This window comes from Nycticebus coucang, chromosome 11 (genome assembly GCF_027406575.1).
Source record: "Nycticebus coucang isolate mNycCou1 chromosome 11, mNycCou1.pri, whole genome shotgun sequence".
NCBI classification, from domain to species: Eukaryota; Metazoa; Chordata; class Mammalia; order Primates; family Lorisidae; genus Nycticebus; species Nycticebus coucang.
The window spans coordinates 112,735,758-112,857,653 of record NC_069790.1 but is presented as its reverse complement, the minus strand read 5'-3'; the positions used below and the strand labels follow the sequence as shown (position 1 = coordinate 112,857,653).

At 39.4% G+C, this 121,896-nt stretch overlaps 2 protein-coding genes and 1 pseudogene across 2 annotated transcripts; 1 reads left to right on the top strand and 2 right to left on the bottom strand.

Annotated features, from left to right (window-relative positions):
- Positions 1 to 381: 381 nt before the first annotated feature.
- MGAM (maltase-glucoamylase) lies at positions 382 to 89,863 on the bottom strand. Its single transcript, XM_053553463.1, has 48 exons — positions 89,763 to 89,863; positions 84,717 to 84,834; positions 82,468 to 82,637; positions 63,795 to 63,915; positions 62,361 to 62,470; positions 60,779 to 60,930; positions 60,106 to 60,277; positions 58,053 to 58,152; positions 55,891 to 56,003; positions 55,401 to 55,526; positions 52,304 to 52,435; positions 52,034 to 52,150; positions 51,066 to 51,179; positions 49,541 to 49,625; positions 47,405 to 47,522; positions 46,087 to 46,258; positions 44,758 to 44,874; positions 44,057 to 44,211; positions 42,748 to 42,832; positions 41,709 to 41,765; positions 41,060 to 41,184; positions 40,180 to 40,268; positions 38,110 to 38,159; positions 37,027 to 37,194; positions 33,663 to 33,815; positions 33,132 to 33,332; positions 30,733 to 30,887; positions 29,486 to 29,654; positions 29,127 to 29,223; positions 28,165 to 28,277; positions 27,033 to 27,158; positions 25,855 to 25,983; positions 25,516 to 25,626; positions 25,026 to 25,088; positions 21,668 to 21,802; positions 21,066 to 21,153; positions 20,190 to 20,328; positions 19,258 to 19,391; positions 19,108 to 19,142; positions 18,897 to 19,013; positions 18,190 to 18,338; positions 17,457 to 17,541; positions 16,582 to 16,638; positions 6,669 to 6,793; positions 5,450 to 5,538; positions 4,099 to 4,148; positions 3,337 to 3,507; positions 382 to 1,312 (listed from the first exon to the last, which is right to left on the bottom strand). The coding sequence occupies exons 2-48, from the start codon at positions 84,832 to 84,834 to the stop codon at positions 1,238 to 1,240; spliced, it is 5,532 nt and encodes a 1,843-aa protein (XP_053409438.1). The 5' UTR covers positions 89,763 to 89,863; the 3' UTR covers positions 382 to 1,237.
- Positions 89,864 to 111,217: 21,354 nt separating this feature from the next.
- On the top strand, positions 111,218 to 112,219 carry TAS2R38 (taste 2 receptor member 38). Its single transcript, XM_053553969.1, has one exon. It carries the CDS (start codon positions 111,218 to 111,220, stop codon positions 112,217 to 112,219), a length of 1,002 nt encoding a protein of 333 aa, XP_053409944.1.
- A 6,593-nt stretch (positions 112,220 to 118,812) lies between these two features.
- LOC128560369 (ubiquitin-conjugating enzyme E2 L3-like) lies at positions 118,813 to 119,278 on the bottom strand (annotated as a pseudogene).
- Positions 119,279 to 121,896: the final 2,618 nt, after the last annotated feature.

Here is a 121,896-nt window from a genome sequence, read left to right as displayed (position 1 = left end):
GAAACTTACTAAATGTAGAATATAAATGTCTTAACACAATAAGTAAGAAAATGCCAGGAAAGCTATGTTAACCAGTGTGATGAAAGTGTGTCAAATTGTATATAGAACCAGTGTATGGTGCCCCATGATTCCATTGATGTACACAGCTATGATTTAATAATAAAAATAAAACCTAAGTCTTAAGGAAGTTTCATTGCAGAGATGTAAATAGAAGGGTAGATAATCTTGAATCTGATCATTCCATCAGTGGATTAGGCTACAGGAGCTCTGATGCTGAAGAAAATCTGAAACCCCAACTCACAAGAGTTTATTGAATAAGACTAATCCTTAACCCCAAACAAAGATGATCTATGGCCAAAACATCACAAAATTCAAAACCTCTCATAAATTCACTTGTTTTATTTGTCTATGGCATATATAAATTCCATGTGCTTGTATTAACTGTGGTTTTATACATTAGGCAAAAAATAGATAAGATTTACACATTTCAAAGCATACTACTGGGAAAATAAATTAGTTTTTTACATCCAAATTCCTTCATTTGCCTTAAACCTTATCCTTAGCTCTTTTCCCATATGCTAAGCATTTCCACCAACCCCTCCTCACTCTTTTCAGGTAATTTAACTCTCTCCTTCTCCTCCCCACAGGGTTACTATTCCTGATAATTTTATGTTATATTCTTACTCATGATCCCTTTTATTTATCATCATTTTTGCTCTAATCTTTCCTGCCTTCCTTTCCTTATGCTTGCCTTTTCTTTCCCTTATACCGTGCTTTCAGACTACTGTTTCCTTCTACTTCTTACCAATGAGCAGATATTTTTTCTGGATATTTTCTTAAGATGCTGGCTAGCTTCAATACCTGGAACCTTCATGACAAGATTTTTCATGTGTATTTAGCAAGACAATGGGACCCATTCCCTGATTATACACACATACATACACGCACATACACGCCCCAGTTGGTATCCAGTAAATGTCATATGATGAACCATTTGTACAATATTAATCCCATAGATTAATAATTAAGATTACCCATAGATTCTCCACATATCCCTACTGCCTATGCCACAGGGTTAAGATTTAACCTTTAAGATGCACAGACAAAAAAAAAATAGAATTAATAAAATATTTTACTCATAGTGGGTATGAACCAATTAGCAACACACAATGATTTTATGAGCATGAAGTTTAAGTAGTTTCAAAGTCATTCATTGTTAGGATCTTGCTCTAAAAGTTCACAGAGTGGTCCAGGTCAATGAAATGAAATTATGTAGGCTGATGTTTCTGTTGGTCACATCAATGCTTAATACCTGTTGAGAATCAAAGGAAAAACAATCGGCATCTTTTATTGAAATTTCCTACACACAAATAAAGTACAAGTCAATGGTCCATATAACTCCCTAATACTTTTGCATTTTATTGACTAGCTAACAGACTTCCCTCAAATTTTTAAGTGAGGAGGGTACTTCCCAACTTCTTAGGATACAAACATTATTCGGTAATAGGTATAGGCCTGTAAATAACACAATATATAGCCACTTCAGAGAAACAAATGCACAAACTGGAGAGAATGTTCTTTTTCCCATTCTTCTGAAGAGTTGGTTTTCCTTGGAGCCGTCTTCCTATTTCCTTCTCCTATTCCCTCATAGCACCCTGACAATTGCCTAGTAAGAGTTTGATAGTCAAGATTTTTTATAGGCAAATACTTTCCAGAAGACTTTACAGTGTGTGCAGGCATTAGCTTATATGTCAGCCCAGGAGCTGGTAAGCATCAGAATCGGGCAAAGTCCTTTATGAATTCTTGGAAAAGTTGTGAAATTTGATTGACAATAAAACCACAAGTATGAGGAAATGCAAAACTAAAAGAAGACTTTTTTTCACTTCTAAGCAATCAGGAAGGATTAAGAAGAAAAATATTTCAAGGGAAAGCAAAAAACTAAACACACAAGGAAGAAAAGGTCCTGCTTACTAACAGGATGATAAGTGTTGAGATCACCATACTTCATTAATCCCAAATTACAGGTTTTTTTTAACATACTTAACATTCATGAGGCCAGAAAGTGTCTTGTAATCAACAGCCTGAGCCCTACCCTGAGCCAGGGAGTGCTCATGACATAATGGTTATTGTCTGTGTCTGTGTGAACTTCATTTCTACTATCAGTGTTATGACTACAAAACTACTTAAGGATTATTTTAGGAAGAGATATGTAAAAAGATCAAGAAAGTACTAGGATGAAAACTTGTATAGTGTGTTAGCAACCTGGAAGAAAATCTCATAGACAATAGCGGAAGAATTTTTATGAAGTGCTCAAGCACCAACATCCCGTTAGTATAAAGGAAACATTCTAACGGATTTATAGCATATATTTTTCTTTTAAACAATAACAAATGAAGTAATAAACTATTTCATAAAATAAAAATATTTGAATACAAATTTAAATAATACAAGAAAAATTTGTGCTATAGATTGGTGATGCAGAATCATCAACATATCTCCACTCAACATTCTTCTCCCATATATCACTTAAAATATTAAAATATGTGGATATAATAAAAATCTGTGTGTAAATAAGTTTCCCAAAGCTTTCTCTAAATCCACACTTTCATACAAATGATAAAACACAATTGTAGCCCAGAAAGAAGGAGAGAAGAGGAGGGCGAGGGGAGGGGAATGGCTGGGTGGGGGAAGGGCAATCGGTGGGACCTCACCTATTGCGCATATTGCAAGGGTACATGTCAATTATATTAAGAGTAGAGTATAAATTTCTTAACACAACAATTAAATAAGTGAGGTGAAAGCTATGTTAACCAGTTTGATGTAAGCATTTCAAATTGTATATATATAATGAGCACATTGTACTCCGTAAATGCAATAATGTACACAGTTATAATCTAATTTGATAAAGTAAAATGGAAAAAATCGGGTGATAGGAAAGTTATTAAATTATAGTTTTTCATCCTTTTATCCTTCTTTGTGGTGCATGAAATAAAGGAGCAACTTTTAACTGATGATGTCACATTTGCTGATATATGGTAGCTCAAGGTGGTTGGGAAGTTAATCATTGAGGCAGAGGTGAGGGAAAAAGACGAAGTTTTACACAGGTTCATAGACAAGAAGGCAAACATGAAAAGAGAGAATTCAGAACCTTGATTCTAAATGATAGTAAACCATGAGTTTTCCCTTCACCTCCATGCTGTCCACTCCTAACACATGAAAACAGAGGGGTTCCTAAAGGGCCTTGCAGGAGACATAGTCGCTTGTAGCAGAAACAGGCCCTGCGCTAGGCATAGGGGGCCTGGGAAATGCCACTGGAACTTCTCATTGGTCACAAACCTGCGTGGTGGAGTTGTTGTTGAAAGGGAGTGCTGTGACCATGCCACTCACAGAGATGCTGACGCTGGTGATGGGGACACTGCCCACTCCCCAGATTTCAATGTAGCCCAGTTTCAAAGGGTTTGTACTGATGATGTAATTGTTGAAAATTACATGACTCTGCATCATATTCTGTTACATTGGAGATAAGAGAAAATTACATGACTCTGCATCATATTCTGTTACATTGGAGATAAGAGAAACCAAGGGCAAACATTAGCAGAATTAGTTCATATTTTCCCCAATCTTTTTTTTTTTAGGGACAGATGCAAATGTTGAAGTAAGACAACTGCAATATCAACATCTTGTGTCTTTGGAGACTATCTCTTATTGCCAACTACCATCCACTTTGCACTGACAAGTGTCTAAAGGATCCCTGGCACTGCCCTGGACTCCGTGAGAGACACAAATCTCAAATATCACAAAATTTATATTTTGTAGGTGAAGAAAACCTATACAGACCATTCCAAGGCAATTTAGGAATAAGGGCTCGATAACATAGAAATGATAAACTGGAAGAGTGCTCATTACTGATGACATGTGAATAAGTTTATTCTGGGAGCATAGCAAAGCCCCATCTGAAGTCTGGAAGAATGCAAGGATGTGAATTAGCAACATGAGCAATAAAAAATCTCCCAGTGGTGTTTTATGCCTTTACAATATTTGACATCTTCCTACTCCAGTAGAACTCTATTCTGCCTTCACAGTATCACTCATACTCACCTGGCTAACAGAAAACTTGGCCCAGTAATAGAGTCCTTTTTCATAGGTATCTGCAAACAAACAATGAGATAGATAGACATTGGCTGCACCTACACATGGCTTATTTGTCTTGGTTGAGATTATTTTGTTTGTTTTTATTTTATTTTTCTTCTTTACTGAGTTCTATTTTGTGATTTAAGTCCATTTCCTGGAGACTAATCACTCTTGAACAAACTTGAGTTTACATAAAATGTTATAAATGAGTGTGTATAGATGCAGCCATCTGACAAAGTCCCCTCATATAACACAGGTTCCTAATACCACTCTTAGGCCACATCTCATCCTTGTGGTCTACCATTCCAGCATGGATTCCTTTTGCAAGGTGTACACATCTGCTCACATACATGCATATACACACACAAAAACATCAAGACTAATATCTTGGTGGGTTTATGTTAAGGGCCACTAGTCAATTTTTAAAATGTGATTTCCAGAGAACAAATAAAACTAAAGGAAAGCTTCCTTTGTCTTTTATCCATCATGTATACCACAGGCCCGGGGGAGCACAAGGGAGAGTGTGAGGTATAGCATATCCAGTGACTGTGGACCAACCAGGAGCCTTTATTCCCACCTGATGCCCCAGCCTCATGGCTTTCTCACTCTCCCCACATGCCAGCCTCTTTCTAATCTACTCACCACTCAACCAGTAGCCCTTGGCTGGCTGCCCTCTAGAACCGTGCTGTCCAAGATAGTAGTTGCTCGAAAAATGTAGCTGTTTAAATGTAAGTTAACTAAAATTAAAAGTTTCATTCCAGATGCACTTGTCACATTTCAAGTGCCTGATAGCCACATATGTCTGCTTGCTACCATATTGGACAGCAGAAGATGGAGAACATTTCCATCACCGCAAAGTTTCATCAGATAGCACTGGTCTAGAAATAACTAATGATACTTGAATCATCCTCATAAGAGTCCACTCCTCATGAAAAATTTTCCAAATAAATAACATAGCTGACTGAGGCATCATCCCTTTTACTGGGACAGTAAGCCGTGTTATTAGGGAATATGCCTTTAATCATAAATCATAGAAACATTTATCTCAGCTGGCTGCAAATAAACTCTCCCTATGGCTCATGTACTATTGCCTTTGACAGTGGATTAGGATGGTTGAGTAATGGTGAGTCAGAACTAAGCTTCAGTTACAGGGAGATCAGATCATGTACAATATGGAACATACGTACACTTGAAGTAACAAATGACTACATTTAAAAATCCAGGGTTGTTTTAATGTGCAAAAGGCTTTTAAAAGCAGGCCTCTAAGACACTCCAGGATCAATGCTACTGGTATGAATCCCAGGCAATTCCTACTCACCGATGCTTTGCCCGTCATCCCAGAAGAGCCAGCCCTCAGCAGTTTCGTTATCATCCAAGGCAACCTTGAAGCCTATGAATTTCTGGCGGCTGCAGTGAGGTGGGAGACAGGCATCAGCAAACACCAGAGCCACAGCCACAAATAGGGTTTTCACAAAAATGCAAAGGCACAAAAGAAAGTGTTTCATGAGACAAAGGCCAGTTATTAGATTCAAGGGACTTGAGACCTAATTCTAGTCCTGTCTCCATCTAGTCATAGGACTTCATGTTATGAATGAATGAATTAGTGCGTTTATCAATGAGAATTCCTTTTTTAGACTTTTTTTGGATTTAAATATCTCTAATTCTTTTTTAGCTTTCATTCATTTATATGATCCTTTTAAGGCTCCAAATGACAATACAGTCAAACTTACAGGGTTCCTTTTCTACCCTTTATGAGAAAAAATTCTCATGCCAAAATGTTTCTGTTTTCATGACCTAAGTTCCTAAAACACATACAGTGAGTTCTGTGTTCAAATGTCCTAGCTTCTTTAGTTTTTATTTGAAATCATTGGAATCAAATGAGTAGGGGATCTAAAAATTTTAGTACTGATCAACAGACGTGGATTTTAGTCCCTATTTACTAGCTCGGTGACTCTGAGTAAATCACTCAGCCTCTTTGCTTATCTGCGAAATGAGTATAATAGCAGTAACTATCTCACGGAATTTATTTTTTTCTTTTTAAAGGAAAAGTAGATAATCTCCAAATAGAAATCCCCATATCTGTACAGTTCCAGGCACAGAGCAAGCATTCACTTATATTAGTTATTAATTATACAAACTTAGGTCTAGAATTTTAAAATCTTGTGTATGAGGAATATTAGCCTCAGGCATCAGCTGTAATATGGCTAAAATAATTTTTCAGCAATATTTTCTTAGGAAAGAGTTGATTAGACCTGACACGCTTCTAAAACTATCACGAGTTATGGTTGCTCCTATTTCGACTTCCATTTCAAACATCACTTCTTAAGACCTACCATCTCACCCACTTAGACCTTAAAATAGATGTCACTAATAACTCAAAGAGTGCAGAGTCTTTGCACAAACCAGCAAATAAACACAAACAAGGGTTCAGTAAAATTGCTTTTGGGTTTGAGAGTGGAGCTTACACACTGGTACACTTTGTTGCAAGTCAGCAAATTAAGTGGTATACAAGGGAAAACCCCAGTCCCAGTGTTCACCTTAAGTGGGTGTTCAGTGCAGGCTCTTGCCAGGGCAGAATGTAGCCCCCACGGACATGAAGGTTAATATGGTCAAGAGAGGCTGGCAAGGTCTTCCACTCCCCCCTTGCATTAATATCCACACCCTGTGGGTCAGAAGAAGGAGAGAAATGATGACAGAGAGGACACACATCTGCCTGGACAATGTGTTTTGCCAGACATCCCATTCACCCCTTTGAACTTGCCACCTGTCCATCACCCTTTCACATACACCTGTTACTACACTGGTGCATTCACCCATATCTCAATTCCTCATTGTGGGAAATTGTGGACTACTGTCATAGGTCTTGATAGGACCCCCTGTCTTTGAGGTTTCTGCATGTACACATGAGATCCTAGCATGGGTCGTAGCCCCCCTGACTCCACAACTGGTTTCTGTGTCACCATTTCCATGGGAGGTTGCGTCACCCTCCCATTCCCTCCTCCTTGCTCCTGGTCCACTCTCCACAATGGCATTTCTAGACCTTCTTTTTCACTAAGGGTCCGGCTGGGTGCTACCCGCCCTCACTCCTACCCCTACCTACTTCCCTAAATCACACCTTTCACTCCTACTTCGTAGGAAAAGGAGATGAGCTGACTAACTTCACGAACGCTTACATCTTTATCTTGCTTCATGAGTGAAAGGAGGAGTTGCTTTCTCACCTGAATCTTAAACCTCAAATCCTAAGGAATCATCATTTCCCATTCTCTCAACTAAAGTAGGGCTTCTCAGTTTCAGAACTATTGACATTTGGGCCAGATAATTCTTTGTTGTGGGGGTGTCCTGTTTTTTCTTTTTTGAATATTTAACAGAATCCTCATTGTCTACCAACTAGATGCCAGTAGCATTCCCCAAGAATCCAACTCCGATTGGTCTGTGTCCTTACAAGAGAGCCCACCCTGAAGCTGGAAGGGAAGGCTCTGACTTACATTGAGTCCCAGCGCTCACAGTAGTTCACAAATTGCAAGACAGGGAGAGTTTTGCTGGTCCCTCATTCCTCAATAAACTTGCACTGCTAAGACTCACAAGGGCCTGGCCTTGCCTCTGTGTGGGTTTTGCACACTGCCTAATAACTTGCTTATTTTAAGCAGCTATATGCACCACTTCTTTGAGCATCTATGCTACAAAAGGAGATATTTAACAAAAAGAGAGGAAAGGCCTCTAAGAAACTTCCAGGTTCTTTTGAGGTAGAGCATGATGGCGGATGGGACGGATGTGTAGCCCACCTCTCCCAAGTCATCAGGTGAGAGGGAGGGGGCTCTGGATCGTTTCCCCGTGTGGATTATTGGTGTGGATAGACAGCTGGAGACACGCTGTGAATTGGCAGACTGCTATATATGAGGTATAATTTAAAACCACGGACTCTATTGTAGAGATTTCCCCTGCCTGGCTGTGCTGGCCAACAGATAGCCCCTCCCTCACGGAGGACAGCATTTTGCAGTTCCTGGCAAAACCCAATTGATGAAAATTTATTCCTGAGTGGAATTTGGCGACCAGAAAGGGGTGCCACTCAGAGCCACAAGGGGCTAAGCAGCCTGATGGAAAATTGAGGGAAAGGGATCCCCAGGGGAAACAGACATTTTGAATTGTCCGAAAAGAAAGATACCTTCTCCCAGAACAACAGGAGTGATTAAATAGACTGGACTATTCCTGGCAGGGAATATTGGTGTGGACTGGCGGTTCAGGCTGTGCGGCGAACTGGCAGGTGGCTGGACTCAAAAGTCCAGACTCAAAAGTGAGACTCTGAGCCACAAAAACTGAGGAAAAGGTCTCTGCTCACCGCAGCAGCGGCAGACGGTGGCAGTCAGCTCCTCCCCCACAGCCGACTGCAGTTGCCAGGTTGCTTGAGAACAATGGGAGCAGAGTGGAAAGATTTGAGAAGCATGGACTCCTGCACTGATTTGGGAGGTTGGATAGGAGTGCTGTCTGGAACAGAGCAGCCAAGATTGGACAACAATTAGGAAATAAACTTTTATAGAAACTCCAAAAATGGTGACTGGCCAGGTAGGGTGGTAACAATGTAAACTGTGAATCAGGTATAAGCCTGGGAACCACTTACAGCGCCACTTGGTGTCCAGAAAGTATATTGCATTATAAATATATTCCTACTAAAGTTGACCCCTACGTCATACGTATAGATGTATATTTCTCCATATATACAAGAATAATATTTTTGTGATCGGTGTCTTTTTTCCCTCTATTTTTTTCTCTCATCTTTTTCTTGGAGGAGCTATTGTTCATTTTTTTATTTTTATTTTTTCTATTTTTAATTTGTTTTCTTTCCTCTTTTTTAACTTTTTTATGAACACCACTTTTTTTTTTCCTTCTCTCTTCCTCTTCTTCCCTTCTTATGGTTTCTGAGAGTACTTACATCAGATTCTTAGAGGGTTTTTTTTTTTCAATTATTTTATGATTATCATTATTTTTATTGTAGTTGGGGGTTTTTTGTCAGTATGTCTATGTGTTTCTGATTGTTTGTGCATCTGTGGGCTTGTGTGCCTGGTAGCCATTTTATCTGTTTATTTGCTCATTTGTTCTCAATGTGTTTGGTGTTTTGCTAAATCCTCAGGTTGGCTATTTTTCCTAACTCCAATTTTCACATTCAACAAGAACAAGGGGGAAGGGGGACAACAGCTGATTGGAGCCAGCTCTCAACAGAAGCTCCAGTCCAGAGGGAAAGATAATGGCCAGAGAGAACCCAACAAAGCTGAAGGAGGGGAATTGAACTGAGAGATGAGGTAGATAATTGCTCATCTTCCCTGCTGAGGCAAGCTTCGACTCCAGAGAAACTATATTCAGGTACAGATTTCATCCCAAAGAGGTTGTGTGGCCGTCCCCTCCCCTCAAAGAGTTGCTTGCTTACTGTGTGATCTCTATGGTGAGTGATAAACTGAGGCTCTCCTTCCTTACCCCACCGAAGGGAATTGCTGGAAGTTGGAACTCCTTCTCAAGAGAGCCCTTTCTGTGCATCTAGGAATTCACCTATCTGGCAGGAAATTTGAACAAATATTTTCCTTGCCACCTTGATCCTTCAGTCTACCCACCCTCCGGCCTGGCAGTCTAGAAGTCCAACTCCTCCAGAATCCAGAATGTCTGCATTTCTTGGCTAGGATTGGGCATTGCATAGATGGTGGCAGTACAGCTGTGCTGTACCTGTGAATCCAGTAACTGTACAGAAAGACATAGAGGGAAAGGTCACTGACCTGGCCCCAAAAAAGAGTATCTCAGCAGTAGACAGAGACTTGGGTTCCTGCACTGTGGGTGGAGGCTCGGAAACTGCTTAGATGTACAAACCCAAGAGGAGGCACCTCCCATCCAACTTCAACATTAGTAGAGTGATCCTGCTGGGGTCTAACTCTGGAGAGTCATCTCCCCAACTCTGTGGCCTGCCAGAGGGAACCATAACTCACCCTATAGGGATTCCAGAGCTGCAGAACAGCGGTAACAAAGGTGCAGTGGCTGAGGGAGAAATTCTTTTGCTGTCTAGATATCCTCAGGTTTTGACTGAGCTCAGGTGGAACTTTCTTCACCTGCCTTTGAGCACCTGAGGCAGGCAGACCTCAGCTTCCCCTGCTGGATGGTCATAGACTATGATAACTATGAAGAGGAGGCAACAACCTCATTTTGACTCTGGCAGGCACATAGCCCTAGCACATTTGTTTATTGGACAGAACAGGGCCACAGAGACTGGGTTAACAGGGACTGCTGGTGGGAATACTAGACTGCGGTGACCAAAGTCCCATGGTGAAGGACGACCAAGGTGGGGTAAGAGGTATCAACCCCCTGGCTCTAAACCTCCTACTGGACGGGCCTCTCTGACCCCTCAGAGCACCAGAGGCACTCAAATCACACTTGAGCTGCCAATAGACCCCTAACATCTAGTTTCTGGAGTCCTCTTGAACTCTCCAGCTAGAGAGTGGGAGCTGTCTGGGACAATTGGTCTGCAACACTTGAACTGGACAAATTACCCAAGGACCCTCTAATGTGAGACCTATAGTGGGAAGGTTTGATCGTCCTCTTCCAGATATTACCAGTGGGGGAAGGGATTTCCTAGTTGCTTGTATTTCACCAAAGCTGAGACTGCAACCTAGAGTTACTGATTCACTAGGATTGGACAGAGATCAGCTGAATACAAGACAGAGCCACCTACCCCCACTACACCAAGCAGGCCTCTAGAGTCACAGACTGTACAGGTCCTTTGCAAAATTGTACAGGAAAAGCTGCAGTAGTCACCAGTACCAGTTCCTAGGTGAAGGGTTGGTCAACCACAACCGTAGAAGTTTCCAGTCCAATTTCACCTTACCTGCTCATCTAGCTAAACACTGAAAAACAATCATGGGGTGGAATCAGCAGAAAAACTCTGGGCAACATGAATAAACAGAACAGTTCAACTCACCCAAGGAATAACAAAACAGCCAGTCCAGAGGATCCCATTCACAAACAGATAGCTGAGATGTCTGAAATCGAATTTAGAATTTGGATTGCAAACAAGATCAACAGAATGGAAGTAAAGATGGAGGTAGAAATTATAGGATTAATTCAGAAGATGTCTCAAGAATTCAATGAATTCAAAGACAAAATCACCAAAGATTTGGACACATTGAGAAAAGAAGTTGCAGCATTACATGATATGAGAAATACAGTAGAATCCCTCAGTAACAGAATGGAACAGGCAGAAGAAAGGATTTCCAACATTGAAGACAAAGCTTTTGAACGATCCCAAATGTTCAAAGAGTAAGAGAAATGGAAAGCAAAAACAGATCATTCTCTCAGAGAGCTCTGGGATAACTCAAAGAAAACTAATATTTGCCTCATAGGGATTCCTGAAGGTGATGAAGTAGCTTCACAAGGCACAGAGGCCCTTCTTCATGAGATTATGAAAGAGAACTTTCCAGACATGCCAAGAGATCCTGAAATCCAGATTGCAGATAGTTTCAGAACCCCAGCACGACTCAACCCAAATAAGACATACCCCAGGCACATCATAATTAACTTTACTAAAGTTAATATTAAGGAGAAAATCCTGAAACCATAACCTACAAGGGGAAGAATATTAGAATGACTGCTGATCTCTCTGCTGAAACCTTTCAAGCCAGAAGAGGGTGGTCATTGACTTTTAATATGCTAAAGCAAAATAACTTTCAACCCAGGATCCTGTACCCAGCTAAACTGACTTTCATTTATGATGGAGAAATTAAATACTTTAATGACATTCATATGATAACAAAATTTGCCATAACTAAGCAAGCTCTCCAGGATATCCTCAGACCTATTCTCCATAATGGCCAGCACAACTCTCCACCACAAAAATAAACTCGCTCTGAAACTTTTGATCAAATTCCAAATTCCACAGTGGTGAAAGGATTAAAAATGTCCTCTGGTCTTTCAAAAAACTAGATACCCTAAATTATACCAAGTCTATCAATATTCTCAATTAATGTGAATGGATTAAATTGTCCTCTAAAGAGGCACAGACTGCCTGACTGGATACAAAAACTCAGACCACATATTTGCTGCATACAAGAATCTCATCTTACCTTAAAAGATAAATATAGACCCAGGGTGAAGGGATGGTCACCTTATTCCAGGCAAATGGAAAACAGAAAAAAGCAGGTTTTGCAATTCTATTTGCAGATACAATAGGCTTTAAACCAACAAAAGTAAGGAAAGATAAGGAGAGTCACTACATATTTGTTAAGGGAAAGACTCAATATGATGAGATTTCAATTATTAATATTTATGCAACCAACCAAAATGCACCTCAATTTATAAGAGAAACTCTAATGGCCATGAGCAACTTGATTTCCTCGAGGTCCATAGTAGTCGGAGATTTTAACACCCCTTTAGCGGTGTTGGATAGATCCTCCAGGAAGAAACTAAGCAAAGAAATTTTAGGTTTAACCTTAACCATCCAACAACTGGATTTAACAGACATTTACAGAACATTTTATCCTAACGAAACTGAATACACATTCTTCTCATCAGCTCATGGAACGTACTCCAAAATTGATCACATCTTAGGTCACAAATCTAACCTCAGCAATTTTAAAAGAATAGAAATTATTCCTTGCATCTTCTCAGACCATCATGGAATAAAGGTGGAACTCGGTAACAACAAACCTGCGTACTCATACAAAAACATGGAAACTGAATAACTTCATGCTGAATGATAGCTGGGTCATAGATGAGAATAAGAAGGAAATAAAGAAATTTTTGAAACAAAACAACAATGAAGATGCAGATTGTCAGAACGTCTGGGATACCGCAAAGACAGTCCTACGAAGGAAACTTATAGCACTGCAAGCCTTGCTCAAGAGAACAGAAAGAGAGGAAGTTAACAACTTAATGGGACATCTCAAGTAATTGGAAAAGGAAGAACATTCCAATCCCAAACCCAGCATAAAAAAGGAAATAACCAAAACTAAGGCAGAATTAAATGAAATTGAAAACAAAAGAATTACACAACAGATCAATAAATCAAAAAGTTGTTTTTTTTAAAAGGTCAATAAATTGATAAGCCTTTAGCTAACCTAACCAGGAAAAAAAAAAGAGTAAAATCTCTAATTTCATCAATCAGAAATGGTAAAGAGACTCCTCAGAAATTCAAAAAATCCTCACTTAATACTAGAAGAAACTTTATTCTCAGAAATACAAAAACCTGAAGGAAATTGACGAATACTTGGAAGCACGCCACCTCCCAAGACTTAGCCAGAATGAGGTGGAAATGTTGAACCGGCCTATATAAAGTTCTGAAATAGCATCAACTATACAAAACCTCCCTAAAAAGAAGAGCCCAGGTCCAGATAGCTTCACATCAGAATTCTACCAAACTTTTAAAGAGGAACTAGTACCTATATTACTCAAAATTTTCCAAAATATAGAAAGAGAAGGAATACTACCAACACATTCTATGAAGCAAACATCACCTTAATCCCCAAACCAGGAAAAGACCCAACAAGAAAAGAAAATTATAGACCAATATCACTAAGGAATATAGAAGCAAAAATATTCAACAAGATCCTAGCAAACAGAATCCAGCAACACATCAAACAAATTATACACCATGACCAAGTGGGTTTTCTCCCATGGTCTCAAGGCTGGTTCAATATATGTAAATCTATAAACATAATTCAGCACATAAATAAATTAAAAAACAAAGACCATATGATTCTCTCAATTGATGCAGAAAAAGCTTTTGATAATATCCAGCATCCCTTCATGATCAGAACACTTAAGAAAATGGGTATAGAAGGGACATTTCTTAAACTAATAGGGGCCATCTACAGCAAACCCACAGCCAATATCATATTGAATGGAGTTAAATTGAAATCATTTCCACTCAGATCAGGAACCAGGCAAGGTTGCCCATTGTCTCCATTGATCCTTAACATTGTAATGGAAGTTTTAGCCATTGCAATTAGGGAAGAAAAGGCAATCAAGGGTATCCATATAGGGTCAGAGGAAATCAAACTTTCACTCTTCACAGATGATATGATTGTATATCTGGAAAATACCAGGGATTCTACTACAAAACTCTTAGAAGTGATCAAGGAATACAGCAATGTCTCAGGATACAAAATCAACACCCATAAATTTGTAGCTTTTATATATACCAATAATAGCCAAGCTGAAAAAACAATCAAGGACTTTATTCCATTTACAGTAGTGCCAAAGAATATGAAATATTTGGGAGTTTATCTGACAAAGAACATGAAAGATCCCTATAAAGAGAACTATGAAACTCTAAGAAAAGAAATAGCTGAAGATGTTAACAAATGGAAAAACATACCATGCTCATGGCTGGGAAAAATCAACATTGTCAAAATGTCTATACTACCCAAAGCAATATATAATTTTAATGCAATCCCTATTAAAGCTCCATTGTCATACTTTAAAGATCTCAAAAAAATAATACATTGTTTTATATGAAATCAGAAAAAACCTCAAATAGCCAAGACATTACTCAGAAATAAAAACAAAGCAGGAGGAATTACACTACCAGACCTCAGACTATACTATAAATCAATGGTGATCAAAACAGCATGGTACTGGCACAAAAACAGAGAGGTAGATATATGGAACAGAATACAGAACCAAGAGATGAACCCAACTACTTACCGTTACTTGATATTTGACAAGCCAATTAAAAACATTCAATGGGGAAAAGATTCTCTATTTAACAAATGGTGCTGGGTGAACTGGCTGGCGACCTGTAAAAGACTGAAACTAGACCCCCACCTTTAACCTTTAACTAAGATAGACTCTCACTAAATTAAAGATTTAAACTTAAGACATGAAACTGTCAAAATACTAGAAGAAAGCGCAGGGAAAACTCTTGAAGGAATCAGCCTGGGCAAATATTTTTTGAGGAGAACCTCCCTAGCAATTGAAGCTGCATCAAAAATACACTACTGGGACCTGATGAAACTAAAAAGTTTCTGCACAGCCAAGAACATAGTAAGTAGAGCAAGCAGACAGCCCTCAGAATGGGAGAAGATATTTGCAGGATATGTCTCTGACAAAAGTTTAATAACCAGAATCCACAGTGAATTCAAATGTATTAGCAAGAAAAGAACAAGTGATCCCATCTCAGGCTGGGCAAGGGATTTGAAGAGAAACTTCTCTGAAGAAGATAGCCGCATAGCCTACAGACACATGAAAAAATACTCATCATCCTTAACCATCAGAGAAATGCAAATCAAAACTACTTTGAGATATCATCTAACTCCAGTAAGATTAGCCCACATGACAAAAATCACAAAACCAGAGATTTTGTCCCATTTTTCCCATTTCTCCGCAAATGTGGAGAAAAGGTAACACTTCTGCACTGCTGGTGGGAATGCAAACTAATACGGTCCTTTTGGAAAGATGTTTGGAGAATATTTAGAAATCTAAAAATAGATCTTCTAAAAATAGATCAGAAGACCAAAAATCGCACTATAACAAAGATATTTGTACCAGACTGTTTATTGCAGCCCAATTCATAATTGCTAAGTCATGGGAAAAACCCAAGTGCCCATCAACTCATGAATGAATTAATAAATTGTGGTATTTGTACACCATGAAATATTATGCAGCCGTAAAGAAAGATGGAGACTATACCTCTTTCATGTTTACATGGATGGAGCTGAAAAATATTCTTCATAGCAAAGTATCCAAAGAACGGAAGAAAAAGTACCCAATGTGCTCAGCCCTAATATGAAACTAATTTATAGCTTTCATATGAAGGCTATAACCCAATTTCAGTATAAGAATATGGGGAAGGGGCAACGGAGGGGAAGGGAGGGGTAGGAAGGGTAGAGGGAGGGTGATTGGTGGGCCCACACCTGGGGTGTATCTTGGAAGGGTGCAGGTGAAGTTTACTAAGTGTAGAGTATAATTATTTTTTGAACACAATAATCAAGAAAATGCCATGAAGGCTATGTTAACCAGTTCAGTGAAAGTATTTCAGACTGTATATGGAACCAGCACATTGTACCTCATGATTGCATTACTGTACACAGCTATGATTTAATAAAAAAAAAAAAAAGAAAGAAAGAAACTTCCAGCAGGCAAGGACATAAACAAAAACTATAGTTTACAGCACAATCTCAAAGGCTTCCTAGAGTCTACCTTTGTGTGCCATGGTGAACAGTAGTAGTATAAGGAATAATAAAAACTAACACATGAAAGAATATTCATTAGAATCCAGGCACTGTGTGTGATGCTTTGTGTGTTCTTTTACAACAGTTCTGTGAGGGAGGTGATCTTATCCCATTTGGACATGAGAAAACTGACTTGTCCAAGACCACACACCCAGTGGGTTACAGAGGCAGCATTTGACCTGATCTCTGTTGGATCTACAAAGATTTTGCAATCTCCCACCAGGCTGTATAAACATTTGGAAAAACTTACCGTGTAGTAGTCATACCAGCGAGCTCTGGGGAAGTAGGCAGTGACAATTCTGGCATTCTAAAATTAAATACAAACAAAGCTTGACAGTGAGCACTGGTATTGAGGACAGAGTTACCACATTAAGAAAGAGGTTAAAATAATAGTGATGGACTTGGATCCATTTGCCTCATCTCTCTGGAGGTCAACAATGTTGGGGAAGCCTTCCTTTTCAGAAAGGAGAGATTTGCCTACCAAAACAAGTGGCTTCTATAAAGCCCTTTGAGACCCAGGAACTCAGGAATAAAATGAAATCATGATTTGCTCGAAGACTTACCTCATATCCACTCTAAAGAGATAAATGACTGAGGCCAGGTCTGGGGTAGAAGATTTTGTAGGCACAGTAAGATTTGAGGAGGTTTCTCAGAAGCCTAATCATCAACAGAAGAAGCTAAGAAATGGTTTTTGCCTTCTAGCAGGAAGGGACAGCAGCAGAGATGGACACGTGCTGCAAGCAGTTCTCTGAAAAGTCTTATTACAACAGTGCTAGAGGATTGCAAAGGATTCCTCACATTACTGCTAGAATAATTTCATTTATTTCAGTTAAATAAATAACTGTACTCATTTCAGTTAACAGAGAGATGTTTCTCTCTTGGAACACATCATACGGATTTTTCTTACTGATTGTCCTATGAATCAGAATTACTAGGCTGATATTCAAGACAAAGGAGTGGAGGCCCCATATACTCAAGTAACAGCCATCAGCTCAGAAGGAGAGGAAGAGACAGAGGTAGAATAAGAAGCCATATCTTGGGAATCCCTCCACACTGCCTCCTCTTTGCCCTGTGTGCCCAGCCTCACAGCCAGACCTTTCACCCATCAGTCGCCTTCATACTCACACGCTCCAGGACAGGGCTGACCAGGAAGGCTGGGCCCAGCAGGAACTGACCATCTATATCCCAAGTCACCTGGTCTGACACAAACCTGGAAAGGGAAACAAAAGTGCCATGATCAGAGCCTTAAAAGGGCACCCAGAAGACTAGAACCCTGAGGAAACATCTCAAATGCAGGTCTCAGGCAGAATCCCAGCTATACCCTAAACCACCTTTTCCTCTTTCCTCAGCCTGCTCAGGAACATGCTGCCCCCACTCCCCACATGTGATGCTCTTCAAACTTCAGAAGTGCTTGGACTTGGATGTGCTCTCTCCTGTAACATACTTCCGTATTTCTTAACCATAGCACATTTTAAATACAAACATGGCCTTTGTCCCTCAACTCTCTCCCAGAATGGCTGTGTTTTGTGACCTAACCTCATGTCGGCTTAGGTCCATGTAACCAAATTGCTATAAAAAATAGATAGGCCTAAAAAAAAAAAAATATAGATAGGCCTTTGCATAGCCAAATTAGAAACTTCTTAACTGTGCTGTTTCATTTCAAAAATTATTCTCATTTAATCACTAGTCTATTGTGTCACATTGCACTGAAGGAGTAAGAAGTATGCTGTGTGCCTCAGGAGCTGATGTCAAAAGGCAAATGTGACTTTGATTTAGAAGAATTATTTTGCATCAACTGCCACCCTAGAGAATGAAATAAATTCTCCATTAATCACTGGTATCCTGGCTAGACACTCACTCATGGAGAAGGGGCCGCACCACAGTGGTGCCCTCTGTGTGGGCCTGGTGCATCAATGTATAAAGATACGGCAACATGGTGTATCTGGTCTGCAGGACACTTCTGGAAATTTCCACAAAGGTAGAATTCCAGGAGACAGGGTCTTGTCTCTAAAGAAAAGAAAGGATAGTATATTTCTAATTTCTATTGAGACTTTCTCTTTGACCTGTGAATTAGTTGAGAAGTGTTTAGAGATTTTTCATTGTCTTTCTGTCATCTAAAGCAGAGCAAAAAGAGAAATTTATACTGCTTAATGTTTACATTAGAAAGGTGGGAAAGTCTCAATTGTATAATCTGTTTTTACTTCAAAAACTGGAAATATTAAAAAGAAAGAAATGAAAAGAAAAGAAAAAAGAAAGGAGAATGTTTGGAGCTCCTTTTAGGGGTACATAAGGGATGAAAAGATTATTCCAAATGAAGATCACACACAACTAACCAAAAGACAACTGCATATGAGACCCAGATGATATTCTTAATACAATGGAAAAAGTCAATGAATTGTTCCTAGGACAGCTGAGAAAATTTCTGCGTGTCCTCCTCTGCTCTTCTTCCTGATAGTGTTTGGTACAATTCTGACTAAACAACATAAATAATCTAAATATCACAGAGGAATATGTCTTGTTGAGACAGGGGGTTTAATAATTTTGAAGTAGGGAGTAACGTCCTACCCTGGTCCCAATGGTGTTATGGTTCCTTGAGAAGGGATAAAATGCCCCCAGTTGCATCCAGCGAACACACATCTCATATTTAGCATCATTAAAGAACCCACAGATATCTGCTCCTGTCTGGGAAGAAAAAGGAATGAAATGAGCCCGTTGATAATTTCTGAAAGACATTGCCATCTTTTTGGGGACTAAGGGGAATCCAAAGGACACTTACATAGGATATGCCAAAGAGGCTAAACTCCATCATGCCTGCAATGAGAACCACAGGTGTGTCAGACCAGGCCCTTGTGACCGGCCTTCTCCCTTCCTCACCAAGGATTCTCCCCTCCCTGCTGGCAGAAGCCCAGGGAATGCTCTCACACACCAATGATAGACTTCTTCAGCTGGTCCCAGGCAGCCGTATTGTCACCCAGCCAGTGTCCTGCCCAGCGGCCAGAAGAGGGGAATGTGGAACGAGTGATGACAATCCCTCTCTGTCCCGTCACCTCCTGCATGGCTCTGGTTGGAGGGGGGCAAGAAGGTGAACTGAGGGCACAGCAGGGGATAAAAGGCCACAGAGCTTCTGGTCCCAGAGATTCTGAGCCAGGGCATGGGGGCAGAATGTTTGTTGCATGATTGGAGGGGACAGGGAAATAGGCACTGTAATGAGGTCTCCACTGACACATCCCAGACAATGGAGACAAGTTGTGCATTTTCATAGTGTTTTACAGAGAACTGCACCGTGCAGATTAAATCTTGCTATCAATTTGCTTAATACTTGCTTTTCTGTATTTAGAGAGGCACAGGATAAACCTCTTTATATTTCCCTTGGAATAATTCATATTATTCATTAAGCTTGCAAAGTGGGACTATGCTAATTCAGTAGAACAACCAGTTGACTTTCCAACAAATGAGGGGGAAAAAAAGAAAAAAAAAAAAAACAACCCTGAACAGATGATTCACTTTGGAAATAAAGGAGAGCAACGTCCAGTCCTCTATGTGCCCTTTGCCTCTTATAACTAAAACTATTATAGCACAAGCTGCACTGTGATAACTACTGGTTTCTCTTTCTATGACCAACTTTTGTTTCCAATGGTGGAACCATGGCTTTATTTTAAATATATGATCCTAATTATAATCATAGAGCCTTGCTCCATATTCAAGGGGAGTGTTTGATAAATAAGAATTGCTATATAGTGATAATTAAAATCTTCTTAACCTATAGAATGAGGAATGAAAGGGAAAGTAGGGTAGCTGCACCAGTCACTGGCTGCCCTTCCTTCCTGTGCCAACTGGAGAACAGAGATGGTGACTCACTCGTATGTGGGTCTGGTCTGGGACCACCCGTACAGGCTGTGCACGTCATAATGCCGGACTGTGGAGCCGTCCACCAGGATCTGCTGGCTCTCCATGCACAGAGTCTTGCTGCTCAGGCCCCTGTCCCTGGACTCTAAATCTGGAAAGAAAAACCTAATGAAAGCCAGCCCTGATGCTATTTATCTCTGGCCTTTCTTCAAGGGCTTGGGCTCTGGATCTTAAGACTAATTGATGTTCTCAACATCAAGCTCACTGGAGAAGGCAGAGGTGTAGGAAAGGACACACAGTTGTCTGATCCTGCATGACAAGGCTCCCATATAGGCTCTTAATGTGTCAATTAAGAATGATATGATATTTCATGTAATTCATATCATAACTCCAGGAAGGAAATAATTGTTATCTGCCTTTTACAGCTTAGGAAATTGAGATTTGGCAACATCCATGAAAGGTCACATAACTCACATAGATAATAATTTCTGAAGCCAAGATATGAGCACAAGTGTAACTCCAAAGTCCATCAACTCCATCATAAGGGAGAAGCCCCTACTTTTCACCCATTGGTGACACAACAAATCCCTGCAGAAGAATTAACAAAAGCCTAAAAAACTAAGAAATCTATGTATGTGAATCCTTTGAGGATGCTACCACCATTGTTAAATGCTTTCCGGACAAATTCGAGAAATCCACCAAATGGGTTCAGTAACTTGCACACACCCAATTGGATAGACTCCTTCAAATGATTTGACTTTGGCCACCAGTAAGCCACCAATGAGGACATGCACTGAGCCATCAGAACGAACCCTAGCCACAGGGCTCTTTCAGTGGTTATCTTTCTTATAGCCATGGCTCTACTAGCAAATAAGGTCAAGTCCTTACATGGCATATAGGGTGGATGGTTGAGAGTAGGGTCCCTGCAGCCTGAAGGAACTGCCCCATTCACGAAGCTTGCGGGTTCATTCATATCCTAGAAATGCCAAACAAAGACACAGCTTGCTTTTTAAAAAAATTACATCCTGACAGTTTGGAGACAAGCAAGTAGCCAACATAAGATCATTCAACATCTAGTAACATCTGTAGATGGCAGCCCTGGAAGTAGGTTCATCAAATCCTGGTGGGACTCAGCTAACAAGATCAAGGAACCCCTACCAGGGGATAGACTAAAGGGTTAAAAAATATTCTCCTTCAGGGTGTGAGGCAATCAAAGGCCTAAGAAATTCCTAGTAATTACCTCAGAGGTGATTATTGTTATAACAGGAAGAAATTGAGGCCAGGAGCTCTGGTTGTTATAAGAGGAGGAAGTTGAGGCCAGGTACAAGGTATGAAGAGTATTGGGCTGTTCCACTCCCAGTTAGAGGAAGTGTCTGATAGGTTCAAAGTCTCCCTCAGATAATGATAATCCTCTTGGTTAAAGGTTAGCGATGCAAATGAAGATAGACACGCACCTATGTACGTGTCCACAGATACCCACACGCACTTACAATCCACATGCCATCAAACTTCAAGCTCCTCTCTGGATTCTGTGGATTAGTGTATAGTTCTTCCATTTCCCTCTTCCACCACTTGACAGTTGAATTTCGGAAAAAGTCTGGGAAGGCCACATAAGCTCGGTATTGCTATAAAAATTAAATATAATTTGCTTGTTCCAAACAAATATATCAGACATCAAACAGTCACTTACTGAGAATTCAAATCATGCAAAGACTTGTACTACCTGATGATAGATAGTCTGAACAGAGCCGAAATAATGTTCTTGGCTTTTTAGAGAAACATGGAGTGCAAAGAGAAAAAAATAGCATGCATTCCCTGCCTCCTCAGCACTCGTAAAATATCTACAGACTGTTTTCCTCTTTGTAACAATGTCAATGGTAACAGTCAGCACCTTGAATTCAGTTCTGTGTGCACGGAATGAAGCCCAACCCTCAACTTCTGCCCTAGCCTTTCCTAAGACTACAGACATCAAAGGTACTGCAACTGGTTGGAAAGAAACGCCTAGGTGGGTCCCTCCCATGTCATCCCCACCTGGGAAAGGGGAGGAAGAGGCACAGTTACATTTTATGATGATAGACTAATGAGTATGCATCTCTGCCTTCTGTGCTTTCAGAATCACAAGAAAACTGCAGTTGTGTGTAACATAAGCTTGAAGGACTTAAAAAAGAAGTTTCAACCTTCTCTTCGTCTTTCCTCACATAATAAAAGCAATGTCTTTACTAACCTGAAAAGTGGATTCAAGCTATTTTTTTTTTTTTTTTGAGATTGAGTCTCACTCTGTTGCCCTTGGGAGCTCACAGCAACCTCAACCTCCTGGGTTCAAGCAATCCTCTTTCCTCAGCCTTCCTGAGTAGTAGCTGGGAGAGGCATGGGCCACCATGCCTAGCTAGTTTTTCCTAGTTTTAGTAGAGAAATGGTCTCACTCTTGCTTGGGCTGATCTCAAACTCCTGAGCTCAAGCAATCCACCTGTCTTGGCCTCCCAGAGTGGTAGCATTACAGGTGTGAGCCATTGCACCTGGCCTTAAACTATAACTCCTTAACTATACTGTAACATGTTTTAGAACAGTACCCTTGTTTTATGGTTTTCTGAGTGATACCTACAGTGTTTAGCTTAGAACCTGACATAAAGTAAATACTCTCAGTGTTTAATTGTGGGTTCACACTGCTTAGCAGCAGCAAATATCCTTAAATCTCAATATACTCCATGTTGCTTGGTCCTTTGTATGTCTCATATATAGCCCCTTCTGTGTTAACCATGGCATTTTAAGAGTTAAAAAGCCAAATAAAGCTGGTGTGGAGGGAAGGAAGAATAACAGAAAGAGGACTGGGTCTACAGGACCTCTGGTTGTTCTATGCTGTAGACAAAAGGCATATATAAAAGGCAAAAAAAGAAAAAAAGAACATGAATAAGAAAACAGAAAGATAACTTATATCTGACTATCTGAGAAATGAGATGGTAGTTAGCCACCATCACTGGGAATCTTGAGGAAGGGAGGCATGCCAGAGTTGAGTTTGTTAGAAGACAGAGGTAGAAATCATGGAACCAGACAAAGACAAACTTTCACCAAAAACAAAGTGCTCCAGATCAGGCAGGGTTAGAAACAGTAGGATGGGGTGAGGGATGGAGGGTTACATTAAACAGAGTCAATGTCAGCCAAATCCAAGTCAGGTCTGTATTCCATATGGGATACATGTGGGAAATCTGACCAACCATTATTTATTAACCTCACTAAGTTCTGCTCAGATGATCCTTGCCTGTGTGTTGAAAAACGTTCTGCCATTCTCCACGGTGCTGGCTCTGCCCCATGGCTATCTATTCTTCCTCTCTCATTTTCATTGGGTTTCCACCAGTGAGGTACCCACATGCACATCAGGCCCCAGGATCCCTATCACTATTCACTTTGTGCTACCAAAACGTAACTCCTGGACCCCATCCCAAACTTTCTGAATTAAATCTCCTGAACTTTCCACTCAGAAATCTGCTTTCCACAGGCTTCTTGGCTGTTTCTTTTATGCTATCCTCAGTGACGCCAGACCTGACGTCAGTAGCCTCATTCCCACCAGTCTGAGTGTGTCTTACTAATATAAATAGTTAAAATTATTCTATCTACAGAGTCTTTTTTGGCATTTGGGGCAAGAGAATTCTTTTTGGAGAATTCCTTGCAATCAGAGCTATGGACATCCTCTGATACCACCCACTAAATGCCACTTGGTGTCTCCTAGTCACTGCTATAACTAACACCAAATTCCCTGAAGATGCCAGTATTGGCCATAATGGCTAATGGGCTGTGGAGCTCATAAAATAGTAGCCAATCCTCATAAAACAGTAGCCAGCCCCTGACAGAAGAAGTGGCTCCTCTCCCAATGCATATAGCACATTACTGACCACGTAGAGAACAATATCCCTGTCCTTTCAATTCTTGGCAGGTGCCGTAGGAAATAGGCCTTTCCCTTGTCTCCTACACATGCCCTGAGACAATTCCTGCCCAGAAAGAATGATCATTGTTGAAGAAGAGCTCAGGAATTCAGGCAAGATTCTTGGTCTCTGGAAGGTCCCCCACCCTCTTTCTGAGAACCATGCTGTGGGTATTATTACAACAACGAACAAGAAAGCAAACAGGCTGCATCAGCCTACAGGGCACACATCTTGGCCACAGGATGGGGCTGAAGTTTCCTGGACCAGTAAGAAACCAGTAAGTTTAGTGAACCAGGGGAAAAATCAGGTCCAGAAGCATGGGCTACCTGGATCCTTTACAAGCAAGAACCTGTTCCCAGAAGAGAGCAAGCTTTAACCTAAGTCTGAAACCTGAAAGGTAAAAGCAAAGTTGAGAAACCCCAGATAGAATGGGTTTTGTAAGGATTTGTAAGCAAGGAGGTAAAGAAGACCACCTGTGGGGGAAAAAAATACAAAGAGAAACGACCCAATCATTAGAGACAGGGGGTGGAGACTCATATTAAAATAGACATCCAAGGCAACACCAACAAGTATATTAATTCAGAGAAAAGATAGTATTTCCTGGAGGTATCATCCACTGGAGATTTCATGGGCCTTTGGACTCTCTAAGCTTTAGATTTGAAATCATTATTCTGGCACTTAAAACCATGGACAAGTAATTTAAGCTCCCTGATCTTAAATTCCAAGGATGTTGTAAGTACCTGCATCCAAACTGAGAGTTAAATATTCCTACCTGTAAAGCAGTTGGCACACAGACTGACATCCAGGGCACTCCCTAAGTGCTTCTCCTTTGTCACACAAGTACATGGCCTGGGCGCGTCCAGTACGCTGGCTACAGCTGCCCCCTCCTTGCCACCCTGACCTCACCCAAGATCCACAAAGGGCTTTTTACCTCCAATTGACTGTTCCAGTCTAAAGATGCATTAATAACAACACCAGGGTAATCAGGCCAGACCTGCAGAGAGGAAAATGTTCAACAGCAATGCACTAGATATTTTTTTTTTTCAGGTTTTAAATTTCTTTTTTTTTAATTAATATTAAATCATAGCTGTGTACATTAATGCGATCATGGGGCACCATACACTAGACATTTTCCCTAATAGTATTTCCTAAGAAATTGCAAACCATATTCCGAGGGTTAATTATACTCTGATTAGGAGGCAGGATTGATCCACAGAAAAGTGAGTTCCACAAAGCATCTAATACTACTTCAAAAGTCCTTAACTGTGTTAACAAATACTGAGTGAGAAAATAAGAACTTCTGACTACAGGGACCAAATGGAGAAGGCAAAAAACAATACAGGTGAACACACTAACAGTGAAAGCCCCTCCACCCACCCCACCCTCGGCTAGGGATTAGTGAATCCTAGCTAAAATCATACCTTCCCCCAGACAATGCCTCCATCATCTGGATATTTGATGAAGACGTCATCATCCACGCCCCGGGTGAAGGCAGGGTAGGGCTGTGTCTCATTGCCAGAGATGGCTGGATCCTGAAATCAAAGTGCAAGATAAATGAGGGACAGAACAAAGGAGAACTCAAGAGGGAAGTAAGTCCCAAGCTTCCATTTGAACAGTAGTTTCTGTGAGTCCTGAAAAATATCCCTCACTTACTGTACTTTGACTTCTCATCACATGGGAAGAAAGACAGTACAAAGGTTTCTTTGCCAGGGCCCACCCTGCTCCCAGACAGACACCACACAGTCCTGCTAGGCACTGACCAGGATGAGGATGACCCGCATCCCGTCGGCTTTCATGCGATTGATCAGAGCTGGGAATCCAGCAAAGTTGGGGCTCAGGGTGAAGTCCAGCTGCCGCTCCATGTAGTCAATATCTGAGTACTGCACGTCCTGTGGGGGGATATGGGAAACTGAGTGGCTGTGGTCACACATGTCCAGGGTCAACAGAACACCCCGCCCCTCCATGAGGGCGAACTGCAGACAACGCTGTTGTTTGTTAGGTACAAGTCATGGGAAATTCATTCGTTTTTCAAGTTTCATTTGTAAAGATAAAAACTAAGTCAGCAGGAAAGAAGCTGGTAATGCCTCTCTGGCAAGACTGTTGTGAGAATAAATAAAAATGCCGGAAAAGAAAGTGCTTCATAAACTGCTCACACAAGCAGTGATTACGATCATCCCCCCTTTGGTATCCTTGGTTCACATTCAGAGAAAATAGTGTTCACTATACAGAACACAGATAGTGAATCTCCTATAAAACAAAGCAAAACAAGGGGTGATAATTCCTTGAAATATCCAATCTCAGGGGTAATAAGACACAGGTCTGTTGCTACAAAATGTACTTTCTGCCTTGGAACAATTGTAAATAACAGAGAAGTAAGTAGCATAAAATTAAGTATGTAAGTGGCTAATGGGTCACTTCTCTGATTACTGAACTTCTCTCTTGTCCTCGGGTAAAGGATTGCACTTGTTTTGATATATATTTCCTCTGGAGACCTGTTGCAGGATCTGGTGATTAGCTCAAAGAGGACAGAAGTGTTGGAACTAAGGTCATATCAACATATACAATAGTCTGACCAAATTTGAATTAATTTGTTGAGAAATTAAGCAAATACTTTTTGGAGGATCATTTATTCTTACAGAAGCAAGCATTTTTTGACCCAATGCTTTGAAGTCATATGAAAGGAATAAAAGGAAGCAATGACATATAGCAGAGAGAACCCTGGAGCCAGCCCTCTCTCCTCCTCCTCTGGCAAGTCACTGTGAATCTTTGAGCTTCTAGCTCTGGAAGACGGGGACAAGAGCTGGGGTGAGGCTCAGGGTGGTATTGTATGGAAAGCACTTAATATCTTTTAGAGTCCCACAAAAGTCAGACAAACAAATCCAGACACAGAGACACTTGGGTGAGCTACAAGGTCCCACAGCCATGATTGTGAACTCACATAGGGGATCTGGGCTGCCACCATGTCATCGTACAAACTGGCTATCTCAGAGTCATTCTTGTATCCATAGCGACACAGCTGGAACCCCAAGGCCCAGTAAGGTACCATTACAGGCCGACCAATCAACTAGAAAATAGACAAAAAATATTAGTCCTCAAAAAGGAGAAATGAGTTGGAAGTTTTTTACATGCAGTAATAAAAATATTTTTCCATGTCATAAGCTAATCAACAAATTTCAAATCTGGAGAGAAACTGAAGAGATGCAGAGCCACTGCGACACCTTGTGGAAAGCGTCTTGCTAGGAAGCCTAGAGAATAGAACTTGACTCTGATTCCCAGAGGCATCCTACCCTACTTCCTAAGAGCACAGAACCCGGAGGCAAAATGCTTGGCTTTGCAGAGAGGCTCTAGTCCCACTAGCTTGTGTGACCTCGGTGAAAGTTAAGTAGCCTCATTCTGTTTCAGCATCTTCACCTATAAATTGGGGATAATAATAGCACCTTATGTGGTTTTTGTGAGGACTGAATGAGTTAATGTATGTACAGTGGTCTGATATGCCGTAAATAATAAATGGATGACATACAGTAAGCAGTACGTGTTTGTGTTACTATTGCCACAACCACCACTGTCACCAGAACCAGAACCTCAACCCCCCACCACCCCTATCACCTCTACCACCCTCACCACCACTCTTACCCCATCACCTCTACCACCCTCACCACCACTCTCACCATCATCACCTCTACCACCCTCACCACCACTCTTACCCCATCACCTCTACCACTGTCACCAACACAATCACCATTAATACCACTACTAGTTCTACCATCCTGCAACACTTAGACAGGTATTGAATTTAATATTTATTGGGATGTGGGCGGCCCCTGTGGCTCAAGGAGTAGGGCGCCGGTCCCATATGCCAGAGGTGGCTGGTTCAAACCCAGCCCCGGCCAAAAACCACAAAAAAAAAAAAAAAAAAATATTTATTGGGATGTATTTTTCCTTATTCTGTAATCTGTCTCTGAGAAACACCAATAATTCCAGTTGTCATCTGAAAGTTACATTAATGATGTGGGTTTAGAACACTGAATGTGCTGTATAAATACTTGAAAACCAATTGAATTTCCCCCTACCTCAGTGTACTGCTGAGTGACAAGCTCTGGAGTTGGCCCCAAGAACACATAGAAGTCCAGAATTCCCCCTGTGGTGCGGTACGTCAAGCCAGGCAGGGGCTGGAAAGTTACATCTGAAAGTGGAGGAAAATGCCAATCCAGTTGAAAACCTTGAATATGAGGAATCACCCTTGAACTCCATAACTTCTCCCTCTTCCTGTGCCTTCCCTATTGTGAAGTGTTAAGAGCAGATATTTTGTACTGTATTCATACAGAATTGAAGAAGTTAACTGAAAGTCTACAGAGTCCCATCCCTGGAGTTTTCTTCCCATTGGTTAGCTTTATTACGTTTTATTCTCCTTCTGAAAAAATTATTTTTTTTTAATTTAAGAATAGTTTAAGACTCAGATGGAGGTGTTAAAATAGTACTGAGAGTTCCTGTGTCTCCGTCATCCAGATGTTATCCAATGATAACTAATCTTACATAAGCGTTGTACATTGTCAAAACTAGAAAACTGACATCAGTACAACACTATTAACTCAGACATGGCCCTTTTGGGGATTTCGGCAGGGTTTACATACATGCTTTTTCCCCATTCCCCACAATCTTCCATCCTTTTCCTATGTACCATACAAATCTACACACCTTCACACCCTCTGAGTGACTGCTCTGCCCCCCAGTGTCAGCACTAATTCCGATTGTATAGATGGCTCCCACCAGCTGACCTCAGGTGATCTGGGATTTACCCGGTTTTACTTATCCTTTCTCATGCGGTTTTTGTCAAAATAAGAATTGCGTTAAATCTTGCTATCACATGTTACTGGACTAAAATAAACAGAACAGCTGAACAAGAAGAATAAAACAAACACCGAACACAAGGCGATCATTTTGACTTCAGGGAGCACCTGGGTCAAACACATTCTAAAGTTACTACATGATAACTGGCACACAAAAATAAGGGGCAGTGCTGGCGTCATCTCACCCATGGCATTGCTGTTCAGCAGAAGCACACCATGGGCGCTGCCATCCTGCTCCAGCCCCATGTAGTAGGGATGGACGCCATAGGAGTTCTTCTTGTACTGAAAGGAGAAGGGAGAAGTGGTGAGAGGTTAAGACATCGAGCTGACAAAGAAACTCAACAAAATTTTGATTGCTGAGATGGGTCTAGCCTTCTCTATGACATAAATGAAACACATGCAAACAAATGAGCCTGAGAATTGGCCCATTTGCCTAGAAGCAGAATGTGACAATCTGAATTGAGTTGGGGAAGACGAAACAAAAAGGGCACACAGTGTGGTTGCAGAGAGGCAGAGACACAGACCCTGATTGCCCTGCACTTACCCCTGGGGGTTCGTCTCGGGAAAACATCCCCCACGTGTGCCAGTTCAAGTCCCTCCTAAAGGCTGTGTGCTCTGTCTCCCCAAAGCCATAGATGTACATGGAGGGCAGGCGAGTGGAGATGCGGATGAACATGTCATTGAAGGTGAAGCCAAGGAGCTGAGAGTCCCAGCTGCAACACAACAGGTAGGTTTGAAAAAGAAAGTGGGCTTAAAAAGAAAAAGGAAAAAAAAAAAAAAACAAAAGAAAGTGGGCTTTTCTCTCTGCTTCAAGCAGCTGACTTTTCTAGGGCAACATCAGAACTCTTGATTCCCTTCCCATCTCCCAGAAACTGTTCATCTTCCAAATAAAATATAAACTCTATTTAATTAATTATAGATGTCTTTACTAAAAGCCCAGGTGTCATCTTCGCTCTTCCATTTCCCCCCGTCACTACCTCCTCTCAGCATGCCCTTCACAATTCCAAGTCCACGCTCTTCTCACCGTCTCCACTGTGCACACTCCACCCTGCCCTCCCTCAGCTCATTTTCTACACAGATCCAGGGTAGATCTTCAGAAGCCCTCCAGGCTGTACTTGATCTGAAGCCCACCTAGAACCCTGGCTTCGTCTCCCAGCTCTTGTCTCCCCACTTTCCACCGTGCTCCATCCATGTGGGAGTTTTTGTATCCCTAATGTGCCAAGTTTGCTTCACCTCAGTCTGTGCATGCACTAGACCTCTGCTGAAATGCTTCTCCCTGTCCCCCATCTCCATATGCCTGGCTCCTTCTCCTTCTCCTTCTCCTCTCCAGGTCTCATTTCAAATGCCCGCTCCTTGAGGGACCTACTCTGGCCACACCATCTAAAGTAGTAAGCTCCCTACAGCTGTCTATTACCCCTGCTATTTTTCTTACACAGTATAATCATCATTATCTCAATTGCCTTTTACATTGTAACTTAAATTATATTTGTTATTTACTTATTATTTTTGTCATGAGAAGAGAAGCCTCATTTTTCTATAACTAGCAGCACCTAATGTAGAACAGGTGCCCCATAACAAGGGGTTGGATGAATTCCCTGGTACATGCAACTGCCTCAGTAATTATTCCCAGGATGCTAAAAATCCCTGTAGTACACCTGAAGGAAACAATGTATTCATGGATCTGGAAATGGACATTGTGGTGCTTTGAGCCAGGATACCTCCAAGGATAATGGTCCTGGCAATGAATGTACAGTTAAACATTGATTCAGAAGCAGTCTAAAAGCCACTTACATTACAGTGCCTGTGTTCTTCCGGCGAACTTCAATTCCAAATGGATTCTTCTTAATGAAGACATCATAGAGCTGACCCTCAGAGGTGCTAGATGGAACACTGGGTATGTTCAGAGGGACTGGAACTTCATACCGATTGTTGTTGGGATCATAAATCTAGACCAAAAGAAACAGATTTTAGGTAAGGATAGTACTCTTGGAACCTAAGTCCATAGCAGAAACTCTCTGTTTCTGACAAAGAGTTCAGATGAGATATATATATAAGCTCAAAATACCTGAGATTTAATTAACATATCTAAGAACAACATCATAGTTAACATTTTGCTCTGGGTTTGTCATGTGTCGTTTTTAAGGCCTCTGTTGCAGTGACACATTTACGCTGACATTGGTACTAACTTGGAAAATCATTTTTGAATCAATGTGTCATTTATGAATATATTATTTACTACTTTGTATGTGGGTGTAAGAATATATACGGATACCTGAAAAATTTTCTGAATCAAAAAAAAAAAAAATCTCCAAGACAAACATGAACTCCATTTGATTAAAATAATCAGTGACATCTTTGCTAAAAATTATATCTAAATTGATTCACTGAGTACCTACCATACACCTGCCTGATACTATACTCGACACTAGGGATATAAATAGAATAAAATAACATTACTATTTCGAGAAATTCACATGCTCATGCAAAATGAAAGAGAACAATTCGTGTGCTTAGGCAGAGTTACATAGAAGTGCTTTGAGATTAAGGGAAAGAAGTGCCATTGTTTCGGGAAGACTGAGATGGTGTCATAGGACAAACACAGGCTGTCTTAAAATCTTGGTAGCCCTTAACTAAGAGTAAATTTTAAATGTCTTACCACAAAAAATAAGTAAGTGAGGTGATGGTTATGTTAATCAGTTTGACTTAAGCATTTTTCCTTGTATATCAAATCATCACATTGTACCCCATAAGTGTATACAGTTATGATTTTAATTAAAAATTAAATTTAAAAAGCCTGGTAACCATTAACCAAACACAGAAAGGAAATCCAGTCATTCTAGTAAAATCATAACAAACACAAAGGCACAGAGTGTTACGGTGGGCTCACAAAGAGGCAAATACTTTGGAGAGAGCTACTGTGCAGTCCAGTAGGCAAGAGTTAAGGGTAGAAACCCGGGTAAGTTCATTCACTTCAAACCCATTAGGTGCTATTGCATGCCAGTTCTGTGGCAAGATTGAATGTAAAAGAACTTCATCCCTAAAACAGAAGATGTGAGAGAACTCAGAGTTGATGTCAGACTGCAAAGAACCTTCCAGGCAATGCCACGCCAGCCTGATCTCTTTTATTTATGCTCCCAACAATATTTGAGGGCCTTATCCTCTATCTACCAGGCTGTCCATTCGATTTCAGAAGAAAAATGGTAGAAGAACAAACTCCTGCCCTTGGGAAGGCTACAATTTAACACAAAAATAGACAATAAGAATAGCAGTCTAGAGGCCAGGCCCGGTGGCTGACACCTATAATCCTAGCATTTTGGGAGGTCAAGGCAGGAGGATTATTTGAAGCCAGGAGTTCAAGACCATCCTGAACATCATAGTGAGACCCTCATCTCTACAAAAACTAAAAAAAAATTAGCCGGGTTTGGTGGCATGCCCCTGTAGTTTCAGCTACTCAGGAGGGGCATTTGAGCATTGGAGTGTGAGGTTGCAGTGAACTATGATGATGCCACTGCCCTCCATCCTGAGTGACAGAGCAAGATCTTATCTGAAAAAAAAAAAAATGTTAGTCCATCCCTAGTCCTTAAATGTAATTAAATCATAGAAGGGAAAGAAATCCCTAGACTTTGCTGGCTATTTTACTCAACTTCAGTATCCAAATCTGAGTTCATAATCACATATCGACCAAGCACAACCTTTTCAATATTGCCCATCCCAGCTAATGACATCACCATCCCCACAGAGATGTAAGCCAGAAACATGGTAGTCATTCTTCATGTTTCCCTCATTCTCATCACCAGTTGGCATTCAATCCCACTTCCTGTAATCCTACGTTTTCAATCTCAATTTCAATGTCCACTGTTGTCCATCTGTTTTCTTGTACCTAGTCCAAACTGAATCCCTCACCTGGGCTACGTAACTGGCAGCCTTCTAACTTGTCTCTCCATATTTACTTTTGTTCTCCCAACCATTTTCCTAACAATAGGCACAGTAATCCTTCAAAATGCCAATTAGAAGAGGTCTCATTCTCCCAACAATGCTTTCTCATTGCTCTTAGGATAATGATGGAGTCTGTTGTAGCATGATTCACTTAGGACAGGATTTAGGATTCTGTAACCTTGACCAGCAAAAAGTAAGAGAACTGTAAAGGGCCTAGTTAGTACCCGATACATACACATACATACTGTGTTTACCTTGAACTGCAGCATTTCATTCTTGTGGTAGGTCACCTGCAGGCGGAGGGAGTTCACAGGTGTGGAGGGAAAGGCATTGGTGTAAGGAGAAGACTTTAAGAAGATGTCAGTTGTGGCCCCATGTAAGTTATATTGAATGTCACCAACAGAATATAGATCATTGACAAAATAGCAAAAAGGGACTCTTGGAGAACTGGATGCCTGAAAAATAAGATCAAAGTCATCGATGAGCTTATGATCCTAGAATTACTATATAGGTGTTAGAAAAGTCATTGTATAGATAAAGCTCATCATTCATTCACTCATACATTATTTGGCAATGACAAAAATTTAAATTCCTAGTCTCCAAGCAAAATATTTATTTTACAAAGTCCCACATATGTCCCCAGCTACTCTTCACATCCAGATCAGGTTCCTTTGGAAGTTCATTCTCTGGTTTTAAGCAGCTACATAGGTAGTGGTGCCATGGGAGTCAAACTGTAGACTCAGTGTGGAGAGTGTCATGTATGTTAACATTGTCAGCATGGTTACCTCCCAGACACAGCCTCGAGCAGAGCAGTTTTCTTCAGTAATACCATTCTCATCTGGGTAGCAGTTTATTTTTTCTTCATCCCTTATCTTCACATCCCACTCCACTGTGTAAGCTTCTCCCAGGATAAGATCAATGTCTGTGATAATGGCAACCTGCAGGAATGTGAAAATCACAAGGAAATTGCCTTCAGGACAAAGGCCTTTCAAAATATGAGGCTGGTTTTAGGTAAAGAGATAGAAATTAGAGCAAACTCTCCAAAACCCTAGTAGTGTATGACTGCAGCTTATTTGAGGAGAGCTGTGTGGTAAGGAGACTATTCAGCAGAAACAGAACAAATGTCACAACTGTTGGAATCTTGTACATAATGTAGTGAAAAAAATTAGCTAAGATACAACCTGTTGAGATTACCTTCTTTCCTTCCCTGACCTCCCTGCCCCATCTTTATTTTGGCAGGAAAGCTCTCTTCTGCACTTCTCATTCAGCATAACACACACACACACACAAACACACACACACACACACACACACAGCGCCATCCCAAATTCATCTGATCTTCTTGCTTTCCACTTCCAAACCAGTGTTGAAAAGAACCCAGCAATAACAAACCCATGGCCTGGGTTCTCATGCTCATTTTTCTGTGGAATCTTCCACAAATTATTTCAGTTCTCCAGGTCTCAATTTTATCAACTGCAAAATAGGTGAGCTGAAAAAGTCATCATATATTATTCCATCTCTAGTATCCCAGTCTCTTCATTTCTTCAAGCCCCAAATCACCAAACTTGAAACCTTCTTCTTTGAATCCCACACACTAATTAAAATACTTATTATTTTTTTTATATATTTTTCGTATATTTAACACTTCTTTAAATAGCATTTCTTGTAGTTAAAGTTCTCATTCATCTGAAGTAATAAAATCACGTTCTAAGGACTATCATCCTTCTCCTATCTGCTAGCCTGAATCATCTTGCACTCCCCGATTCTACTAGCCCCCACCTCCAAGAGCACTCTCACTCTTACCTCTGACAATGTGCACACAAGGCACTGCCTTGACTCAATCAAATGTGACTCTCTCATTTTGGCACCTAAGACCTCCCAAAATTTGATCATGTTTTCTGTCCAAACTGATTTCTTTCCAAAAGAAAATTCTATAATTCATAGACTAATAATGTGGGGCTATTCTCAGTCCTTGGACTGGTTTATTCTGATATCTCAACCTGAAATGCCTCACCCGGACACATGCTCTTTCTAGGAAAATGGTGGCCATTTGTGGTTTACACTGTTAATTGCCTGCCTTGTGTAAAATGTTCCTTTCTGACTCACTATTTCAGATTAGCATACCAAAGTTCCCAGCCCAGAGCTAGTGTTTCAACCAATGAGACACAGTTGTGGTCACTAGGAGATAAGTTTGTGTCCACTGGGGGTTTCCAGCCAAATATTTCTTCCTTGACTTAAGGGCCTGCCCCTCTTCTCCTTTACTTCTTCCTTCTTGTTCCCTCTCTGTTTTTATTTATTCATTTTTTTCCACCTGCAACAGAGGCATGATGACTGAAATAGGCAGCCACTTCCAAACATAGAAGAAGAAAAGACCTTCAGGCATTGATTCAATGCCACAACTCACCACCTTCTAAACTTATATAAGAAAATGTTTCTGGGCAGCACCTGTGGCTCAAAGGGGTAGGGCGCTGGCCGCATATGCCAGAGGTGGCGGCGGGTTCAGGCCCAGCCCCAGCCAAAAACTGCAAAAAAAAAAAAAGAAAAGAAAAATGTTTCCAATTTGTTTAAACTACCATTAAGGGGGTTTCCCACCACTTGGAGCTCATGAATCCTGACCTGATTCATCATTGTTCAAGGCCCAGACCAGTTCTGCCTCCTCCAAGAACTTTTGCTCAACTACTCCATTAAACTTTGAACACAAAATTAGGGATAAGTTAATCTTTCCTATATGTTAATTGAATTCCCTGCCCCATTCTCCATAGTTTCATGTGTATAAATTGTGCCTCTCCATTGCCCAAACTCAAACAATGAAAGAATTCCTTTGGCCTTAATATTAACAAATATATATAAAGCTTATTTCCAAATATGCACCCTTCAAATGGCATGCATGCTGCCATACACATAAGCAGTCATATACTACTCCATTTTTCTCTCTTTCTTTCTTTTTTTCTTTCTTTCTTTTCTTCCTTCCTTTTTTCTTTTTCTTTTTTTTTTTTTTTTCTTTTGATAGACTCTCACTCTGCTGCCCAGGCTAGAGTGCCATGGTATCAGCCTAGCTCACAGCAACCTCAAAATACTGTGCTCAAGTGACCCTCCTTCCTCAGCCTCCCAAGTAGCTGGGACAACAGGTACCCACCACAGACACCTGGCTAATTTTTCTATTTTTAGTAGAGATGGGGTCTTGCTCTTGCTCAAGCAGGTCTCAAACTCCTGAACTCAAGCAGTCCATCTGTCTTGGCCTCCCAGTGTGCTGGGATTATAGGCGTGAGCCACCATGCCTAGCCTCCAATCTCTAACATTATAATGTGTGCAACCTCAATATGTGTTGTCTTGTCCAATGTCATCCATATGGAATTATAGTAAAAGACTAAACTAACTTGTTTCTCCAAATTTGGAAGATCCGTCACAAACCATGCTGAACCAGCAGCTCCCAATACTGGGTTATTTGGAGAACCTGCAGTAAGGATTATTTGGGGGAAGAGATTCCTCATAATGCTAAGGTATTGGAGGAACTCATTACAAGCTGTTCAGGAGCATCAAATACCATTATAACTGAGGAAGAATTATTTTATTATTATCATCTAGCTAAATAAGTAGCCACTAGTGAGGATTATCACATTATTTTTTTAAATAATTTTTTTAAATGTATATGTTAGAGTCTCTACATCTTGGCAGAGTAATAAAAAAAAAGAAAAGCATTTCAAAATTCTAATTAATGGGACTATGACCTCCCACGTTTACCCTTCTAGCAATAGCCAGCAGCCAAGAGACCCACTTTGCTGCTAATCTGATTCCTCATTTTCCTAACTTTGCTCTTCTTGTGCCATGACCCATCCTTGTAATAGGGCCCCATCCTGTAATAGTGACAATGCTTTGAAAGTAAGATTAGTCAGAGAGAGCAGAACCCAAGAGACAGAGAAGGAAATAAGGTGGAAAGACCATTAAACTTACCCCCACTCCTCAGCAGCTCCCAACTCATTCTAGCTCTGGCCACCCCATTGTTTTCTCTTTCCCACCTCTCTGACGTCCTTGCCATGGACCTTATAGTGTACCCTAGTCCTTCAGGAACCCACATAACCTTGGCAGAAAGAAACAGCATGATGCTATGAAGAATTCTTGGTAAGCCACCTCAAAAATATGGATTTTTACCTGAAAGTTGGAATCGTACGTGACTGTAGGAGAAGCTTGACTTGGGACACCATTGTGTTTCACTGTAATGTTGCGAGGTTCCTGTATCCCAAGGATTTTAATCTCCGTAAACGCTAAAGTATTAGGGTCCTTATAGGTTGATTGTGAAATCCTCATATCCAAGCGGTTCTATAAAATAATTAAGCCCAATTAAGCACAAAGGCAAGTCTGTAATATACAAATTTGAAAGTCACTCAAATATTCCATCCTAGACTGGACACTCCTCACTGCCCTGAATGCCTATTAGCTTTCTCTACTAGCATGCAATCAAAGTGTACAAACTTATCTTAACATATTCTAAGCAGAAAAAACAATCAGGAATACATTTTCACACAGACATGTTTAAAAACAATAGGAAGTAGCTATTAAAAATGGGTGTACATTCATGGATATTTATTCTCTTTGAGATTTTCTCCACTTCTGTATATGTTTGAAATGTTCTATAAAAAAAAATAGTCTAGAGACTCCCTCAAAAAATAAAAAATAAAAAGAAATAAAAACCATATTTAAAAACATTAGCTGCATATACTTTTTTTTTTTTTTTTAGGCAGGATCCTGCTCCATTGTCCAGGATAGAAAGCAGTAGTTTCATCATAGCTCATGTAACCTTAAACTCCTTGGGCTCAAGCGACACTCATGGTTTTAGCCTGCCAAGTAGCTGGGACTACAGGCATGTGCCACCACACTAGGCTAATTGTTTTTTTATTTACTTTTTGTAAAAATAGAGTCTTGCTATGTTGTTCAGGCTGGTCTCAAATGATCCTCCCTGCCTTAGCCTCTCCAAGTGCTGGGATTACAGGCATGAGCCATCCTATCCAGTCTATAAACACTAGATGCTTTGATTTATCTATTTTATTGCCTCCTGTTGACAAAAATAGATAATTAAATTATTGAAAATTAAGTTATAAATTGAACTGTGAGTGCCTCTTTATAACCATTAATGCAGATAAAGTTACAAATATAATTACACATATACATAATAACATATGTGTTAATGGTCAGACAAAAGCCCAGACCCAAAATTCATAAAAACATGCTTCTCACCTGGGTGACAGAAAACTCATATAAAAGATAAACTTTATTGGCCACAGTGTCTGGAAGTGAGAGAAATACAAGTCAGACTCTGTCCTGTTTACCCTAGAACAGATCTCACCCTGCACCTCCTTAAAGCTACATCCTAATGTCATAAATGGCAGGATTTCATTTTTCTTATGCCTGAATCATATCATATTTTGTTGTGTATCTGCACCACAATTTCTTTATTCATTCAGCAGTCAGTGGATATGACACATGGGTTGTTTACCTTTCTTGGCTGTTGTGAATAAAGCTGCAGTGAACACAGGAGTGAGTACATCTCTTCAAGATACTGATTTCATTTCCTTTGGCTCTCTATGTAGGAGTGGGATTTCATGGATTATATGGTAGTTCTATTTTTAATTGTTTGAGGAACTTCCATACTATTTTCCATAATGGCTGTTCCAATTTTCATCTCCACCAACAGGGTACATGGATTCATTTTCTCCATACCTTTGCCAGTATTTTGTCTTATCCTTTTTTTAATAGCTATTCTAACAGATGTGAGGTGATATTTCATTGCAGTTTTGATTTGAATTTTTCTAATGATTAGTGATGTCAAGCACATTTTCACAGACCCATCGCCCATTCGTATATCTTCTTTGAAAAAGCAACTTTAAAGGCCTTTTGCCCTGAGGTTATTTGTTTTTTCTCCATTGACTTTCATACATTCCTTCTATATCTTTTATATTAATCCCTTCTCAGCTTTGTAGTTTGAAAACACTTTCTCCCATTCCATAGGTTGCATATTTGCTTTGTTTTTGTTTTCCTAGGAGAGGCTTTTTAGTTCCATAGAATCTCACTTTTTATTTTTCCTTTGGTTGCTTGTGCAATTGGTGTCATACCCAAGAAAATATTGCCAAGGATAATGTCAATGAAATTTTTTCCCCATGTTTCCTTCTAGGAGTTTTATGATTTCAACCCTTATGTTTAAGTTTTTAATTCATTTCCCACAATACCCAGGCATGAAAACAACCTAAGTAAACAACGTAAATGTCTATCACACATGAATGCAATATTATTCATCCATAAACAAAGGAAATCTGGCCATTTCCAACAATATGGATGGACCTGGAAGATATTATACTAAGTGAAATAAGCCAAAGGCAGAAAGACAAATACTGCATCATCCCACTTATATGCAGAATCTAATAAAGTTGAACTCATAGAAGCAAAGAGTATAACAGCTCTGGGGCCGGGGACAGCACAAAATGGAAAAATTATGGTTAAAGGGTACAAACTTTCAGTTACAAGATGAACAAGATCTGATGTGCAATATTGGTGGTGAGAGATGTGTTCATTGATTTGATTGTGGTAATCATTACACAATGTACTCTTCTACCAAAGCATCACATTGTACACCTTGAATATATTTGATCTTTATTTGTCAATTAAATTTTTTCCCACTAAATAAGTATTTTTAAAAAAACTACTTGTATCTTGTTTTGCACACAGAGTCTCTAAGACCACGCCATTATTTTTCCTTTTTATTCCTATTATAACCTTGAAACATTCCCTTCCATGTGTTTCCAAGGCATATGCTTCAAAGGAAGCATGTAATTCCAAGGCTTGAGCCACAAGAATTGTTGGTATACTGGAGCTGGAACCATGTCCTAAAAAATATGGATTGATACACACACAAGGAAAGTATATTCCGCCTCACTAACATGGGTATCTTTTTATATCATCAAAATTCGATCATAAATATTTTAGAAGGGAGATATCTTGAATACATTGAATTACAGGAACAGTCTTGAAACTGTCTCTTCCAAGTTTGGTACACTGATAATAAAATGAGAGCCTGTTATATGTACACATGTATTGCTGGCCAGTAGGAGTTTATAATAGGTAGAAATGTGTTTTCCTCTCACGTGTGTGTCATCTACCCCTGAAAGGTGCAATCAGAAACAAAACAATCATGCGACTTTTGCTATTGTGCCTGGTGATATTTTTCCCAGAGCTGAATGACCAGCAGGAGGGAAGGGTCACAAGTCAAAGATGCAGGAGTGGAAACGGCAACATTATCATAACAGGGCTCACCCTTTGTTTCCCCATCATCCCAGAAAAGTTCTCCTTTTGCTTCTTTGTTCTCATCTAGAGCAATGATTAGACCAAGAGGATTCTTTCGACTGTGGGAAACAAGATTTGTGTAAGAGAATGTCCAAGAACTTTGCCAAATGAACTAGGAACATCTGCATCAAATTTCAAATGGGAAAAGTTACTAGCACCAGATGGCTCTGCTTTTCTTCAGGGACAAAGGCAAAATCACAGGTGCATCTTTCTCTAGTATCAATGTCAGAGGAGCTAGAAATGCCCCCAAACATTAGCAATAAACATCTATGTAGGAGGTAAGAATTTAAGCATCAGAATCACTGCAATAGTTAATAGTGGCTGCTGCAAGTATTATTTCAACTATAGACTGTTAGAAGGGAAAGAAATCCTTGCTAATAATTGGTTCCCCTAGATCATTTTAGAGATGGTGTCCTCAGAAGTGTCAACGGCTATAAGACAGATACATTTTTCTCTGCCTAAGGACCATTTTTTGCTCAGAAACCAGTAACATACAATAAGACGCATCTATCTAATGGTAACTTGTTATTTATTATATTTGTGTCATGAGAGAAAAAAGAAAACCTTCTAGTTATCTCCTTTGTAATTCAGAATGGAAAACACAAAACCCTGCTCAAATATAGGATGAAATAGATGGACACAGAGAAATTGACAGCTTCTTGAGAAGATACCACAGGAAACCCAGGGTCAGATTCTGATGGCACCCTCCCCCCATCACACCCTCCCAAGTACCCTTTCTCCTCAAGCCCCACGTGGTGCTCCAAGACCCTCTGCCTGGTCATCAGATGAGAACAAAAACAACCAGCTTTGTCATCCTCCCGCTTCCAGGACATTCCCTGCCATGCTGTACCTGGCCTGAGTGGTCGTATTGGGCTGCTGTGTGGGGAAAACGTAGCCTCCTCGAAGGTGAAGTCCAATCATGTCTCCAGGAAGTTCCATCTCCACTTTTTGCTTCCTCCACCTCACTCTCCCTCCCTAGTGCAGGCAGGTACATCAGACACTCAGGCATGACAGCACACTGACCGCCACCCGTCACCTCTGTGCTGAGTGATCCACAGCTCACTCCCCTTTCCCTGTCTAGCCAGGCAATGAAATAAAGAAAGGAAAGAAACTGGCAACAACATGGTCTGGGGCTTGTGAGAATGTTTACACCATGCTGAGGCTATTTGATAGATATTATATGAACCGATGGTTCTAAACAAGTACTGTGATTCCTGACCAAACTTGCATTGTCCATCAGTTCCTCCAATATTTGCCCTTGAAAGATTGAAGTCTTTATCTTATTGCTGAGTGAAGTAAATAAAATGTTGCTTTTTTTTTTTCTTTTTTGGATTTCATGATGTTAAGCGACTTAGGCTCACTTTAACCAAGCTCTTATATGGAATTACAGAAACACAGCTCGGTCCCTGGATGGCAGATTCTCTCTCTCCAGGGGGGTAGTTGGTCTACCGAGCCGCAGCTTGGTCTTGGGGAGTTCAAGAAAAGTCAAAGCTACTTACAGTCTCATAGTCATACCAGACAGCATCGGGCATATATGCCGTCACTTTCTCTGCACCCTGAAATTACAACAAAATATTTTCTCCTGAGAGGGATAAAATGGAATTCTTAGCATTCTCCAAGGAACTTTTCAGTGTGCAGAAATGGCCTTTCCCTTCTCTGTTACCAGTTAATGGCTTCCTTCTGCCTTTTTACTAATAAAAATAATAGAATCCGTAACTTGGCAACACAGAGAAAAATCCCAGATAGGACCCTATTAGGAATAATAGCAATAATAATAATAAACCATGTGCCATGGCAAATATTCCAGCTTATGTGATTACTTCATTCGATCTTATCAACAGTCCCAAATGATAGGTATTATCACTGTCTCACCTTTATAGATGAGAAAGCAGCACAATAACGTGGCCCGAATTACACAGGCACTAAGTGGTAGGGACAGTGGTCATTGATGGGTCTGATTTTACAGTGAGTGCAGGGTCACGGCTTCATTCTGCTTCTACGGGGCAAGTGACGACCTGCCACGAGAGTCTGACAACACGTAGGAGCACTCCTCAATCTACACTGGTTATGAACTTAGTCAAGAAAAATACTTTTAGAGGCTCGGTGCCTATAGCTCAGTGGCGAGGGCACAAGCCACATACACTGGAACTAATGGGTTCAAATCCAGCCTGGGCCTACCAAACAACATTGACAACTACAACAACAACAACAAAAAAAACAGGTATTGTGGTGGGCTCCTGTAGTCCCAGCTACTTGGGAGGCCAAGGCAAGAGAACTGCTTAAGACCAAGAGTTTGAGGGTGCTGTGAGCTGTGACATCACAGCACTCTACCAAGAGTGACAAAGTTAGACTCAAAAAAAAAAAATACTTCTAGCGAGGAAGAAGGATGATATCCAACTCCCCCACACCCAGCACCCTCTCCTGAAGGCTAACTCAGTCACAGATGTCCAAATAGGAGCACAGAGAAGCTTAGAGGGCATCAGGCCCAGAAGCAGACACCCACTTCCCCCACCAGCATGTCTCTGTGGGAACACTTGCCTGATCCAGAACTGGAGTGATGAGGAGGCCTGGCCCCCATAAAAACTGTCGGTCCACATCCCAAGTGCTGATGTCCCCATAGAACCTGGAGGCCAGGGAGATGGTTAACAGAGATTAGAGTCAACATTTCCTGCAAGCTCTACCCTAATCTGTGGAAAGCATGCAGGCTGCCTGCCTGGGCAAATGCCCAAATTATTCTGTGACACTTATCCAGCCTCCACCCTGATCCCTAGACGGTCCACTTGCCCTGGCCCATGTACCCTCCTATTCTCCCCTCAGCATGGACAGAGTTCCCATTCCAGTGTCTGTGCTTGGCAGGTCCTAGACTGTAAATCTATATGCCATTTCCCCTTTTTAAAATAATAGGAAAATAAGCAATATGTTTCAGAACTTTGGCTGATTATCAAAAAGAAACTGGATCTAATCACAAGCAAATAGCAGATAATTTAAAATTTTACTCCTTTTCTCATTTGGTATATATGCTCTTTAACAGGAAATACCAAGAGGTGCCAAAAATTTCCCATAAAGAGTGAATATATAACCATGCAGAATGTGCCTGAGTCTCATGAGTCACACACATAAGGGAATTATGTGTATTTTCATTGGGTAGCAAATGAGAATTCTGGAATTATAGAAATCTTTTATAATATTCTTATTTGTGTACAAATTGTATGTTTATTCCTAGAGTTTGGACACTGTCTTGGAATTGCAGTGCATTTCAGAAGAGACAATCACTGTCAGGCTATCAAATTCTTAAAATTAAAACTAAAGAAACTAAGGATGAAAGAGTTTAAATGATTTGTCTGAGATATAGAATTAGTTGGTGGAAGAAGAAAGAAAAGATCCCAAAAGACTAAAACTAGATTTTTAGTCTAGTTCTCTCCCTAAAAGGGAACAGGTTGTAATACTTAAAATACCCCTACAGTGCATCTTAGAAGGGTACAGATGAAAGTTACTAAACGCAGAATATAAATGTCTGAACACAATAACTAAGAAAATGCCATGAAGGCTATATTTACCAGTTCGATGAAAATATTTCAAATTGTATATAAAACCAGTACATTGTACCACATGATTGCATTAATGTACACAGCTATGATTAAATAAAAAAAAGAATCCTAGAATATGTAGGCAATAGTAGTCTTACAAATATCAACTGAGTATTCCAGTTAAATACATGTATTTACATGTATATTTTTATATATGAATAACTGCTCAGATTGTGCCAATTTTCACTCCGATTTTTCATCATGTAATCAATGTAACCCTTGATGCATTAACGAAATTCCTTTGGGCTTGGTGAACTTACTCGTGCAGAAGGGGCCTGGCCACCGTGTCCCCACGGCTGTGAGCACGGAAGAAGAGGGTGTAGAGATAGGGCAATAGAGTATAGCGGATGTTAAGGTAGTGCCTGGAAGAATTCAGCAGCAGAGAACCCTCTCCAAAGGCGGCAGGATCCTGATCCTGGGAAGAAATAGGTGTTTGCAATGGTGGTTTGGCTGCAATGTGGCAAAAGCACCTGCAGAATTCCAGACTCCACTCATCATCACAGGCTATCCTTTCAGAGTGACTGAAGGCCTAAGTTGCAAACTTTGCCTCTGAGCAGAACAGGTGGGCAAGGGGAAACCATCTCATCAAGTGAGGGGCCATACTTGGCCTTTGGACTTACCCAGCCTCATTCACCCTTTAGGATCACTCTCTTGGGAGACGCCATTATATAATCTTGAAGTATTTCCTCACTTGCTTCTCATTTAAAAATGAGCAAATAGACAAAGTACAGAGAAGTTTAATAAAAGGCCTTCTCAACTTGCCAGTTCCTCAACTACAGGCTGTGGCACTAGGGCATTTCAATTGACACATACAGCCCAGGTCCTGGTTAATTGCACCAGATTAGCACAAGTGAAGTACCAGGCAAGCACTTGGCTCAGGAGATTTCTTGGTGAGGATTCAGGCAGACCCAGTCCTAATACATGCCAAATTTATTTTGACTGTATTTCCTGGGAGACTTACCTTGTAGCCTTGGCCATTGTGATTCCTGGAAAATGGATAAAATGCACCCAATTGCATCCACCGCCTGCAGAGCTCCTCAGGGGCATCCAAGGCATAGCCACATATGTCCGGACCCACCTGGAAGGACACACAGACAGTGGGCATATGTCACTTCTGCCATGCTCTTTTGCTTTATCCCTGGGACTTCCAAGTGGAACTTAGCTAAAAATCTACTGAGAAGGCTAACAATGTGGTCAGAATTAGGGCATATCCTGTGTCCACTCTTTACCCCTGGATGATTTTGAGTAAGTTACTAACCCTTCTGTGCCTCAGTTTCCTAATTTTGTTAGTGGGTACTACTTAGCCATAAAGGGTTCTAGTAACTAGTCATACAGCTGATATTATTATTTTGATCACACCACTATAAGATGATATTTCTCAAGCTTAACTCTGATCCCATCACTTACCTATTCAAAAATCTCTTCAAATCCTGGTTCCCAGGATGTCAGCATCATTTTCCCAGTGCAGTCCTCCATGCCAGTCCTTGTGGTCACATTTAATGTGCCCCCTCACACTGTTTTGGTTAACGTTTTTTCTCAAGCTCAAAACAAGCTTTTGCTCTCATTAGCCTGATGAAATATACTCACTTTTCAAGGTCCAAATCAAGTGTCATCTTTTCCATGAGGTCTCTCTTGACTCCCTGCCCTGACTTTCTTTTTCCCTCATGATCTTGTTAGATAATTCTCTTCCTCAAGATCTCCCATAACATTTAATTCATGTGTCTCTATTGGTCTTTTTACCCTCTTTTGTCATAATTCTATATGTGTGTACGTCCGTGTGTCTCCTCTTACTAAGCTGTAGCCTTGAGGAAAGTAGAAGGTGTTGTGTTACTATATTTATGCTTTTCTTCAGTCTCACCATGCATACTCTCCTCAGGACTTTGAACAGGGTAGGGAGCTCAACTAATAAATATGTTGAATTTAACTAAAAACTACCAAAGCCTAGGGTGCTGGCAATGCTATGTTTATTCAACTAGGTGCTGGATGAATAGATATATACTGTTTGTGAAATTTCTCAGCTGTATACTTAAGGGTATATACACTTTTCTGCATGTATGTTATAATTTAATAGAAATAGTTCAGGAAATATCAAGGTTGCGGTTCCGTGTTTATAAGGCAGTACATGAAATGTACATCAGAGACATCACAAAGTTGATGGAGCCCATACCCTCAAAACATTAACTCCCTGTTCCATAGCAGACAGGAAAGTGGAGCTTTACGGGATGAGAATTCTCTAGAATGAGGCTTCTTGAGGATTGAGTTTCGTAAGAGAGTTTGAGATGGGACTCACCATTGGGATACCAAAAAGGTTGAATTCAAGCATGCCAGGGATGGACCATCGAAGGTCATTCCAGGTGGCTGCATTATCTCCTAACCAATGAGCTGCAAACTTGCCAGACCCCGCAAAAGTAGAGCGGGTTACAATAAAGCTTCTCTTATTAGGGAACACAGTCTTGACAGCTCTAGAATGGGAGAGAGATTTAGGGAGTCAATGTGTGAATTTCAGCTTGTCTCAGCCTGGGGATGCAATAACAATACTGAGGATATGTGTATTAAAAATCAAATACCCAATTCTAGTTCTCACCCGGGGGTTTTGGGAGTTGCTGTTGGGCACATCCTGCCTCATTATGTTTTGTTTTGGTTTGGTTTTAGGTGTTTTTATGCATTAACTCCATAATTTTCAAGAATTTTAAAAGCAGCCTGGAAAAGGTTAACAACTAGAGGTATGCAAATTTTATAGAACAAAGGTGAAATTAACTTTATACAGACATATATGGATTGGTCTTTTATATCATGAGACTTCAGACATACGCAAGAAATGGAATGATGAACCACTTTTTGAAACTTACTCTTTCTGAGAAATACTTTGGTAATAATTTTGTAATAAATAGATATTTTAAAATTAGAAAATATATTTTAAAATTAGATGTGCATGTGTGTACTTTTATAATTAAACGTAAGAATCATCTTTATTTTTAAATTAGAAGTCTATATGTATATATACATATTTTTAAACTGTTGTTATAGAACTTTTCAACAACTTTTGAAATGACTAAAATTACATAAATTATAATTTCCTGGTGAATGAATGTGGTTTTGTTCTGTTTTTTTTTCTGTTGTCACCATGACAATAATTACAATATAGTAAATTCTCAATACTTCTTCCACTCTATAGAATTTGAGTTCACACACAAAGGTAAACAGAGCACAGTAGAAGGCTGCTGAGCCAATATCTAAAACTCCAAGCACACGGACATTTACAAGTTACTCAACCCTCCAGATTTCAGTCTAGACAGTGTGTTGGAAGGGAAAATGCATGGACTTTGGAATTATGTAAAAAAGGGCTTAAATTTTGCTTTTGCAGTTCATTAGCTGTTTAACTTCAGGCAAGTTTCTTAACTTTTTCTTCCAATCTTTCACTCATTTATTTACATTCTATCTTTCTTATATAACCCACAAATATTTATCGGATTCCTTTATTTCTGTGTGCCAGGCAATTTTTTTATTCATTCATTAATGACAACAATATTTATTTTGTGGAGTTTTTAAAAAAAATAATATATACAAGTCACCCGGCATCTAGAAGATCATAGCAACAGTGGTCTTACTCTGCTGTGGCCATCGCCATGGAGTAGCCATATAGATTGTGAATGTCATACTGTTTGCCCCAGTGCTGCACTGCATCCATGCAGAGGGTCTTGCTGAATAGGTAGCCATCCAGGACTCCTGAAACAAAGTGACCAGTCACTGAGAGCCTAAGACACACATGTCTTGCCCCTTGACACGTAACCTGAAATGATCACTCTCCTGGGCAGGCATTTATTGTGGATATCCTGTAAATGGTCATGCTGCTTCCTCACTATGCATTTGGGGTAGTTTTTCTGATGTATAAATAAATTGTGTTGACCCACACACCCTGGGCTTTCATGTGACAAGATTTAGGCATTTGGAAGCAAGAGGATCCATATTTGAGATTATTTGAGGTTCAATCTGAATTTTTCAATCTAAGTGGTCTAAGGATAAATTGTGGGATGAAAGTGTGAATTTTCTGACTCCTTAGAAGCCATATATTATAAAGAAAGATTTCCAATATCTCTTTCATTCGTCTGTCCTTCTCTGCTTTCATTGCATCACTCTGAGTCACATGCAAATTATTTTTGAATCTTAACTTTTACAATATCTTTTTTAATGATGTATCACTTCTAATCTATCTTTGAATTCATATTAATGCCAGATTAATATCATCAAACCACTCGACTTATTACTAAAACATAAATAGCTTCTATCACCAAAAGAATGCAGTGTGGCTGCCATGGTACCACATCTTGTTAATCCACTCATGTATTGATGGGCACTCAGGTTGCTTCCACACCTTTGGAATTGTGAATTGTGCTTCTAAAAACAAACACCACATGAACTCACTTTTAAATTGGAACTAATCCATCAAAAGTTACATGCACATATGGAAATAATACTCATTGGACATCAAGCAGGTGGGGAGAGAGAGGGTATGGATAAATGCATACCTAACAGGTACGATGCACACTTATCTAGGTGGTGGGGCACACTTAACAATTTTGACTCAAACTGTAAAAAAGCAATTTATGTAACCATAATGTTTGGACCCCCATAATATTTTGAAATTTAAAAAAAGAATGAAGTGTGAACTGTTTAGTCTCCCATCCAAGCACCTCAAAAATTGATTCTAACCTACTTGGCCCAATTTCCTATTTTTTTTTTTAATTAAGTCATATACACATAGATCATGTATATATTAATGCATTTATGGGGTACAATGTGCTGATTTTATATACAATTTTGAATGCTTAGATCAAATTAGTTAATACAGGGTTTCACCTCATTTACTTGATTATTGTGTTAAGACATTTATATTCTATATTTAGTAGATTTGACAGGTACCCTTGCCATAAGCTCCACAGGTGTGGTCCCACCGTTTACCCTTCCTCCATCAAACCTCCCCCTCCCCCATCTTCCTCCTCTTCCCTCCTACATCCTGGGCTATAGTTGTGATTTATCTTTCATATGAAAGTGCGATTAATTATAAATTGCTTTCATAAAAGTAAAGCCTTCATTAGATATTATCATCCTAGCAGCTTTGTTTCTTTCTCAATCAAAATACAATTTTCCTTGAGCCTCTAACTTTCTTCAAACTACACCCAGTTGTGTGATTCCAAGGCCACACCCTGAAAGATAGTCTTGTCCTCAGTTCAAATATCAGGATCACCACGTTCACTGACTTTGACTTTGATCTCTCAGCCATGAGTTCTGGTTTCTTTTTAATCCTTTGGTTCATGCTTGTTCTTCACACTGTGGACATCACCACATTCAGCCCTCACATAAAAACCAAGGCTGGTTATCTGCTCTCTCTTAGTTAAGCCGTGGCCTGAGGGTGGGAGGAGAGTGCACACCTGAGAGTGCCATAAACTAACCACTAGCCTGGAGTTTCTATACCTTATCCTCTATGAATCTTCCCCTAGAAGTAGCTAGGATCATGGGTAGAAGGATTAGATGATTAGATTGCCCTTTTGAATTTATCCCTCTTTAGGAAAGCATGGGGTATTTCGATTTTCTTTCCTAATTTTCTTTCTACATTATCCACATTTTCCTGTTCCTGTGCACACTCATGTACAAACCCTCTTGCCAGGTTATTCAGATTTATCCTTAGGAATTTAAAATATCACATATGCATTATCATTTAAATTGGCCTGATGATCAAGACTTACTGGGAGTGAATGGGGGATGATTTAAGTTGCTTGTAGAACATCCTGAGATTGAACCATCAACAAAGTTGGAGACTTCATTCATATCCTATGAGACAAAGAGAAAACCTATTAAGAAAATAGCATGTTTCCTTACATTGCACTGATAGTATCCTTTCTTCCCCACCCCCGAGGAAATCAGAAAAAATTATTCCAGATATTTTTTTTTTTTTTTGAGACAGAGTCTCATTTTGTCACCCATGGCATCACAGCTCACAGCAACCTCTAACTCTTGAGCTCAAGCGATTCTCTTGCCTCAGCCTCCCAGTAGCTGAAACTACAGGTGCCTGCCACAATGCCTGGCTATTTTTAGGGGCAGGGTCTCACTCTGGCTTAGGCTGGTCTTGAACCTATGAGCTCAGGCAGTCCATCCACCTTGGCCTCCCAGAGTGCTGGGATCATAGGCATGAGCCACTGTGCCCGGCCCCAGACATTTCTTTTTTAAAAGGGGTACTGATGTATATAGGATGAAATAGATGTTCTTTTCTACCCATTCAAGACTTTATAGTAAAGGTTCTTAAAACCCTTTCAAAATTAAATATATCTATAATCACTGAAAATGAACAATTTTCAAGCCTATTAGGTGAAGATTTCAATTTATATTATGCCATGTATATCAACTTACACATTGTTTTTACTTAATCTGCTTAAAATATTTTGATAAATTTAGGGAGTACAAATGGCTTTTTCTTATATGGATAAATTGCATAATTATGAAGTCAAGGTTTTTAGAGTGCCTGTTACCAGAATGATGTGCATTGTACTCGATAGATAACTATAATCATATACACACATATAAATGAATACATATTTAAACATGTGATATGGGAGGAGAGAGAGAGAAGAGAGAGCACATATGTGTCAACCACTGTACAAATGAAACATCTACAAAGATAGAAACCAAAATATTGACAGATGTCTTTGGTTGCTACCATTTTTGAGGATTTTGTTTTTAGATTTCTTTATTGGTTGAATTTTCTACAGTTTTTTTATAAATAGAAAAATGTTCAACTCCGGAATTCTATAAATTTTGCTAAACATCAGTTGGTTTGTTCTCATTTGACATCTGATAAAAAATTTCTCCTTACCACAGCACAGTTTTTCATGCATTTTGGCTCTGATCAATTTGTTCAAAATTCTCAAATGAAAGAAGCTTGAACTGGCAATTGAACAATTTTTGCACGTTGTGACAATGTCAGGAGTATATGACCTATTGACTTCAGCTCATTTATTTGTAGAATTAGGGCTGGACTCAGGAAAAACATTCTGAGTTTCCTTCCCCAGCTCTAATATTCTGATTTTGATTCTAAGTTACATGTTTTGGCAAGATTATTTGAACAGCAAGATAGGGAATACCAAGAATTATTGTCATGCTTGGTTTCTTCTCTGCCTGCCTCTTCTTCCTGTGCACCAAATTGCAAAGATAGATAGATATATAGACAGATACACACAATCTATACACCTAATAATCAAGGTGTAAAGAACTCACAATCCAGATTCCATCAAACTCTACTTGATTGTAAAAAAGTTCAAATTCCTTTGCCCACCAAACAGCACAGTTGGGATTGGTGTAATCAGGAAATACAGTTTTTCCAGGCCACACCTAAAGGATAAAAAGAACAATAATATTAAGAGAAATTAAGTTAATATAAAATAAAGCTCTTGGCAAAGAAGGTCCTAATGTTGTCACGGCCACTGAGGTACCCAGAAACACATCCTTTTTAGTTAGGAAAGTAAAGCACTCAGCGCACTTAGAATAAATCTCTGGGGGAAATCAAGGAAAATTTTATTTAAAAAAAAATGGTTAAGTCCTTAATGAATAAATCCATGGGTAAAGGCATCATCAAGCTTGCTGGTCTTCAGCTCAGAATCACCCTTCCCTGTCACTTTCTCTACTCTCAATTCTAGGAATGGTGGGAACAAGCACTATGTAATTTCAACTAGTCCCTTATGAGCCATGAACTCTAACATCATTTACTTTTCTCTCTTCCTTTCTTATCCAATTTCCCAAAGACACTGTACTCATGGTCATCAGAGGCATTCAAAATGAACCACCAGACAACATCCTCATGTAAATCAAAGACACGGTGGTTAATCTGCAGAGAAATTGGATAGGAAGAGGCATGAAACACTTCCACTGCACTGACCAGTGGGGAAGCAAGTAGTGCCACAGCAGTGTCAGGAAAGTGATGGGAAGAGAAAGGAGATAGCAGTTAGCTGAGGAGCGAATGCGAGGTGACGAAGTAGACACTTTGTATCTGAGCCATTGTTTAAAGAGACTTAGCTATGAAAGGAATCTAACAACTAGGATGGTGGTAGCTATTTGGGCATGAAAGAACAGAGGGAAGTTTATCCTCAGCATATTTAAAACATCCAAAAATGTACAACACAATAATTGCACACATACACACCATTCCACAGCCCTCCACTGGCCCCCCAACTTCACCATTAAGTTACCTCCCCAATGAGAGGAGTCACTCCATCTGAACCATTCACCCATATCTTCATATCTGAACCCCTGTCATAGGGGCCGTAGGGATTACTTGGGGAAGAGTTGTTAGAGATGGCTGGATCCTAAAAAGAGGAAAAATACAATGAAGAAACTAGCTTTAAACCGGAAACACTGACAAGACACTGGGAATTAGGAAACAAAAGAGGGAAAGGTGGGTATTATGATAAAGAAGAGCAAATAGCTGACTTGGGGTGGGGGAAAAGGGCAGAACATACCATGATGATGACAAACTTCTGCCCGTTGTTGTGTAACTCCTTAACAAACTCAGGGAAGCCTTTAAAATCCACTGGATCATAAGTGAAGTCCTTCCTTTCATCCATGTAATCAATATCCCCATGTTGAACATCCTGAAAGGGTTCATGAGGCCTATAATTCAGCACCTAAGAATTTCTGTGCTAAAATGAATCAGTCCAATTTTCATTATTTTTCATGAGAAAAAAACAGCTTTGTCCTGGGCTCTAAACAGAGTTCTTGATCAGTCCCTGGCATCTGAATACTACTTTTCCAATGATGATTTCAAAAACCAACAATCCACTGTTTCTCTATGGTCTGGCCTATCCCTGCATCATCCTGTCCTTCATGCCTGGAGCTCTGGGATTAAAAACCAATCAGACAAACAATAACAATTATGGCAAATCACCAGGATAATCAAAGACTTATCCACCTATGAAATTACCTAAATTTGGGCCTATCCACAAGATAAAAAGGGAAAGAAACTGCCTCTCCTCCTCCTCTCTCTCATTTTACTACCTCACGTTTCCATTTGTTACTTCTTTTTTACTTCAAGTCTTTGGTGTTCACGCCTTCCTGATTTTACAGTAGAAAAATAGTGAGCCCAGAATGAAATTTACTCTTGCTCTAAGACTTAGGTATCTGCTTCCAAGAGAATGGGGTAGGGGAGAAAAGAGGATTATTCCCAAGACTTGGGGCTTTTTCATTTGTATCCCTTGTGAAATTTTGTTCTCCATTATAGCACCCAGTATAATAGTTGCTTTGAAATTTAGCCTTTCAAAGTACAAAGATATTTTATTTCATGTGTGTACTATGTCCTTTTGTCCACTTGAACTTGGAAGAATTGGATACCTCTCGTGGAGTCAGTTAATAATAAATGTCTTTATGTCAGGAGAATGACATACAAAGGAGACACCACTATGAGGTTAGAGAGTTGGGCTTGAAAACCTTTGCCTCTGAATTTCTAATGGCAAATCGTGGGGTTCTAATATTAAAGAGGGATGTTGAGACATCTAAAGAAGCTGTCTGGCATAGCATCTGCCACAGAGCTCACCACATGGTGCTGTTCTCACAGAGGCTTCTGTCTTCACGTCAGTTCCACATCCAGCACTTCTGTCACTCCTTCCCCAGCCCATCCCTCACATATAAAGCCCCCCAGTGCAGAGAACGAGGATGAAGCTCTCCACCCACTCTGACATGTTCCCTCCATCTCCTCAGTGTTGCCAGGCTTTTTGAATCTCAACTCTGCTAAGTTTCTTTCACATTCTTCCCCCAAAGTCCAAAATATCTTTGAAGCTGTGCTTCAATTGCAAAATAAACATGTTATACAGAAAGGCAAATTTCTATTTATTGCCATTTCAATAGCAATCCAAATACCAGTGCAAAAACACATGGAACTTAAGTAATTTTTCAAATCCACTTAATCATGTAGTGCACATGTCAGTTCTGTCCCTAAGTAGCTCTGTGCTCTCGGTCAAGCTATTCCCCCAAACACCTCTGTTCATTAGTGGTGAAACGAAGGATGCTAACCCAGATTGTCTGAGTTTGTGTCCAGTAGAAATATCTTTGGCCTAAATCCTTGGGATTTAGAATTATTCTGCTTTCTCAATTTCCCCTTAAAACACCAAAGTATAGCAATTGGAGAGGAAAAGGGAGACCAGGGATTTGCATCCTTTATCACCTGACAATAAACCTAAGAATCAAGCTTAGAAGAATTTCTAAAAGGATGATATTACTTTTACGGTCCTTGTCGCAAGGGTTTTGAGTCCAAAAAATCCAACCAAGAGAATGTGGAAGGTAAGAAAATCTATACTGAGGGGCATTAAAATGGGACAATCCAAACCAGAAAGAAACATAAGGACATTAATAAGAACACATTATGAAGATCCAACTTGTAGTTGCAATGTGCTCCATAGGTGTGGTCCCCCTACTATCCCTCCCTCTATCAATCAGGTGTAGAACACAAATGTCTTATTGCTGTTAATTGGGTAAATGAGGTGAAAGTTATGTTGATTAGTAGGATGTAAGCACCCCAATTTGTACAAATAATCAACACATTGAATCCCATAATGGCATAAATGTATTTATGATCTATGTACAAATGACTTAATTAAAAAAAGAACACATTATGTAAAACGCAGTCAATATAATAAGCACCCCAGAATTTTACTGATAAAATATGTGATAAGGAAAACAGAATAAACAGAGCACCTCCTAACCCTTAACTGTGGTCTCACAGTACTATTTTCTACTAAAAAGAAGTAGGGGTTCTTGAAAAAATGGTTGGTCCACTGTGGATTCTGGTTATTAAACCTTTGTCGGAGACATAACCTGCAGATATTTGTATCAGAATATTTATTGCAGCCCTATTCATAATTGCTAAGTCATGGAAAAAGCCCAAGTGCCCATCAATCCACGAATGGATTAATAAATTGAGGTATATGTACACCATGGAATATTATGCAGCCTTAAAAAAAATGGAGACTTTACTTCTTTCATGTTTACATGGATGGAGCTGGAACATATTCTTCTTAGTAAAGTGTCTCAAGAATGGAAGAAAAAGTATCCAATGTACTCGCCCTTATTATGAAACTAATGTAGGACCGTCACATGAAAGCTATAACCCAGTTACAACCTAAGAATAGGGAGAAGGGGGAAAGGGAGGGGAGGGAGGGGGGAGGTAGGTGGAGGGAGGGGGATTAATGGGATTACACCTGCGGTGCATCTTACACTATGAATCTTATGTGTATATGTGAATCTTAGTAAATGTGGAATGTAAAGGTCTTAGCAAAATAACTAAGAAAATGCCAGGAAAGCTATGTTAACTAGTGTGATGAAAATGTGTCAAACGGTCTATGAGCCAAGTGTATGGTGCCCCATGATCATACTAATGTACACAGCTATGATTTAATAAAAAAAAAAAAAAGAAAGAAAAAATGGTTGGTCCAACAAAAAAAGTCTAATATTCTATTATAAAAATCATTTAATTATAAAATTTTTTAAAATTCAGGATATAAACAGTTGTTCTTATTCTTTAAAGGGATTTCTTTATTTTGGAGAATTATTTAAAGCCTCACTTACGTAAGGGAGTTGGGCTGCACGGTTTCTTTCCACAACTTTCCTCATGTTGTCTAGAGTTCCGTACTCATAACGGCTGAGATGAAATCCAAGGGCCCAGTACGAGGGTAGGGCTGGACGGCCAATGAGCTGAAGGAAATGTGTCAAGTTGAAAGTGAACAAATATTCTACTTTTAATAAAAATTTTTTCTAAGCATTGCTTTGGGAATACGAAACATGCCCCATTTTCCAACGTGAGAATGTTCATCTATTTTTTCAGCTCCTTTATAAATCATTGAGGCTAGAGCCATGTTTTGGGTGTCTTTATAATCTCTCACCCTTTTGTAACATAAAACTGCTATAAAGCAAGTTTCTATTGCACACATGAAATCCACTCTTTAAGATCTCAAATTTGTCACGATAGATTTCCATGGGTCACGCTTATACATTAAATTTACTTAAGTACTTTCTGTTTAGGATTTCCTCAGTCATAATCATGATAGTCTACATTTACCTCTAGATATTCTTGAACAACTTGCTCTGGAGTATTTCCTAGGAACACATAGAAGTCAAGAATGCCCCCAATGGTGCGGTAGGTGACGGCTGGGGTAGGCTGGAGGGCAACCTCTTGAAAGATTAAAAATGAAAAAAATTAAAAATTAGGACGTATTCTAGAGAGTAACTACTAACTTTTATACCAGAGGATTACTGACTATCTCAGCACTAATCAAGTGACCCTAATACTTTACATTTTGTGTAAAGAGACAAACTCTGAAAGTCCACCTTCACAGCACATGTGAGCCAACATATTTGTTCTGGGACAGACTTTAACAATAGTGACTGGACTGTCTTAGTTCTTTGAGCCAGGAACCGGACTCTAGGGAAAGCAGCCAGGTTCATGAAGGAGTCCAGAATCAGCCACTGTAGCATAAAAATTATTTGGGGTTGAAGGCATTTATGTTACTGAAATCTAAAAGTAGAACCTCCCAAAAGAACTGAAAAAAATCTGATTGTTATAAATCCACTCCCAGGAGCAACTCTAATCTGAGAAGATAGCATAATTCCCAGATAGATATTGTTGGAAGACTATCAAATCTCCACCTATTCTTCTAAGAGCTCATTTATTTTTCCCAGAAAGTCAATTATTTTCCCAAAAGTATCTTTCCCATCTTTCCCTTTACCTAGTAAGATAACATATAAGCCAAGTGTACCGCCTCTTCAAGTCACATCTTGAGCACTCCTGTGTATATGAGCATTGCACATATAAGTAATCTCTGCCTTTTCTTCTGCTAATATTTTTATCAGTTTAATTTGAAGACTCACAAGAATTACACTGCAAATGTTATAGGAAAATATTTTCCTCCCTAATGTGGTCCCATCCCACACCCCATGATTAATGTTAGAATATAACCTGACTAGACACATTGTGGTTCTACTCCCAGTATATCTCATATCAAGCAAAAGCCAAACAAACAAAAAAAGTCAGAAATTATACCGTAAATTCAAAATCCTTCTAAGCACCAATCACCATTCTCAGAATTGCTTTATAATCTCGGTTTGTATATAGTGTTAAGAGGCCTCAAGATCTATTGAAATGTATTCTTTGGTCAAAGAAACACCAGCTATCTAGACCTAGTGGTAATACCCATTAAGTCTGACTTGTTTTGCTAATTCCTTTCATCTGCCCAAAACTGTACAGGCTTTGTATTATGTTAGTCTATTCTAAGGCTATTATCTTAAGTATCTTAGATATATCTAAGATTTTATTAGGTATCTCATAATTACTTATCTTACCTAGAATCATCTATTTTATAGTATTTTAGAATCATCTTAGATTACCCACAATACTTCTCAAACATCTGGTGATAAAGAATAAGAGCTTTATTTATTAAATTTCCAAGTCATTTTAAGCTGACAGTTTCATAAAATAGCATGAATGTGAATTAATAGAAAAGGATTCGTGTGTGTACATGGATGCCACGGCAATGTTTATTCCCTACTTATCTTTCTGTACACTTGAAACAGCTTACGAACCATCCATGGACCACAGTTTGAGTTGCACTTTTTAACACAATGATTCTCACTTGAGAAGAAGGTAGGGATCAATATTCTATGCCTACTACCCTGTTTCCCCGAAAATAAGACATCCTCCGAAAATAAGACCTACTTACAGGAAAAATAAGACGTCCCCTGAAAATAAGACCTAGCACATCTTTGGGAGCACAGATTAAAATAAGACACTATCTTATTTTCGGGGAAACAGGGTATTGATCCTGGAAGATTCTGGTACATCTCCTCTTCCTCTCGGACAATTCATTGTCCCTGGGATCTACTGAATAAAAGGCTAAGGAGGGAAAGAAAATTGTTGGAAAGTGTCTCAGAGTAGATTATGGGGAAGGGCTAACTATCACAACTCTGTAATAGAAAATATTACAACAGAGTCCACCAGATTCAGGAAAATTATAAGCTTGGAGAAAATCCCCTACTCATGGTTCCCATAGATCAACAGGTAATGAAATAGGGGTAGAACAATTAGATAGATAATGTAAGGACTTCTCTAAGCTACGGCTCTGTCATTCTTAAAAAGATCCACTCCTTTTATCCTGGTGCTAGAAGGAAAAGACTGAAAATCACTCTCGTGCTTATTTTTTCCTAATTATTCCTTTAGTCCTTTACCCATGGCATTGCTGTTCATCAGAAACACCCCGAAGGACAATCCACTAGCATCTTCAAGGCACAGAAAGAATGTCTGGGTGCCGTACAAGTTAGTTCCATCCTGCAAAAAGATAATTAAAACCCAAAGTTCACGACCAAGTTATCTAAACACCATATTGCTAGATCGGCTTAGGAAATTCATCTTAATCATGTATCTGACAGGGAATTAATAGTCAATAACACACAAATAAGTTTTGGGATTATGGTATTATCTAAGTGAATTACTATCTTCTTATAAGATGAGATAGCTATGACCATTCATCTAATAAAAATACAGAGCCATGATATTTGTCAAAGGTAGGGGGATGGGAATTTGGGGGGGTGTTTGTTTGTTTGTTTTTGCAACAGAGTCTCACTCTGTTGCACAGGCTAGAATGCTATGGCATCAGCCTAGGTCACAGCACCTCCAACTCCTAGATTCAAGCAGTCTTCCTGCCTCAGCTTCTTGAATGGCTGGGACAACAAGTGCACAGCATAATGCCTGGCTAACTTTTCTATTTTTAATAGAGACAGGATTTCACTCTTGCTCAGGCTGGTCTCAATCTCCTAAACTTAGGCAATCCTCCTACCTCAGCCTCCCAGAGTGCTAGAATTACAGACATGAGTCACTGTGCCTAGCCTGGGATGACAATTTTAAAACCATAATTCCAAAAAGCTTCCTTCTCATAGAGACCTGTCTTTACCTGACATAGCCTCTTCAGCAAAAGATCCATACAATTCTCAGTAAGAATTAGGCAACTAGATAAAGCTCTAGGGCCAGTCCACTAGACTCCACAATAGGAGTTCTCAACCCAGACTGAACCCCCAACCAATTAAAACGGAATCTCTAGGGATGATAGCCAACATGGCTATTTTTTTAAAAAAAGATTTCCCCAGATAATTCCAATTTGTAGTCGTGTTTGAGAATCATTGCTCTAGAACAATGTTTCTCACAATTTGATGTGCCCACCAATTACATGGGCATTTCGGTTAAATGCATATTTTAACTAATAGATGGAAGAAGGGACTGAAAGCCCACCCCTGTCACATGGCGGTTCCAGGCTGCACTTTGAGTAGCAAGCACCTGAAGCTCCTTAATTAAGCAGCCATCACTATTTGTTCCTAGATTAGCTGCTCTGCTCTGACTCAACAGCTCTTCTTCAGCCCTGCCAGGCACACATAGAAAGCAAGGCCTGATTCAATTCTTTCTCTTTTACAAATTATTTTAACTTGAGCTATTAATTTTGCTTCTCTGAGCAGTTTTGCCTATTAAATGAGAAAATTATTCTTATTGTTTCTGGGTTCTTTTACTAAATAAGAATAATATTTAAAGTAGTTGCTGTATTTTACTATAATCTCTTTTCATTCAACTATTAGTCCTGCTTAATCAGGAAAGCCTGTGAACTATAGAGGGTAGCTAAGTTTGGAAACCAGTGTTCCTTCAGGTATTAGCAGTCACAGCAAACTAAAGCAAATATCAAATAAAACAACAATAAGAACAAAACTCTGTCTACTTTTTCACTACTCCATCATACTTCGCACACACATGAAAGATTCACACATTGTCTTGGCTAGGACTTAATCCTATTTTGCTGCCAAAACTGGTGAGTCAGTGATTTCTAAAGGTCAGCCTAAAAAGAAGAAAATTATAATCCACTGTTGCCCAGCGTGTAGGCATCAATAACATTTTCTCCAAGACTGGATCGTTTAAAGGGATGTCATAAAGGAGTTTGCAATTACTGAGCACTTTTTATATGACAGAGGTTTTTCTATATGTTTTGAATGTATAAATTCATTTAATCTTCACAAAAAAATCTATGAGATATTATCTCCATTTTATAGATGAGAAACTGCAGACACAGAGAGATTTGTAACTTTCCCAGAACCCTGTAACTGGTAAGTATCACAGCCGGAACTCAAACCCAGGTAGTTTTACCCTAAAACCTTCCTCTCAAACACTATTTTGTACTTCTACCTGGGACCTTTGAGAATGAGGCTATGATATTTGGTGGAAAGGGGCCTATCCCAAGCTTACCCCGTTGGGGGTTGTGTCCCTGTTAAATATGGGCCAGGTCTTCCAATTCATGTCATGCCGGTACTGCTGGTGCACATGTTCCCCAAGACCATACACATTAGCACTAGGCAGCCGGATGGAGAGCTGCAGGAACTGATCGGCAAACAGGAGGGGCCCGATGCTTGAGTCAAACCTTGACACGGGTGAAAAGGCAAGGACAGGTGAGAAAGCATGGAGAAAAAACACTTGCTTAGAAAAGTGTTGTTATATTTTAGTGACTTAAAAGTCCCTATTTAATCAGTCCCACTTGCCCTCTTGTGACATCTTTCCGTGGTCAACAAGAAAGGACCAGAACTCCTTGAAGCCAGGTACCATGTGAGAGATTTCTTTGTCCCTCAAACACCCTAAGACATGGCCAGAACATTACACTTATGTAATAATAGATGTTCAGTAAATAGTCACTGGTGGGAGGGAGGTTAGATAGAGAAAAGAAAGGAAAAGAAAATAAAGAGAAAAAATAATCCCACAAACAGAAGAAAGGGGAATAAAGGCAGAAATTAGGAGATAGGCTGGTCACCAAAAGTGTGCTCACAACCTTTAGGAATATTATTGAAATGTACCCCTTCCCAGGTTAACAGACCTCCCTTCTCCATGACCTTCCTATCCCAACCCCAAATAGGTCTCCCAAACTTACAAAACACGATTGTTGGTTCTTCGGGTCACTTTGATGCCAAACGGCTGTTTGGAGACCGTGACGTCATAGGTCAAAGACTCAGCAGCATTTCCATTGAAGGGTTGCACGTGCTCATGAGGCACTTCATACCTGGCCTTGGTTTGATCAGTCAACTGTACCAAGAGATGAATAGAAATAAAGCCAAAATGAAAACTTTTCTGTTTTTCAAAAATAGAAGTGTCCCTACCAACATCAATGCTCCCCAGTGTCTGTGCTTATAGCACTGGAATCAGTCACTGATCAAACCTGCATTATGTCAAAGGACAATGTACCCATTCTGTTACCAACTTCAAACTTTTTTTTTTTTTTTTTTTGTAGAGACAGAGTCTCCCTGTACCGCCCTCTGTAGAGTGCCGTGGGGTCACACGGCTCACAGCAACCTCCAACTCCTGGGCTTAAGCGATTCTCTTGCCTCAGCCTCCCAAGCAGCTGGGACTACATGCGCCCGCCACAACGCCCGGCTATTTTTTTGTTGCAGTTTGGCCGGGACTGGGTCCGAACCCGCCACCCTCGGCATATGGGGCTGGCGCCCTACTCACTGAGCCACAGGTGCCGAATGGACTGATTTTATCTGAATTACAGGGTTGGGGGGGTTTGATTTTTTACAAAAAACAAATTGATAGAATTAGTAGAACTTTATGAAAAGTGAAGGTAATATAAATTTTTAGAAAGTGGAAAAAAAAAAAAAACCAACTTCAAACTTTTAACAGTTGGACACAAGTTACTCTTTAGGTGGAAACATGTATATACCTTACATCTGGAAAGATGGATTATCCCTAGAAAAGTCAAAGTTGTGATAATCCTTATTCCCCATCCTACTATATTTCTCACGTATCGAGGACAAATAAATGATAGCCAACTCACCGGTAAACTCTGTGACATATACTGAGGAAGTTAATTCATTAAAGTAAGTCTATAGAAGCCTTCACTACAGAGGGAATAAATAATAATGACAGTACAGAAAAATACCTCAATTAACAAAATGTGCTATCTGGTAGTAACTGCAGTCATCAGGTAGGGGACAAAAGCTTCTCAAAAAGATGTTTGATTGTGGTATATGTACACCATGGAATACTGTGCAGCCATAAAAGATGGAGACTTTACATCTTTTATGTTTATCTAGAGGAGCTGGAACATATTCTTCTTAGTAAAGTATCTCAAGAATGGAAGAAAAAGTATCCAATGTACTCAGTGCTATTATGCAACCAATATATAATCATCTACACATTCATATGAATAATAAAACAAAACTAGTCCAGGAAGAAGGAGGGAAGAGGAGGAAGAGAGCAGGGAAGGTGGGAGGCCAGGAGGAGAAAGGGTATTTGGTGGGACTTCACCTAATGTGCACAATGCAATGGTACATTTCAACACTATTAAAAGTAGATTATAAACATCTTACCACAACAAATAAGTGAGGTGATGGTTATGTAAACCAGTTTGATGTAAGCTTTCCACATTGTATATCAAATTAGCACATTTTACCCAATAAATGCGTTAATGTCCACAGTTATGATTTAATAAAGGAAAAGAAACAAACTACAACCTTAAAGTGGAAACGGTTAGATGTCTGATATTCTGCTGTGAGAAGGACGTTGTCGACAGCATTCCCAAACAGTGATGAAGAAGGCAGACTTTTCAATTGGGCTGTGAATCCTAACATGTAGGGAAAACAAAGGTTTTCAGAGCCGTCTCTGTAAATTTCCAAATAATAGCTATGTAAAAATTAAGCTTCACTTCAAAGGGGCTGATGAAAAGTCTTCATTTCTCAAAAGAAGGAAAGATCCTCACTGCATCAGACACACAGACCATCTATGGCAGACCCTGAAGCTAGGCGCTGTCATTACCTTATCCAAAAATCTATGTCTCTCTTCTACAAAACCTGAATGAAAACCTCCCCCAAAAGGCCTCTCATTCCATCAACCAATCAGTCATTCTGTGTTAATCTGATACATTTACACTCTTACCCTCAATCTGTACATACGAATTATTCCTGTCCTAGATATAGTCATTTCCATATTACATTCCAGGTGATCGTAGGTATTAATGCCACCTCCCTAACTAAGTGGTAAACCAGGTGATAGTTAAGACCTATGGGAAGAGCCCATCAGACCAAGAGGATCTGAAAGGGTAACAGGCCCTTTATACTGAAAAGCTCCCCGCAGGAGTCACTTTCTGCTCTCTCCCAGAATGTGCATTATCATGCTCTGCATTTTAGGGTAAGAGGAAGAAGAGAAGATGTGGAGCCCGCGAACACTGACAGCGACTAAGTAACTTTGATAACATGTTGGAATCAAATGGGAATTGTTTCCAATTTATGAACATGACACAAAATTGAGTTTGAAGTAGTCTCAAGTTACTGATTACAAATCTCCCCACTTTAAGAGTGATAAACTTGAGGACAAAAAATACTGTGATGATTGCACAAGGTCAGAAAGGCACACAAAGGTGAAGCAAGAAATAGAACATGGTCTCTGAACTCCTAAGGCAGAGAGTGACTGAATGATATTTTATTTGATGCCCAAACAGATTCAGCTGGGCATAGTGGCTCACAGCCTAATCCCAGCAACTCCAGAGGTTGAACCAAGAGGATCACTATCAGCCAGGAGATTGAGATCAGTCTGGGTTATTTAGTGAGGTCTTGTCTCTACAAAAATAACAAAAATTAGCTCAGCAGGCGGTGGATATATGTAGTCCCAGATATTCAAGAGGCCGAGAGGCAGAAGGATCCCTTGAGCTGAAGAGTTCAAGTTTGCAGTGTGCCAACTTTCACACCATTGTATTCTAGCCTGGGTGACAGAGCAAGACCTCACCTCTAAAAGATGCAAGACCTCACCTCTAAAACAAAAGAAGTTTCTAGCAGTATACAGTACACCTGTCCCACGTGACTCTGCAGGCTGCCACAGCTCTCACCCAGGGAACACAGAGCCCACCTCCAGAGGGTCTGCAGCTCCTGCCTCATGGCGGGAGTCTGGCTTACCTGCATTTGTGTTCACAGTGTCACCCTCCATTTGGTAGCCATGATTCTTGGAATAGTAGCACCAGGGTACACCAACAGCTCCCTGAGGGCTCCAGCAGCAGCCACGCTGGTCACATGTAGCCTGCAACAAGAGCTTAGTCAAAGTAACTGCATTTATTTGTGGAACACTACCATTTATACAACACAAAACATCTAATTTGTGATTGTGAAATTAATAATCTCACTTTACAAAGAAAATAACTGACATTTAGAGAAACTGTACTATGTCCCAAGCAATGGCAGGATTTCTACTCACAACCAATTTTTCTCGCTGGTGTCCTTCCTATTTAAGAGTACAGGAACCATAAGTCATTCCATACCTTTCATCACAATAAAGTTTATAAATACATTTAAATATCCTGAGTAAGCCAAAATTACAAAGGGATCTTCACTTATATTGGTTTTGACTTTTAAAAATAAAAAAACTTTGCAATCAACTATTCAGAAGCTTTCAAATCAAACAAATTTCACTTTGACTTTTAAATAATGTATGTATTATATATGTGTGTGTATTACACATATGTAGTATATGTGACATGTATGCAGTCTCTTGATTACTCATGAGGCCTAAGATAATCTCTTCTTGACACTCAAATAGACTCAAATTCTTAGAAAGATGCCTGCCTACTACCACAATTAAAGACTACATCAAGTGGAAACTGAAATCAATATAATTTCTTTCTCACACCAACTAATTTGATTAAGTACAGGTTAAGTACAAAAAGCATATAAAGAAATCTCTCCTCTAACATGCAGGTGGGACCCAGTGACTTTCGGATTTTTTTTTTTTTTTTTTTTTGGCTGGGGCTAGGTTTGAACCTGCCACCTCCTGCATATGGGACTGGCGCCCTACTCCTTGAGCCACAGGTGCCGCCCTAGGACCCAGTGACTTTCAATTGATAGAAATGAGAGAAATGAATAGGATGTTGATTCCGAGATTAGATCACAGAAAGACTGCACCTTCCGGCTTGTATGCTGTCTTTCATTTTCTCTGTGAGATCTTTGGTCTAGGAGAAGCAAGTTGTCATATAGTGACAAGGCAAAGAACTGGAAGAGGTCTCTCCAGCTAGTATCCAGCAAGGAACCGAGATTCTCAGACCAAAGCACCTGGGAAAATGAATTCTGCCAAGAATCACAAGAGTGAACTTGAAAAGTGTCACCCCACAGTCCCAGCAGTAACCTTGATTATAGACTTCTGAGAGATGCTATGTCATAGGTACTCAGCTAAGCTAAGGTCAGATTTCTGACTCTAGAAACAGTGAGAAAATAATGTTTGTTTTATTAAGCTATTAGGTTTGGGGATAATTTTTTCCACATCAATAGTTAGCTAATAAATTCGGCCAGATCATTTTCCAGATAAAGAACCTGAGGCCCATGAAGGTAAAAGTTCACATAGGTGAGGTGATTTGCCAAAGGTTTCCTAGATGGTGAGAAGGCAAGACCAAAACTTAGTTTTCTCACTATCCATTTCTTTCTTTCTTTTTTTTTTTTGTTCTAGACTCCAGGTTGAGTATCTCTAAGCATATTTTTAGAAGGATACGGCCTTGCAAATCCTTCTAAGTTAAGTAAACACGTTTGCCTAGCTATGTAACAATTAAATTTAATTACATGCTGATTTTTAAACTAATAACCAACAACTAGGATGAAAAATGATTTTTACACGTGGTTTATAATGCTATGGGATCAGGTTTTACTGTGAACTCCAATCAGCCATTTTGCTCTTATTTCTTTTCCAAAACCCACTCAGATAAAACCTCAGCATAACAGGAGAAGAGAAGGGTGCCAAAATGGTGGGAAGCAGTTTCGGTACACTCCCCACAGCTCGAGACTTTTTTCATTGAACTGGAAAGGGCAAAGGTCAGAGTGGCCAAAGGAGCAGGAAATAATCAGTCTCTGCCTACCAAGTAGAAAATACCAGTGGGGTGGAGCAAATACGAGGTGAAGAGGGAAGAGACACAGAGCAAGAGCCGTACAAAAGTAAAAAGTGCTGAGACCTGGGAAAGTACTGTTAGGGAGAAGCTGTGAAAAATGATGGCACGAACAGAATCAAGACACATGAACAGAATTACACCCAAGACACAAAATACTGCTTTCAGCTGGATGTAAGAGAAACTGCCAAATGATACAGAACTACCTATAGTTACTGAGTGGAAAACGGTTGGGGGTGAGAGGAGTGTGGAAATCTTCAATCCATAAAGTTAGGAGAGAAGGCACCTTTATGGGGGATGGCAGGGAGCACACAAACACAGAGCAAACAGAAAGCACAAAGTGAGACCTTAGAAAGAATTTGTCATGCGAATGATCACATAGTTTAAATACTTCAAAGAAAAAAATTTCATTTAAAGAAATACATCCAATTAATGGCTTCTTACAATTGATTAAAAATCTTAGCTACACATTTGGATCATCTGGCAAATATTACAAAAATAACCAAACCTGAGTTCTACTCTTCAAGAAATAAATCAGAATTTCTGGAGTGGCGCCCAAGGAACAGGTATCCTTAAAAGCCATTCACGCAGTTCTCATGTGCAGCCAAGGCATACCATCACTGCTCTAAAAAATCAGCACCATGAGATGTACAATTCACACCAATCTAAGGAAGTAATAAAATGGAAATGGGGGCCACTGAATGGTAACCCACTATTCATACCATAATCCCAGGGCATTTTTGTGCCATTCACTGTAGAGAGGAGAACAGGAAGAAATCTAAGGACTCTATCACAGGCCTTCTGTCCTTACACATTTTCTAAAGTAAGCATGTGTGTCTTATAGTTTTAAAAATACTTTCTAAAATATTTTCATATTAAAAATTGCCACCTTCTATTCCCAAAAGCACATGCCAAAGGTAAAATCAGTTATCAACAAGAAACGGTCTCAGGAGTGATTTCTCATATGTCTTTCCACAATGGGAGTTGAAAATAATTCACTAATAAGATTATAGGAGCCTTGGAATGCATAGGTCATTAGGTGATTAAGAAACAGAAAATCTAAGGTTGAAAAGTATATATCAGGATCTCAGCAACTGTAGCATTTATAAAGAAAGAGGACAGAGTTGCAAGGACAAATGCAAACTGGCTAAACGGAAGTTATCCCAGGCCCAGTGAGAAGCAGCTTGAGGGAGTCAGTAGCACTACCAGTCACCTGCCACTGAAGGGAATGGACAGGCTCCTTCCAATCCCCACAAGACCTCAGTCCCTCCACCCTGATACCCACCCTGTTCCCAGTGCTAACTCCTCTAACCCTATACCATCTCCTCCTACTCTGTTCTATATTTTCCAGTAGTTAATCACATCCTTTTTGCTAAATAGCAGCCCTTATGCTACTTGGAGCAAAATAAGTATTCCATTTAAAATGGCTGCAAGTTCTCTGACACATCTCCCATCAAGAGGTAGAGTCTGTTGCCCTTACTGTTGAATCTAGGCTTGCCTTTGACTGATTTGATCAAGAGAGTGCAGCAGTCGTCATGGACGTGGTTGGACCTTGACCTTAAGGGGACTCAAAGATTTCATCTCCAACTCTTACGGCACAAAGCCAACATGTAAGAAGTCCAATACCCTCCTGGAGTGACCACCAAGAAAGACTCAGACTATCTGGAGGGGTGAAGAGCCCAAGTGAAATCAGCCTTACAGTTGTTTTTGCCGAAGTGCCATGCATATGAGCAAAGCCATCTTGAAACCCTGTAGACCAGATTAGTCACCCACTGAATACTGAATACCCACTGAAGTCATACTGGTCAATACCATGCTGAGCAGAAGAACTGCCCACTCAAGCCCTGCCTGAATCTCAGACCTGTAATATCATGACATATAATAAAATGATTGCTATTTAAGCCACTAAGTGTGAGTAGTTTTTTATTCAGGAGTAGATGAGTGGAGAGGCTATACTCTAGCAAACAGAGAACTTAGAGCATTTTTAGTCATGATTTATTTTGAATCATGATGAGTACATAACAGCAGTATATCTTTATAGGGTCAATGTGATGTCTTGACACAGGCATATGATATGAATTCATCAAATCAGAGCAACTGAAGTATCCATCACCCCAGGTATTTAACATTTCTTTGTGTGAGAAACATTCAATTCTATTCTTTTAGTTATTTTAGGTATATCTTCCCTTATTATCAATTATGTCACTTTGTTGTGCTATAAAATATTGTTCATTCTATCTAACTATAGTTTTTGGTGCTATGGTTTGAATGCGTGTCCCTCCAAAATTCAGTGTTGCCAATGTGATAGTGTTAACAGGTGAAGCCTTTAAGAGGTGATTAGGTCACAAAGGCTCCTCCCTCATAAAGGGCTTGACAGAGAGAGCTGACTCCTCTTCCCCCTTCTGCTCCCTGAGGATACAGAAATAAGGTCCTCACCACATGTCAGCACCTTTATCTCAGATATCCAGGCCTTATCAATTATCTCAATAATGCCAATGGCTTGAATTACTCACTGAAGAGGCATAGATTGGCTGATTGGATTAAAAAACACAAGCCATCTATTTGCTGTCTGTAGGAAACACACCTCATGTCAAAAGACAAATTAAAACTCAGAGTTAAGGGTTGGAAGTCAATTTTTCAGGCAAACAGAATTTAGAAGAAAAGAGGGGTTGCAATCTTATTTTCAGATACATGTGGATTTAAAGCAACTAAAGTCAAAAAGGACAATGATGGTCACTTCATATTGGTAAAGGGAAAAATACAACCAGAAGACATTTCAATTCTAAATGTTTATGCACCCAATTTAAATGCTCCCAGATTCTTGAAACAGACCTTGCTTAGTCTGAGCAATATGATATCCTATAACACCATAATAACAGATGACTTCAACACCCCTTTTTGTGAGCTAGACAGATCCTCTAAACAGAAATTAAACAAAGATATTAGAGATTTAAATGAGACCCTACAACAACTGTGCTTGATAGATGCATATAGAACACTCCATCCCAAAGATAAAGAATATACATTCTTCTCATCATCCCATGGAACATTCTCCAAAACTGATCATATCCTAGGACACAGAACAAACCTCAACAGAATCAAAAGAATTGAAATTCTACCTTGCATCTTCTCAGACCACAAGGCACTAAAAGTGGAACTCAACTCCAAACAAAAATGCTCAACCTCACACAAAGGCATGGTAGTTAAACAACCTTATGCTGAATGACAGTTGGGTGTGGGAAGAAATAAAAAAGGAAATTATTAACTTCCTTGAGTATAGCAACAATGAAGACAAGTTACCAAAACCTATGGGATACAGCAAAAGCAGTCCTGAGAGGAAAATTTATCACTTTAGAAGCCTACATTTGAAAAACAGAAAGAGAGGGTATCAACAAACTCACAAGCCATCTGATGGAATTGGAAAAAGAAGAACAATCTAAGCCTAAACCCAGCAGAAGAAAATAAATATCCAAAATTAAATTAGAGATTAATGAAATTGAAAACAAAAGAATCATTCAGAAAATGAATGAAACAAGGAGTTGGTTTTTTGAAAAATAAATAAAATAGGGGGGAGGAGACAAGATGGCTGACTGAAGCCAGCTTTCCACAGAGGCTCCCATCCAGTAGGAGAGTTAAAGTACAAAAATTCAGCAAGTAACCTGGTGGATTTGAGCTGCACTAAGAGAGAAGGTTGAAGAACGCACGTCAACCCCGCTGAGGTGAGCTGTGACCACAAGGATACAAACAAAAGGTACAAAATCCATCACCAAGCGGACGGGAGTCCCCTCCCCCATGAGAACGGCTCAGAGTGCCCCACAAACAATCGGGCAGAGTTCAAAGGTCCTTCCACTACACTCCACGGGAGAGACCCTCTAAAAACTGGACCTACCTCCCCTACTAGGGTGCCACAGAGTCCTCCTGCCAGGCATAAAACTGTATAAACTGTATATAGTCTATACCTGGAATTCTGAGCTCCCAGCACTCCCCTTTACTCACACTGAGGTCTGGAGGCCAGTCCTGGTAGGCGGAGAGGGGACTGCACCGGAGTGGCAGTTCCCTGAGGCACAGTGCAACAACCGTCTTTTGGTGACAATATGGCCAGGCATAAAACTGTGTAAAGCTGTGTGTGCTCTCTGCCCACAACCCCAGGCTCCCAGTGCTCCCTGCACTCCCCTCTGCTCTCACTCCAAGGTCTGGAGGCCTGTCCCCCAGGGGTCCAGACTCTTGGTTGATTGCTTGAGGGGTATAGACAGTGCTGGGCTGCAGCTGGTTGGTGCAGACTCTGGGGTATGGGAGCAGAGAGAGGACGGTTGGCCAAAGGGAGCTACACAGGAGCAGCAGTTGGCTGAGCCATAAAACACCAGCCCTGTTTTGCTAGCAATACGGCTTACTACCGAATATTCTGAAGCCGCACCCCCTGTCTCCCTGGGCAACCAGAGACTCTGAGTATAGGATTTGCCTGAGGCTACTCCAACTTGCAAACTGGGGAAACTCCCAGGGCGGGGTTGACCCAGAGGTCCGCTTTACTAAACCTAAGACGCACCTGGCCCTCAGGGGATCATCAGCCTATAGACAATACAAGAGCAAAGACAAGCTGATTGGAACCCAATTCAGCTTCTCTTCTGCAGGGGAACTGCAGAGTTGTTCTGTTCTGTTCTGTCAGTAACATTAATCAGGGGTGAGACTGGACCTGAGTGAAAACCCCTCAACCTTCATCAAGCGCCCAAGGTTGTCAGGCCTCACCTCCTCCTGCTAGAGAGAGGCAGAGCGCAGCGGCCTGGAAGACTTCCTTGTGATTCAGGCAGGTGCAAACTCCTGGAGTACCAATTCACTACAGGCAACTGCCTCAGCCAACAGCAGGGCTATCAGTGACTGGGTGTGACAGTGATGCAAGGTGGGGAAGGAGGCATCAACTTTCCCAGACTGATCTATTGGCTGGGTGGCTCCTCCTGACTCCATGCAGCACAGGAGCAAGCCACACCAGAGTAGTCACCAGACCTCTGTGATCCAGTTCCCAGAGACCTCTTAAACTCTCTCACCCAAGACAGGTGCAGACTGATACAATTGATTTGGACTTTTTGAACAGAACCAATTGCCTAAGGACAAATCAGGTGGTGCCCTGGGTGCACGGTAGTAGGAAGGTTTGATTTTTCTTTTCCAATTGTTTGCCAGTGGGGGGTGGGGTGACTTAATTGCTGATATTTCTCCACAGCTGAGGTTTCAATCCAGAGTATCTGTTTCACTAGGGTGGAACAGAAACCAGCTGAAAAAAACACAGAACCACTTAGCCCCACCACACCAGACAGGGCCCCAGTTTCTCAGGCCACAACACTGTACAGGCCCTCGACAAAGCCCCAGGGGAAAAAATCAGAGGGAGTAAAACAACCATGGGGCGGAATCAGCGGAAAAACTCTGGTAACATGAATAACCAGAATAGATCAACCCCCCCAAGGAAAGACATGGCAGATGCAATTGAAGATCCCATTCATAAACAACTGGCTGAGATGTCAGAAATCGAATTCAGAATTTGGATTGCAGACAAGATTAACAAAGTGGAATTAGGAATTTGAGGAGAAATTCAAAAGTTGTCTCAAGAATTTAACGAATTTAAAGACAAAACCACCAAAGACTTAGACAAGCTGAAGCAAGAATTTGCAGCCCTCAAAGATATGAAAAATACAGTAGAATCCCTCAGCAACAGAATGGAGCAAGCAGAAGAAAGGATTTCTGACATCGAAGATAAAGCCTTTGAACGCTCCCAAACTCTCAAAGAGGAAGAGAAATGGAGAGCCAAAACGGATCATTCTCTCAGAGAGCTCTGGGATAATTTGAACAAGGCGAATATCTGAATCATAGGAGCTCCAGAAACAGATGAAGTGGCCTTGCTGAGCACAGAGGCCCTTCTGCATGAAATTATGAAAGAGAATTTTCCAGACATGCCTAGAGATTCTGAAATTCCGATAGCGGACAGCTTCAGAAACCCAGCATGACACAACCCCAATAAGATATCCCCCAGGCATATCATAATTAACTTCACTAAAGTTAATATGAAGGAGAAAATCCTCAAAGCTGCCAGGAGAAAGAAAACCATTCCCTTCAAAGGCAAGAATATTAGAATGACTGCAGATCTCTCTGCTGAAACTTTTCAAGCCAGAAGAGGGTGGTCACCGACTTTTAATCTCCTAGAGCAAAATAACTTTCAACCCCGGATCTTGTATCCAGCTCAACTGAGTTTCATTTATGATGCAGAGATTAAATACTTTAATGACATTCATATGTTGAAGAAATTTGCCATAACAAAACCAGCTCTTCAGGATATTCTCAGACCTATCCTCCGTAATGACCAACCCAATCCTATACCACAAAAGTAAACTCACTCAGAAACTTCAGATCAAACTCCAATTTCCACACTGGCCAAAGGATTAAAAATGGCCACTGGACTTTTGAAAAACTCAATACCCAAAACTTCACCAGACTTATCAATATTCTCCATTAATGTGAACAGCTTAAACTGTCCTCTAAAGAGGCATAGGTTAGCTGACTGGATACAAAAACTCAGGCCAGATATCTGTTGCATACAAGAGTCACATCTTAACTTAAAAGACAAATACAGGCTCAGGGTGAAAGGATGGTCATCTATATTTCAGGCAAATGGTAATCAGAAAAAAGCAGGTGTTGCAATTTTATTTGCAGATACAATAGGCTTTAAACCAACAAAAGTAAGGAAGGACAAGAATGGTCACTTCATGTTTGTTAAGGGTAATACTCACTATGATGAGATCTCAATTATTAATATCTATGCACCCAACCAGAATGCACCTCAATTTATAAGAGAAACTCTAACAGACATGAGCAACTTGATTTCCTCCAGCTCCATAATAGTCAGAGATTTCAACACTCCTTTGGCAGTGTTGGATCAATCCTCCAACAAGAAGCTGAGCAAAGAAATCTTAGATTTAAACCTAACCATCCAACATTTGGATTTAGCAGACATCTACAGAACATTTCATCCCAACAAAATTGAATACACATACTTCTCATCAGCCCATGGAACTTACTCCAAAATCGATCACATCTTAGGTCACAAGTCTAACCTCAGTAAATTTAAAGGAATAGAAATTATTCCATGCATCTTCTCGGACCACCATGGAATAAAACTTGAGCTGAGTAACAACAGGAATCTGAATACTCATACAAAAACATGGAAGTTAAATAACCTTATGCTGAATGACAGCTGTGTCAGAGATGAGATTAAGAAAGAAATCGCCAACTTTTTGGAATAAAACAACAATGAAGACACGAACTATCAGAACCTGTGGGACACCACAAAGGCAGTTCTAAGAGGGAACTTTATAGCACTGCAAGCCTTCCTCAAGAGAACGGAAAGAGAGGAAGTTAACAACTTAATGGGACATCTCAAGCAACTGGAAAAGGAAGAACGTTCCAACCCCAAACCCAGTAGAAGAAAAGAAATAACCAAAATTAGAGCAGAATTAAATGAAATTGAAAACAAAAGAATAATACAACAGATCAATAAATCAAAAAGCTGGTTTTTCGAAAAGGTCAATAAAATAGATAAACCTTTGGCCAACCTAATCAGGAAAAAAAGAGTAAAATCTCTAATCTCATCAATCAGAAACAACAAAGACGAAATAACAATAGACTCCTCAGAAATCCAAAAATCCTTAATGAATATTACAAAAAACTGTATTCTCAGAAATATGAAAATCTGAAGGAAATTGACTGATACTTGGAAGCATGTCACCTTCCAAGACTTAGCCAGAATCAAGTGGAAATGTTGAACAGGCCCATATCAAGATCGGAAATAGCATCAACCATACAAAACCTCCCTAAAAAGAAAAGCCCAGGACCAGAGCTTTTATGGTTTCATGTCAGAATTCTACCAAACTTTTAAAGAGGAATTAGTACCTATATTACTCAACCTGTTCCAAAAGGTAGAAAAAGAAGGCAGACTACCTAACACATTCTATGAAGCAAAAATCACCCCGATTCCCAAACCATGAAAAGACCCAGCAAGAAAAGAAAATTATAGACCAATATCACTAAGGAATATAGATGCAAAAATATTCAACAAGATCCTAACAAACAGAATCCAGCAACACATAAAACAAGTTATACATCATGACCAAGTTGGTTTTATCCCAGGGTCTCAAGGCTGGTTCAATATACATAAATCTATAAATGTAATCCAGCACATAAACAAATTAAAAAACAAAGATCATATGATTCTCTCAATCGATGCAGAAAAGGCTTTTGATAATATCCAGCATCCCTTCATGATCAGAACACTTAAGAAAATTGGTATAGAAGGGACATTTCTTAAACTGATAGAGACCATCTACAGCAAACCCACAGCCAATATCATATTGAATGGAGTTAATTTGAAATCATTTCCACTCAGATCAGGAACCAGACAAGGCTGCCCATTGTCTCCATTGCTTTTTAATATTGTAATGGAAGTTTTAGCCACCACAATTAGGGAAGAAAAGGCAATCAAGGGTATCCATATAGGGTCAGAAGAGATCAAACTTTTGCTCTTCACAGATGATATGATTGTATATCTGGAAAACACTAGGGACTCTACTACAAAACTCTTAGAAGTGATCAAGGAATACAGCAGCGTCTCAGGTTACAAAATCAACATTCATAAATCGGTAGCCTTTATATATACTAACAATAGTCAAGTTGAAAAAACAGTTAAGGACTCTATCCCATTCACAGTAGTGCCAAAGAAGATGAAATATTTGGGAATTTATCTAACAAAGGATGTGAAAGATCTCTATAAAGATAACTATGAAACTGTAAGAAAAGAAATAGCTGAAAATATTAACAAATGGAAAAACACACCATGCTCATGGCTGGGAAGAATCAATATTGTTAAAATGGCAATACTACGCAAAGCAATATATAATTTCAATGCAATCCCTATTAAAGCTCCACTGTTATACTTTAAAGATCTTGAAAAAACAATACTTTGTTTTGTATGGAATCAGAAAAAACCTCGAATAGCCAAGACATTACTCAGAAATAAAAACAAAGCAGGAGGAATTACGCTACCAGACCTCAGACTATACTACAAATCAATAGTGATCAAAACAGCATGGTATTGGCACAAAAACAGAGAAGTAGATGTCTGGAACAGAATAGAGAACCAAGAGATGAACCCAGCTACTTACCGTTATTTAATCTTTGACAAGCCAATTAAAAACATTCAGTGGGGAAAAGATTCCCTATTTAACAAATGGTGCTGGGTGAACTGGCTGGCAACCTGTAGAAGACTGAAACTGGACCCACACCTTTCACCATTAACTAAAATACACTCTCACTGAATCAAAGATTTAAACTTAAGACATGAAACTATAAAGATACTAGAGGAGAGTGCAGGGAAAACCCTTGAAGAAATCGGTCTGGGCAAGTATTTTATGAGGAGGACCCCCCGGGCAATTGAAGCAGCTTAAAAAATACACTACTGGGACTTGATCAAACTAAAAAGCTTCTGCACAGCCAAGAACACAGTAAATAAAGCAAGCAAACAACCCTCAAAATGGGAGAAGATATTTGCAGGTTATGTCTCTGACAAAGGTTTAATAACCAGAATCCACAGAGAACTCAAACGCATTAGCAAGAATAGAACAAGGGATCCCATCGCAGGCTGGGCAAGGGATTTGAAGAGAAACTTCTCTGAAGAAGACAGGTGTGCGGCCTTCAGACATATGAAAAAATGCTCATCATCTTTAATCATCAGAGAAATGCAAATCAAAACTACCTTGAGATACCATCTAACTCCAGTGATAACTAGCCTATATCACAAAATCCCAAGACCAGAGATGTTGGTGTGGATGTGGAGAAAAGGGAACACTTTTGCACTGCTGGTGGGAATGCAAAGTAATACATTCCTTTTGGAAAGAGATATGGAGAACACTTAGAGATCTAAAAATAGATCTGCCATTCAATCCTGTAATCCCTCTACTGGGCATATACCCAGAAGACCAAAAAGCACATCATAACAAAGATATTTGTACCAGAATGTTTATTGCAGCCCAATTCATAATTGCTAAGTCGTGGAAGAAGCCCAAGTGCCCATCGATCCATGAATGGATTAATAAACTGTGGTATATGTACACCATGGAATATTATGCAGCCTTAAAGAAAGATGGAAACTTTACCTCTTTCATGTTAACATGGATGGAGCTGGAACATATTCTTCTTAGTAAAGTATCTCAAGAATGGAAGAAAAAGTACCCAATGTACTCAGCCCTACTATGAAACTAATTTAGGGATTTCACATGAAAGCTATAACCCAGTTACAACCTAAGAACGGGGGAAGGGGGAAAGGGAGGGGTGGGAGGGGAGAGGTGGGTAGAGGGAAGGGGATTGGTAGGATTACACCAGTGGTGCATCTTACAAGGGTATATGTGAAATTTGGTAAACGGTCTGTGAAGCTAGTGAATGATGCCCATGAATATATCAATGTACATAGCTATGATTTAATAAAAACAAAGAAATAAAATAGATAAACCTTTGGCCAGACTAACTAGAAATAAAAAAGTAAAATCTCTAGTAACCTCAATCAGAAATGACAAAGGGGAAATAACAACAGATGCCACAGAGATACAAGAGATTATCTCTGAATACTGCCAGAAACTTTATACGCAGAAATTTGACAATGTAAAGGAAATGGATCAATATTTGGAATCACACCCTCTCCCTAGATTTACCCCAGATGAAATAGATCTCCTGAACAGACCAATTTCAAGCACTGAGATCAAAGAAACAAAAAAAAAATCTTCCAACAAAAAAATGCCCTGGTCCGGATGGCTTCACACCAGAATTTTGACAGTGAAGACTTTTAAACTAAGGTGCTACCTCTGCCATTACCATAACCGTTACCATAACTTTTTAGTCCCCTAGGCCAGACTATGGTGAATTCTCAGAAAACATTTACCAGGACCACAGAGATCACGATTCTAAACTCTTCTTAGCCACATGGTTTCATACGGTGTTCAGTAATCATCTGTTCAAGGAATAACTTTATCTGAGCATACACTGTGTCATCTCACTTATAAGACACAGGAAATGAGACTTACTGATCAAGCGCTTTCAGAAGCAAGCCAAGGCTGGAGCCTGGTACCCCAGCTCTGCTGCCATACTCCCCACTGGTGGCTACACCACCAACGCAAGGTGTGAAACACAAACTTAAGTCTCCATCTGCTCTTTCTAGAATCATAAAATGGGTCCTAACTGAGGTTATAAACACAGTTATCTTAAGAGAGGACACTTATAATGATCTTACCAAAATGCAATGTCCTGGCTGATAGAAGTGTAAAACTTGATCCCTTAAACACATTAATAAGAATAGGGAACTTGAAAAAAGACATTATAAACCAAATAAAAAGGTGATAGTTACCAGATGCATTTGCTGTAAAAGATGACAAAAGTATGTGAATAAGAAATATGGTAATCTCTCAATTATCATGATAAAGATTATAATTAGTATTTTGTTATCCTTGGAAAATACCTCAGTGCAAGCTGCTCTCAGCTAAGCCATTCTGCAGTGGTTACTTAGGGAGTGCTGCTTTATCTTAAGCATGTAATCCTGCTCTCCCACATTTACGCAGTATATTCTAACCCTGAAAAATTTAAGTTGTTAAAATTGTTATTGACCATCTCATTTCTAAACTGGGTATCTAGAATTTGACTACATATTTCTGCTCTGTGCCATTCATGGGATCTTTTGATTCTGAGTTCTGTAATGAACTCAATAAAAAGGGGTAAAAGGCTTCATCAGGAAGTGGAAGTGACAGGCTCCTTCAGAACATGCAGGTTCAGAGTAAGTATGGAAAGCTATCTCTAATATCTGCACCAAGCACCATAAAGATAAAAGGGCCCCCAAAAGTTAAATAGGGTCTTCAATGACAGAATAAAGTGTTTGAACTGGACCCATTACACAGTGATGACCTGCTATAGGTACTGGAGCTGGGTAGAACTATAATGGAAGGAGGAGGTCAGAGAGAACAGTTTTAATCATGCCTGTGATGGAATATATTGGAGAAGCAGAGTTTGAAAGAGGTATTGGGAGGGCAGTTTAGTCATCCAAGCATGAAGTAATGATGACCTACGGAGGGCAGTGACAACGGAAATGAAATGCTTATTCAGGAAAATATTGTTAAGGAAAATATTTTTTTTTTTTTTTTTTTGTAGAGACAGAGTCTCACTGTACTGCCCTCCAGTAGAGAGCCGTGGCGTCACACGGCTCACAGCAACCTCTAACTCTTGGGCTTACGCGATTCTCCTGCCTCAGCCTCCCGAGCAGCTGGGACTACAGGCGCCTGCCACAACGCCCGGCTATTTTTTTGTTGCAGTTTGGCCGGGGCTGGGTTTGAACCCGCCACCCTCGGCATATGGGGCCGGTGCCCTACTCACTGAGCCACAAGCGCCGCCCGTTAAGGAAAATATTTTAAAAGCACAAAATACCAGCCAAAAGGATCGAAGGAAAGAGATAAGCAAAAGTTCTGCTTTTCCAACACCAGAACGTTATGCCCTGACTGCCTGTTGTGTTCATAATTCCCACCCTCATCTTCAACTATATTCCCTTCAGAATGTGCATCACATAAATGCATCACTATCCAGCAACAGTCTGGATCAGCATACAGAATTTGGAATCCATAAACATGCACCCAAATGCCCACGATACACCTCCTGTGAGAAAATGGATCATTGAAAGTGCTGGTATTTGTCTCTGGCTCAGCAAAAGTGGAGCATGGTAATGAACAGACGCCAAGGTCACAGAGTAATTCAGTTGGGTACAACATGAAGAAAAGGCCAAAGATCATTTATTGAACTGCAATCTTGATACCACAGTATCTGTTGAAAAGGTCTTACTTTAAAACCCTAGTGGAAACATTACTGTGGCAGTAATGACATCTGAAGATCACCAATATCCAGTAACGAAATGGAGTGCGTTTCAGGAGAGTGACATCCATAGGACTGTGACAGTCTCCTAGGTGAACTTCCAAATAACTAGGGAGCTATTGAGTAAATGGCACAATAGGATCAGGCAAGTAAATGGTCTGCGATAACTTTCTGCAGACCTAGCACACCCATATCCTGCTTAGATACAAGACATAAAGACAACTTCCCTTCCTATTGACAAGGAAGGATATTAACAATCCTGTCCCTCAAGCACCAACTTACCTTATAGCCTTAAACATCGTCCTCTTTCTGCCACCCTCTCTCTTAGCCATATGGGATCATTTAATACTTCATGTACATGCCCCATGTTTTCCCCTTCTGTAACTCTGTTTACATTATCCTTCTATCTTAAATTCACTTTCCATTCCTTCCATCTCTGACAAAATCCTATTTATCTTTAATTTCAGACTTTCACCTTCTCCCTGATAATAATCTCTTCTTATAGCCTCTGTAACTATCTCCTCTCTAAGTAGACCTGATTTTCATAGACAGACATGCACCGCATGTACATATCAATACAGTAGACCTAGTTCCTTATGTTGACCAGTTTGTTACAGTCCCTTAGGTGGTCAACTTACAGTACCTTGGGTTCTACTGTATTTTGTGATTCCCATAGTATTTCTTTCGTATTTTATAAACTTTTGTTCTGTATTATAGCTATTTATTCTCTCAGCTTATCTCCCCTACTGAACTCTATGACAAGAAGAAAATTTAGTTTAATTGAACAAGTCATTTAAAATGCTAAATTTTTTTTAATTGGCCCCATACTGAAGGTGTGGTTTTTTCCTTTCTCTTTTCTATGTTCTTTTACATTTATTTCTAAATCTTTTATTCTCGCCTTCCTTTTAGTTCCCCATTACATGACTCCCTTCAAACTTAAATGGCTATTCTTAGCTGGGGGGTATCATATCAAAACCTGACTTCCAAAGTGTTCCAAAATGAGGAAGTGTTCTTCATTTCTTCCCAATTCAAGCAGGCAAGTCTCTTCACTAATCCAAGAAAAGGCCCTGTTCATTTTAGTCAGGCTAGGATAGCTGACGAAGTGGACTGTATAATACAGTAGTCTCGGCCGCAGAAACTGGCCTAATTCTGGGACTCATCCTGCCTCAGCAGGCTGCTGCCCTGCTGTGCTCTAGCAGTTGGTCAAGGGACTGCTTTGTCATATCCTGGGATTTCCTGATAATTTAATCCTCACTTCCTGAGGAAATTCTGATCCATAACTACCTACCAGACTTGACCTCTCTCTTGCCTTCAACATAGCCTCTGTACTTCCTTCACTCTCCTCCAATCTGCAGTTCTTAGGCACTTCTTCTATCCTAAGCTACTTATCAGCTAATCCCCTTCTCTGCCTTGTTTTCTGGCTTCTCCATAGCCCCAGCCCATTGGGTCCATGGCTGCTGTCTCATCTCTTCTCTCTTTACCTCCTTAGTTCTCTCTGAATCCACATCTATATCATTTTGTCATTTCAATCAAAAACAGAGGCCTGAGCTGTAACAATCCCCTCTTTCCATGCTTTTCATTTCTGTGACTTTCTGCATGGTATGGGTTGAATTGTGTTCCCAGAAAAGATACACTGAAGTCCTATTTCCTAGTACCTCAAAATGTGACCTTATTTGGAAATAAAGCCATTGCAGATGTAATTAGTTAAGCTGAGGTTGTACTGGAGTAGGGTGAGTCTTCAGTGCAGTATAACTGGTGCCCTTTTAAAAAGGGACAATTGGATGGAGAGCAGGGATGAGGATGGAGACAGAGATGGAAGTGCTGCACCTACAAGCCAGGGAACTCCAAGGATTGCCAGCTGCTGGGGCAGAGGTGTGAAGCAGATTCTTCTCCAGAGCTCTCAAAAGAATACATCCTGTTAACACCTTGATTTTGGACTTCAAAACTCCAGAACTATAATGAAATAAATTTCTATTGCTTTATGCCACTCCATTAGTAATATTTTGCTGTGGCTGCACATAAACCTTTCCTCCAGCCACACTCTCATCTTCCCTTTTTCTACTCCACGGTGTCTAATTAAGTTCCATGTGCCAGCATCAACAGTCTTCTTCTCTGGCTTCTTCGGTCTCTTGCATGTCTGAGCTCCTAATTATATTTATAAATGAGAACTCTCAATGGTTGATGCTTCATCCAAAATTGTAATTACCCTCAGGCCATAAGATCTGCACACATACCTTCCCTCTTCCATGCCTTTTCCTTTGTGACCTCATCTCCTCAATTCCCTTCTCTTGCACTCTTCCAGCCACACTGGGCTCCTTGCTCTTCTATCAGTACACTCCAGGCACACGCCTGCCTACGTGACCTACCCAATAATAATATTACCCAATAATAAAATGCTCATGGAAAGGGAGTAAATCGAATCACATCAGAATTTGGGCTGCAAAACACCAAACTTCTGAAAAAAAAAAAAAAAACCACCAAACTTCTGGATATGTCCACTGGGATTTCATTCCTCATTTATTTTTCTGTCTTACTGACTTTGGTCTAATTGAGAAAACCAAGATAAAGGTAACAATGCCTCTTTCTTCCATGCTCACAGCTAGCTCCACCCCATCCCATTATCCTAAGCTGAGTAACCCAGTAGGGCAGATTTATCATCTAATAAGAAAGAAAAATATCTTTTGGTAAATAGAACCTTTGACAACCAAAGTAGCAACTCTTTAGAACATCACAAGCTACTGCAGCCCACTGGGAGTAGAATGGCTATGAAGGCAAATGTGGGAATACCACATGTCAAAGCACCACATGCAGCAAGTGTCCACATTTGCAGTCATTGCAAATCTGTTCGTGTTGGTGGACTTTACTTAGAAGGCTCGTTCTGTTTCCATTCAGTTACCACTTTTATTCTCTAAGAAGGGACTGATACAGTGTGGGCAATGCACTTTATAATCAAGATACCCAGTTGGACTTCAGCTGGTGATCAAGAAACAATGGCCTCAAGTAAATACTCAGAAAGAACATAGGTTGTGACAGAGCCCAAGAAAACTAATAATCACCTGGCCAGATAAAAGACAAGTACATTTTTATTTTTATTTTTTACATTTTTTTTAAATCAACAAGATATTAGGAAACTGAGGAAGTTTTGTTTTTAATGAAGTGGATATTATAATAGAGCAAATAATACTTAAATCAGTTTGATGAGATTATCATGCCCGTAACATAGTCACAGAATTTGTGTCAAACGGTTTATGAAGCTAGTGTATGATGCCCCATGATCATATCAATGTACACAGCTATGATTTAATAAATAAATAAATAAATAAATAAATAAAAAGAAATAATTTTGTATTAATTTTGAAATAATATTGATTAATACACAACTAGACCCCCTCCTACATAAGCTTTTTTATTTCATTAAATAGTTCACAAGCCTATATGAAAACACAACTTCAAAATTTCGAAAAGTATGTACCAAATCTTGCATGGTACACATTACACAAAAAACTTATTCACTGTTTATCTAAAATTCAAATTTGACTGGGTAACCCGGACTCTCCTTCGCTGATTGTGGCAATCCAAGGAACTTTCCTCCTTCTCTCCTGAAGCTGCATTATTGCATTAGCATGGATACAGATTATTAAATTTGCCTCAGGCCCTAGTGGCTGCAACACAAACTCTGAGAGCTTCTAATACAAAACAAAGAAAAACAAAGCAAAAAGCCTGTCCAAAGGCACAAATTCTTAAATGAAAACAACAAGATCTGTAACTCAAACCTTTGTTGGTTGCTGGTCAGGGACGCAGTTTATTCGTTCTGATTCATTTACCACTGGACAGTCGGCAGAGCCAGGGATGGTAGGCTCAGGACCTGGGGTCCCAGTTGTCCCAGGATCTGGTGTACCAGTTGTCCCAGGGTCTGGTGTACCAGTTGTCCCAGGGTCTGGAGCTATCCCAAGAGTAAATATAAGATGACCGTTAGACCGGTTTAATATCACAGACATTCAATGTTTGTCAACACTTCCAATTGCACTCTATTAACTCCACTATTGATTGGGCTTCCCTCTGATGTCCTCAAAATTTGTGCATTTGCTTTATAAAACCTCATTTTGTTCTTGCTGACTACATTTACTTCTACATATATCTATAATATCTCCTTCTACCCCCAAGTCCCTCTCCTACAACATAGTATGTACAAGAGCAAGGACTTCACTATTACATCAGAAGTTCATGAAGGTGGAAAGCAACCTTCAGTCTAGAGGTCAGCAGACTATGGGCTTCAGTTCACTTAGGTCAAAGCCTGTTTTTTTAAATAAAGTATTGCTGGAATACAACCACACTTATTCATTTGTTTATAGTTACAATGACAGCCTTAAGTAGTTATGACAGAGTCTGTATGAGCCACAAAATCTAAAATTTTTGTGATCTGGCCCTCTGCAGACCTCTGCCTCCCTAGTCCATTACTTACACCCCCAGCAATTGCTACACACAGAAAACATGTGCAAGGTAAGCACCACCCTATCACATAACCTCAGCTCTCTTTGCTTAGTCAACACAGCCCCTTGAACAAAGAACCTTCAGAGCAAGTACATTCTTCTGTAAATATATTAAGTTCCATATGACAAAATATGTAAAGGGACCATCAGACTTAGAAACTACCAGCTAGAACCTACCCACTGGCTAGAGAACTTTGATCTCAGCTTTAAAGATCAGAAAAAAATCACTTTAATTGCATTTTAAAATAAGGGAGTGAGCTTTCCTTAAGATACTCTGAAGTATATAAATAATGACATTAAGACAGAACAATAGAGTTTTAAATTGATTTTCTTTTCATTGGGGTTTCCAGTCAACAGTGGTATATTAAACAACCTCCATATTTGTGCCAGTTTCGATGTAACAGTTTTAGTTTTATCTTCAAGATCACAGAAATTTAAGAGTTGAACAACCTTTGTGATTATTTAATCTAACTATCTCAAAAAAGTAGAAATTGCTGTGGCTGGAGGTAGGCCAGGAGGGGCCAATAAGCTTGTCCTTTAGCCACAGGTTGACCTTTGGCAGTATCATCCATCTAAGAAGTTGCTCCTAGACGATTCAGATCAGACACCATGGTTAACTGGGCACCATCCAGCCCCTCTATGGGGAAAAATAGATTCAATAAACTTTCAATAAAATAGATCATTTCTTTTATTTATTTATTTTTTTTTATTGTTGGGGATTCATTGAGGATACAAGAAACCAGGTAAAATAGGTCATTTCTTAAAAGAACTAAATTTTAGCCTAAAATGTGCTGTGTTTAATTTTTAATTGTTATGGATATGTAATAGTTGTATATTTATGTGATGCACGCAACATTTTGATACAGGCATACAATGTGCATTAATTTATCAAATTGGGGTAATTGGGGCATCCATTACCTCAAGCATTTAGCCTTTCTTTGTTTTAGGAGCATTCTAATTCCACCTTTTTATTTATTTTAAAGTATACCATAACTTATCATTGACTATAGTCACTTTGTTGTACTATCAAATATTGTTCATTCTATTTAACATTTTAATTGACTATATACTTATTTGATTATTTTGCATAAGAATATTGTTAATTACCATTATTAACAGTATTAGAATTAGCGAAATTCAGCAAATATATTTGTTGATATAAATATATTTGTTGATATATAATGTTGATATCAAAATATAATGTTGATATAAATATAAATACATTTTGTTGATATAAAATACAGTGTTTATATAAATATTATTTAGTGTTGATTGTGGAATCCTGCAACATGTTAACTAAGTTGAGAAATAAAAGTGTCAGAATTTATACCTACAAGGTATACTGAGTTGCCCCAACACATAGAACACACACACAACTGCACACACATTTCCACCACACACACCAATAAATGTAAAATACCACTTCCTTCCACTGGTGGGGATGTTCCTCTGATGAGAGATATATTGGTAATCGCACACGAACTTTGTGGCCACCCTGTATAGTCAGGGAAAGCCTCAGAGTTACTTGTTACCTTTGGACTTTGTAGAATCTTTGGCTAAAATCACAATTAAAGAAACAGCGATGATAAACAACACAAGCAGAAGAACACTGAGGACAATCTCCAAAGTAGTAAACTTCTTTCTTGCCATCTATTAAAAAAAAAAAAAAAAAAAAACCACAATTTTTGGTTTGAATTTTATTTAATATATAGCTAGTAACGTTTTTAATGGACAAGCTCAAATGCACACAATGACTAAAATGCCCATGTCCTCTTATGTAAATTAAAAAACTCACAACCCATGGCCAATCCCATGTTGTCTTTATTCCTACTCATGTCTCTCCTTAACCCAGAATTATTTTGAAGCAAATCTTGGATTTCATATCTTTTAATTTGAAAATATTTAAGTATATTTCTCTAAAAGATAAGAAATTTTACAAAGGGGCGGCGCCTGTGGCTCAGTGAGTAGGGCGCCAGCCCCATATGCCGAGGGTGGCGGGTTCAAACCCAGCCCCGGCCAAACTGCAACCAAAAAATAGCCGGGCGTTGTGGCGGGCGCCTGTAGTCCCAGCTGCTCGGGAGGCTGAGGTAAGAGAATCGCTTAAGCCCAAGAGTTAAGAGGTTGCTGTGAGCCGTGTGACGCCACGGCACTCTACCCAAGGGCGGTACAGTGAGACTCTGTCTCTACAAAAAAAAAAAAAAAAAAAAAAGAAATTTTACAAAGGACAAGCAAAATACTATTATCACACCTAAAATATTTTTTGTCATCAAACATCTAGTCAATGTTGACATTTCCCTCATTGTCTGATAAACGTTTAATAGTTTATTCTACTCTCCTGAGGATGCAAGTGAGATTTATAAATTGTAATTCCTTTCCATTTTCCCTAAGGCTCTAAATCATGACTCCCTAACTTAGAACTTGTTTCCTATTTCCTCAAAGCCTCATTCTCCATCCTGTGGACATTCCCTCACCCATTCTCTTCAATCCCAAGAAGACTTCTTCAGTCCTTTGTCCAAAGATTAGATGAATAAGAGGGTTTGCTTCTCATACCTTCATAAGACATTGCTTTGAGCCAACATAATACCCTCTGACTATGTAAAAGTAAATGACATTGTGAAGGCTACGTTCTCTGCAACAAGGATTGCTTTTTTTGTTTGTTTTTCTAGAATAAGTTACCCCAACCCTTGTTTTTTTAACCTGGACTCTCTCTAATATCTCACATTCCCAAGAGCCTTATAAGAAATACCGTATTAAACTTTGTCACAAAATCTCATAAAGATAAATAACCTCTCTTACCTAATATAACTGAACTAATAAGGCCAAGAGTAATTATATGTTCATTAACAAGGAGAGAAGTCACCAGAATGCCTATCCATGTGATCACGTCTCTTTTTCTGTGGTGGCTGCTGAGAGTTGCAGGATGCTCTTCATACTAACATTTTGAAATTTTCCAACTGTTTATTAACACACTATTAGACACTATGAAGAAACACCCACACATTGCTATAAATAATCTACAAACACCGTATGTTCGATGAAGGCTTGGCAAATACTATAAAGATTACTCACACCCATAACTCAGCAATCCATTTATATAAATTTATCCCATAAATCTGCCTGGATATTTGGGGATCAATATATAAACAGATAAAGGTTTTTCATCACAGCATTACATATACGGCAAAAAATTGAGGACGCTACAGATCACTACAGAGGAGACATTGAGCAAATATTTGAAATTAAATAAAATTCAATATAATTTAAGCTCATGATATGGTCATTTATTAAAAGTTCAAAAATTCTTTGATACTCCTACCCTCAAGAGGGGGAGCCACGCCCTTGTCTCCCTTGGAGGGTGGGCTGGAATTAGTGGTTCATTTCAAGCATATAGACTATGGTGTTTGACTTCCAAGACTAGGTTATAAAAGATGTCACAGACTCTTCCTTGATCGTTCTCATGGATCATTTTTTAAAGAAACCAGCTGCCATTTCATTATAACACTCAAGCAGATCTATGGAAATTCTCATAGGTGGCAAGGAACTGAGGCCTTCTGCCAATGACCATGGGAGAGAGCCATCTTGAAGGCACCCCTCCATCTCCAGCCAAGCCACCACATGACTGGTCCTGAACAATGACTTGGCTGGAGCCCCATGAAGAGACCCTGAGCCAGCATCACTCAGCTAACCCATTCTCATATTTCTGACCCACAGAAACTGAGAGATGATATGTTTGCTGTTTCATGCTACAAACCTTGGGGGTAATTTGTTATCCAGCAATAGACAATTAACACACACAGGTAAATATGACTTTTAAATAAAATATCATTGGCATTTTTTAAAATCTGCTTACTTCTTTTTTTTTGCATTTAAAAATCAAAACATTTTTAATAAATTTCAGATTGTTAGAATCTCTCACAACAATGGGCCCTCATTAGCTCTTAACAACCATTAACTAAAGTAGCAAATTCTCCATTTAGAAAGGAACATGCACTCTCCACATTGGCATAGTTCCCAGCCTTCTTACATGTGGCTCATTTCATTTGTTTGTTTGTTTTTTATTAAATCATATCTGTGTACATTAGTGCAATCTTCTTATCCAAAATCCTTTTGCTTCATATATTCAAACATGATTACTTACTCTATGGAAAAATACTATCTATTTTCTAGCTATATAAGGGAAATGTTTCTTTCCTTCAACATTAAGCAAAACAAATATCTCTCTACTATTATCTGACTAACCTTACTTCCTGCATGATAGGGACCTTGATGGTGAAGCTTATCATCTCAATTAGGAATGGAACTTTAAAAAAAAAACTAAGATCAAGGCTCAGCACCTGTAGGACAGTGGTTACAGTGCCAGCCACATACACTGAAGGTGGCAGGTCAAACCCAGCCTAGGCCAGCTAAACAACAATAATAACTGCAACAAAAAATAGCCAGGTGTTCTGGCGGATGCCTGTTGTTCCAGCTACTTGGGAGGCTGAGGCAAGAGAATCGCTTCAGCCCAAGAGTTTGAGGTTGCTGTGAGCTGTGACACTACAGCACTCTACCAAGGGTGACATAGTGAGACTCTGTCTCGAAAAAAAAAACAACTAAGATCAAGAAAAATGGCAAAGGCAAATAAAAAAGGAAGTAATTTAAATAGTGCTAAAAGTATTGCTTTTAAAAGAAAAATGTCTTTTAAAAACTGCTATTTGGCAGTCTGTCATCAATGTTTAAATATTCTTTTCTATATGATAAGCATATAATTGTGAAATTTTAATGCCAATGATAATAATACTTAGCAGTAATTGAACAAATGCACTAAGAGGTTTCCATAATTTTTTGAGTGCAATTCTCATAACATCCCCAAGTTAGTACTATTCCTACTTTCAGATGAACAAAATAAGCTTCAGAAAGGTCAAATGACCTGCTTGATGTCATACAAGGAACAAAGCCACAATTTGAACACCTGCCTTTTGGACTTCACAGCCATCACTCTCCATTCTGTGTCATAATGTCCCACAGTGTACATCAGCTCAGGCTTCGTGCAAGATTGCAGATTTCTAAAATAGGATCTGGTTCATAACTAAGTATGTGGAATGTACATGGTACTAAACTAAGCCCCTATATGCGTTAATTTCATTTAGTCCTCACATCCACCTTGGAGTAAGAATTGTTATTCTGACTTTACAAATGAATTAAGTGAACCATAGAGAGACTAAGTTGTCCAAGGTCCAGACTTCACCAGTAGCATGGCCAGGCTCCAAATCTGGCTATCTGAATCCAAAGCCATTGCTCTAAATGCCAATGTCAGACCAGCTCCTAAAATGCGATGCCAATGCAGAAAACACATATATCCATGAACAAAGGTTTATATATTAACAGAGGTACCTCTACCCTTTCAAAAACAACCATGAGGTTAAAGGTTTACAGAAACAAAAGGAAACAAAAATTCTGCACCTTTTCAGTCTCCATAGTAGCTGGGGTATTTTAAAGAGTTTTGAAAGCATCTGTAGTATTGATTCACATTAAGTTTATGGCCACAGCACTGTTCTAAATTCTCTGTGAGAACAAGAAGAAGGGACTACAGATGTGCTTATTTCTTGTATTTATTCAGTATCAGCTATCACAGCTATGTCCTTGGAGGAAAGAGAAAAGTAATGCCAATTTATTCATCCATTCATGGATGATTTATTAAGCTCTTGCAATATTCCAAGGTTCTTTCAGGAGCTGGCTATACAGCAATGAACACAACAGATAAAAATCTCTGCCCTCATGGTACTTATATTCTTTTGGGGGAAGAAAAAAGAAAATAAATGAAAATACAATAGGTAGACTATATAGAAATAAGTAGGGGGTAAGGATGAGGAATGTTAGAGTGAATGTGGCAATTTAATTAGGTTGTTCTGGGAAATTCTTACTGAAAAGCTAAGAAGTATTACTGTATAAAAATCATGCTGTTCCAATAGTAATAATTTTCTTCTTGAGTGATCTAGTTACATGAATAATTGTCAAAGCTCAAAGTTTTTTAGGTTAAGCCAACAGATATACCACATGGGGACCCAAATTATTAAAATGGATTTCTAAATTAATTTGGAACTAGTAATAGATGCCTCAATTTGCTCACTAGGATTAATTCTCTACTTACCACTCCTTAATCACAATTCCACCTTCTTTTGTTATAGAAGGAATGTCTCAAAATGCTCTAATCTTATTTCTAAATTCTAATTTTTTCCCCTCACTTCTCACACAGAATCAGAAAGAATTTCTTCCTGGTACCTCACCCCAAATATTAAATAGCTCATCACATTTCACATAAAAACATTCATAAACACACAGGCTTATAGATATACCTTTGGACCAGAGGAATACCTACTCATGTATACAGAGACACACAAAGAAAAAAGATAAATTAGTTGAATTTTACTTTGTGTGTGCGCTTGCATTTTTTTTGATTTGTTGTTGATATAGTTTATTTGTGTTTAACAAATTAACGGGGGCATTTTGCCAAAATGAGATCAACACAAATTCACACACACTTGCCCACCCAGATCTGTAGCCATAATGAACACTGAACATGTATCTCGCAAACATACCTCCCTTCCTCCAGCAGCAGCTCCTGCTCCCGGGAAGGATGGCTCAGTAATAAACTAAACACAGAGGAGCACAGTCCAAAGAGAGCAGCCCAAGCCCTTGAAACTGTTTACAGGCCTATCAAGAAAATGTTAATGACTTTTAAATGCAAATGAATGCCCAGCTTTCATCCCAGTTCAGATTTGTTGGTTAATTAGTAATCTTAGTCTTCCTGTATGGAGGACATCCCTTATCTTTGCAGGAGGAAGCCAGAGCCCCTGGCCTGCTCTATCCCCTCCCTGCACTGCAGGTTTAGTCAGTGGTGAGGACAATCAATGTATCTGAAAAGAGAACAGAGAACTGACTTAATGCATAAATGAAAAAGAGCAAAAAGTAAATTACCTCAGTATCCCATAAGAGCCCTGATTTCTCCTAATATCTCAGGAATCCAATGACATATAATAGCACAATCTGCCCATCTGTGGTTGAAGAGAATTGTCTTGAAATAGTTTTTTCTTTTCTTGCCACTGCAAGAAGTGTTCTTTTTTTTTTTTTTTTTTTACCATACATCAAGCCTTTACTATGGGTCACTCACTGTTCTGGGTGATTATTATTTTTTTTTTGACTTTTTATTTATTTATTTATTTATTTATTTATTATTATTAAATCATAACTGTATACATTGATATGATCATGGGGCATCATACACTCGCTTCATAAACCATTTGACACATTTTTATCACAGTGTTGGCACTACAGAGACCCTTCAGCAATCCAGTGACTTCTGTGGACCTCTTTTAGAATTATCACCTGTTTAAATCCACGAGATAAAATTAATAAGGAAACCAAATACATTGAAATAGAGGCACTAGAATATTTTCTTAATTCTAATACATGCCTATTTAATGGTATGCTGACTAACAATATAGCAACGTGTTCAATAACCATTGCAACTTCAAAAAGTAATAAGCATAATTAATATTTCAATGTTGTCTAAAACATATGATATACAAGTAAAATGTGGCCTTCCTTGGTACCAAAGTCATATATGCTACTGACACTACTGGGGTTTGCAGCCTAACTTTATACTTAAGAGAAATGTTAAATTTCAATTAGAGATTAGCAATGAAAAAATATGTAAATATTTTCCTCATCCAAGTTCACAAGCTCTTTCAATTTATCCACAAACCCCAAGTTCTGAACTTTGCTCTATTACTCAGTGAACCTTCCCCCAGGAAGGCAAAGTTCTCCCCTATGTGATACGCCAAGTGTGACCCATGAACCTGTGGTTGCAAATCCCAAAAGAAATAATTACAGAAATATAAGGTAAGTGTAGAGAAGCTTTTATTACAATTTGACACAATCATTTTATGTACATTGACCCTGATAGTTTAAAAATAGAACTCGTATCTGTATATTCTTGTTTTTTATATTCTTCTAGTAATTTATTTTTGGTTTTATGAAAATCTCAGTCTGTGACATACTAGAATTTTTTTCAATTTCTCTTTTACCACACAAAGCAAAGCCCTGTGTAACTACTATTTCTAGACATCTATCTTAATAAGACACTGAAAATTTAGGAAAAAATTTGGGCCAAGGGACCTAAATTTATAAACTGCGTATATCATCTAGAAAAACTAAACATATTCTTAGCAAAGTATCTCAAGAATGGAAGAAAAACTATCCAATGTACTCAGCCCTACTATGAAACCAAGTTATAGCTTTCATATGAAAGCCGTAACCCAATTATAGCCCAAGAATATGGGGAAAAGGGATAGGGAGGAGAGGTGAGGGGATGGGGGAGGATGGATTCCCCCAAGAATATGGGGAAAAGGGATAGGGAGGGGAGGGAGGGTGATTGGTGGGATCATACCTACAGTGCATCTTACAAAGGTACATGTGAAATTTACTAAATGTAGAATATAAATGTCTTAACACAATAACTAAGAAAATACTGTGAAGGCTATGTTAATCAGTTAGATGAAAATATTTCAAATTGTATACAAAACCAGCACATTGTACCACTATGATTGCATTATTGTACACAGCTATTTTTTTTTTTTTTTTTTTTGTAGAGACAGAGTCTCACTTTATTGCCCTTGGTAGAGTGCTGGGCCATCACAGTTCACAGCAACCTCCAACTCCTGGGCTTAGGCGATTCTCTTGCCTCAGCCTCCCCCATAGCTGGGACCACAGGCACCTGCCACAACGCCTGGCTATTTTTTGTTGCAGTTTGGCCGGGGCTGGGTTTGAACTCACCACCCTCAGTATATGGGGTCAGCGCCCTACTCACTGAGCCACAGGCACTGCCCTATGTTTTAATTAAAAAAAAAAAAAAACTCCTTGGGGGAAAAAAAAGAAAAACTAATCGAAAGTCACTAACTCTTATCATGGTCATTTCATCATGAACATAAACTCAGACTATCAAAATGAAATCAATTTAGCATTTGAAAAGTTCCCTTCTTTGTTCCTATTCTTCTCATTTCACTGCCCACCAGTGAACATGTTATCATGAACCAGCAAAGTCTACGGATCAGCCTCTGCAAGCACTGACTTGGTACATCTTTTTGTTTTGTTTTTATTTATTTATTTTTTTTATTATTAAATCATAGCCGTGTACATTGATATGATCATGGGGCATCATACACTAGCTTCACAGACCGTTTGACACACTTTCATCACACTGGTTTACATAGCCTTCCTGTAAAGGGCGGGGGATTGGTGGGTACATCTTTCTGGCATCATGAAATGAAAAAATTTGGAGGTACACAGGACTTTCTTAGGTATTGCCTTAACCTGCATCGCAGTGGTGCGTCTGATGGCTGTATGAAAGGAAATGCCCTTGTTAGATGTGGTGGATTCTGCCAGATCACCCGCCAGTTCCCTGCCTTTCTTTTCTGATTTAAATATATAACTGTGCTCCCCTCCATTGCTTCCCTTCTTCCATGTGTTTACATTTTTACTCTGTGTTGTGCTTTAAAACTTACAAGAGGCAAGGAAGAAAAAGATTAATATTAAAAGGAGCCTTGGGCGGCGCCTGTGGCTCAGTGAGTAGGGCGCCGGCCCCATATGCCGAGGGTGGCGGGTTCAAACCCAGCCCCGGCCAAACTGCAACAAAAAAATAGCCAGGTGCTGTGGCGGGCACCTGTAGTCCCAGCTACTCGGGAGGCTGAGGCAAGAGAATCGCTTAAGCCCAGGAGCTGGAGGTTGCTGTGAGCTGTGTGAGGCCACGGCACTCTACCAAGGGCCATAAAGTGAGACTCTGTCTCTACAAAAAAAAAAAAAAAAAAGAGCCTTTTGTTTGTTTGTGTGCTAAAAAAGAAAAGAAAAAATTTGGAGGTAAAAGAGGAAACAAAGGAAAACTGACATACTTGGAAGCCTGCTCGGTGTCAAGACTTTTGCCTACAATATCTCTCTGATGTTCACAACAGCCATGTGTCAGCCAGTATCCACATTGCCACTGGAATGCACATTTACCGACTTCCAGGGATGCATAGGTTAGGCCCTTTGGTGCTACTCTTCAGGAATTTTAAAAGCTCATAAGTACAGCTCATTCATTTTACAGGAGAGGAAATTGAGACCAAGGAACATTATGAAGTTTGTGTGGGTGCTGATTCAAAGGCCCATATATGAACTAAGCAGACCTGAATGTAAAGTCCAGGTCTGCTTACCAGCCAGTGAAACTTAAAAAATAAGTTTCTTTAACTTATTTTTAAGATAAAAAACAGTATCTTATTTTTTAAGATACTTAAATAAGATACACTTATTTTTTAAAATGTTTTATCTTTTTAAGATAAAAAACAGTAACTTATTTTTAAGATAAAAAACAGTATCTATCCAACAAATTTATAAATTAAATTAAATAATGCAAGTAAAAGTGTTATAGAGTAAACATTTAATATATATCAGCTATAATCATGATGGTTATTATGCACTTGCCACAATTTTGACTAAAGCCCAGACCCTACACTCCCAATCCAAGTTTCCTTCAACTAAGCCAATCTCTCATTCTGTACTAAGTCAGAATTATAAATATCATACGTGGTCATTAATGTTTAAAAAAGAAAAATGATCAAGGACCTACTTTGCAGGAAGCCCTGCGCTTTGTGCTAACATCAATGATGTTGCCTGACTCTAGCAGTTTAAAGGGTTAGCTCCAAGTCCCTCACTTCAAAGAGGTGGCTCAGGACAGACCAAGGAACAAAACTATGGTGCCTATAGTGTCTTGCCTTCTGGTACATAGACTTATCTGGGTTGGGAATGTCCAGAAAACATGTCTACTGAGAAGCCATAGAGACCATGAAAACATGAGAACTAGTAATATGATAAAACCCCCCTCCTCTCTATTCCCCACCCACCAACCACCATTTCCCCAGAACTTTGGACCCTAGATTAACCATCAGCACCTAGGGTGCCTTCCTGCTTCCAGCCATAGAATAACCACTTCTTTAACACAATTCAATTTAACTATATAGCCACTATGGAAAGAAGAAGACAAACTATCTCTATTTGCTGATGATATGTTCCTATGTCAAAAAACCCTATGGACTCCTCCAAAAGACTCCTAGAATCCTAGACTAACTCAGTAGTCTCAGGCCACAAAATCAACATACACAAATCAGGAGGACCGCTATACACCAATAGTGACCATGCTGAGATTCAAACTAAGAACTCAGTTGCACTTACAACAGCTTCAAAAATAAAAATAAAATACCTAGGAATATACTTAACCAGGGAGGTGAAAGTTCTCTACAAGGAGAGCTACAAAACACTGATGAGAGAAACTGGGATGACACAAACAAATGCAAAAACATCTCATGTTCATGAATCAGAAGACTTGATATTATGAAAACACCCATGCTATTCAAAACAATCTACAGATTCCATGCAAACTTATTGAAATACCAATGTCAGAATGTTTTTTAAATCTTAAAATTTATGTAGAAACAAAAAGAGCCTAAATAACCAAAACAATCCTAAACAAAAAGAGCAAGACTGGAGGTGTCACATTTCTCAATCATACCAGATGATAGTAACCAAAGCACCATGGTACTTTATAAAAATAGACACATAGATCAATGAAACAGAAGCAAGAACCCAGAAGTAAAGCCAAATACCTACAATTAACAAATTTGACCAAAAAATACACTGGAGAAAGGATACAGTACTCAAAAAACAGGGCAGGGAAAACTGGATAGCCACCTGCAGAAGTGTGAAACTGGATTCCTGTCTCTCATCATACACAAAAATTAACTCAAGATGGATTAAAGACTTAAAGGTAGGATCTAAATAGTAATAAACCTAGAAGAAAACCTAGGAAAACCTACTAGGCATTAGCCTAGGCAAAGAATTCATGACTAAGACCCCCAAAGGAAATGCAACAAAAATAAAATAAAATAATGAGACTTCATCGAACTCAAAAGCTTCTGCACAGCAAAAGAAATAATAATAGAGTAAGCAGACAACCTACAGAATGGGAAAAAATATTCACAAAGTATACATCTGACAAAGGACTAACATTCAGAATTTATAAGGAACTCAAACAAATCAAGAAAAATAAAATAACTCCATTAATAAGTGGGTGATTGACATGGGCAGAAATTTCTCAAGATATACAAATGACAAAAAATCACATGAAAACATACTCAACATCAGTAATCATCAGAAAATGCAAATTAAAACTGCAGTGAGATACTACCTTGCCTCAGTCAGAATGGCTATTATTAAAAAGTCAAAAAATAATAGATGTTGGTGATAATGTGGTGAAAAGGGAATGTATAAACACAATCAGTGGAATGTAAGTTAGTACATCTTCTATGGAAATCATAGATGATTTCATGGAGATTCTTCAAGAACTAAAAGTAGACCTGCCATTCCACGCAGCAATCCTGGGTATCTACCCAAAAGAAGAGAAGTCATATCAAAAAGACACCTCCACTCATATGTTTACAGCAGTATAATTCTCCACTGCAAAGATATGGAACCAACCTAAGTACTCATAAACTAAGGAGTTGATAAAGAAAATGTGGTATGCAAATGCCATAGAATATTACTCAGGAATAAAAAAGAATGAAATTGTGTCTTTTTGTAGCAACCTGGATGGAACCAAAAGCCATTATCCTATATGAAGTAACTCAGGAAAGGAAAATCAAATACCCCATTTTCTCACTTATAAGTGGCGGAGCTAATCTATGGGTGTGATTGGCCATACCCATGTCACCATCAACACAGAAGACTCATAAGGGAAAGGGTGCCAGGTGAGGGATGAAAACCTACTTATTAGTTGCAATAAACACTACTTGGCTGCTGGGGACACTAAAACCCAGACACTGTAACCATACAATTAATCTGTTTAATTTAAAATTACCTATAGCCTTAAATCTATTAAAATTTTAAGAAGTACTCTCAGAATAACAATAACAGTGTTTAAGGAGTGCCTGTTATGGCCTATTTATTATGCTAAATGATTCACATGCTTTATTTCATTCCTTTCTTATAATTATGAGGTAGGGACTATTGTAATCCCAGCCTGGTGGTGAGAAATCTGAGACACAAGTTACATAACTAATCAGAAGTGAAACGACAAGGCAAAGCAGAGATAAGTGATTTCTTTATGACCTCAGAGCCAAGTGCCCATAAGCAGTCACATGGCTCAGACGCTGAAGGAAGACAGCAACAGCAAATGCTACTGCAAGGAGAATACACACATTGGGAGGAGAGCAAAGAAACCAAAGGCATAGATACTGGGAAAAGGAAGTTGAGAAAGAAAGAGATTTAGGTTAGTAGGGTACAGAATTCTGGGCTGGAAATTGTTCTGTTTAAGTAGCTTAAAGGTAGATGACCATTGTCTTCTTACTTGGAAAGCTTCATTAGAGAAGTCTGCGGTCACTCTGATGGATTTGCCCCTGTAGGTTAACTGGCACTTACTCCTGGGAGCTTGCAGAATCTTTTCTCTTGTCTTGACTTTGGACAGGTTCATCGCAATGTGTCTTGGAGAAGCTCGGTTAGAGTTGAGGCGACCTGGGGTCCGATATCCCTCTGAAAGCAGTGTGACAGAATCTTTGGTGATATTTGGCAAATTTTCTTTTATAATATTCTCTAGTATGGCTTCCATTCCTCTGGGGCATTCTTCTTCCCCTTCTGGGATTCCTATAACTCGTATGTTGGAACGCTTCATAAAATCCCATAATTCTGACAGTGAATGTTCTGCTTTCTCTCTCTTCTTTTCTGCCTCTTTTACTATCTGAGTTATCTAAGAACTTTGTCTTCTACCTCTGAAATTCTTTCTTCTGCATGGTCTAACCTGTTGCTGATACTTTCCATTGCATCTTTAAGTTCTCTAATTGACTGTTTCAGTTCCTTCAGCTCTGCTATATGCTTTTTATATTCTTCATATCGTTCATCTCTTATTTGATTCTGTTTTTGGATTTCCTTTCAGTTATTTTCCACTTTATTAGCAGTTTCCTTCATTGTTTCCATCATTTCTTTCATTGTTTTCATCATGTGTATTCTAAATTCCCTTTCTGTCATTCCTAACATTTCTTTATAGGTGGAATCCTCTGCAGTAGCTACCTCATGGTCCCTTGGCGGAGTTGTTCTGGACTGGTTCTTCATGTTGCCTGGAGTTTTCTGCTGATTCTTCCTCATGGGTGATTTCTTTTATCTATTTCCTTGCCTTAATTTTCCTTTCACTTCCTCTTGCTCTTTAAGTTCTCATGCCTGTGGACTAAGGGTTCAATGAGTCCTTTTGGTACAGGACCAGAAGGGTGAGAAGGTTGAAGAGCAAGAAAGGGATGAAAGAAAGGAGGACCGAGTGAAAATAAAAAAAAAATGGAGAAAGGAGAGGGGTGGGTAAAAGGAATATTGACAAAAAGAAGAGAGGCACAGAAAGAGGGAGACAGAGCAATATAGGTGTACAGTAGGGTACTTTGATACAACCTTAAAAAAAAAAAAAAAAACAATCTCTGGGGGTGCCTGGTTGGGTGGTTCCCTTGAGGTCAGCAGCTCTTTGCTAACCTGATCAGACACAGTACCCCACCTCCACCAAGTAGAGAGGAAAGACAAAAATGCTATAAATAAAACAAAAACAAGCAAACAGAAAACTTTACAGGATAAAATTGGGTGAAAACCCAAATAACAGGGGTAGAAACATGAATATAGATGCAAAAATTCTCAACAAAATCCTAGCCAATAGATTACAGCTTATCAACAAAAAAGTCATACATCATGATCAAGTAGGTTTCATCCCAGGGATGCAAGGCTGGTTTAACATACATAAGTCCATAAACGTTATCCATCATATTAATAGAGGCAAAAATAAAGATCATATGATCCTCTCAATAGATGCAGAAAAAGCATTCGATAAAATCCAGCATCCTTTTCTAATTAGAACACTGAAGAGTATAGGCATAGGTGGCACATTTCTAAAACTGATTGAAGCTATCTATGACAAACCCACAGCCAATATTTTACTGAATGGAGTAAAACTCAAAGCTTTTCCTCTTAGAACTGGAATGAGACAAGGTTGTCCTCTGTCACCTTTACTATTTAACATAGTGCTGGAAGTGCTAGCCAATACAAAGGCAAGACAAGGAAATAAAGGGAATCCAAATGGGAGCAGAGGAGGTCAAACTCTCCCTCTTTGCTGACGGCATGATCCTATACTTAGAGAATCCCAAAGACTCAACCACAAGACTCCTAGAAGTCATCAAAAAATACAGTAATGTTTCAGGATATAAAATCAATGTCCACAAGTCAGTAGCCTTTGTATATGCCAATAACAGTCAAGATGAGAAGCTAATTAAGGACACAACTCCCTTCATCATAGTTTCAAAGAAAATGAAATCCTAGGAATATACCTAACGAAGGCAGTGAAGGACCTCTATAAAGAAAATTATGAAATCCTCAGAAAGGAAATAGCAGAGGATATTAACAAATGGAAGAACGCACCATGCTCATGGATGGGAAAAATCAACATTGTTAAAATGTCTATACTTCCCAAAGCAATCTACCTATTCAATGCCATTCCTATCAAAACACCAACATCGTACTTTCAAGATTTGGAAAAAATGATTCTGCATTTCGTATGGAACCAGAAAAACAACCATATAGCTAAGGCAGTTCTTAGTAATAAAAACAAAGCTGGGGGCATCAGCCTACCAAACTTTAGTCTGTACTACAAAACCATAGTGGTCAAGACAGCATGGTACTGGCACAAAAAAAGAGACATAGACACTTGGAATCGAATAGAAAACCAAGAAATGAAACTAACATCTTACAACCACCTAATCTTTGATAAACCAAACAAGAACATACCTTGGGGGAAAGACTCTCTATTCAATAAACAGTGTTGGGAGAACTGGATATCTACATGTAAAAGTCTGAAACTGGACCCACACCTTTCCCCACTCACAAAAATTGATTCAAGATGGATAAAGGACTTAAATTTAAGGCATGAAACAATAAAAATCCTCCAAGAAAGCATAGGAAAAACACTGGAAGATATTGGCCTGGGGAAAGACTTCATGAAGAAGACTGCCATGGCAATTGCAACAACAACAAAAATAAACAAATGGGACTCCATTAAACTGAAAAGCTTCTGTACAGCTAAGGAGAAAACAACCAAAGCAAAGAGACAACCCACACAATAGGAAAGGATATTTGCATATTTTCAATCAGACAAAAGCTTGATAACTAGGATCTATAGAGAACTCAAATTAATCCACATGAAAAAAGCCAACAATCCCATATATCAATGGGCAAGAGACATGAATAGAACTTTCTCTAAAGATGACAGACGAATGGCTAACAAACACATGAAAAAATGTTCATCATCTCTATATATTAGAGAAATGCAAATCAAAACAACCCTGAGATATCATCTAACCCCAGTGAGAATGGCCCACATCACAAAATCTCAAAACTGCAGATGCTGGCGTGGATGTGGAGAGAAGGGAACACGTTTACACTGCTGGTGGGACTGCAAACTAGTACAACCTTTCTGGAAGGAAGTATGGAGAAACCTCAAAGCACTCAAGCTAGACCTCCCATTTGATCCTGCAATCCCATTACTGGGCATCTACCCAGAAGGAAAGAAATCCTTTTATCATAAGGACACTTGCACTAGACTGTTTATTGCAGCTCAATTTACAATCGCCAAAATGTGGAAACAGCCTAAATGCCCACCAACCCAGGAATGGATTAACAAGCTGTGGTATATGTATACCATGGAATACTATTCAGCTATTAAAAAAAAATGGAGGCGGCGCCTGTGGCTCAGTGAGTAGGGCGCCAGCCCCATATGCCGAGGGTGGCGGGTTCAAACCCAGCCCCGGCCAAACTGCAACCAAAAAATAGCCGGGCGTTGTGGCAGGCGCCTGTAGTCCCAGCTGCTCGGGAGGCTGAGGCAGGAGAATCGCGTAAGCCCAAGAGTTAGAGGTTGCTGTGAGCCGTGTGACGCCACGGCACTCTACCCGAGGGCGGTACAGTGAGACTCTGTCTCTACAAAAAAAAAAAAAAAATGGAGACTTTACATCCTTCGTATTAACCTGGATGGAAGTGGAAGACATTATTCTTAGTAAAGCATCACAAGAATGAAGAAGCATGAATCCTATGTACTCAATTTTGACATGAGGACAATTAATGACAATTAAGGTTATGAAGGGGGGAAGCAGAAAGAGGGAAGGAGGGAGGTGGGCGGGGCCTTGGTGTGTGTCACACTTTATGTGGGCAAGACATGATTGCAACAGAGACTTTACCTAACAATTGCAATCAGTGTAACCTGGCTTATTGTACCCTCAATGAATCCCCAACAATAAAAATAAAATAAAATAAAATAAAAAAAGAAAGAAAGAAAGAAAAGAAAAAAAAAAAAAAGAAAGAGATTTAGGGCCAGTGGTGAGAAAGATCAGGACCTGTTTGGGAATCTGCAACAAAAAGACCCAAACAGAAAATATAGTTGTAGGACAACCAGGGACCCTGCTAGAAAAGTACACAGAGCCACAGTGTGGAGATTGTGAAGATTCTAAATTCTCAGCAAGACAACTGTGCCAGCCACACAGAACCAACCCAGGTAAGAAAGTACCTGGAGCTGATGAGCACCACGAGTGCCATGAGCACAAGATTGATTTCTACAGAGACTCAAAACAGGAGATTATCTGCCTCTTTCAGTTTTTAGTCCAAAAGAGTATTACTTCTCCTCACACCTCCAAGCAGACCCCATGCGTAGCCACAGGGGACTCTGGAAGCTGTGTGCATGTTCTTTAGAGTGACGTGCAGTTATGAAAAGGAAATGAAATAATGCAAGTGAATTATTTGTTATATTGTACAGGCCACAGTAAGCAATCTATACTTGTATGTTATTAGTTGGAATGTTAATTAGTACTGCTTCTATAGAAAACAGCATAGAGCACTCCAAAAATGTGTACATTGTTACCATTATTCTCATATTTCCTCTTTCCTAAACCACTGAAGAAATACTGCATTTGAGAATATATTGTTCTATCAGCTCAGCACCCATAGCACAGTGGTTATGGCGCTGGCCACATGCGCCCAGGCTGGTGGGTTCAAACCTGACCCCAGGCCTGCTAAACAACAATGACAACTGCAACGAAAAAATAGCTGGGCATTATGGTGGGTACCTGTAGTCCCAGCTACTTGGGAGGCTGAGGTAGGACTTAAGCCCAAGAGTTTGAGATTGCTGTGAGCTGTAATGCCACAGCACTCTACCAAGGGCAACATAGTGAGACTCTGTTTCCAAAAAAAAAGAATATATCATTCTATTGTGCAGCACTCATGGACTGCTCAGAGGAGTGCTATCCCACATTGAGTCACTGCCCACTGAATTCCCTCAAGCTCTATATCAAAGCCAGAGTCACAGGAAGAGCCTGGTCTCACTATCTAGCCCAAAGAGACAGACACAGCCCAGTGTGCTTGCTCTACCCACCTAGCATTGAATGTGAGTTCATGTATTCTTCCTTCCTGGAATAAAGTTTTTATAGAAAACAATATTTTCATATGTCCGGATTTTACCAGCAATAGACTGTTAGTGGGTTAGGTGTCCCTAAAATAATCCTTTTAATCTGAACCTGTCAAATATAATACTTAAATCAGGATAAATAATTTCTCAGAGAGTATTTCCATGTTAAACCTTCAGATGACAATTTAGGGGTCCCCAGCCCCAGTATAGTGTCAACAGAAAAAATATGGAACTTGAAATTAAACTGCCCTGAGCTTGAGTATCAGATCCTCTACTTACTTGTGTCAGACCTTAGTCATTTAAATTTTCTTAAGTTCAATTGCCTTATCTGTAAATTAGGGTTGATTATATACCCTTTGTAATGTTATTCTGAGCCTAAGCTGAGAAAGTAAGTACCTGACATCCAGTGTTAGTTTCCCAGTCCCTTCTTAAATGATCTTTTCTGAAAATGCAATAAAATTAATACCTATCAAGTAGTAGCTTAAATTCTGTCAAGAACTGTTCCTCCAGTTCATCAGCTCTGAGGAATGATCTCACGAGATCAAGCTTGAAGGAGATGGCCTCTTGTATTATGCGCCACTGGGACAGACAGGGGAGAACAGTTAGCTCATCCCATCCAAAACTGACTTTACAGGCCCTGGAGGAAAACCAGACCTACCTGATCACCTTGCTCTGTCCTGCATGACTCTCTCTCTCTCTCTCTCTCTCTCTCTCACACACACATGCATACACACCATCTACATCACCCACCTATCAAAATAATATTTCCCAGTATCCGCAGCCTATAAACCTTCAATTGTACCTCTCTTTCTTTATATTGTAGCCAAGTAGTTTTCCTTCTCTTGCTTCATGTAAAATCTCTTCACATCACATGCTACCTGGAAAGGGAAAAAAAGGAGTTGGTGGCAGTAGGAGTAATTTCTCTGCCCAGAAATGTTCAGAGGAAGGTGAGAGCAGAAATGACTTACACAGAGCATTACAACATTTCCTTCTCTTGTGAAATGTATTATTCAGCAGTTTTATACTCCATTACATTTCTTTCCTCCTTTCCCACCTGTACTCCCACAGACAAGAATACTTGCATACATAGTTATGGGTCCAAGAAGAGAGTTATTAGGAATAACACATCACCTAATATTCAGATGTTAGTAATACCTTTACATTTGTATGACACTTTGCAGTTAAATCTATATTATCTCTTTAATCACAATAGCCCTAAAGACAGAACAAGTATTTTTGTTCCATATGTATAAATAAGGAAGCACAAAATTAAAAAAAAAAAATGACTTGCTAAAGGTCACTCAAATAATAGTGAAGTTAAACTCACAGTAATTCAATTCAGTACTAATCCAGTGCTCACAGAGTATGAAGTCAGTAAATCCAGAAAATGGCTTCTTCAGACTAAATGTTTGTTCATTCATTTAACAAATTTGAAGTTTACTCACCACCATGTCTCCCAAAATAGAAACCTTCAAATTCTATCAGTTATCAAATTCTACTATCCTCACTTCAGAAGCTGTTATTTCTTCTTAACCTCAAAATTTTGTACTAACAACTCCCATAATTTCCTCCATGGCTCCCTCCGTGTGCCCACTCCTATCAGGGAGTCCCAGCATGACCCTAATTCTCTAATCACAGCTGACTGAACCAACACTGGGCAGATGATTCAACCTCATCCAATTGGATGCTCCCTCCCCAAAATTAGGATTTGAGACACAGAATCTGAATCATATCACATTGCAAGCTATGTCTGCAGAATCATGTCATGTTATTGAGAGGCAGAAATTACAAGGTAGAGAATAGCAGAAAGAGACCATTTAAAACCAAAAAAAAGAAAAGCAGAGAATATTTCTCCAAGTTCTGTGAAGGTCAATGTAAAACCTAATTATATATAATTTTGTTTCTTCACCAAAACACTACCCCTACTATTACTATACCACCACCACCACCATCCTTGCTTCCAGCCAGTTTACACACTGTGTAATTAAATGGTCCCTGCTAACACTGAAATGACAAGCTTTCATTGTCTCCCTTTGTTCACTGTTAAAAAAAAATCTCCATCCAAAACTTCCAATCATAGTGCATCTGATGAGCAACAAATAATCCTCCTGGTACCTCTGTTTTTCTGGTTTTTACAACACTTTCATGCAATTGTAGAAATTTCAAATCATCACAAAGTCCTCCGAATTGTCTGGCATCCTCATTGAATTGTATTTTTCAGACTCAGATACATTAGGAGGTCGGTGTTGACATAACAAGTGGAACATAATGCACCCTCTTGGAAATTCAGTTCTAGTTTGAGATCACTGAAAAACATTAAATCATTTCAATCAATATTTTCAATTATGAAAAATATGCCAGTATAATGTAATAACATACAAATGTACATAATTTTTTCAACAGCAAACACTAAATTTTACAGAAATTTTCCTCTGGATAGGTATGCTTCCCTCTATCCCACTTTATGGGAAAATGTCAAAAGAATGCCATAGGAGCTGTCTTCAATTTATGAACAATGTCTTACAGAGGCAATGTCTTACAGCCATGCACCGGCTCTAGTTTTTTCTGTCTTCATCCATCTCGCTCCTGTCAGGCTCTCTAGGAATCACAAAACCATCCACACTCTCCATCCAGGCTCAGCTTGAGCACCCATCTCTGCAGACAGAGAACCGTGAAAGTGCCAATGCCATGCAGTGTTCTCTAGAGAGAAGCAGAGGGGTGGGGGGGCTGTTATCATCCAATGTCTCATGGCTCCATTAGCTTTTACTTAGAACCTCTTCACCCTTAGCTCATGTTGGCCAAGAAAATGAACTTTCAGAAGGTCCAGAGCTCCCTCTAAGGGAATGCTTACCCCCAGGTCCCTGCTGAGGAGAGTAATCTTCTTTATGATCCTAACACAAGATTCCACGTTTGTATCAAGGCTGGTGAGACCAGCGATGGGCACCTAAGCCAAAGATAGCTGATCCTCTACCTGACTGGTAGCTTATGAAGTGTCCTGCTGGGTTATCACTCAGATTCTCTCTCTCAGCATAAGACACAGAGAGAATTGGTAGCAGGATTAATGTGTAGCATCTACTCCCCATACCTATTAAAATGATCTTTCGCCTTCATTTCAGAGTGAGGTCTTCAAGATTCTCTGGGATTTTCCCCCATGGGTGGAGTCCAACAATAATATCCACTTTCATAACATCCAAACTCAGGCACAGAAAGAAGGAAGGGTAACCGGGCTTTCTAAGCAATCCCATCCAATTGCTTCTTCCTGTGTCTCATTGGCTACTCTTGTCTGAAATATAAGAACAAAATGAAAAGTTAGAGAAACAGAAGTAAGTACTGTGAGGGAAAACCTTTAACCTCATGTCTCCATACCAGTAGCACTCCACCCATCTTTCTTTGACAATTGCGTGTGGACAAACCCAATGTGCCTTAAAACAGGAAGTAGAGACATCCTTCCTTCGGTTTCCTCTCTTGCACTTCCTGTTCTCTGCCTCTTCATGACAAGCAAACCTAGATAGGAAGCAGGCTGACCTCTTAACTCTACTTCCAGTCTTCACGTTGAGATGGGCAATTAGATCTAGAAACCTTTTTTGCAGGGGTGTTTCCCTTCTTTCTTTCTCCAAATACGTAAATTCTCTCTCTCTCCCTCCCTGCCCATCCTTCTCTATTTCACTTTCCCTCTCCCTTTCCACCTCTCTTCTCTCACCTCTACCTCTCTCACTCTTTTTCTCTCTCTTCTTCTCCCTTAGCCTCTCACTCCCACTCTCTCCACTCGTGAGCATTCTAATCCCAAGTTAGAGTTTCATACTGGATTGGTTAGCAAACTATATTCAGCTTCCAGTAACAGTGGCCCAAGGATTCCGGCTTGAGGACATGGAGAGTTTGTCATTACCCCAGGATGAGAAGCCTGGGGGAGAGTGGTTGCTGATGTGGCTTCATCTGATCAAGGATTTCAGGGTGAGGGCTTTGAGATTCTCTTGACTTCTCCTTCATCGTTGGAGTCTAACCATAACATCCAAGTTCAGGCACAGAAAGAAGGAAAGGAAACAAGGGCTCTCTAAGAAAACCCATCCAATTACTTCTTCTTGTGCCTTATTGGCCACTCTTACCTGAAAGATGGGAAATGCCATGTATTTTTAGTTAGGAACACTGACATGCCCATAAACACAGGGGTTCTGTTGGTAATGAGGAGGAGAGAATTAATATTGCGTAGGCAATTGCCAGTATCTACCCTGGACAGATGGCACGAGTGTGTGGACTATACCTGGGTCTACTCCATGTTCCAATGCAACTGGTACCACAGCTCTACCTTGGGAGCTTTTGGGTGCAGGCTTCACTTTCAAAAGAGTAATACCCACATAACCCCTCTCACTGCTGTTGTTCTCATGTAACAGAAGTAATTGCTATAGTTGTATTAGGGGAATTCCTAAGACTCTTGATTATATATGATCTAAAAGCATCCAATTCCTAATAGGAGTTTAAATCTCATTTACAGTGGAGCATTCACATCAATGACAATTAACTCCTGGGGCTAAGAAAAAACATCATGGATCCTGAAATAAGTTCCAGTACCCAAGTGACATTCCAGTCACTGTGAGGTGTGGCTATTGCTAAGGTCCTAGGAAATCTCCTTCTTCCTTATATCCTAGTGGTTGTCAAATTGGAATCAGTGGAGTGGTTTTTGCTTCTCACATTCCATTCAGGAATGGAAGAGTAACAGGAATTGGTGTAAACAGGATGCTGCCTGATTGTCCACCAATCACTCTCTGCTGCCATAGCCCTGTGAGGGCAGATGGCAGGTGCCATCTCTATCTGCGTTAGGCTAATAGTCAGCTGATGAGACAGTCTCATGACACATGGTGCTCAGATTTTTCTTTGGCTAGGCTTAGTTGTATCCTACCTTGTTAAATCGGAAGACTGCCTCCTCCTCCAGGGGTCTCCACCACTTCTCTCAGGCTCTCCCTCTAGTGCACATCCTACCTCACCACCAAAACAGCCACTGATCTCCAGGACCATCTCACTAGTGTCCCAGAACACTGAGTCTTCTTCCTTTCCTAACTCCTAGGGAACTGAGACACCAAGGTCTCTGCCCTTTCCTTCTAATCACTTTAGAGTGTGGTCTGCTTGCTCCTTAAACTGTGAAGCTATAGTATTAGCTTCCTCACCTCCTGCCTTCACATCCTCTACCTCTGCTCACTATACCTCAGATTTCAGAGGTTATTAGTACAGCACCTTCCAATTCTTTCAAAGGAGACCATGGTGGGGGGGGGGGGTGGCAACGTTCTGCTCACTTAACTCTTAGGCTCACTGAATCCTTTCCAAAAGAACTGTCTTCTCTCCCATAGAATCCCTAATATGTGTATGTGTGTGTGCGCGCACATGTGTGTATGTGTGTGTGTGTGTGTGTGTGTGTGGAATTTTCTGAGAGTAAAGGCATTTCTGTTTGCCAAACTTTGCAGTGGGTTGAGAGGGCCCCATTGTATCTCTGCCTTTGAGAATTTTGTCACTGTTTTTATATCAACATCTTGTCTTTGGTGTGATTCTTACGACATTCCTAATGAGGTGTGAGGGGACTGAAAACATGTAGGAAAACATTTCAGTTATGATTTCTGTCTATCAGGCTATATATGCAATTACATGTATCTAATATTTTATAGATTGTGATTCCAAACACCATTTAGAACAAAGCTGATCATTTTAAACAAAACTACAGCTTACTTGTCAAATTGCAAGTCTTCTGACAATCATGTTTCCATATTCATAAAATGAATAGGAACTGATTTATTATATCTGATATTTGTTAACTTCTGTTAGATTAGATTGTTGCTCATCTTGTCTTTAAACTTTAAAGTGACTGTGACATCCTCCTAAGGTGACTCCATCTATCAAATACTGTACTATCTCTCACTCGTCCTCAAGTTCTCGACCTCAACATCACTTCTAGGAAGACTTCTCTGGACAACCCCCCTTTCGACCCCACCTTAGGTACATGCTATTCCTGGGCTATTTCGGTTCCTCTTGTCCCCCTTTGTTTACAAGTGTGGCTGCAGTGCCCATTACATCATCTGGGATATATTTTGTTCTTGATAAATATATTTTAATATATCTATCAAGTCATTGGAAATATAAGCAAAATATTTTAAGGAAATAAGGTTTGATATTACTGGAAATAGCATTCTTCTGTCAAGCAAAGCAATAGCAATTTAAAAAATTCAACTCAAAGGATTTAATTCTAACATCCCAAAATAAATGGTAGCAAAAATATAAATCCACATTTATATAGATTACATAACTTTTAACTTTTATTTCCAAAATCCAAGGGACTGCAATTTTTTATTATATCTGATGAAGTAAAGTTTACTAACACTACTTTTATTAGCACTGAGATTGATTTTGCTTTTCTTAACTCCCTGAGTAAACCAGTTTTAAAAAAATAGCCAATTGGTAAAGTACACAGGAGATTGTTTATAAAATCCCAAAAGGCTGTGTGTACATTAGTCAAATGGAGGGGAACTATCAATGGGCATCCATGCCATTTTTCTCTGAAAGAGCCTTTGATTAGTGAAAGATTGTTGGGGAATTTGATGCTCCAAAAAATAACATAGAGAAAAAATTTTATTGATTATTTATATGAAAATCATAATTTTGATATTAATGGTTCTAACTCTGTGGTTACATATCTCAGCTCATGCAGCAGAACAAGTGGTTTCCATTTAGACTCTATCAAGAAGCAAACAGCTTTCCCGAACACCAGTAGTACAAGGCTGCCACCTGCTGTGGCAAAGAGGAAGAGAAAATTAGCTTTAGTTAAAAGCACAGAACTCAGCATCTCAAGTGCTTGTCATTCTGCAAAAATGAATGACTCAAATGAAGTGATCACAGATACAATGAATTAAATATAACTGCAATGCTACATGATTGTGTGCAATGAAAGACCACACAATTATCTCTCTATCCCCCTACATATATATATGTACAAAAGACTTAATAAAAAAATAAAATAAAATAAAACAGCAATGAACATTTTTAGAAATCACTGATTTGTGTCACTACTTGTAATAAAATAGGAGTATTAATCAAAAAAAATCAAAAAAGAGAAAGTACCTACAGACACAAATAGGCAATGCAGATAACTCTTGAATTCGAGATGCAGGAAAGGACAAAGTGAAGAACTCAGGACAAACGCATCAGAACACTTGTAATACCTTACACACAATGGCAAGCATGCCAGGTGTGTCAATTTAGGTCATCCCCTGATGTCGGTGTTGCTCTGATCATCTCCATTTCATAAGTGATGAGTGGGGAAGGCTCAGTTATTTGTCAAGGTCACACAGAGATTAAATGACAGAACCAGTCCATAACTCGAGGGAGCCTACTGCCAGAGCTGATGCTCTCAACACAGAGCCCTTGCTCCCAGCCTGTGCAGAGCTGTGAGCACACACAGAGGAAGCAGAATACCCAGAGCGAGGCTGTGCAGAGCTTGTAGAAAGGGCCAGGAAGCGTAAGGCTGAGCCGCAGATGAGCAAATGTGGGAAAGCCCCACACTGGGAGGAAATGTTGTACAACAAAGCAAACCAAAGGCAGGCCCGTGCAACTTCTCCTTTCATCTTCACTCGGCCTCCCAAATGAGTAAGTGAGTGAATGACACTTAAAAGGCAACTGGAAAAGTTGAGAGCATTTGTAAGAGTGGAAAATAAGAACCGGGTTTTTATAAAAGTTAGAAAACAACATCCAGTGTCTAAACAATCAGCTCTCCCATCTGGGTTGAGTAACCAGCCAAGCTCAACAAATATTAGGAAATGCACAAAAGGGAAGAAAGCTAGACTTCCTAAATTATAGCCATGTGTGTCAGAATATAATCCCTGGCATGTTAAATACAATGTAGCATTATATTATAGATATCAACCAGGGGTTGTTATAGATACTAAGTGCTTCATTTATGAAAATTGTATTCATTCAATAATATGTGTTGATTATCTAATAAATTCCTTCCTGAAGCTTACATTTTTTAGTGGTGGTGAATATAGGTAAGAAATAATTGAATATATTCAGGAATATAAAACAGGCTAAATACATGTAACATTCATACATGGTGGAGTAAGGGATGACGATGATTGGATAGTCAGGGAAGGACTCTCTGTTAAGGTGACTCTCTGATAAAGAGAACTCTTGAGAAGAAAGTGAAACATTGTAGTGTGTAAAGGAAAAGCAATTCTGGGAGTGGGAAGTTCAAGTTCAATGGTCTCACAGTAGACAGGTGCTTGGCAAGCCCACAGGACAGGAGAGGGGTCAATGTGGGTGGCACGGGGGAGGGAGGAAGCTGACATCTGAAAAGGAACAGGCTCTGATAATGTGAGACCTGTAGACCTGCAGGTCTTAGCCTTTATACCAAGGGAGATTAGAGGCTGTGAGAAAAAAAAAAGCAATGGCATAATTTAAGTCTCATTTTCTCAGGATTACTATTGTTGGTTTATGGAAAATGGAGTAAGGACTTACTGCAGGGACTTAGCCTTTATACCAAGGGAGATTAGAGGCTGTGAAAAAAAAAAGCAATGGCATAATTTAAGTCTCATTTTCTCAGGATTACTATTGTTGGTTTATGGAAAATGGAGTAAGGACTTACTGCAGGGACTTAGCCTTTATACCAAGGGAGATTAGAGGCTGTGAAAAAAAAAAGCAATGGCATAATTTAAGTCTCATTTTCTCAGGATTACTATTGTTGGTTTATGGAAAATGGAGTAAGGGAATGGGAAGCAGAGAGAGCAGATTTAAAATCTCTGTATAATCCAGACTAGACATGCCCCCTTCACGGGAAGGTGCTGGTCTTCTCCATATTAATACTCCTCTGTTTCAATCACAGCACCTGGCATAATGATGATGGGTAAATGAAATCTTTGACAACCGCAACTAAAACTAGAGTCAAATGCTGGTGTGAGGGGAGGAACCTTGTACTTGTTCATTTTAAATGTATACTCTATGACAAGAGTCGTGCCTCACAGGTGAGACTAGTGATGCAAATGGAAAGAGACACCTTTTCAAACCTGAGATTTCTGTGATCTGCTTTGCCTACTGCCAGTTTCTTTACAACCCATAAGCAAATCCTATTCTTTCTCCACCCACTCAGGTCCAGAAGGGCATGTAAAACTGGACCTGGGAAATTGAGACCTTATCTTGTTTGCATCCGTGATACTGTGCTGTGGCCTTCTGGGGAGGCTTCCATACAGGAACACCTGGATTTGTTTAAAGCTCTGCGTTACCCGAGAGATAAAACCATCCGTCTTCCACTTTTATGATAAGCCCTTGTGTGTGTGTCCAAGAGATATTCTAAAGCAACAACATCCCTCTAAGTTTCCTGCCAGAACATTTCATGCACGTACTTTGGAATAGATTCAGGGCAACAGCTGGATGCTTCTTTTAAGGAAAGGTCTGGCAGAGGGTGTGCACATACCTTCTCCGCTGGGTGGTACATAAATTCTAAATTGATTAGCCGCCTAAAGAAGAGCCATAATGTTGACTCTGATGCCGGTCTTAACTGTGTCCTACGAAGTCAAACATGCATTTCTGTTCATTTCAGTCCTGGAGTTTGCAGTGGGGCTTCTGGCCAATGTCTTCATTTTCTTGGTCAATTTTGGGGATGTGCTGAAGGAACGGCCCCTGAGCAGCTGTGATCGTGTATTGCTATGTCTCAGCATCTCCCGGCTTTTCCTGCATGGGCTGCTGTTTCTGGAGGCCATCCAACTTGCCTGCTTCCAGAACATGAAAGAGCCACTGAACCACAGCTACCAAACCATTGTCATGCTGTGGATGATCGTCAATGAAGCCAGCCTCTGGTTCGCCACCTGCCTCAGTCTCCTCTACTGCTCCAAGATTGTCCATTTTTCCAAAACCTACCTGCTCTGCTTGGCAAGCTGGATCTCCAAGAGGACCTCTCAGATGATCCTGGGCATTATTTTTTCCTCCTGCATCTGCACTGTCCTCTGCTTCTGGGACTTCTTTAGAAGATCTCACTTAGCAACCACAACTATGCCATTCACGAATAATAATACAGAACTCAAGTTGCAAATTACAAAACTCAACTTCTTTTATTCATTTATCTTCTGCTATTTGGGGTCTATCCCCGCTTTCCTTTTTTTCCTGGTTTCTTCCGGGATGCTGATTGTCTCCCTGGGGAGGCACATGAGGACAATGAAGTTCCATCTCAGAAACCCTTGGGACCCCAGCCTGGAGGCACACATTACAGCCCTCAAATCTCTTTTATCCTTCCTCTGCTTCTATGTGGTATCATTCTGCGCTGCCATCATCTCAGTGCCCCTACTGATGCTGTGGCAGAACAAAATAGGGGTAATGGTTTGTGTCGGGATAATGGCAGCATGTCCCTCTGGACACGCGGCCGTCCTGATCTCAAGCAATGCCAAACTGAGGCGAGCGATGCAGGCCATTCTACTCTATGCTCAGAGCATCCTCAAGGTAAGGGCCAACCACAAGCCAGGTCCCAGGACACCTTGCTGAGAACAGATATGAAATGGGCTCTTCATGAATACACCTCCAACTCCTCAGGAATACGACTCTAATTCTTTAGGAAGGCTTCTAATTTAATCTGTAAAACATAACCGAAAGTCTCTCTACTTTTCATCAGTGTTCTCACCTCTTGAAGAGTAACATAATTACAGCTCCATTCCTGACCTAGACAAGCACAGTGGTGTTGATATCCTAGGTTTATCTGATAAAATAAACAAAACAGAAAGGCAAGGTGCTCAGTGTAAACACTTTGTATGCTATATGTTATTACTATTGCTTGGTATGAGCCAAACCACGGGAAATGGCCTCTTCTGAAATAATTTCTAAATCTCAAGATAATATGTTCAGCTTTTAACGTGACTGCTAAACCCCTCTCTATCAAAACTCATGCTAACATAATATTTGAAAATATTCACTGATATGGCAATTATATGTCCCTTTTCAAGCTACACAATTTTCTTGGACACATAAGATACAGAAAGACAAACTGGAAATATCAATTATATCATAACTTCTACTTCAAGCAAAACCAATTAAAACTCCTACCAGGAGACAGGGGTTATTTTGTCTGGATATACAATGGTTCACTTTGACCTGCTCTGCAATGAGTGAAGAGAAGGAAATACTTGCTCAGTACATGCACTGGACATTATCCTCTTGTGAACTTCCTGGCTCTGCTCACTTTGCCTTCGAAGATGGTGCTTTGCCTGGTCCATCTAGTTGAGGAAACCACCAAAATACCCCAGCTGAAAGGTACGCCAGCATGCTCTGTCTCCCTGCAATTGGACCCTAGTCTGGAAGGCATTCCTCAAATCAGGCCCTTTAAAAGACTCATGAAGGAACAAGGTGTATCAGACATTTAAATGCTACAGGCATCAAAGTCATAGCAGGTTTCCACCATCGCTCTCAACTTTGCCCGCTATGGGTGCTGCCAGAGAACTTCTTCCTCCTCTCAGGCATTTGGTTTTGATAGATTCCATCCTTCCTCTCACTTTCCCTAAAAAAAATTAGCCTTTCTTTACCTCCAATGGCTATGAAATTGGCAGCTTCATCTGGCTTCCTTTCCTTGGTGGACAACAAAGTTGTCTTAAGTTACCTTTAAAGGCAGTGGTCCTCACTCTTGGCTCCACTTTAAAATTACCTGAAGAGCTTTTAAAAATCTCACTACCCAGGCCACAGAGAGACAATAAAATCAAATCTCTGGAGGTGAAATGCAGGCATCTTTTATTAAAAAGCTTCCCAGGTGATTCCCAGGAGCAGCCAACATTGAGAACCGCTGTTACCTAGATGCGCTGTTGCTTGAGTTGGACGATGTGATCCTCCCGCCAAAGGGTACTATGACCCTTTAATTTCACTTTCTCCTAGGCAGCAGTTCTCAACCTGTGGGTCACAACCCCTTAGAAACAATGAAAATACACGGCAGCATTAGGAAGGTTGAGAACCACTGCTAGAGCCCTCAGAGGGCTATCAGCACAGAAGAGGAATCCTTCTCATTTTGTTTCCTCTCTTGGATAAGTACTCTCGGAACATATCTCTGTTGTATTTTCCTGCTCTCCATGGCTTTTTTCTTAGGATTTTGTTTTTTAGAGCAGTTTTAGATTAATGACAAAATTGAAAGGAAACTATACAGAGATTTCCCTGCATGGGTAGGGGCAGGTGGAGTCTGGGAAACATCACCCCCACGTTATCAACATCCCCTTCCAGAGTGGTTATAATTATTTTAGTTATAATTAGTAAACCTACATTGACCTATGATCACGTCAATAGCATAGTTTGTGTTAAAGTTGTACATCCTAGGGTTTTTGGACAAACACATATGACATGTATCCACCATTATAGAATAATGCAGAGTTTTTCCCTACTCTAAAAATCCTCTGTGCTCTGCCTATCCATTTTTCCCTTCTGCAACTCCTGGAAAATACTGATATGCTTATTGTCTCCATAGTTTTGCCATTTCCATTTCCTGTAGTTGTAACCAGACAGTGTACAGGAGCCTTTTCAGAATTTCTCCTTTCACACAGTGACTTGTAGCTCATTTCTTTTTAGCATTGAATAATATTCCAGTGTGAGAATTTATCACAATTTATTTACTTATTCACCTACTAACAGGAATCCTGGTTACTTCCAAGGTTTGACATTTAGGAAGATCTATGTGCAGGTTTTTGTGTGGACATGATTTTTTCAAATTCTTTGGGCAAGTATCAAGCAGAACAAATGTTGGATAATGTGGTAACAGTCTGTTTAATTTTATTAGAAACAACCACACTGTCTCCCAAAGTGGCTTACCAGCTTGCGTTCCCACCAGCAGAGACAGTTCCTTTTTCTCCACATCCTCCAATCTGTGTTGTCAGTGGATTTTGACCATTCCACTCAGTGTGTCATGGTCTCTCACTGTTGTTTCAATTTCCATTCCTCTGATGACATATTATGTGGAGCATCCTTTATATGCTTTTTGCATGGCTTTATTTTTAACACAATATTTTTACATTTATTTATAACATTGTATGAGTCACAAAATCGTTTACTTGTTATGACGAATACATCCATTGTTTGTAAATTTGGCAATTTGGAGCTGTTATGAATAGTTTCTTTTTTTTTTTGGCCGGGGCTGGGTTTGAACCCGCCACCTCCGGCATATGGGACTGGTGCCCTACTCCTTGAGCCACAGGCGCCGCCGTTATGAATATTTTCTTTTCTTTTATTTTTTTTCAAAGAGATAGGGTCACACTGTGTCACCCAGGCTACAGTGCAGTGGTGTGTTCACAATTCACTCTAGCCTTGAATTTGTGGGCTCAAGAGATCCTCCTGCCTCAGCCTCCTAAATAGCTAGGACTGCAGGTACACCACCACACCCAGTTAAATTTTTTATTTTGGTAGACATGGGAGTGGGGGACTGGATATGTTGCTTTTTTGAAGACATTGGGAGTGGGGTACTAGATATGTTGCTTGTGCTGGTCTCACACTCCTGAGCTCAAGCAATTCTGCTGCCTGGGCCTCCCAAGTGTTAGGAGTACAGGTGAGTGACCAGGCCAGGGCTATTAAGAATAAAGTTTCTACAGACATTCTTCAGTCCATCTTTTTGTGAATACACTTTTCATTTCTCTTAGGTAAATGGCTAGCAGTAAAATTACTGTGTAATAAAGTTGATGTACATTTAACTTTAGAAAAAGTTGCTAGAGAGTTTTCCATGATAACTAATGATACAAAGCACCTTTCCATGTGTTTTTTGCCCATTCGTGTATCATCTGTGGTAAAGTAACTATTTGCTTGCCCATTTTTCATATTGAGTTATCTTTCTTTTATTAAATTACAGGAGTTTATTGATTTGTGAAATTTGTGTGTGTGTATAATTATATAACTCATAATTTTATTTTGAGTCGTCTTTTTATTATTCATTTGTAGTTTATTGACATATATGTACATATGTAGACATTTAATGTATGTGAATGTATTTATATTTGTGTCTATATACTGTATATATAATACAGATACAAATTTCTTTGTCTGACATGTGTACTGTGAATATTTTAACCCAGACTGTGGTTTGCCTTTTCTTAATAGTGTGTTGATGAGCAGAAATTTTGAATTTTAAGAACATTGTATTTGTCATTTATTTTTAAAGTTTGTGCTTTTGTGTACCCTCTAAGAGATATCTGCTTGCCTCTAAAATATGAAAATAGTATCCTATGATTTCCTCTAGAATTTTAATATTTTTTACGTTTATGTTTGGGACTATAATTCATCTTGAATTAATTTTTGTTTGTTGTTTTAAGTAGGGTCGAACTTTATTTTCTTTATATGTTTAGATTTCTTAAAGATTCTCATTTCCTATTTGGATTGATTTGACACTCCAGTTGAAAATAATATGACGGTAAAAACATGGATCTCTTTACTATTCAATACAAGTGCTATTGTGTTGAATTTGGAGAGAATTGACTTTTTAAAAACATTCTGGTCTCTGTTATATTCCACTGATCTATTCGTCTAGTCATTAGCCAATACCTCAGTGTCTTGATTACTATAGAATATTAGTAAGTTTGATACCAGATATTATGATCCTTCTAAATTTACTTTTCTAAAGTTGTGTGGCTAATCTGAATCTGTAAATTTTTAAGCAATTTGTTTATTTATATGTACAAATTTATTTAAACACATATAAGAGGGTCTTTATCTAACAATTGCAATCAATGTAACCCGGTTCTTTGTACCCTCAATGAATCCCCAACAATAAAAAATAAATAAATAAACACTCATACACACAGAGGGTGCCAAAACATAAATACATATTTTAAGAAGGGGAAAACTGTATTCAAATTGTAATACTAACGTCATGTTTGACTTCTGCAATTAGAAGAGATATAAGGTACAATATACAAGATAACAAATGTTATCAGGATACAAGTATATAGTATTACAATTTTAATACAGTTTTGTCCTTTCTTAATATATGTATTTTTTGGCACCCTCTGTTTATATAACTTGTTGGAATTCTAATTGGTATTGTATTGAATTTGGAGAGAACCATTTTTTTATTATTAAATCATAGCTGTGTACATTAATGCAGTCATGGGGCACCATACACTGGTTTTACATACAATTTGAAATATTTTCATCAAACTGGTTAACATAGCCTTCATGGCATTGTCTTAGTCATTGTGTCAAGACATTTATCAGGCGATTGCACTAATGTACACAGCTATGATTTAACAATAAAAAAAAAGACATTTATATTCTACATTTAGTAAGTTTCACATGTACCCTTGTAAGATGCACCGTAGGTGTGGTTCCACCAATTACTCTCCCTCCACACATTCTCTCCCCACCCCTTCCCTCCCCCTTTCCCCATATTCTTGGAACCAAATTTTTAAAAATATTCATTGTGACAATTCATAAAACATGATATATCTCTCCATATATTTTTTCTGTAATTTCTCTCAGCAATGTTTAGTAATTTTTAGTGTAGAGGCCTTTTGATAAATTTATTCCTAAGTATTTAATATTTTATAGTGCTATCATATATTCAATATTTGCTTCCAGTATATAAAAATACAATTGATCTTTGAACATTACTATGTATCTTATGAATTTTCTAAATCAATATATTAATTAAAGTTGTGTATTTCTTGAAATTTTATATTTAAACAGTCATGTAATTAGCAAATAAAGACAATTGTATTTCTTTCTTCCCAATCTTATCTCCTTTGCTTATTTTATTTAACTTATTCTACTGGTTAGGATCTGCAGTATAATATTAATTAGAATTCATATGAATATACATCCTTTTCTTGTTCCTGTTTTTATGGAGAAAATATTCACCATTTTATCATTACATATAATGTTAATTATCAATCATTTACAGATTCCCTCGGTCAGATTAAGAAAACACATTTTCATTCCTAGTTTTCTGATAATTTTTATCATCAACAGTTGTTAGATTTGATTAAAAGCTTTTTCTATATTTAATGATATGATTGTATGGTTTTTCTCCTTCATTTTACTAACAAGGTGAATTATTAGATTTTGAATGTTTAAAAAATCTGGCATTTCTGAGGTGTGCCTCAGTTATAATCTATTCTTCTTTTTATATGTTACTCTATTTGATTTGTTAATATATTGTTTTATGGGTTTTTTATTACTTGGGGTTCATTGAGGGTACAAAGAATTAGGTTACACTGATTGCATTTGTTAAAGTCCCTCTTATAATTGGTCCCACCCCCAAGAGGTGTACCATACACAGTGAGCCCTTACCCCGCTTCTGCCTCCCCTCTCCCCATTTGCTCATTCCCCTACCCCTCACCTTGTATTACCTCATCTACTCCCTTTACATTAGACTAGAATACATTGGATGCTTGCTCCTCCGTTCTTGTGATGCTTCACTAAGAATGTGTTCCACCTCCATCCAGGTTAATACAAAAGATGTAAAGTCTCCATCGTTTTTAGTGGCTGAATAGTATTCCATGGTATATATATATGCCATAGCTTGTTAATCCATTCCTGGGTTGGTGAGCATTTAAGCTGATTCCACATCTTGGTGGTCATAAATTGAGCTGTGATAAACAGTTTAGTGCAACTGTCCTTATAATAGAAAGGATTTTTTTTTTCTTCTGAGTAGATGCCTAGTAATGGGATTGCAGGATCAAATGGAAGGTGTAATTTGAGTTCCTTGAAGATTCGCCATACTTCCTTCCAGAAAAGGTTGTATTAGTTTGCAGTCCCAACAGTAGTGTAAAAGTGTTCCCTTCTTTGCACATCCATGCCAGCATCTTCAGCTTTGAGACTTTATGATATGGTCCGTTCTCACTGGGGTTAGGTGATAGCTCAGGGTAGTTTTTATTTGCATTTCTCTGTTGATTAGGGACGAAGAACATTTTTTTCTTTTTTAGAACATCTTAAATTTTCAATCCTGTCTTTACAGGTTACCTAGACCACTTTTGATTAAGAAAACTGTAGAAAGTTAGTAACTGCCACAGTGAATGCCAGGCGGTGGCATGTGTAAATTTTCCACAGAGTCCTACTTTTCAGTGTGTCTGAATGCACTGCTTGGGGTCTCTGTTCACACTTGTTGGAATCAATCGTGGCAGATTTTAGTCCACAGGTCGCTTTTCCCCATATTTCATTGTAAACTCTTCAGCATTCTTACAGAATTTTTTACGGTCCTTAGAGTATTCTTCAGCTAGGTCAGCCCATAGCGGGGTGCTTAGGCTGAGGGTCATTCACCAGTGCTATGAGGGACTGGATTACATGGTCGGTTTTGATTGCTGGCTTCCAGTTTTCAGCACTAATTACTGGCAGACAGACCTGCCCCTTTTCATTGATGTTCCCGTGATAGATCTTTGTTTTAAATGTGATCTTCAGTGGCTTGAATGGGTACTCTGCTGGAAAGTTGATTTCGATTCTGAAGGCCTCCTTATCATATGGAGGGTTGTCAGGAACAATAAGCCCTTGCTGAGTCAATAAATTAGCTTCATCAACCTGGATGTTATGGAAGTTTTTCATTCCACATTTGCGGATTTCTTCAAGCTCCTTCATCAGCCTCCTGCTGGCCGCCATCTTGGATCTGGTGCTGCTGCTTTCGAAGAGCATTTTTTAATATGTTTGTTAGTCTGTCTTCTTTGAGAAGCTCTTATTCTTGTCTCTTGCCCAATGATATATGAGATTGGGGGTCTTTTTTTTTTCGGTTAATTTGAGTTCTCTATAGATACTAGTTATAAAGCTTTTTTTTTTATTCATAGTATGCAAATATCTTTTCCCATGCTAAAGGTTGTCTGTTTGCTTTGGTTGTTGTTTCCTTAACTATACAGAGAAGCTTTTCAGTTTAATTAAGTCCCATTTGTTTATTTTTGTTGTTGTTGCAATTGCCACAGAAGTCTTCTTCATTAAATCTTTCCCAAGGCCAATATCTTCAAGTGTTTTCTCCACACTTTCTTTGAAGATTTTTATTGCTTTATACCTTAGATTTAAATCTTTTATCCATCTTGAATCAATTTTTTTAAGGGATAAGAGGTGTGGGTCCAGTTTCAGTCTTTGACATGTGGTTATCCAGTTCTCTCAGCACCATTTATTGAATAGGGATTCTTTCCCCCAGTGTATGCTCTTATTTGGTTTGTCAAAGATCAGGTGGCTGTAAGAGGTTAGTTTAATCTCATGGTTTTCTATTAGGTTCCAAATGTCTCTCTCTCTCTCTCTCTCTTTTTTTTTTTTTTTTGCCATTACTACACTGTTTTGATTGCTATGGCCTTGTAGTATAGCCAAAAGTCTGGTAGGGTGATACCCCAAGGTTTGTTCTTGTTAATAAGAATTTATTTCAGAGTTTCTTCTGGTTCCATTCAAAATGAAGAATTATTTTTTCCAAATCTTGAATGTATGGTGATGGTATTTTAATAGGGATTATGTTGAATCTGTAGATTGCTTTGGGTAGTATAGACATTTTCACAATGTTGATTCTTCCAGCCATGAGCATGTATGTTTTTCCATTTGTTCATATCTTCTGCTATTTCTTTTCTTAGGGTTTCATAATTTTCTTTATAGAGGTCCTTCACCTCTATTGTTATGTATATTCCTAGATATTTCTTTTTTTTTTTAAGCTACTGTAAAAGGAATGTGTCCTTGATTAGATTCTCATGTTGCCTGTTATTGGCATGTACAAAGGCTACTGATTTTTTGGACATTGATTTTATATCCTGAGACATTGCTGTATTTTTGGATCACTTCCAGGAGTCTTGTGGTTGAGTCTTTAGGGTTCTCTAAGTGTAAGATCATATCATATCTTGACGAAGAGGGAGAGTTTGACTTCCTCTGCCCCCATTTGGATGCCCTTTATTTCCTTCTCTTGCCTGATTGTATAGGCTAGAACTTCCAGCACTACGTTGAATAGTAGTAGCAATAGACAATAACCTTGTCTGGTTCCAGTTCTAAGTGGAAAAGCTTTCAATTTTACGCCATTCAGTATAATATTAGCTGTGGGTTTGTCATAGATGGTTTTGATCAGATTCAGAAATATGCCACCTATGCCTAAATTCTTAAGTGTTCTAATTAGAAAAGGATGCTGAATTTATCAAATGCTTTTTCTGCATCTATTGAGAGGATCATATGGTCTTTGTTTTTGCTTCTGTTAATACAGTGAATTACATTTATGGATTTGCATATATTAAATCAGCCTTGAATCCCTGGGATGAAACCTAGTTGATTGTGATAAATGATTTTTTTTAATGTGTAGCTGTAGTTTATTGGCTAGGATTTTGTTGAGAATTTTGTTGAAATTGGTCTGAAATTCTCCTTTTTAGTTGGGTCTTTTCCTGGTTTTGGTATCACGGTGATGTTTGCTTCATAGAATGTGTTGGGGAAGATTCCTTAATTCTCATTGTTTTTGAATAATTTCTGAAGTATGGGTGGCTATAAGCTCTTCTTTGAAGGTCTGATAAAATTCTAGTGTGAAACCATCTGGGCCAGGGCTTTATTTGTTGGGAGATTTTTTTGTTTCTTTGATCTCAGTTCTCAAATCAGTCTGTTGAAAAGATTTATTTCTTCTCTAATAACCTTAATCAGAAACAATAAAGGGGGAAGAATAACAAATGCCACAGAGATATAAGAGGTCATCTCTGAGTACTACAAGAAACTCTATGCCCAGAAATTTGACAATGTGGAGGAAATGGATCAATACCTGGAATCACACCCTCTCCTTAGACTTAATCCGAAGAACTTTATTTAAAGTAGATGACATGACAACGGTGGTGATTTTATGTGTAAGGTCAATTCAAAGAGGAGGAGGCAAAGGGTTTGAGGCATTTGCACTCTAATTACAATAAAAGGATATTTTGTCCAGGGTGGGGTGGTAGGAATGGAAAGGTGGAGTAGATATTAGTGAGCTTTGGAAAAAACATCATCATCAGCTAGTGTCTTGATATGGTGGTTTAGAGAGAAGAGGAATCCAGGGGAATTTCAATGTTGAGTTATAATATGATGTCATCACTAGCAAAAATGGAGAAGTTGAGAGAGGAAGTTGGCTTGAGCTTGGGAGAAATAGTAATATAATTTAGAACTTATTACAACTACATAGACATCATGTCATCTAGTTAGAAATATAAGCAGATTTTTGGAAATCAAGGACAAAAATTCAGATTAGAGGTTAGAATTAGAAATGGACTTATGGGCATTAAAAGAAAGGCTAA

Coding starts and splice junctions, on each gene's coding strand:
- MGAM (XM_053553463.1), bottom strand. CDS start 84,834: ATGGCAAGAAAGAAGTTTACTACTTTGGAGATTGTCCTCAGTGTTCTT. Junction 40,269..41,059: donor AATACGACCACTCAGGCCAG/GTACAGCATGGC, acceptor TGTTTCCCACAG/TCGAAAGAATCCTCTTGGTC. Junction 18,339..18,896: donor ATAACACCATTGGGACCAGG/GTAGGACGTTAC, acceptor TCTTTTCTTTAG/AGACAAGACCCTGTCTCCTG.
- TAS2R38 (XM_053553969.1), top strand. CDS start 111,218: ATGTTGACTCTGATGCCGGTCTTAACTGTGTCCTACGAAGTCAAACAT.